General features: G+C 43.9%; 1 protein-coding gene across 1 annotated transcript; it reads right to left on the bottom strand.

The window, feature by feature from the left end:
• Nucleotides 1-41,309: 41,309 nt before the first annotated feature.
• On the bottom strand, nucleotides 41,310-122,105 carry Aldh1a2 (aldehyde dehydrogenase 1 family member A2). The gene is made up of 14 exons (XM_006979267.4): nucleotides 121,763-122,105; nucleotides 84,049-84,153; nucleotides 83,739-83,879; nucleotides 81,631-81,760; nucleotides 75,422-75,483; nucleotides 73,289-73,417; nucleotides 73,056-73,169; nucleotides 55,566-55,668; nucleotides 53,701-53,885; nucleotides 52,303-52,467; nucleotides 52,026-52,183; nucleotides 50,979-51,053; nucleotides 43,391-43,479; nucleotides 41,310-41,959 (listed from the first exon to the last, which is right to left on the bottom strand). Exons 1-13 carry the CDS (start codon nucleotides 121,877-121,879, stop codon nucleotides 43,407-43,409), a joined length of 1,557 nt encoding a protein of 518 aa, XP_006979329.1. The 5' UTR covers nucleotides 121,880-122,105; the 3' UTR covers nucleotides 41,310-41,959; nucleotides 43,391-43,406.
• Between the last annotated feature and the right edge of the window lie 22,074 nt (nucleotides 122,106-144,179).

The following is a 144,179-nucleotide window of genomic DNA, read 5'->3' as shown; positions in this document are numbered from 1 at the left end:
GAAGTCTCACCGCTTACCAGCCAGGCTCCAGACTGGACAGGTGTGAGCATGGTTTCCTTCCTAGTGTGCCCTGCTCCCCGGCCTTCACTTCTGGAGTCCCTCTGCTTCAGGCTGCATACTTTAATTTGGAATATTCCAGGCACAAATATTACTAACATCCTGTTGGTCTTCTTTCCAAGGTTGAATCTTTCTAAAACATTTTCCTCAAGAAAGAAGAGAAGGCTTATGATATTTATAGTACATTTATATCATATATATACATGCACACACACACACACACACTCACACAAATCTGGGTTACTTTTGTTACACAAGCTCCTCTATTTATTGTCTCATGGTGTGTTCCTATCCCTTTGTGGCATCCAGGGTGAATGAGTTATTGTTACCTGTTGTGGAATATTACTTTAACTGTGTAAAGGTGTGTTGCATTCATTTATGCTGCATTTGTTTAACATGTAAGGATGTGTATTTAATTATGTAAAGATGTGTTGCATTTGTTTCACCTTGCCTGCCTAAGGCCCCTGATTGGTCTAATAAAGAACTTGATGGCCAATAGCTGACTGGTCTAATAAAAAGCTGAATGTCCAACAGCTGGGCAGCAGAGGGATAGGCAGGGCTGCCAGGCAGAAAGAATACATAGGAGGAGAAATCTAGGTTCAAAAAGAACAAGAGGAAGAAGAAGAGAGGAGAGAACAAGGGAGATGCCTGGGATCAGAAGCCAGGCAGCCACCAGACAGACAGACAAAGAGACAGCAGGAAAGTAAGATGTACAGAAGAAAGAAAAGCAAAAAGCCCCAAGGCAAAAGGCAGACAAAGTGAAGCAAGTTAATTTAAATTAAAAGAGCGAGGCAGAGACAAGCCTAAGCTAGGCCGAGCACTCAAAACTAATAACAGGTCTCCATATCATGATTTGGGAGCTGGTTGGTGGCCCAAAAGGGAAAGCCCGCTACAGTTACCACCCTGACACTCGGGGATTAAAGGATGGTTGAACTCACAGCGAGTAGGGGCTCCAGTCTCCCCGTTCATTGGTTCCACTAACTTTTACCTAGCTAGCACGTTGTTGGGGAAAACGAGAGTCCCTAAATTGAAGACAGAAAGATCTGGAAGACAGTAGAACTTCCAGGACAAGGCTGCCATCCCTGGGGTTCCTGGGGTGAGGAGACCGAGGAGATCCTGGGCAGGGACATCATCTGCCACCTGGCTCCTGGGCCTTGGCCTGGTGCTGTGGAGGAGAAGGGGAAGTTCTTGGGGAGAAGGAGGGTGGCATCTTCCCACATTGGAGCAGTTGTTCTTAGGGTCCAGAGCTCTATTCTGAGTGTCACTATTCTGATTCTTAACAACTGAAGCAAAAAAACGAACCTTGTCCCTATCAAGAAGAGAGGTCAGTGTTGAGGATATCAAAGCCAGGTTTGTGGATTTAACAAGTCTCTCTGCTTACTAGCTCTGTGGCAAGTCTCTCAGCCTCCCGATGCTTCACAGTAAAAGAGAATAGTAAGAATCTTCCACATAGGGGTTTTGAGAGGATCGATTGGACGGAAGTATGTAGAAGCTGTTAGATCAGCGCCTAGTACAAGATAGATAATCTATTTCATGGATGAGGAGGTTGAAGGTTTAATATGTCGCATGGATAAAGAAGTTGAAGGTAAGATCTTAAGGTTACTTCTTGACATTCCCTCTGACTTTAGAACAGCCTCAATGACATTGGAAACCAGGTTTAGTAAATAAAAAGCTAGCACCTTTCCATGTCACGAAGCCATTGTGAATAGAGTGGAAGGTTACCGGGCAGATACAGTGAGCACAAAGATCAAGGGGGGGGGGGACATTTGTTGTGCAAACATGAGAATCCCAAAAGACATTCAAGAGTCAAGAGAGAAAGTGTGGTTGATTTTAATAAAGAAGATAGCCAACTGTCTTGCCAACTGACTTATGGGGAAGAGAACGGAGGCAGTAAAGTGGATAATGTTGGCACAAAAGAAAAGGGTAGAGAAGGAATAATTAGTACAGTGGGATCCTGGAGGAGATAGGAAGGCCTGTGGTATAGAGCTTGGGTAGAGGAATGAGCGCTAGGTACCAGAAAGAAGTCACCTCCTCAGAGAAAAATCAGAAGGAGGTGGTAGATGCGGGAGACTTCTGGGCAGGAGTCAAGAGACCCTGCTTGATGGTCCAAGTCGTCTATCTGCTAAGGAAAAGAGGGAGAAGTTGGCAGTCTTCTAGAAGCATGCATGTCAGCAGAGGGCTTTGGAAGGCCACTCCTAGTGGGACAGTTACCTCAGAGAAGTAGCATTGCAGAGCAGACAGGAAGGCTCACACAGCTGGGACAGGTAAGTAGAGACGGTCACCCATGTTCATAGTTTGGCATCACTCGGGTTTAGGAATCTCAACCAGTTGGGAAATTCTAAAGATTCAGGGAGATTTAGAGAAAGAAGAGGGACAGAAATTGCAGTTACCTTAAAAAGATTCTGCACTAGGGTGGACAAAACAGTCAAAGGGGACTCAGGCATGGAGCGGGCATGGATGCTGGAAGAAGTGATAGCCAGAGACTTTCAAGAGTTGAGGCTACTATGGCTAGACTCACAGGCACTGGAACTTGTGAACTTGCAGATAAAACTGTTCTGGTAAGTGTCCGGGTCTCTAGTGCGGATTTGAACCTGGGTGGCGTGGAAGGGGTGTCAAACAAGATCAGCAACAGTCTATGCACAAGAGAAACTTGTTCTGGTGCCTCCTGGCCCTCATACATTCCTCTAATGGCATGCCATTGATAGTCTTATAAAAGATGCTGGGTTGATTCAGCCTCTTTAGTATGATTCTCTTGGATCCACTCTGTACAGGAGGGCTGGTCTAGGCCTTATTCTTCCTATCTAGCATAGGCTCTGTCCATACATCCCAGATTCCATTTTATACATCAACTTCAAGAACTTTGGGGAAACTTCTTAATTTCAATCTTGAAAAGATGTACAGGTCTACATCTCTTGATAATGACCTGTACAATAAACTTTTAAAACTCATCTGGGTTTTTAGCACCCTTGGGTGATGTCACATGAAGTTACTGTCTACTCAATAACACAATGCATTCTTTCATCCACCCTGAAATTGCCTCTCTCGAGATTCAAAAGAAACTCATTAACATTACGATTGGGGGAACTCACATGCTTTAGGAATCAAGATATGCCCCAGAAGGCATTTTGGCAGAGTTGACATCTGTATGTTCTTGGCTGCTCATATCATCCTACATCCTCTGTGAGCACTTCTGATTAGGATGATGACGGTGGCCATTTAATTAGCACTGTACCTTCTAAGGTACTTTGTCATAGTTGATCTAAGTTGAGCCCCATTGTAATCCTGAGTTAGGAAGAATGCAATTGCCGCTGTCCAGGTGAGAGGTAACACGACTTACTTGAGGACATGTCCATGACTCCAGATTCTGGCCTAGAATCTTCATGCCCCAAGTACTACATCCTAGAGCTAGGAGCATGGTTTTTCTGGTTCTAGGTTCAGATTGCTGTCCTGACACTTCCTCGGAATGTTGTTTGGGTAGTTTTATCCAAGCGAACTGTCTAGATGTTCTTGACCTGAAAGAGTGTCATGTGGATTAAGTATGACAGTCTGTAAGGACTTAGTCATGAGAGCCACAGTCTCAAATCCTCCATGACTTTCCTGAATTTGTAGTCATTTCCCTGAATTGTAATAGATACCATAATGTTCATCATTTATAACTATAGTTTGGGAAATCCTATTCTTACATTACTTTGTGCTTTGGTTCCCTGCACATGTTCTGTACATTTATGTCCCTGAGCCCATCAATAACAGCAGAGGGTACAGTGGGTTCATGTGGGCACATGTGAAACACTTGTCAAGGGAGATCATATTCTTGGCTATTAAATGTTTCAATAAGTTTTGAAGTAACTGAAATCCTATAAAATTTGTCCTCTGATCAAAATTAAAGTAAGAAGAAATAGCAGATAGTTAGAAAATCCAAAAAATATTTGGAAATCTAACAATGTACTTCAGGATAACCCATGGGTCCAGAAATAAAGTGAAATATAAAGGAAAGTTAAAGTTTGAACCAAATGGAAATGAAAACACAGCATGTCCAAGTTGTGAATGGTAGCTAAACTATTAATTAACTAATTATGTGTAAACAGTGTAAGCTATTATGCACATGTTAAAAGAAACAACTCAGGCAAACAATGTAAGCTTCCATACTAACAAAATAGAGGAAAAGAAAAAAAAGATGTAAAAGCAAAAATCACTGGTGTAGAAAAAAGACATAGAGACAATCGATGAAACAGAAATTGGTTGTTGAACTCAATAAAATTAATGAACATCTACCCAGATTGATTTTAAAAGTGACACAACAGAGTAAGAATATCAGGAATGAAAGGGTTGTTATCACTACAGGTCTTAAAACATTAGAAAGACAGTAAAAATATTTGAAAAATTTATTTTAATATATCTGACAACTCTGATGAAATGGACCAACTTCTTAAGGAACCCAAGGCCAAGTTCACTCCAGAAGAAGCAGAAAACCTGAACACCCAAAGTATTTAAAAAGAAATGGAATTTGTACTCCTAAGACTTCTTATTGCAAAACCAAACACCTCCAGGGTCAGGTATGTTTAGTGCCGAGTTCCACCTGACAAAGAAGAAATCATTTAAATTCTATATGGTGTGGAATTCTCAAGAAAATCGAAGAGAAGACTTTTAAGCTCAACATAAGAGACCAGCAGTACTCTGATAGGAGAATTATAAAAAGAAAATATGAATCAACACCTGATTCTATCATGAACAGAAATGTGAAAGCCTTAAAAAATTAATGAGTGACATTCCAGAACATGTACAGAGTATAACATATCATATACTACTAAACATTGATATCAGAAATACAAGGTAGGTTTAAAATTTAAAAATCAGTGCAACTAACCCTATTAATAGAGTAAAGGATAAAAAGGATAAAAACTACATAATTATAAATGTCAAAATTGAGAAAGTATAATACCTGTGGTAAATATTACCAGTGAACTGTAATAGAAAGTAATTTCCTTTACTTGATGAAGGCCATCTATGGAACACCAACACCTAGCATCCTTGACCAGAAAGACTAGATTAGGAACAAGGTATGTTATGTCTGCTCTCAACAGCTCTGTTCAGATCGTACTGGAAGAGCAATAAGGCTAGAAAATAAACACAAGGAGGCTAGGTGGGAAACTTTACTTCAGATAACAGAATAATTCACCTAGAGTCTAGGGAGAAAATTTAAAGCCAGAAGGCTAATGAAGTGAGATAATAACATCACAAGAATACATAGTGAAGAATATTACCCGATATGTGCAACATCTATATGTACAAACATACAAAAAGCTCAACTCATGCCTGAAATTACGGAACACTAATGAGAGGAGTGAAAGAAGTTCTGAAGAGAAAGCTCCACCATGCAGTTGGCATGGTGCACGTGTTAACTGCCCAGACAGAGCTCTTAGAGGTCAAGTGCAAGCCTAATAAGGTTTTTTTCTCAGCAGTGTATGTGTGTGTAAATGGGCAAGGTTGTTTTTTAAATTTTTTATGGAAAGACAAAAGAACTAGAATAACAGAAAAGTTTTAAAGAAGAATAATCTTGAAATAGTTTCCATAAAATTACAACAATCTAGAAGATACGGTATCAGTAAAAGGACAGCTCCATAGGCCCATGGAACTGGAGAGAGGTGCCAAATATAGACCTACACAGTCTTCTCCATTGATTTTTGTTGAAAGTACAAAGATGATGAAAAATTTCAAATAAATGCAAATGTATCAGAAGATCATATGAAAAATAAAACTCAGTCCATATTTTATAGAACGTGCAAAAATTAATTCAAATTTGATAATAGATAGAAGTGTAACACCTCAAAACTTTCAGAAGAAAAATTAGGAAAAAACCCTTGTTAACTTTACTTTTTTACAAAAAAACCCCACAACCTAGGCAATAAAAACCTGATAAATCAGAAATACTACATTTAAGTACTGTCTTTTTGAGATGTACTGTTAGTAGAATGAAAATAGGCAAAAGGAACTGGGAGAAAATATTTGCAAATCACATATCTGGTAAAGGACTTGATTCTACATATTGAAGGAACTGTCAAACCCTAATGACAACAGGGTCAGTGAGATTGGTTCATTGGGTAAGTGTTTGCTGCCAAGTCCGATGACTTGAGTTTGATTCCTGGGAGCCACATGTTGGAAACAGAGAACTGACTCCCATATGCTGGTCCTCTGGTCTCCACAAATAAATAAATGTAATAAAATATTTAAAAGTGAATAATAAAAAAAAACCCTAAACATATTAGAAGGAGGGTTTGAAAAGACACTTGGTCGACAAGACACACCAGTAATAATCACACATAAAAAGGTATTCAACATTACTAATCACTTGAGGACCACTATTAAAGAGACTAACAACATCAAAAGCCTGAAAAATAAATCCTGGCAGAGATGCTGAGCTCCCAGGAATGCAAAGTGGTCTGGCCACCTCTCAGAATCTGGACGTTTCTTAAAATATTAAACACACACATATGCTGCCCACCAACCTCTTTCCTAGGTCCTTACCCCTATGACATGATAGTTGATGTTCACACGAAAACGTCCCCAGCAGATTTGTATAAAATTGGTAAAGACTAGAATGAACAAGTGAGCAGACTGGGTGTGTCCCTGCGGACACTACTCTGTCATGGCTATAGAGAGCCACAGGCCTATTCCACAAAGTAGCTGAGATGTAGGTGCAGTATGGGAAGCCCCAATTAAATGCTATGTTCCGCTCACTCATGACGTTCTTATAACACAGTTTATAAAAACAGAAAACAGATCAGGAAACAAAGTTGGGCAAGAGTCAACTGCACTAGACCACAGAGGGTCTTTGGAGGGCTGGAACTGTTTATATCCAAATTATGTCCATTAATGCTGGTTATTGAACAACATGTGTTTATCAGGATTTACAAGAGTGTGCATTGAAGAGGACTGATTTATTGTATGTATGTTGCGTCTCATTCATGTGTGTACATGTGTATGTGTGTGCATATGGTATGTGAAGGCCGGGATGAACCTCAGGGGTCATTTTTCAGGAACTGGCTACCTCAGGTTTTTTTTTTTTTTTTTTTTAAGCTCCAGCCTGTAAAGTCATTGAAACTGTGGGGTTTCTTTGGTACTACAGCACAACATATCTTATGCTGAATAACATTGCCACTATCCTGCCCTCTCTAGAAGGCTATTTTTCCAAGGCTCTGTGTAAGAGTTTTGGGTTATAGCCTTTGAACATGAGAGAGAGAAAGAGTTGCCAAGGCCCTTAAATCCCAGATTTGGAAGTATAGAGAGCACCGAGTTGATGGTTGGTACTCTTCCATAGCTGGGCACTTAGGAGTGAGTCTTACATACCCATGGAAGGGCAGAGGCCCAAGTACCAAGTTGTGCTGACTCTTTGGCTTGGCCACTGTGCCTCTACCCAGGGGCCGTTTTCATTGGTCGCCACATTCCTCCCTGGCAGTCTCTCTGCAGGCTGAGCCCCTTAGGCAGCAGGAGCATCCGGAGTCGTCCTGTTTGAGACGCTGTGCCCTGGCTGGCTGGCTCCTGCACTTACAAACTATATTTTCCTGTTCAGGTTGCAGTGTTCTGTGGAAAATGTGAAGCAGAAATTGTTGTGATAAGCCCGGAGCTGAGGGGCCTCTGGGGAGCAGCCCTGGTGAGCTGGGTCACCTCATTTCATGAGGGCCAGCCCTGAGGGAGGTTCCACAGGCTTAATTAAAGCCAGCAGGAGCCTGTGTGAAGCGAGGAAAGCAAAAAACCAGGGCAGCAAAGAGCAGCAAAGCCAAACCCACCTCCATTAGCTAGAAAGCAACCCGGGGAGTCCTACACACTTGGACCCATTCACAATCCAGTCTATGAGCACAATGGACTAGGGCAGGGTAGCACAAGGGCATTGTGGGTAATAGACCATGGAGCCTAGGGAAGTGAGAGAACCTGAGCAAAAAGGCAAGGAGGCTGACCTAAGGGAGGCTCAGCATCCCTTCTGGAAACTGTAGGGCAGAGCTGGGAGTGCTCTCAGGAAAAGCAGCTGGGACTTCCCAGCTGGCTAGTCTAGCCTAATTGGCCATTGAGAGATCTTGTCTCAAAATGCAAGGTGGATGGCTTCTGAGGCATGACCTCCAAGGTTGTCTTCTGGCCTCTCTACACATATACACACAGACACACATGTACGCACATGTGTACACCTGCACACATGTGTACGTGCCTCACAAACTGTCACAGACGTGCAAACACACACATACACAAAAGTAGAAGGGACTGGGCTTGTCTTTTTCGAATGGCATTGGCCCACCATGAGACTGGATCCTTCTTAGGATCAGTTCTTCATAGCTCAGTTACCAACCGAAGGTTCCACCTCCCAGCTAGGGCAGGAGAGCAATTAGATTTCAACAAGAAGTTTGGGGAGATAGTCACACCAAAGGGCGGGGTGTTGAGCCTGGGGAGGAGTCATGAGCCTTCACCTCTTCAGCCAGGGAAGTCCTATTTTTTTCTGTCTAAGTGAGACCTCACTAAAAGTTTAACTTTGCTTTTTAAAAATTGGTTAAAATAATCACAGAAAATTTGAAGATCGATACTCTTAACTGTAGCATGAATCTTAATGGTCTTATTAATAAAATCAAACCTGAGCCAAGTATTGGGGTGAACACTGCAAGATCAGACAGACAGAACAGGCCACAGCTTTCTCACCTGGCCAACTTCTCAGCTGTTTCCTCAGACTGGAAGCCTCTCAGTCCTCATCCAGAATGGAACTCAGCTGAACTGTTGCTAGAAGCCTAAAAGCTTAACCAGGCTCTAGTTCCTGGTCCTCACGCCTTATAGACCTTTCTGCTTTCTGCCATCACTTCCTGGGATTAAAGGCGTGAGTCACCATGCCTGGCTGTTTCCAGTGTGGCTTTAAACTCACAGAGATCCGAATGGTTCTCTGCCTCCCAAGTGATAGGATTAAAGGCGCATGTGCCACCATTTTCTGGCCTCTATATCTAGTGGCTGTTCTGTTCTCTGACCCTAGATAAGTTTATTAGGGTGCACAGTATTTTGGGGAACACAATATCACCACGCTTTGTAGGTAAGAATGAATCCACAGATGTGAATTGATTTGCTCACGTTTGTGCTGAGTTTGGGGCCCTGGTAGGTCCAACACCCGTGTCTCCTGCTTCCAGGTGGAATCTCCTTGTTATCCACAACGTGCTCCTGGGCCAGAATAGGCTAGTGTGTCTTCACTCCTGCCTGAGCTCAGGCACTGTTGTCCCCTCATCCAGATTCTGAACAGAACCTCAGAATTCAGGCTAGAAAGGACTCTCGTCCTAGGAATAGGGTTTTTTATTTCACTAAAGAGGACATGTCCAGGTGGAGGTGGCCCTTCCATATCTCATATGGTTAGAAGCAGACTTAGAATGAGCTGATGTCCTTCCCCTCCACTGTGAATCTGCTCCTCCCCAGTCCCATGCCCTTCCACCCCAGCCTTCCCTCCACTGTGAATCTGCTCCTCCCCAGGCCCCTGAACTGTCTCCCCCAGGTCAGCCCTAAGAACAGGTCCTGACTTCCTATGTTAGACCTGGCTCCCTCCTTCAGTCTGTTGACTCAGAACATATTGGCCTCAGAGCCAGCTAAGCATCCTTTCTATTTGTGATGCGCCCAGCTCCTGACGGCTGTGGTCCCCCCTCTCCAGCGTTTTCCAGCACCTGGTTCCAGACTACTGCCTTTGTGATGATGACTTGTGCCCATGGAGCAAAGGTTATCTGACACAGAGTAGAAACAGCACGGAGGAGGTGGAGGGAATTGGGGCACATCTCCTCTGCTCAATCCCTTAGCTCTATAGAACTCATCACTGCTCTCTCGAGCCCTTCAGGTCACCATGCTGGTGGCAGAGGACTTGGAAGCAGCCTCGCTGGGAAGTGCTAGTTCAACCATGGAGAGAAAGCAGCGGTGGCTTAATGTCCTGCTCCTTCATTAGACCCATCTGACTCTCAGCTCCCAGCCCATGTCTGTCCTGAAGGTGGCCCCTCCGTTTTGTGGTCCCAGCACCACACACCACACAGCACCAGAAATAGCTCCGCATGCAGTACTAGATGTTTGCTTAATAGTCAGTATAATTAGTATCCCTATTGCATTCTATTTATACATTTAGTAATATTTGTATTAGCACTTAGCTATATAATACATTATTGTATGATATATAACTTGGTCTAGTAATTACAGTGTGTATATGTGTGTTCCATCATTACATGGGTTCTGGGGATCGAACTCAGGTCTTCAGAACTGTGGGACAAGAGCTTTACCCACTGAGCCACCATGCCAGCCCCTGAAGTAGTTTTTTAAACTCAGATGTATGAGCTCCTGACAAGCTGTGAAAACACTTAATGGTTATCAACAGGATGCTGCGTGTTGTGGCCAAACTAAACAGGCACCTGGGGCTGCAGGCTCAGCCTAGCTGGAGCATCGGTCTGGGAGTTCTGCAAGCTGCTTTAGTCTTGGAACACACCCACGGGTGTCTGAGCACTGGGAGGGTGAATCAGAGGAGGTTCCTGCCTCTCCCATGGCCCCTTTTATGAGCTTCAATTTACTCACCTGCAACAGGGCTGTGTGAGGGAGGTGGAATAATCCTTCTTCACCCCAGGCCTATGAGAAACAATTAGAGAAACATTGCAAAGTGTTTGCATGAACAAATTCATCTACAAAACCACCCGAATGGGTCTCTGGGGGATGACAAACAGACTTTTACAAGTTCACAGTTACTTAGCTCCGATCAGGTGATGATGTTTTATTTCAGGAAAAAGAAAACACCATGTGCTAGCCTGGTTGCTCATGTTAGGGCCGGGTGAGGACTGTCTGGGGAGGAGGGCTGCTCTGGGCTAGCCCCTGGTGGAGCAGTCCCCCTTCCCAGCCACACACTGGCAGCATCTCTGCCAGCACCCCAGGTCCTGCTACTTCCTTGTCCAGATGACAGGCTTTTCCTGGCTCCTTTTGGCTTCACGTATCCTTTCTAGTATTTCATGCACAACGATTTTGTCTTCTTTTGGAAAATTTCAGAGGAGAAATGCCCTGTAAGAACCTAGTGTTTTCGTTTGACATATCATAGGAAGTAGCTAAAAGCATCCTCTTCTTAGTCTCGTGGTTTTTCTAACTAGTCTTCAGGACTAAGAGGACCACCCATCCTAGTTAGCAAAGATGACCCCTTCCCTCCGTCCCTCCCTTTTTCTCCCTCCCTCCTTTTCTTCTTCTGTTCCTTTTCCTCCTCTCCTTTTAAACATGATTTTAATGATTGATTGATTTGTAGCTCTGGGGAGCCCAGCGTGTAGCCATGTTTATAAAGCTGGAAGCTGTATCTGTTTGGTGGTAAAAATGACTTGGTCATCCCAGCAACTCAGAGGGGACAGTCACAGATTCATAGTGTTTTATCTTAAAACCCATGTGACTGTGTTTCTCTTGGTCTGAAAAGAACATAGCTTTCTGCGTCTGAGAATCACAGAGACCTTCTAGGTCTCAAGTCTTGCTTGACTAACTTGAGCTGTGAGAGGAAGGATAAATGTAATTTCCCCCTTCAGTAAGCCTGGCTTGTGCTGTAGCTACTCTCCTCCTTTTCCTCTTCTTCTTCCTCCTCCTCCTCTTTCTCCTCCTTTTCACCTTCCTCCTCCTCTTTCTCCTCCTTTTCCTCTTCTTCCTCCTCCTCCTCTTCCTTCTTCTCCTCCTTTCCCTCCCAGGAAAAATCAGCTGAGGCTATGAAATGCGAAGCAGGACTGGCTATACAGTTATTGCTGTGTTCTTTTGACTTACCATTTAACTTTGCTGGGATTATGTTTGCTCATAAATAAACACAAGTGTCTTGAACTAGATCACGGTCTTTGTTTTTCTCAAGAAAGTAAAGGATCCTTTACTCAAAATCTTGCACAGGGCCTCTTCATCAGAGGCAGACCATGGCAGTTTCTGGGATTGAAGGAAGTTGCAATAGTGCTTGCCCATCCCCAATCCAGGGCCCAGGCTGAGTGAGGATTGGGAGGCAGAGGAGGGTTGGTTCGTATCCCTCCCAGTTCAGGTAGATGAGGCTCTGGGGACCACAGACTGTGCCCCTCTTACTGATGCTTCCTCCACCTCTCCTTCTCGGGAGAGGTGAAACTCGGACCCTCTGGTTCAGACATGGCGCCATGTGATAACGGGGGCCAGCCCACCCCCTGCTAGGACACCGTTGCCCTCAGCCTTAGCCTCCCTGTTCCTGAGGCTCCGGCAGATGGGAAAATGCCCTGAGACCTGGGAGAAGGCCAGGCGAGTGCAGGGAGCTGGTGACCTCACAGGGGAGGAGATCAAAAGAGGCTGAGCTCATCTGACCCAGGGCCGGACAGCTGTGGAACAGAGGGAGGCCCGAACCACTCCAGGCAGCGAAGGCGGAGGCCCTGGAGCCTTCTCCCAGCTCCAGGTGGTACCTGCTTTCCCTCACAGTCATTTTTATGTGGGCAGTCGGAGAGGGAGAGACAGGGTGGTGGATTCCTGCTTGTTTGCCTTCTTTTAATTGATTTCCTGCTCTGTCCTTTTCTCCCACCTCCTCAGACTTTACAGGAATTTTGGGTTATTCAGCTCCTCCCTGTCAGACTAGGCTTCATTTCTCACATTCCACTCGGGCCTTGGTTCCTAGAGCCAACTGGCCCCGGTTAACCTAGGTGAGATATTAAACTTCACCCGCCCCGGGGAATCACCCATCGTTGGCCCCCGAAGCTCCGAAGCCCCGGATCTCTCCCCGGTGAGGCGGAGATGATAACAGTTCCCGTGGTATTTCCAATGAAAAATTCCTGACATGCTTCCAGCCTCAGCCAGGCAGTGAGGAGGGTGACAGGGAACAAATGGTGACAAGGAGAGAGAGAGAAAGCTGGAGAGAGGGGGGCGGGTGGTGGAGAGCAAGAGGAGGGAGGGTTGACTGAGGCCAGAGCACCAACCGCTGGCAGAAAAGAAAAAGATGGGATGGCTAGGATGCTGGAGAGAGCGGAGAGAGGCTGGCCTGTCTGTGGAGGAAGGTAAAGGAAGGGCTCTGGGTCCAGCCAGGCCAACAGGATCAGCTGGTATTTTCTCAGTGTTCCTTAATGAGCACAACGCAGTGTTTCAAATTACTTTTTTCTTAGTGTAGTTTCATTTGACGCATCAGAGGGCCCGTCCAGATCTGTACCTGAGGTCCCGCAGAAGGAAGGAGTTTCAGAGTTTTGAGGAAGAGGGATCTCTCCTCTCCTAGCCCTTTGTTGGCCTCTCAACTGTGAAGAACCACGACTCCCAGACAGGCACTTGATAAATAGGTTTTATAGAAACTCATGTATCCACCAGGCCTGCGAGAAGGCAGTCCACAGGAAGAGACCAGACTGAGAGGGAGGGGGAGGAGCAGTTATGAAACGTTCCCCAACAGCTGTAGAGAGAGCATGCCATGCGGTGGAGGAAGTGAGAACCAGCCATTTCACAAGCAGAGGAGCAAGCCAGGAACCCCTCGGGCACCCATTTCCATACAAATCATGTGGAGTCTCCGCCCTCAGGGACCCTTGGCCACCAGGGAGTCTCTTGAGGAAAGAGCCACATAAATGGTTTCCTGCAGTGTGGGGCCAGGAAACACCCTCAGTCAGACCTAATCTCCCTCAGATCCTTCTCCTCGGGCATCTCAGAGGCCAGGAGAGGGTGCTTTGCAGTGTGTGCGTGCCTCAAACCTTCTCCACTTCTCTTCCTATCTAGGTGATGGTCAGTCCATTAGAGCTGGCAGTCAAAATGAACCATCACAGACAGACTCCGGAGTTTGGCTCAGCTCTAACAGTGGTCAAGGGAAGGCATTTAGGCTCCTGGAGTGAGATGGGAATGCAGGGGTCATAGGGTGGGTGGTAAAGGGTGGCATAATTAGGGTTTCCTTTGAATGTGAGGGGAGCTGCAGTGCACAGAATGAATTCTAAGACCAAAGTGAACGAGAGTGGACCAGCAGAGGGCGTTGTGCTCTCTACCAAAAGGTAGGATGCTTGTGGAGACAGCAGCAGATTCTGAAGGGTACTTAGAAACTGAAGTAAAGGGGTTCAGTGAGGGGTACAGAGATTCTCTGGACTTTTTCCTCCACACTGGTGGGATAGGGTGTTGTTCTCTGAGGTAGATAATATGACCCGGCGTGGGAAGCAGATGACGGATTTTAGTAAGCTCTTCTCACGTCTAGACTAGACCTCCCTGTGTATTCTTACCTTGAGCTCAACACTGTTGCGTTCATCGTTATCTGTGTAATTTTGTGTTTGTTCTTTGAGCTTCCTGGAAAAGTATTAGTTCCACGAGGGTGGGACAGAGTCTGCCTTTTTCTCCAGGAAATCTGCAAGGCTTGACTTGTTGGCATCCAACGAATGTTCATTGCGTAGATGAGTGACCATCTGCCTTGGCCCCATCTGGCCCATGGGAAATCTCCACTTGGAACATTCCCCAGTTCTGTAACCTCCGTGTATCCCAAACAGGATCCGTTACTAATGTCTCACGCTGGAGTTGAAAGTTATTGGGCCGGGAGTCAAAAGATCTGGGTTGAAGTCCCACTGGTCATGTGTCCCTACTAGCAAGAGGTTTACTGAGGATTCAGGAGTACGGCCCTGAAAGTGTTAAATAACCCGGAAGCCGGGCCACAGAAACACAACCAGTCAAATGAGCGGCAGTGAGTGTCATATGGAAGGTGTCGACACCAGAATGCCCGGGGATGGCTCAGTTTACAGTATTTCACTTCGTATTTATTTGTTAAATGTTTGGTGTGTGTGTGTGTGTGTGTGTGTGTGTGTGTGTGTGTGTGTGTGCAAATGCACACCCAGGGATGTATGCATATGGAGGCCAAAGGACAACCTCAGCTGTCATTCCTCAGATGTCAATCTTGTTTGTTTAAGACAGGGTTTTAATTGGCCTGGAGCACACCAGATATGTTTGGCTGACTGGCCAGTGACCTCTAGCAATCCACCTGTCTCCACCTCCCTGGTGCTGGGATTACAGGGCCCTGTCACCAAGCCCAGCTTTCTGGGGATCAGACTTAGGTGTTCAAGCTTACAAGGCAGGCATCTTACCAACTGAGCTATGTTCCAGCACCTCATTATGATGATGATGATGATGACAATGATGATGATGATGATGACGATGATGATGATATGGTACTATAGGAACCTCAGAGCAGATTCAGGATCTCCAAGGAAGGTTTCTTCCTAAATATTGGTCTGCTTCAAAAAGGATTTCTCGAGGGGACCTTTCACAGGCAATTGGGTCTCAGTGTTCCCTGGGAAGGGGTCAGAGTCAAAGGCCTGGGGTAGAGCTTTGGATTGTTGGCTTGAGGGAGAAGGGCTGACCTCAGCCCAGAGTCTCCTTCCCATCCCAACCTGCAGTGGACCACAGACAACAAGACACTCAGCCTAGCCCAGGACAGACGTCTACATGCAAAGAATCAAAGCTTTGCTCTGATCCAATGCCTGCCTCCAGGACGGGACTGAGAATTGTGGGCTTGCTGCGGACACAGAAGACCAAAGTCAAAGATGCCAGAGCTAGAGGCATAAGGCCATCAACCTATCCAGGGATACTATGCAGACACAAGTTCAAATCTCCAGATGGCTTTGCTTTCATGATTTAAAAGGCAAAAACAGAATCTGGTCCTGAACATTGCTCTGGAGCCCCAGCCACCACTCACTTTCTGAAGTAAGTTGGCCCAAACTTCTGACAATAAGAGCAGCTGTATGTGTGTGTTGGTGTGTGCGCATGTTTACATGTATGCAAGTACTTAAATGTGTGTATTTGAAGACCAGAAGACAACTGTGGGCATCCTTCTTCAAGCATGTTTGTTTGTAGACAGCATCCTTCACTGAACCTAGAGCCTGCTGATGAGGCTAGGCTAGCTGGAGTGAACCCTAGGTACCCACCTGTCTCTCTCTCTCCCTAGCACTGGGGTTACAAGTCTGTGTCACTGTGCCCAGCCTTTTTAAAAAAAATAAATAAAATATGGATTCCAGGGATTGAACTCAGGTCCTCACATGTACAAGGCAAGGGCTTTAATGACTGAAACATTCCCCCAGCCAGCTTTGTTCATTTGTTCCTTACTCTTTGTCAGGCTTATGTTGAGCGCTTCCCAGTAAAACCATCCACCTTCCTTGCCACTCTGGAATGTGGCTGCTGTTCTCATCTCCCTCCCAAATGAGGGCATGAAGTGTAGACAGGACTTGCCCAGGGTCATAGAGCCATGGTGGACATATCGGGGTTTGGATTCAGGCAGCCCTGAGTTTGTAACCATCCTGTATAACTGCTCTATAACCACCATTATAGATTCTCTCTTGTCCTAAGAGTGTTTCCTGCAGCTCAGTTCCACTCCAGCTGTGACATTTCTAATCTAGAGTTCATGTTGGGTCCCCAAGTAACGTCCAATTGCAAAGCAGCAGTGTGCAGAGGACTGCTGTGTCCTGGGGAGAGGAAATATTTTGCTTTGTGAGTGTAAATGGTGCGTGCAGGTTCTGCAAATTGTCCTCGGGGGCTCCAGGCTGTGCTTGCAGGAAATGCTCAAGTGTCCACTCTGGACAGGACAAGCCCCAGGAGGAGGAACAGGTGCCCAGCTGCTGCTTGCTGGCTTCCGTCAATAGCCGAGGCAGAGCCGAATCCCACACCTAGTGTCGCCCGCAGAGCCCCGATGCAACTCCAACACAGCAGCGGTGAACTCTCCGGCCATGGCATGATGTATCTCAATACTAAACAACCAAGATAAACACCAGGACATAGGAATTCAATCAGAAAGTGTGCCGATCAGCAGAACACAGCGCATAGAGGACTGTACCAAGCCCCATCTGAAAGGAACACACGTCCATGCTTCCAAATTAGTGCTTTTTAACCCCTCTTGAAGTTGCTTGGATTAAAATCTACTTCCAAAGAAGCCTGGAAGCAATACGCTGCAAGTTTTCTCCTCTTGACATCAATCTTCCAGCTGTTGCTTTGCTAGGAGTAATTTGCCTCTGAGGGGTTTCAACACCCTCCTCCCTAGTGGATTTTCAGAGCCTGGAATGTCATGTAATCGGGACCGTGTTATTTTTGTCTGAGTCTCTGGGAGTGATGTAAGAGGGGAAAGAAACTAGCTGACTTCCAGCCATTGGAGCAAAGGTTAAATTAGTCTTGGCCCTTCACCAGCTGGGCAGATCACTGTCCAAGCATTTGCTGCACACACACACACACACACACACACACAGAGAGAGAGAGAGAGAGAGAGAGAGAGAGAGAGAGAGAGAGAGAGAGAGAGAGAGAGAGAGGGAGAGGGAGAGGGAGAGGGAGAGGGAGAGGGAGAGGGAGAGGGAGAGGGAGAGGGAGAGGGAGAGGGAGAGGGAGAGGGAGAGGGAGAGGGAGAGGGAGAGGGAGAGGGAGGAAGTCCTCTCTCTTTCTTCTGGAATTGCTTTCTCTAAGATAACCTTCCCCACCCACAATGTCCCAAGTAATATGTCTATACTTCTGTCCCTTTCCATCCCCTACCATCTTCACGGTGCTACTTATGGCACCTCCGTGTTTGGGACAGTCATGGCATGGAGCTGTGAATGTATGGGGAAGGACTTCCACCACTCTGTGGCTGTGGAGGACACACTACCGGGTTCCTGGTCTTGTCATCAGTGCAGAAGTGGGTATCACACAGACCTCAGAAGCACCCTTGTGGCTCTGCAGTTCCCACTTAACTGCCAAAGAGTACAAGCCCTAACAACTGCCTGCCCCAGGAGCAGGTCCACTTGCAGGACACAGAGGACTGTCAACAGCTTCAAGCTTACACTTCCAGCAAGCCAGTCTGGAAACCCGGAAAGGCATCCTCAAAGAACATGTCTCCGTGGTCACTATTTGCTTTGCATTCTAAATAACTGCAGGACATGAGCTGTGCCTGTTGTGTAATAATACCCCAGGCCTGGTGCCTATCTGTTTTATTTTGGCCATTTTCCTTTGTTAGTAAGCAGGAACTCATCGAGTGGCCTTAGGGTTGAGTACAGGCTCTTGAGAAAACGTCTCTCCAGGAACAGGAAACACGGTGACATGGCAAAGTGGACTGGGACTGTGGAACTCAAAGACGGCTGACATTTACTGAGAAGTCCTCAAATCCATGCAAACCACCATGTGTTATTTCCTTTAGCAGGTCCAGGAGGAAGGTTCTTTATCTCCCACTTTCAAAGGTGGAATCCACTTGTGAAGAGTCTGCGGAACAGGCCCAGGGTCCTGGAGTGAGACAGCTGTCTGAGAGGGTCACGATGGGCCTGCCATGCTACTCTGAACTGTGTCCCAGTGGTGTGCGATAGGCCCAGCTCAGCTTCTTCCTCCGTGGAGTAGGGCAAAGGCACCCTTCTGTCCCACAGACACAGGGTCACTGGAAAACGGAAGGTGCTTACCAGAGGTCACCACAGCGTAGCACTATACCGACATCACCAGCCATCTGGGCACCCACCCATTAACTGTCCATTCAAGAGCTCGGTCCTCAGGCAGGAGCTGAGGAAGTCCCGTGGCCCTGTTTCTACCCTTCTCAGACATAAACTGAGTCCCAACAATCCAGGTATGCTGCAAGCCTTGACTCCCAGCACTCAGAAGGCAGAGGCAGGGGGATGACTAAGCTTCTGTGTTTGGAACTGGTCTCATCTGCAAGATGGTTCTCTGTTTTCTCAGTTCACTGACTCGGTTCTGCAAGACTTGACAGTCCACAGCTGCAGGGCCAGCCTCTCCTGCCATTCAGGGGCTTCTGACCCTTTCTGAGCCGAGGGGTAACTGGGTGGTGCGTAAAATAGCTCCAAGCAAGCAAAACAACACTTTCTGTTTTTGTTATTCAATGGAAGCTTTTTTATTCAATCAAACACTTTTACTGAACCCTTAAGAACCTTGGAAAAGATTCTGGGTCAGCACAAGGTTTGAACAAGATCTTTGCCAGCAGATGAGTCCAGGGGTGTGGACCTCCACACCTCCTTTCCTCCAAGCTTTTCATTGGCGGAGGAGAGAGGATTGGAATGCAGTCCCAGAGACCACATGGTCCAGGAGAGCAAGAGTCACTGCTCTCGCTTCCATCAAAGAGAAGCGATGTGGACTGGGCAAGCACAGGCATGTTTCCACTATTTACTCATGAAAACCTACCCCAGTTCCGTGAGTTAACCGCAGCTATTTTGGAGGTACGCTGTTAGGCATTCAGGCACCAAAGCCAAGCTGTCAACGGTGGTTTTATTATCCCTGTCACTAATCTTCGCTGACTTTTATATATTCTGTTCTTTCATTTCCCCATCAACCAGCACACAGAGCAACCAGGACATAGGAACAGACCAAACGTCATTTCTGCTAGCCTGAATATCGATGGAGATTAACTTGTGCGGTTAAGAACAACTGTGACAGCCTTGGCCAATTTCAAATGAGTAGCTTCCACAGAGGGGACCCTGCTTAGAAACAGGGGCTAAGCTGGAGTTCTAGATGAAACCAATGTCTTTTCAGGGAAGTTGCTGTCAAGAAACAATTGTCTGGTGGGTGGTTCCAATACCCACCTCAGGCATTTGGGAAGCTGGCATTTGGGTCTCCCATCTGAGCACTAGCCCTGCTTAGTTCCTGAGATCATATGAGATGTGTTCAGGGTGGCATGGTCACAGATGGTGGGCACCTGGACCTCAAAGGAAAGTCCTCAAAAATGCCACTCCAGACTCCTGCCCAGGTAGGTGAACTGATCTGGTGTGTCCAGAGGAGGCCTGGAGGCCTCTGGCTTGCAAGTATTCCTGTGGATCTGATGCACAGAAGGGTTTGGGGTCTATCCGCACCCCACCCCTCACCTTGCCCTGGTGTAATTTAGTTGTCTAAGGGACTTAGAGTGTGTGTGTGTGGAAATGACCTGCCACTGGTGTTCAGCCACTGCCTGAGTGAAAAGACAAGTCTGCCACTCTGAGAGCTGGAGCTTGGCATGTGTGGGCAGTCCACAGCCTCGTCACATGGAAGTCATTTGTCACAGATCACTCTGTGTGCATGAGAACAGGGGTGGCCAACTGGAACCACTTTCAACAGGGCTCCTCTCACGAACACCGGGGCTTTCCTCAGACCGAGTCTCCCGGCGAAGCCATGCACTTCAGCTGCCCCACAGTGCCTCGATTATCGTGAGGCTCTTTATCGTGAAGTTGACAGAGCAGAGTCACCTTGTCTGTTCTCCAAGGCACAGGTCAGAGGGCGGCTGAAGGGCGGAGTCACGGGCCAGGCAGGCGCAGCCTGTCAGAACAGCAGTGTTGGCTGGACCGATTGCTGTTAGTAGCCAGTTCACTCAAGAACTTATCAAGAGTGGGAGATGGCTCCCAGCCTTGGCAGCAGGTGACACAGGGCAGGAAGTTGTTTCCTTTAACATGGATCATTGAGTGTTTGGGATTTCCTGTTTTCTGATCAGATATATAATAGGTTAAGAATTTTTTTCTCAAACTCAGTTATGTAGCCAAGGCTGACCTTGAATTTCTGATCTTCCTGCCTCCACTCCCAAATGTTGGTATTATAGGACTGCACCATCACGCCAGTTTTTATATGTTTCTGAGGATCAAACCCAGGGCCTGGTACATGCTAGGTGAACACTCTTATCAACTGAGCTACATATATCAACTGAGCTACATATCCAGCCCAAAATATTTTCATCACTTTATCTCCAAGAGTGGAGAATTCATTAAAAAAATTCAAACAGAATATAAGATTCCCATTTAGGTATAGGAAGTAACTGAAGTTTAGGAAGAGAAGGGGAGAGGAGAGGGAAGGGGAAGGGTGGGAAGGAGTGAAGAGAAAGCGGGGGAGGGGAGAGGAAGGAAGGGTCTGGAGTTTTACTTTAGACTGGGTAAGTAGGCATAGTTCTACCTCCTCCTCCAGTTCTTTGATTTCGTGTTACAAATGGATTGCTCCAGAGGGTGAAACAGTGAACTATGGACCGGCAGGTACAACAGCTGCCATTAAGAGAAGGGGCACTCCATCGAAAGACTCACAGTGGTGGCAGAGAGCACTCCAGCCTCAGCAGATCATAGGCATTTTACCCTTAACCACTGAAGACTTAATTTCTATAGGACTCAAACCCCAGAATCCTATAGAGACAGACCTGAAATTCGTAAGTTCTTCAAGGTGAACAGGAACCTGTACTGACCGCTGAGGTTTCCAGAGAGGTTGTGTCCTGCCACAGCTGTGTTGGCTCTGAACCCAGGATGGTCACCACACACCTTTAGTGTGCCTCCTACTATCCTTTTCAACTGTGAATGACTAAACCAACCAAAGGAATTGACCTGTGTCTTACCCATGACTCCTTGGTGCTGGCAATGAACAATGGCACTTTGCATTTCTCTTTTTCAGGAGTTCTAGTCTCACCCCAGGCTCAAAATTGAGCCATTTGAAAAGAGTTTCTTTACTGGTGCCATGTTCAAGGCTGAGGAGGTATCCAGGTGGCCAGCTCACATTTCAGCTCTCTCTTTGGAGGATGTCAAGACCTCTGCTTGGTCTCCACTCTGCTCACCTAGTCTGTATCATAAGCCGGGTCCCTTCTGCGGCTGAGAACAGCTCAGGGTTCTACTGCTTTGCTCTGAGGAGGCGTCATGTGTTGTCTCTTGACCTCTGAATACCTCTTGATGTTATTCAGCTTTCTGTAACCATAGCAAGATACCTGAGACAACAACCTTTCTGGCTTCAGAGTCCAGACCGTGACTGGACAGATTCATTACTTTAGAGCCTCTGGTGGGGATGCCAGCAGACACCTCATAGCCAGGAAGTGTACCAGAAGAGGAAGGGGAACAAGGTCCCCTTGAGCCAAGTGCAATTTGTCTTCAAAACCATCTGTAGTGTATTATTTCTTATTCTTTCTCAGGAAGTAGTCATCGATAGTGATCTGACAAGCAGATAGCCCCACTGAACTAAGAACCTCCCTCTAGCCCATGTCTCCAACAAACCATTAGATTGGGGCCAAACCTTTAGCACATGGGCCTTTGGGAGACACTCAACATCTACCTTGTAGTATCCCTTGCTTCTTTCTCTCTTCCTTCTGTCCATCTTTCTCCCTTCCTTCCTTCCTTCCTTCCTTCCTTCCTTCCTTCCTTCCTTCCTTCCTTCCTTCCTTCCTTCCTTCCTTCCTTCCTTCCTTCCTCATAACTTACTTCCAAATTCAGGGAATTGAGGCCTTGGCACATGAAAAGCCTCCCACAGCACAGGTACCTAGCTAGTGGCTTCCCTCACCCACCAGAGACTGGAATTGACTTCTTTTCTGGGCAGAAGGCCACTTTCACAGCAAACATGGTAAACAGTCTGCCCTTTCCTCTTTCCATAATGAAGGCGATTCTTCTGCAGCTGGCTAGGCACGATTTGTTCTCCAGGCCTTTCATACCACAGTCTTTCTTTTGCTTTCTCAGGAACTCATCTCACGATGGCCTCCCCGACAAGCAGGCATGATCCAAGCCACAGCCACATCACGTCGGTTCTCTATCAAGACCGAAGAGAAGTCACTCGAGGAACAAGCTTGTTAAATCTTTATTCTTGTGAGTGGCGCTCAGTACCTGCCACAAGCTTCCAGCCATGGAGCAGGAAAGACATCCCACAGACACATTCCCAGCTATCTCTAAAAGATGGTTGGCCTGAAGAATAACAACGGCGCCTGGTGTGATGGTGAGAACCTGACCACCCCAAGTCCTCCAGGCCGAGGTTGGTAGTCTGAAGCCAGCTGAGCTGGGAGACCAAGCTCCATCCATCACCTTCAAAGCCGGTCCTGCGCAGGGCCTCTCCTGGGGTGGGCCACACTGGGCCAGCGTGTCCCCTTTGCATTTCTTTGTTTTCACTGTTTACCCTTTGCACGTCACCACCTGCTGTACCCCAAGGTTAGAATCCATTAAACTGTTCTCAGGAGAAGATGCCCCCTTTTCCCACAGCTCCCCTCCCAAACCTCAGCCTCCCTTGTGGGGTGTTCAAGGCAGGTCTCTTTCTTCCAGGCATATGACTCTGAAGACCCAAGCTCTTCCAGTGTTTTCTCTTATTTACCTGTGGGTACTTAAGCCTCCCTGGACACACCTGTCCCACTCCAAGTCTCCCTTGATTGAGCTCTGGGGAGCAGAGAAAATGAAATGGCCAGGTCTCTTCTCAGGGACTTGCTAAGGGGTTTTAGGGGGACGGAGACAGATCCACTCACAGGGTTAAACAGATTAAATCTGCACCCAGCACCAGGGAGCCCAGTGGCTCTGTTCCCAAAGCCCTCTTTCCTGAGAGCAAGCACCGACTCCCAGACTCCCAGGGCAAGGCATGATCTCCATCTCCTTCCAGCAGATCCACAGATGGGCACCTGGTGGAGGGAGGCCCCTCCCCCAGCTCCCAGGCTGCTTGGATGAATTTTTGAAGCATTTCATAAGTGTTAGCTCCATTAAGTTATGTTTATCTGCTACCCCAAAGTACTATATGTTAGTTTGACCCCTAATGTACATTAAAAGAGAACTTTTTAAAAGTGTGGTAACCAGCCGGGCGGTGGTGGCGCACGCCTTTAATCCCAGCACTCGGGAGGCAGAGGCAGGCGGATCTCCGTGAGTTCGAGGCCAGCCTGGGCTACCAAGTGAGTTCCAGGAAAAGGCGCAAAGCTACACAGAGAAACCCTGTCTCGAAAAACCAAAAAAAAAAAAAAAAAAAAAAAAAAAAAGTGTGGTAACCAGATTTTCTGAAACAAGCTCAAGATTAACACTCCATCAGAGAAGCAAAATATCTGGAAGTCATGCTGTTTTGGAATATTCTGAACGCATATCCATTCATCTAAAGCAGTGGTTCTCAACCTTCCTAATGCTGTGACTCTTTAATACAGTTCCTCATGTTGTGGTGACCCCCCCCTCCCCAACCATACAATTATTTTCATGGCTATTTCATAACTGTAATTTTGCTACTGTTATGAATTGTAATGTAAACATTTATGGAGATGGAGGTTTGCCAATGGGGCCACGACCCACAGGCTGAGAACCACTGTTCTAAAGGCTGCCTGAGCCTGCCTCCATTCCAACTCTCGAAAATAAAACGGTATTGCAAACTTCCTAAAGTACTTGTGTTTTTTTAATTTTATTTTTAAGAGATTTGTTTTTATTTGTGTGTACATATGTACATGCTAAAACCTGCAGAGGCTAGAAGAAGAAGTTAGAGCCCCTGAAGCTGGAGTTGCAGGTGGTTGTGAACCTCCTGATAGGGTGAGAGAAACTGACCCCCCGCTTCTCTGCAAGTCGTGAATCCGTGTAACTTCTGAGCCATGTCTCCAGTCCCCGAAATTGCTTACCTCTTAAAATTTAATTTAAAAGCTGCCATTGGTGTTCTTTTGAGATTTTTTTTTTATGTGTATGGACATTTTGCCTGCATGAGTGTTTGTGCATCACATGTGTGCAGGACCCTTGATGTCAGATCCCCTGGAACTGGAGTTACTGTTAGTTGTGAGCTGTGACTTGGGTGCTGGGAACCGAAACTGGGTCCTCTGGAAGAGCAGTCAGTGTTCTTAACTGCTGATCTCTCTAGCCCCTAAAAGTTCATTTAATTCGGTAGAAAATGAAATCATCTCTAAAACTCTTGGGAAAACGCCTCAAGATTTTCTCAATTTCTTCTTCTGTATTTTGGAGGCAGGATGAGACCAGACATGGAGGGTTTGGGAGCTGGGGTGGAAACCTGCTAGCTCAGAGAGGCAGAAAGCAGCCAGACGACCTCCTCCGCTGTCATCTCAGAGAGTTTTCTCCTGTCCTGTCTGAAACCAAAGCTCCTCCAACTGAGTGTCCCTCCCTTCTACTTCCTGTGTCCCTAGGTCTCTCCCTGACCTCCTGACTTCCCCTCACTCTCTGTGACTACTTCTAGTCAGCTGGGTGTTTGCTCCCCCTCTTGACCTATGGTTGTCCTTATTTAAATAATGCCATCTCGGGGATCACATCATACACCCTGCAACAAACAGGCAATGATTATCCAGCCTGCGAGAGGAAGGAGGGGGTGACTGTGTGGATTAGAGCACAGAGGCCTTCCACACACCAGACACTGAACTGTTCACACGTGAGGGTCACGTGTTCAGACAACTCCCCTTGGCAAACAGTGTTACATCCTTCTGGAAGATGGGAAAACGGAGGCAAAGTGAAGTTTGGTGGGTTGGCTGGGCTCAGAGGAGATGGTAGAGCAGGTGTACACCCCGGTGGCCTGGCTCCCAAGTCAGAACCTCTGACTGCCCCTCAGGTGGATGGAAGTTATTAGATATACTTGGTATTTTTCATGTAACTTCTCAGTCAACTTAAATGAATCTGAGAACACCTTCTTAGGATAAAATGAGGTGCTCTGCATAGAGCTCAGATTACCTTTGATCCCCTCCCCCCAGGCTGTTCCCTAGGAGTAACCGCTGATGCTCATCCAGCAAGACCCTTCCTAGGCCTTTCTCTACGCTCCAACAATCATGTTTTCACACCATGCACCAGCATGTTTGAGTGCATTTACAGCCTAGTGGTATCTTTGTCTGTCTGTCTGTCTATATGCATGTGTATATATATTGAAAGAAGCTTTTTTTTTTTTTTTTAACTTAACAGTTTGTTAAAACTGTCCCATTCTCTCAGTTCCGCTCCCATGGAAAGGAGTTAGTAAGGACAGTCTGCTCTGCTGGAGAGCTACACAGAGTTTATTTAAAGCAGCTCTAAGGCCAGCTCCTCAGTGGCAGTCTGCACTGTTGTCAGGAAGTCTGCTTGGGGGCAACTGATCTTTTAGATTCATTCTGACCATCACCTATTCATAGTATTTGATCAGTTTTCTGCTGGTGTGGCCTTTTTGTACTGATTTGGTGGGCGCTCTTGATGTTTAGATATGGATATTTTGTATGTTATGTATATTTCAAGTATTTTCTTCTGGTGTATTGTGCGCATATTTTCAAAGACTATTTATTAAATGTCCTTCATCATTGCCAACAATCCCTGTAATGTGGGCATACTGTGTGTGGTATTTCCCCCCCATTTTCTTTTTAATTTAAAACACCTATCTACCATCTATCATCTATCTATATTACTGTCTACCTATCTACCTATCATCTCTCTCTGTCTCTGTCTCTCTGTCTGTCTGTCTCTCTCTCTCTCTTTCTCTCTCTCCGTCTGTCTCTCTCTCCATCTGTCTGTCTGTCTGTCTGTCTGTCTGTCTGTCTGTCTCTCTCTCTCTCTCTCTGTGTGTGTGTGTGTGTGTGTGTGTGTGTATGATGGGTGATGTTGTGCATGCATGTGCATGTGGAGGTCAGATGTTCACTCTGGATGTCCCTTCAATCACTCCTCACCTTGTCTTTGAGGCAGAGTCTCTCACTTGAACCCAGAGCTTCCAACTAGTCCATCTCAACAGTTTACTGGATGCCCTGTCCCCTCCACCTGAGCCCGAGGATTACAGGAGGGATGTCATGCCCATGTGGCATTAGTGTGGGTGCCTGGGGTGTGAACCCTGGTCCTCACACCTGAGCATCAAACGCTTTACCCGCTGAGCCGTCTCTCTAACCTTTCCTGCCGTTTTATAGGAGAGGAATACGCAGTGCAGAGGATCAGCAGCGTGTCCTGAGTCTCACATACATGCCCAAGCCTCGGTTGGAAGCATGCCTGACTCGAAGCAGATCCCAGTCCCATCACCGCTCACTCTCTGACTCGTGGCTCCCCCAGCCAAATGCAAAGATTATTATTTCACAGCTCAGGTCATTTTGTGACAGGAAGTAAGAAAAGATGCAAGTTTAACCAGGAAGTTCTCATCTGTGTTTTGATGAGTGTCATTGAGTTTGACACCGAAAAAAAGACCTAGGAAGGATAAATCAAACCACAAGCCCCAGGATACAGGAGCTAAGTCATGCTCACAGTGAAGCGCCAGAGCCCAGCACAGGCCCTTGGAAACAAGGGTTCTAGGAATCCGTGAGTGGAGGTCGTGCCTCTGATGGTCTGGAAGTTTATTTTTCTGGCATTGTTGTCTGTACGCTCCGGTGTCTTTGAAACCCCCCCCTCACCCCCACCCCCCCACTTCCCCCACCCCCTGCCACACACACCCATCCCCGCAACTGCTTGTGCCCTTGGCTTCAGGCTGGTTGCTGTGTGGGATCCTGCCCTGCCCTATTCTGCCCTGCTCTTCCCTGCCCTGGGCTGCTTCTTCCTGTCCATAGCTCTCCTGGGGGTTCCAGCAGAGCAGCCATTAGTCCACTGGCCAGCCTGGGACACCAGAGAAACCTTGAACCTCCCCATCTTATGGTCTCAGAGTGAAGAAGGAGACCTGGCATTGGGGCTTCTCCTCCGGAACCGTGCCTCTCGCAGCAAGGCCCATTCAGAGTGGAATGGGTTCTTGCACCCTGCCAGCACCTTCCTGCTTTCCTAAAGCACCCTTGGGAACCTGCCCTTGCCTGGTGGACAGGTGCTTTCCTCTCCAAGTAGACTTCAAACACGTAGGGTTTTCTTCTCTAAGGAATCTCTGCGGATCTCACCCTTTTCTTCTGAGGAGCTACATGCCACAGCGAGCCAGGATAGGGTTCAGGATCTGAGTTTCAGACAGGCCTGCCTGTGAGTCGTCTACCTACCTGCCACTGGACCAAGAGAAAAAGCCCTGTACTCAGTGGACTGCATGGTAAATCAGTGTTCCCACTCTCTGACCTCTGACCTTCACCTATCCTTCCAAAATCCCCTTTGGGAGCAAGGAGGTATTAAATAACTCAAATGTCATCCTCCCCATAAAAATTCTCTCCAAAATGTCATCAGTTCTTTCTCCCTTATCAAAATTGATCACCATCTTCCTCTGCCTCCCCAAGCTCTTCTCATTGCTAATAGAGGATTACCACGTAATGTTACAGAGATTTGCTATGCTTCCGGTGTCAGACCTGTGGTGTGGGGGTGTCTCAGGACCGGCACTTCTCTCATACAGCTCCCCACATCCAGCACAGGGCCAGACTCCGGGCACAGGGCATGCTATCTTTGCTGAAAGTATGGAAGAAGGCAGGAGCACAGAGAATGAGCAGCTGGGCGTGGGCATGGATTGTACGGGAAGAAGTAGAGGCCATTTGTGCGGAGTAGGAAGGATGCCATGTGAGTGAGGGTGGGTTGGAAGGGAGACCTCTGGAGACTGGAGAGGGGCCTGGAAGAGGTTGACGGTTAGGGCTCCATGATCTCTGCGGGTACCATGCAGTCAGGAAGAACTCTGATTTCTGGCTCCCACATCATTGTTCTGATACCCTCTCCACTCTCATTTGCTGTCAATAAAATGGGCTTACTCATAGCTCTCACCCCAGGGAGTGGTGAGATTTAGACACAGCAATGTAATGAAGAACTCTGGTGCACACAGGGACACGTGGAGAAGAGAAGCAGCCCTGAGGCTACAGAGCAAGGCCAAGAGCGTGGAGTCAGCGCACAGCTGGGACCAGAACCCAGGTGCCTGGATCCTAGTAGGGGTCCCTCCCACAACATTGGGGCCATTCCCAGGGCCCTCTAGATTTTCAACAGTGCAAAGGGATTCTTCCTACACTCACACAGAAAGCCCGCACTCAGGCCCAGCTCTGAGGCAAGCCAACTGGCTGAGATACCGGAGGCAACCCCGAGATGAAGTCAAGGGACCCAAGTGCTGAAAAGATAATTTGTCCAGAAACCAGACCCCTGGTGTGGCCTCACTGTGTTATTTATTGACTAAGAGCAGGAGAATGTGAAGACACAGAGTGCTAGGACCATTAACAGACAAGCGGCGAGCTGTTTCTGACGCTAGTCCCAGGAGTGAGGGGCTTTTACCCTCTAGCATCTGGGGTAGTTTTTCAGATACATAATCAGTCAGCTTTTGGAAATGATCTCTGCATTCCAATTTCCCGTGTCACAAAGGACAGAAAGAGGGAAAGAGGCAGAGCTACAGAACTCCCATCTTCCCAGGGACCTGGGGAGGGCTACCTTTCGCCTTGACCAGCCGCGGTCTCGGGCAATACCTGGGGCTCTCCACAGTCATCCACCCGGACACTCTAACCCCCCTGTTGTCACTCTGAGGGTAGACGCCATTCCCAGCTTGGTTCCAGGTCAGAGGGAGAATTCTGCTTTCCTTTCTGAGAGGAGAGCGGCTCCGGCGATACCCAAATGTCGCTCTCAGATCCCTGAGCAGTGCTGGCCTTCAGCAGGACATCAGCCAGTGTACACCGTGCCTCCAGGGTGTGCCTGGCAGAGGACTAGGCAGAGCAGGGCCCGGGCTTGTCTCGAGAGCAGCTGCAGCGCGAATACTTGGGGTGTTTGAGACGTCAGAGAACATCTCTGGAGAGCTATCAAGAAACAAGATGGGGTTTGTCTGGGGAAAGATGGGCAGACAGGGAGGGTGTCCCATGTACCAAACATTCTTCCTTTTGAAGACTGAATCTGAAGTTTGGAATTAACAAGTAATAACAACTAAAATAATTCAAGTTTAAAATAAGACAAATACATTGCGCTCAGGACCTCCTTCCCCCTCCCCCCTCCCAGTTCACTTGAGTGACTCTCTCCAGAGAGAAAATGGGGAGACATTTTTGAGCCATTTCACTGACAAGATTCTGCCTCTAGAGCCACCACCCTCAAGGACCACACTTCTCTTCCCAGCGCAGACCCCCTGTTTTTACGGATAACAAAGCTGAATTCTGAAAGGACATTAACTGGGCTGTGGTGAAAAGGTGGGCCCTGATTTAAGGCCTCTCTTGGGTAGAGGACAGCAAGGAAAATCCAGGCTAGGTGATGGCTTAGTTGGTAAAAGATGAATGAGCCATTGTGCCTATCCTCAGTGCTGCACGGACTGAGACAGATGCGTCCCCAGGGCCCCCTGGACAGCTAGTCTCACTGAATGAGTGAGACTCAGATTCAATGGGAGACTCTGTCTCAAAAAAGAAGATGGAGCATGATGAAGAAAGATGCATCGCCTGAAATCACCTGTTGGTGGCTTCTAGCCTATACACCCATGTACATGTGCATACACAAATGTACAAGAACCAACACACACACAGGTACACACTCCCATAAGAACATGTCCACACAACACACACACATGCATAGGTATGCACATATACAGATACACACACACACACACACACACACACACACACACAAACACACATCTGTTTTTAATACCTGGATTTTAAAAGTCACAATGGCCATCCCCTGCCCCTCACCATCTTTTTTTCTTTTTCTTTTTTTATAATTATTTTTTAATTGTAGATGTAACCAGCCATCTTATTAAATAAGAAACACAGAACCAATGCAAAGAAGAAAGCCAAGAGATCAGTGCTAAGAGCCTTACCCCCCTGATGCAGCTAGCCTCTTAAGCCAAGAGACCTCTCCGAAAAAGAGCTACTTCCTGTCTGTTCATCTTTATATAGCCTTTCTGTTCTGCCTCCTCATTGGTTGTAAACCCAAACACATGACTGCCTCGTCACTGCCTGTATATACAGCCCTCCAGGTCTTCTATAGTATTGAGATTAAAGGCGTGTGCCTCCAATGTTGGCTGTATCCTTGACCACACAGAGATCTACCTAGCTCTGCCTACCAAGTGCTGGGATTAAAGGTGTGCTGCACCACCACCACCACCACCACCACCACCACCACCACCACCACCACGCTCTTGCTATGGCTCTAATAGCTCGGACACCCGGACAACTTTATTTGCTAACATATAATTAGAATCACATTTCAGTACAAATAAAATACCACCATATTTAATAATTTACTTATTTGTATTTTTATGTGTGTTGCTGTTTTGCCTGTACGCATGTCTGTGTGAGGGTGTCGGATCCCCTGGGACAGGAGTTGGAGAAAGTTGTGAGCTGCCACGTGGGTGCTGAGAGTTGAACGCAGGTCCTCTGGAAGAGCAGCCAATGCTCTTAACCACTGAGCTGTCTCTTCGGCCCCCATCTTTTCTTGATGTTTCTTTCTGCACAAAAAGACTTTTGTTCCAGGTTTCATAGTCTGTAAAACTCTTGCTTTTTGCAAGTTAATCTTATAATCCAGGTGATCATGTATTTAAGGGCACACTAATGGGCTACAAAGATTCTTTATGGAACTTTCTGGCAGCGTCTGCCATTAGCTACCTCGTCTTATTCTTCAGCAGGACACCAGCTTTTTCCAAAGGGCAGCCCAGGAGGTAGAAGAGGAAAGGCACCATACTGAGGCTCAGAACCCCAGACGTAAGGGTTGGTCCTGTGGGAGTCACTTCTTTTTTTGGCTGTATCTGAAAACTGAGGGCATTAGACTAAATATTCCCCAATGTCTTCTTAAAATACCATCATATTGCTGCAATTCCTGCTGAAATTGACTTGATGTTTGAAACACGGTGAGACTTACTGTCCCTTAGGAAGCCAGCTCCTTGTACCCAACATGTCTGTATCTCTGAAAGACGGGAGCATGAGCTGTGCCATTTCAAATCTGGGTGGGTGGCCAATCTCAGTCTCGGTCAGAAAAAAAGAAAGAGCAGCAGAGATGAGAAACAGCCTGTTGGAGTTGCAGAGGACCCAGTGTGGACAGCTGTTCTTTAGCTTGGACGTGCCTGGTCCTTCCTGGTCAGCCCTGCCTTGCAGAGAGGAAAGCAAGGTGTGTGTTGGAGAAAGGGCGAGGGCGGGGCGAGGGCGGTCCTAGTTAGGAGGAGGAGGAACCTTGATTTAAGGCCTCGTTCCTGCCAAAATACAGGTGTTATTGAGAAAGTTACACTTCCAGTCTTAACAGCCATGTACCCTGAGTGTGTGTGTGTGTGTGTGTGTGTGTGTGTGTGTGTGTGTGTGTGCTTGGATGGACATATAAAACCTTATTATGGGCAGATTTTTAAAAAATGTATTGTAGTAACATATACAAAACATAAACTCCCCATTTTAACTACACTGACATTTAGAACATTTACCCTGTGGGCTGCCTCATCACTCTCTGTCTTGCCTACATGAAGCTCTGCACCCATGGAACACTCAGCCCACATTCCTCGCTCCAAACCCGATGCCCACCATCCATCCATCCATCATCCATTCATCCATCATCCATTCATCCATCCTTCCATCCATCCAACCATCCATCCATCCATCCATCCATCCATCCATCCATCCATCCATCCATCCATCGGGTGACTCCAGGAACCTCATCGAAGCAGAATGCTTTAGCATTTGTCTTATTTTACTTCATAAAGTGTCTTAAAGATTTATTAAGACATTCATATTTTACCTCATCTCAAGATTTCCTACCTCTCCAGGGCTAAGGTTAAATAGTATATATAATAATGCATATATTGACACATCACATAATTTTTACATTGTCAGATACAATGTATAGAATAAATGTAAGCACCAAGAGCAGAGACTTAGTCACTTGGGGATGAGGTAGGCGGGGAAAACTTGCAGTACAAAAGTTTTCATTTTCAACAAGAAGAGCATGGCTGGGACTCACTACGGGGAAAGAAATATAAAAGAGAAATACATAGTGTGTTACTCATCACGTTTTGCTCATCCATCCCTCCACTAGTGGATGTGGGCAGCTTTTGCCCTTAGCTCTCATAAATGCTACTGCTATGGACATGAGTGTACACACATCTGCTCAAGTCTCTGTTATATCAGGTTTTCATGGTCCTGAGAGGACCCTATTTGGCACATTGTGGCCTTGAGGGCAAATGCCTCAACTCGAGGATTTTGCACAGCCTTCAGTGGAGCTGGTCCCCTGCCCTCATAGCTTTGAACTTGTTAACACCCTGGCCCTGACCCCATCAGGCTGAGTCCCGTCACCCTGTGAGGCCCCCTAGTGGGCAGCTGTATCTACAGGTTCCCCTTTCTTTCCAGGACATCGTGGCTGCTCTATAGAGGGCTTTTTCTTTACAAGTGTCATGGCTTCCTGCCCCTCAGCTGAGGACACAGATGTGTGACTCAAACCCATGTAAACAAATACATATCCTGGAGTCTTAATGACCTTCAAAATCAGAAAGAATTCACTTGGAGGGTATGGGAACCTCTGTCCTGGAGACAAACTTTAAAAGTTACCCAAACATCTCTAAACAATGTGTTGAATAGACAAGATTCAGACTGTGGCTTAATTTCCTGAAAAGAATTCCTGACAAGCTTATTTAGTACAAAGCTCTTCCTAAGCTGATATCTCTGAGGGCTAGAGGGGAAGAGAAAGATAAGTGCTTCCAATATGTATGTGGCTTTGGCACTCACTTCTTTGTTATCTTTGAGAAGGAAAAGAAGCCAGATCAGAATTCCTGGGTCATCACGCCCCGAGCTAAGCCCTCAAGATTGAGTGGGTTTCCCAGATGGGTTTATTTGTCCTAGGTTTATGAAGGTTATCAACCAGTCTTACGGGCGAGCCTTGATTTAGTTTGCAAGAATAACAGTTTCATGTGGGAATGAAACCACATAAGCAACAGAGGAACTGTTCTAGGCTCTTGGAAGCTTGCAATCTGTGGTCCTTCAGGCTTAGTTGATGGGGAGATGCTCCTGTCTGCAAGGACTACCTGGAGCTTCCCTAGTTGGGACCACCTCATGGCTTTGGGGAAGGAAGAGTCTACTTGTTATTTTAAAAAGGTGTGTGTGTGTGTGTGTGTGTGTGTGTGTGTGTGTGTGTGTGTGTGTGTGCCATCTGTGTCCAGCTGTGATGGCCAGAAGAGGGTGTCAGAGCCCCTGGAGCTAGAGTTACAGGTGTTTGTGAACTGCCCAACATGGGTGCCGGGAACTGAACTCTGGTCCTCTGGAAGAGCAGCAAATGCTGTTCACTGTGAGTTATATCTCCAGCCTGGGAGAGTCTTTTTCAAAACTCTCCTCTGGGGAAGTCTGATCTTCCTAACCAGGTTTATGATTTCTACCTCTAGGCTAAAAATACTATGTTTCTCACATCAATGGGACAACATCAACAGCATAATCTAAACAACACTAATAACCTCAATCCAGCCACCACTTACTCGGCACAGTGTGTCAAAGTCCTCTTCTAGGTTAACCACTCACCTTTGACTCCTGCTTGTTGTCTGTCCTTTCAAACAGAAGGAAGCCAGAACAACTGGTTGACACTAACTTTCTAGGTGTCAGTGATTGACAGGTAGGAGGGAGCTCTGGGTGGGTTTCCAGGTTCTGGCTGTTACAAACAAAGCTGCTGTAAACATAGTTGAGCAAGCGTCCTTGTGGTATGATTGAGCATCCGTTGAGTATATGCCCAAGAGTGCTATAGCTGGGTTTTGAGGTAGATCAATTCCTAATTTTCTAAGAAACCACCATATTGATTTCCAAAGTGGCTGTATAAGTTTGCATTCCCACCAGCAATGAAGGAGTGTTCCCCTTGCTCCACATCCTCACTAGCATGAGCTGACACTTGTGTTGTTGATCTTAGCCATTCTGACAGATGTAAGATGGAATCTCAGAGTCATTTTGATTTGCATTTCCTGGATGGCTAAGGATGTTGAGCATTTCTTTAAGTGTTTCTCAGCCATTTGAGATTCTTCTGTTGAGAATTCTCTGTTTGGGTCTGTAGCCCTTCTTTTTTTTTTTTTTTAAACTGGATTATTTAGTATTTTGGTGTCTAGTTTCTTGAGTTCTTTATATATTTTGGAGGTCAGCCCTCCGTTGGATGTGAGGTTGGTGAAGATCTTTTCCCACTCTGTAGGCTGCTGTTTTGTCTTATTGACCTTGTCCTCTGCCCTACAAAAGCTTCTCGGCTTCAGGAGGTCCCATTTATTAATTGTCAATCTTAGTGTCTGTGTTACTGGTGTTATATTTAGGAAGTGGTCTCCTGTGCCAATACATTTAAGGCTCTTTCCCACTTCCTTTTCTATCAGGTTCAGTGTAACTGGATTTATGTTGAGGTCTTTGAACTGCTTGGACTTGAGTTTTGTGCAGGGTGATAGATATGGATCTATTTGCATTCTTCTCCATGCTGAAATCCAGTTAGACCAGCACTATTTGCTGAAGATGCTTTTTTCCATTGTATAATTTTAACTTCTTTGGTGAAAAGCAGGTGTCCATAGGTGTGTGGGTTTATGTCTGTGTCTTCAATTTGATTCAATTGATCCACCTGTCTCTTTATACCAATATCATATGGGTTTTATTACTAGGGCTCTGCAGTAAAGCTTAGAATCAGGGATGGTGATACCTCTGGAAGTTCTTTTATTGTACAGAATTGCTTTAGATATCCTGGGTTTTTTTTGCTTTTCCATATGGAGTTGAGTATTGTTCTTTCAAGGTCTATAAAGAATTGTGTTTGGATTTTAATGAGGATTACACTGAATCTGTAGATTGCTTTTGGTAAGATTGCCATTTTACTATGTTAATCCTATCAATCCATGAGCATAGGAGATCTTTCCATCTTCTGATATCTTCTCCAATTTCTTTCTTCAAAGACTTGAAGTTCTTATCATACAGGTCTTTCATTTGCTTGGTTAGAGTTACCCCAAAATATTTTATATTATTTGTGGCTGTTATGAAGAGTGTTGCTTCCCTGATTTCTCTCTCTGCTCATTTATCATTTGTACACATGTGGGGTTTTTAAACAGCCATTATTCAGCCCAGAGCTTTCCCTGTATCACTGAGCCCAAACTCACAGAGATGTCCTATTGCCTGGTTTCCACACAGCTTCACCCAAAGAAAATGTAAAATCAGCCACTTCCTCAGAACTACAGCCCCAAGGATGGAGACTTTTCATTGGTTTGTTTTTCTTGTTTGGGCACTTATGATAGGGCCAAGCATTGTATGAGTGGTCTCAAACCATCACAGAGCAGTGGAACAGTGGGCCATTTCATCACCCCATTTTAGAGGTAAAGAAACTGAAGAGCTGGATGGCTAGTTTGTTGAGGGCACTTGACTAGATGCTGGTAGAAACCCTTTAGACTCGTTTTCTTTTGTACATTGCTCTCCTCTGTGGAATCAGAGTGTCAAATCTGAACAACAACAAAAACTAAGTGGTGTGTGACAGCTCCTTCGCTCTTTTGCCTTCTTTAACTGACAAGCTGTCTGTCCATCACCTTCCCTGGACAGGCACCGGCAGCTCAGAACTAGGAGTGGACAGTGTTTCCAGTCTGAGTACGATGGACATCACACTTCCTTCAGAATCACTTGGGGACCTGAGCTAATTGTATTAGTACAACATCTGGGTTTTTATTTCATTTTATCCTGATTATCTGTTGTTCATGAGTAGCCAATGGAGACTGAGGTTTCTGATGTTCCACAAACAACTCCTCTCTCCTTTTGGCTTTTCCAAGGACTGGTTAGCTAAGCACTATGGGTTCCCACTTCTTGCTATTCACCCACCTCCAGGGAAATAATGAGAGCTGTCACTCTAAGTGACCAACACAAAGGAACTGGAGTAAATTCAGCATCTACCCATAGGTTAGATTCCTCTGTCTGGAATCACGGCGGGGGGGGGGCGGCCTTCCAGGGGCCCCAGAAACCTTGGCTTTGGTTGCAGGTGTGGCCATTTCTGGAGGACTCTCTGGTCCAACCAGGAATGCTGGAGTTGTTATGTCTTTTACGGTGCTCAGAACATTGAATATGGGACCACAAGTGCTTCTCTAAACACAGAGGGAGACAGTGCTGAAAAGAAATCAGGCCATTTGGGAAGAGGAGATCTCGGCTTAGTTGCTGAAGTGTTTGCTCTGTAAGTGTGGGGACCTGAGTTTGAGCCTGGCTCCTACATAAAAAGCTATGAGACACATGGACCCATTGGCTAGGCAGCCTAGTGGAATCAGTGGGTTCCAGGCCAATGAGAGAGCCTGTCTCAAGAAAGGGGCAGGCGACACCTAAGCAAAGTACCTAATGTTGTCCTCTGGTCTCCACATGCACACACCCAGACACATGGATACCTGCACAAACATGAATACCCACATACACATGAAAATGTGCACACCACAAAAGGGAACATATAGGGTGAGATGTTCTCTTCCGGTTTCTTCAGCTACCACTTAGAAGGGGTGGGTCTTTCCATCTCCTCCCCTATGGGTTTTTGTGACCAACCCACCCTGCCTGCTCCACAGGAGAACAGGAGGAAGAAGCAACCTCAGTTGGCCCAAGACATGCAGCAGTACATGCCACTCTAAACAGCTACAGAAAGTCCAATCTGCCAGTCCATAGGACAGCAGACTCCATGGTACCTCAGCCAGCTGTGAGGACAACATCAACACCCTGGCTCTCCAAGGTCCTTTCCTCAGGGAAACCTTGGAGGAGAGAAGCTTCTGTCGGGAGGCCAGCCCTCTTCTGAGTACTTCGCCTAGGAAGAGGAAAAGCGGGGAGGAGGGAGGGGGGAGAGGGGGGGCGGGGGAGTGGGGGGTGGGGGGTGGGGGAGATGCTGGTTTGATTGTCACACAGGTTGGAGTCCTGTGTGCTCCAAACATGGCACAGGCACGCTGGGGGGGTCATTGCAAGACCTGGAGGCCCTGACAGAGTTGTCTGCACCCCTCTGAGTGTCCTGGATCCACTGCTCACCACTGGACAGGATGGAGGGGGACACGGGGAACACCCTGGAGTGGCACAAGGTCCCTTTCCTCCTGACCACCTCTCAGATGCTCACCTGCTTCTTGGCTAGATGGAGAGGGAGGTCAGCTCACCCGGCAGCCTTTGATGTGAAACTGCTTGGATAAGGTTTCCTTTGCCATTTCTCTATGTGGCGGGGTCTGGTGGAGCCACTGCTGCAGGGCGGGAGCACTGTACGGCCTCAGGCCTTTGGGACCCCTTGTGTCTCAAACTCAGTCCTGACCTTCCTTTCCTCAAGACACTGGTGCTATCAAGTGGGCTGTAGCTGCTTAGTGTGTGTGTGTGTGTGTGTGTGTGTGTGTGTGTGTGTGTGTGTGTGTGTATTAGGAATATATTAGGAATGCACACACAGAAACATACATATACATATGTATGTATATACATGTATATGTATATGTATATTTGTTCCTGTATATATGCACATATGTATCATGGGTTTCTGCGTGTGTTCCAACCTGCTCAGTCTGCATAACATTACTTGTATGTATGTTCTCAGGGCGGACTACTTGGTATTTGGTAACCAGTTAGCGTGCTCTTCCCTGGGAAAATCTATTTCTCCCATTTTCAGCATTCCTTAACTGCCTGGTGTGTGTGTGTGTGTGTGTGTGTGTGTGTGTGTGTGTGTGTGTGTGTGTGTGTGTAAGGCTGAGGCCCTTGGACTTTCCCCATCATGTTAGCATGTCTGTGGCTGTCATCCCTGCTCAGTTCTTTCAGACAGACAATTGGTGAGATTTTGTGGGTGTAGCTTCTAATACGCCTAGGAGACAGTCTTGCAGCAAACTCCCTGTTCCTCTGGCTATCCCAAACTTTCAGATCCTTCTTCTGCAATGACCCCTGAGCCTTAAGGGAGGTGCAGGCGTGGTGTTACAGATGTATAGTTGGGACTGGACTCCACAACTGCATCTCGAATGGTGGTGGTTGTCTCTAACAGTCTTTTGCAACAGTCTGTTGCAAAAATGTTTCCTTGATGAAGGGTGAGGATGACACTTGCCTGTGGGTGTAAGGACAAACACATAGAATGTAGTTAGGGATTGTGCTGGTTTTGAAAATTGATGGTTATAGGTTCTCCTCCAAGATCCATGACTTCACTATGGGCAGGACATGACAGCTGAGGTTTTCTATGGCCTCTACACACACACACACACACACACACACACACACACACACACACACACACACACACTAAGCAGCTACAGCCCACTTGATAGCACCAGTGTCTTGAGGAAAGGAAGGTCAGGACTGAGTTTGAGACACAAGGGGTCCCAAAGGCCTGAGGCCGTACAGTGCTCCCGCCCTGCAGCAGTGGCTCCACCAGACCCTGCCACATAGAGAAATGGCAAAGGAAACCTTATCCAAGCAGTTTCACATCAAAGGCTGCCGGGTGAGCTGACCTCCCTCTCCATCTAGCCAAGAAGCAGGTGAGCATCTGAGAGGTGGTCAGGAGGAAAGGAGGGAAGGACCTTAGAGAGCCAGGATGTTGGTGTTGTCCTCACAGCTGGCTGAGGCACCGTGGAGTCTGCTGTCCTATGGACTGGCAGATTGGACTTTCTGTAGCGGTTTAGAGTGGCATGTGCTGCTGCATGTCTTGGGCCAGCTGAGGTTGCTTCTTCTTCCTGTTCCTCTGTGGAGCAGGTAGGGTGGTGGGCATGATCATGAAACTGGTGGGTATAGGTTCTCCTCTAAGATCCATGACCTCACCGGGGTAGTTGGTTATTTTTTAGTGCCAGGCACGATTTCCCTTTTATTAGGAAGATCTTGAGTCAAATTAGAGATCTGTTCATTATCACCACATGGCTTGATTTCTTTTCATCTTGGTCTGCTTAGTCTGTGTCTAGAGATGCACTTGCCATCTTAGAATCAGTGTTTGGAGCAGTATAAAGGGCAGACCAACCACAGCACTCCTGGGTAGACAGTTCTCCAGACCCTGCCCCACCTGCAGCCAAAGGCAAGATTTCTGGGGCCCTGGGAGAGCACCTCCTGTGATTCTAGGGAGATGTGTCCAACTTGTGGACTGATGATCAATTTATCCCCGTTCCTTCTTGTTGACCATTTAGCATGGGCTACCTCTTCTGGGGCTACCTCTCTCCACACATGGCACATGTCACTGAAGAACTTGGAGTCTCGTGCTTGTGAGACCAGCGTTTCACTGAGCCACCTCTCCAGGTCCTTCTGACCCCTCTGACACAGTGCTGTACCTACCGCACTGGCACTCAGCTATTGCCCTGGGCAAAGCTGCGAAACTGGGATGGAGCGAAGTTAGAAGAGCTGCACCACCTTGGGAAGGGACTCCTGAGAAGGTGAAGAAAGTCACTGAGTTACTTTATGCCATGGGATTTGCAAGGCAACAGTACCACTGGCTTCCCTGTATGCCCATGACCTTTGCCAGTGTCTAGCATGGTGAAGGAGCATTTGTGGAGAGAATCACACAGAAGGGTGGGGATGCTTTCCTCACAGGCTGCTTCTCTGACTACAGCCTCAGCTGTTGCACTGGGTGCTTCCTCCCTGGCCCTTGTCTCCTTCTGTGTATACCTGGTGTCAGTCCTTCCATGTTGAGGCTATAGAAAGTCCGCCAAGCAAGTTCCAATCCCTTCTCTCCCATACCTGCTCGAAAGTTCTGTCTGGATATCTCTGGATCAACATGACATCCATGTCCAAAGCCCTAAGTCAAGATCTCACCCCACAACTTTGATCCATGCTTCAGTTTCTGGGGCAGTGGCCATCTGTCTCCCTTCTGACTTGACTTTAAACAAGTATTATTTTCTTCTTTCAGATTCATTCAAGTGCTGGAAGCTTCTTTTCTTTCCTTCCTCTCCATCCTTACGACCCATCCTAGTATTGTGTCAGACCTTTGTGTCTGTCACTCTCCAGCAAACCACTTCCAGGGCCTCTGCCTGCCTGACCTGCCTGGCCAACCAATCTGTTAGTCTTTCCAGGCTTGCCTCACCTCTGTCTCACCAAGTCTGCTTTCTTATACTAACACACACACACACACACACACACACACACACACACACACACACACACACCGAGTAATGATGCTCCAAAGGATTCACCACCCTAGGTCTTTCTCTTGCTTCATCTACTGGCTGTGGGGCCATGAGGTGGATTCACAGGAGCATTGCCTTACATCTGATTCTGGGGCTCCATTTTCCATATTCCATTTGTTCCTGTGAAGGCTGAGGTAACGGCTCAGCAGGTAAAAGTGCTGGCCACATAAGCCTGACCCCCTGAGTTTGATCCCAGAAACTCACGGTGGAAGGGAAAAACCAACTCCAACGAGACCTCCACATGTACTCTGGCATGTGCATTCCTGCCCCCACACCCTACATCACACACACACACACACACACACACACACACACACACGCACGCACGCACGCACGCCAAATGAAATAAAAATTCGTGCCTAGTATAAGTAACAAAGTGGACTCTGGAGCACAGAGATTGTCAGTAAGCTCTAGCCAGCTGAGCAGTCCCGCTTACAGCCGCAGAAGTATCCCATCAGCTTGCCGCCTTTGATGATTTTATTTCCCTTTGCTAAGAGTGTAGCTACCGGGAAATGCCCCCGCAGCAGGAGCCCTGATGATGAGCTCAGGGCTTGTGAGTTCCCCGTCACAGATTCCTTTGAGCTCTGTTCCTGAAGCCTGAAGTTTACATATGCCTATATTTATGTGCCACAGAAAAACTGTAAACACACACGTTTTAAATAGTGTCAGAGCACAAGTTTGTTTGTTTAACCTTAAATGTATTCTATAAAATACCCTCCCAGAATTCTGCTCAGTCACGTAAGAGCACACCCTAGCCAAAAATCCCAGCTAAGAAGTAAAGACAAAAATGAGCTCAGTGGGACAGACTCACAAACACAAACAGTCGCGAGGTGTACACAATATAAATGCTTTATTGCTAGCACAGAGGTTTCTTTTGAAGTAAATTAAAAGTCATAAATCTTCATTTTCACATTCTATACTGTGGTTTGAAGGGAACTAGCTGATTAATGTTGTGTTCACGTGGGCGGGCTGAGGGAGGAGCAGGGCGCCCACGGACGGACGGACTCAAAGCGCATGTCGGGGCTCTGTCTGCTGAGCACGTTGTCGTTGGCCAGTAACAGGAAGGAGAGCTCGCTTGAAATTGCCGTGGACAGGCAGGTTATAAATAGAAAACTGAAAACTGGTTTGGTTAGGAAGTGGAAAACCGTTAAATAGAGAAGACGATAGATAGATGTCCATATTCTACACCTAGGTTATATTTGGCATTTTTTAAATAAATGTTGTTCACCCAGGTCAGAGACTGGCTTCGATTTGGCAGCTGGGGAGGAGGGAGGGAGGGCAGAGCGGCCCACACCAGATGGGGCTCACTGGAGGCAGAGGGAGCGGTGGGGTTGGGAGGAAGGAGAGTCGGGCTTGCGTCACACCTCCCCCCTGCAGGCTGAAGCTCACTTGTTGGGAGGCAAGAGTAGTGTGTGGACGAGCGGGCCACGGGGCATGACGGATGAGGCCTGGTGGGACGTGGCAGTCTTGGCACACTGGTGCTCTGCAAATAGAGAAGGGGATCGTCAAGCTGGGCCCCATTTTTCAACTGCACTGAGAGCCGATTCCAGGCGGGTGACACAGACACAGTGGGGGCCAGGGCAGCCAGAGCATTAGAGGAGCCATAGAGGAGCCGGTGCTGGTACCGTGGGGATGGGGGTACAGAAAAGGCCAAGCTCCTGACTCCAGCAAGAACTCACTCCTCAAGACTTCAGCCAGCCTTGGAAACTCTGGCAGCTTCCTGAGTCTACCTGGACTGTCTCGGTTAGTCTTAAGATCAGCTTTGGAAAACATCTCATCCATCAGTGAAACAAGGGCTGTGGCCTGTGCTTTTTTCTAGAATAACCAAGAATTTCACACACACACACACACACACACACACACACACACACACACACACACACTGTCTATTTCCAAATAATGTAGTAAGCTCAGGAACCATGAACTACATGTGATGACCTGTGACCTCCATCACCATCTACAACAGTGCTTCTTAACCTTCCTAATGCTTCAAGCCTTTAATATGGTTCCTCGTGCTGTGGTGACCCCTAACCATAAAGTTATTTTTATTGCTGCATCATATCTGTAATTTTGCTACTGTAATGAATCATAATGTAAATATCTGTACTTCCCCATGGTCTTGGGCAACCCGTGAAAGGGTCATTTGACTCCCCCCCCAAAGGGGTCATGACCCACAGGTTGAGAACTGCTTCTCTCTCTCTCTCTCTCTACACACACACACACACACACACACACACACACACACACACACACACACACAGCATTAAGCTCAGGAGCTGTGAACTATACATGATGACCTCTGACCTCATCTGCATCTTCTTTCCGCTGTGTTAATTATGGAAGTAGGAAAAGGACACACTGCATCCCTACCACCTAGAACATCTGCAGTGTACCAGCTCCTGGCATTTTCAGTCTGCCCTGGCTCTAACTAAAACCATTTCATGTTTTGCTTTGAAGAAATGGATAACATGAAATGGTAATTTGGCTGCAAAACCTTGGAAAATTGTTCCAGGCCCAAACATCTGCCCTAAATGAGCTCAGCTGAGCTCTCCTTGGAAGAGGGAGGCGGAGTGAGGAGTGGGGAGGGGCTGGGAGGAGAAAATGAAGACCTCGCTGCCGAGCAGCCTTCCCTCTAGGAAAGCTCTCCGAGAGGACACACCAAATACTGCAGCTCCCTTATTCCACCCACGGTCCACACAACACCACTGTCCCCCACTTCTGCAGTCCTCCAAGTATTCGGTTTGATTAAGGTGGCTCCTTCCAGAGTGTCTGTAAACCCTGCCTTGCTGGCCTGTGTCAAGGGTGCAGTGACCTGGCTGCCATGTCATTCGGTATTTAAAGAAGGACTAGGCTCAACTCTGCACTCCTCAGAGCTGGGCTCCACAGAGAAAGTGGGGGGTCAGCGGAGCTTCACCTTCCAGCTGGGCCTCTTAGGAGTTCTTCTGGGGGATCTTCACCGTCACCGTCTTCACCTCTGAGTATTCACGTAAGCCAAACTCTCCCCTGAAACACACAAATGGCAGATTCAGACACCAACGGCCCAGGGGATCGCGCCTGAGCTCTGGTGGCATCCTCAAGAAAGTGAAGCTACCATCTCTGAGCAGCAGGTCACTGGGCTCTGCACACAAACTCCTAGTGGACAAACAGCAAAGCCCTCCTTGGCAGAGAGATGCCCTCTCATGGGCAAACACCCTTTCTTAAGGGATCACTGGTTTTCAGAACACAGTATAGAAAGGAAGTGGTTCCTTGGTACCCTGAGAGCCAGGCCTGGGCTTAGCCAAGGCAGGATGGCTCACAGCCGAGCACCATGGCCGCAGAAAGCCAGGCCCAAGGTCTGCCAATGCCTGGGCTGTGTTTCCACCTTCTGGGAGTACTGGTCCTTCAGGAATAAGTGTGCCACTCTACAGAACTCTACACCAGCCTCTGCAGACTTCTAATGTCCCCATGCCGACAGCCTACCTAGAGGGCTTCTCTCTACCTCTGAGAGGGAAGTCTTGGACTAGAATTCTTACCAGTATACACAATTCCTGTTTCTCACTCCTTACACTTCCTAAATGAAGATGGATAGGATAGGCAAAGGCCTACTGTGTGAAAACAAACCGCCGGCACCACCTTAAATATGGTCCCAACGAGTACTGCTCATGGCCCCACAAAGCTGGCGAGAAGATTGGAGAAATAATTGAGGGGACCATTAGGGAGCAGTCTCCACAAGAGTCTCCTTAGTTACGTCCCTTCTGGAATTGCGGCTGGTAACAAGTCCAGGGTTGTCAGGAAGCATTTACTGAGTTATCATTGATGGGCTCAGGGAAAGCCAAGCCAAGCAGCTGGGGGGAGCCCAAGCACCTTGCAGGTGAGTGTGGCTCAGAGGAGGGTCATCCAGTGTTACTTCTGATAGAGCACCTCTGTGCCCACAGAGCTCGGCTCATTCAGCTTGCTTTCTGACCCCCCTAAAACCGTGGGCTGGCTGCACTGCCCAGCACACTGAGGACACAGAGGGAGAGCACTCAGGGGAGAGGGAGGAGGAAGGCTTCTGCTCTACAGCTGCTTCCTCAGTGCTCCCCTGTTGCCACACCGTCTCCATCGGGAGATGGACCACTCAGAATTGTGTCTGCATGTGAAAACCCAAGGAAACCGTCTTCTGCGCCAGTCAGCCCCACACAGCGCAGTTCCTACAGCTGGGCTGTACAAGCAAGACCTAGGGCAATGGCCCATCTTACTTCTTTTGGGATCCCATGGCCCTACACACAGCTCCAACAGCATTGCCAGTAGCTCCTCCGGGTACCACACCCAAGTTGACAAGGGCCCTGGGATACTAATAGGAACTGAGAAAAGTCTGCATGTACATCACTGTCTGGACCATTCTACTTCAAGAAGAGTGAACCGGGTCTCCTCCTGACACCATACCCTCACTAACTCCATCCAGGCCCTGGGTGTCTATTCCCAGCATATTCTGGCTTTCTCTGGATGATTTCCTGCCTTAGGGCAATTCTGAATGTGTCTCCTCATTAGGACATCAAGTGCTCTCTGGTGGCAGTGAGGTCACTCTCTGCCTTCTATTTCCTTAGGCATGCTCTTGGGCAGACCTTGAAGCATACTTACTTCCCACTCTGACCTCCAAGCCGTGAGAAGTATGGGGGGTATCTATGGAATCAGAAACATGTCACTATGGCTGCATTCAAGTGTCCTCATTGCTCCCGCCATGTTTGTGTGTGTGAAGCTGTGGGTGACCTTACTGGCTGGAGGGTCCCTGCCAGTCCCAGGCATGGATGGATATACAGTCTGCTCGGAGGCAAAGGAGGTAATTCAAACCTACAGGTAAAAGGACTGCCTGGAGCCCAGAGTGTCAAGAAGGCCGGTGAGACGCCGCCGAGTAGTGTATTAGAGGCACCATGGAAGAGAAACAGAGTCCTAGAGTCAGCGGACAGAGAAACCACTGAGTCTCCACTAGCTGAAGGGCTTGGGCGAGCTGGCCCTTTCCTCTTGGTGTCTAGCCACGGCCCCTGCGGCAGTTCCTGCACCCCAGCACACACAGTTATCATCCAAGGAGCATGACTGCACTGTGGGATTTTACCCTTCCCACACCCAAGTTTCCGCTTCAGTAGGTGCGAAGAGGGATAAGGGAGGGTAGCATGGTCAATCTGCCCACTCCTTGAGGAGACTGTCCAAGGGACTCTAAAATCTTTGAAGTTTAGATTCTTCAATCTGTTGACTACAGTTCAAGTCTGTGGCACACCTAGACCCACAATTAGCAAGGAAGAACCTCAGGGCTGCTCAAGAGCCAGGCCCTTTCTTACTGAAGCATCCATCTCTGAGTGGATTACTGCACACTGCCTCTCGGGGGGGCACAGAGACCCTGAGAAGCCCCCATGTCTGCTTCTCAGCAGACCGGGTTAAACTCTGAGAAGAAGCAAGGGGCACCCCCAGAGGTAAGGAAAACATGGTAGATTTTGGTGGAACCCAGCAAACCATCTTAGGAACCCTTGGATTTCTGTTTAGACTGTGCATTTCCCCTAGTTTCTATTTGGCTTGCTGCAGCAGTTTTCTGAATGAGGTCCCCACAGCACCTGCAGCAGCACCATTCCAGAAGCTTATTACACCAGGAAGATCCTGGGCTGTAGCCCAGATCCACTCAACCAGAGTCTCTGAGGGTGGGTCCCCAGACAAGCATATTTAACAATCCCAACCCCAAGACCACGGGTGACTTCTGTGCACACGCCTGCAATGCATTTGTGCATGCATGTATGCGTGCATGGTTTGAGAAGCTGCACAGCATCCCACCACACTTCTCACTCTGGCAGTCCTGATGCTCATCGTCTGAGATGCCCACAGCTCTCTTTCCACCCCTTTGGTTGGGGTGATATTTAGCCTGTGTTTTCCCACCTTTTATCTCCGGGGACTGTGATAAGGCAGAGGCAAAGGGACAGAAAACGGATAGGACTTTGCGGGCAGGCAGCACCTGACGAAGCCTCTGACGGGGGTGGGGCGCCCATCAGATAACTGGTAGAAAGCAGACCTCTTACAGCTTGGAGAAACTGAGGCTAGGTAGCCAGCCTTCCTTGCAGCTTGTTTATAAAAAGGGTCATTCCCCTTCTCTGCTCCACCTGGGGGTGGGCATGGAGACTGGGACGTGAGGCAAACAATTCTTCCCAGAGGGGAAGGTTAAGTGGATTTTCTGGAGACTTCAGACTAGCTAGAAGGAAGAACAGGTTCTTTTATTTAAAGCGTTTCCTATCACTCTAGGTCATTCAGAGACAGAACACATTTTGGGAGTAAGTGGAGACCAAGGACCAGGTAGGTCATTTACATCACAGCTTCTTAACTGTGGCCTGTAAGGGCTTGTGTCGTGAACAGGATCATGATAAGGTGGCCAGCAGTAAGGGGTTTCTGAATACTCAATGGCCAAAACTTTAATTCAAATATAGCATCTGAGGTTCCCCAGGCTGTGCTTGCCCCTCGCATTCTGTGGCTTCATGTGTGCCTGCTTGGTTCAGAACACAGCACACACTTGGCACTGTGCATGCCCCCCCCCTCTCTACCAACCTCACCACCGCAGCTTAGACTCCACACGGCTGTTTGCTATGAGGCAGGGAATTCTGTTACAAATTACATGTTTATTGGGCATACAAAGCTTCTTCTAGAAACATAATTTTTATTATGGAAAATAAAGAAAAATGAATAAATTTAGTATTTTCCTATCACCCTCCCTCAGCCTATAAATAGCAAATGAGTACATCTTTGGATTGTACTGTTAGAATGTTTGATTTTAAAAATTGCTAGCTGAGTTTGATAAAAGCTTGTTAAGTGAATTTTGGCTTTGGATTGGGATAGAATTTCCAACAAGTTTGGAAATGTCCCTAACATGCTTTTGTTAATCAGCAGTCCATGTTTATGTGAAGCAGTGTTCTCAGCTTTGGAAAGTGTGGAAGATGCTTTGTCCTACAGCATCAAGTAAGTATCCAGCAAATTCAGTTCTTTGTGAAAAATTAAACAAGCACATCCATCTCATATATAGGCCAAGTTTCATTAATCCTTAACAAATAGTAAAGTGATATATATTCCAAATAATTGTTTTATAAGAAATTTCTTTATGATTATCAGGATGTTTGGGTTATATACCTATTTTGCATACCTACATACCCCAGGTTTCATAAAAATTTCTCAGACAATAAGGGGTCACAGATGGAAAAGGCTGAGAAACTCTGACTTAGGTAAGATGTAACTGGTCCCATCAAAGAGCACCATCCCCTGGTTATTTCTTAACTGGGGCAGGGAAGGCCACATGGCCAACATGTCTGTAAGTAGACAGAGGCTGCTCTTCGGTTTTCTTGGCCATTGTTATATATGGTTTGACAAAGCCAAATTGTCCCTCGACGAGCTTTCTTGCAAAGGGACATTTCTTCTGGGAAGAGACCAGACCTACATAACATCAAAAGTCTGAATCCCTGCAGGGCCTGTTCCTGATGAGGGACAGGGATAGCCTGGGAATTACCCAGAGGCCATTTATTACAAGTTCGTGTTATACTGGTGATTCACTACGTTAATGATCTGTAGCAAAACACTGAATGAGGACAGTGTTCCCAGGACCAGTGACTGTCCCAACACTTTAGAGAGATTAGTGAGGACAGTCACAGAGGCAGGAAATGACCGAGCAAGTGGAATGCAGTCTCAAGAGTGGGGGTAGAGAGTTAAGGCCATATGCGAGCTAAGAAGAGGTCCTGTGCACAGGAAGGTTTTGGGCAGCTGACAAAGTACAAGTCCCTGTGAGAACAGGATTCCAGGTGGGTTATAGTTCTGTGGGGAGACAAGTGTGGCCAGGAGAGGAGAAGGGCCGGTGCCACTGGCTGGAACGTAGGAAAACTGCTACACTTCAGAAGGAACACGTTCCCCAAGGAAAAGAAGGGCCACCGTCCTAACAGCCCGTCCTTGATCTCCACTGGCAGCTTCACTTTCTGAAGGCTTTCCAGGCACCACCTCATGTGTATCTACGTAATCCTAACAGAGCCGCACAGCAGCACTCCCCGGCAGCTAGCATATTTACGTTCATCTTATAGAGGACATCAAGGCTTAGGGAGATTGGAATTTTTGCCTACAGTTACAGAGGTAGGAAACAAAAGTGCCAAGCTTTGCATCTAAGCAACACGACTTTCCAAACGGCCCTTAGCCTCAAAGCTGCTCCACCTGAACAGCCCAATGCTGAGAGGCTAGAGACTGCCAGCTCCAGTATAGGAAGCTCATAGATCCGCTCCTCATGTTTAATGGGGTCCCTGCACATCCCGTGTACAGCATCCCTACCTTTCCCATAGTACTTCTGCCCTCACTCCTCTCTGCTTCGCCCTCCAAGCTCAAAAGAATATTCTCCATTTGCTCAACTACTCCCTTTCGTAAAAGGCCATCTCAAACTCAAGTATAAGACCGTGCTAAAACCCTGTCCAGACGCTCTCCCTCATTTCTGAGCTTCTCTTTCACTCCCGGGTTTCTGCCCTGGGCCCTGTCGGATCCCTGCAATGTACATTTCGTTTATCCAACAACATTCTAAGTGCCTTAACTGCTGTAGTCCCTGCGCAGACCAAGTCCAGTGCTTTGCTGTCTCCATTCACTACTAGTTAGTAGATTGTGATCTAACCATTTGCTTTTAAAAGTCATTTGGTAATGGCAGAAGGAAGGGGCATGGATGATGTTCCTTCTTGTGAGCCACAGGGTTCAGAAAACAGATCAACTCCTTTCAAACTGAGAGCCAGGAGCTTTCTAAATGGGGGTGTCACACCAGGAAGTCTCTGGCCACCACTCATTCCATGAGAGCCACTAAAAGAAAAATCAGTTATATTGTTTGTAGTCTGCACTGAGGAGTCTCTTGTCTACTTTACTTCTGCTATAGCCCTGTTTCCACAGGTCATAAGCATCTTTGGGCAACTGTGTTGGTTTTGAACCCTGTTCCAGAAGAGTCCTCATGTTTGGCCCCCAAGCTTCCATGTCTGAATGTCATCAGACTATCTGAAGCCACTGAGACTTAGGTTAGAATGACAGACCTGACACTTACTGGTTCTGAGACTGGGACAAGCTGGTTGACCACTCTACTCCTTAGCTAGGTCTCCTGCTTGTAAAGAGAAGTATATCTATACAACTGCACAATCCAAATGGGATAATGTGAGGGAAGGAGTCAGCACAAAGCCAGACACACAACAGATACTCAGCTAAGGGCAGCTGCTGAGATCCGATGTTTGTGTCACCCCAAAATGTGTATGTTGGAACCTATTGCACAATGTGATAGTATTAACAAGTGGGGCCATTGGGAACTGATTAAGTCATGAGGGCTCCACCCTAACAAATGGGACCAGAGCCCTTCTAGGATAGGCTCCAGCCCACTTCCTTTCCTCGGAACTTCATGAGGACATGGTAAGTGCCAACTGTGAGAAATGAACCCCTCCCAGACACCATATCTACCAGCACCTTGACCTTGGACATAGTTCCCAGAACCATGAGCAGTAATGTTTACTGCCAGAAGAAGGTTGTGTTGTAGCGGCCCCGGTAACTAAAATAACACCTGCTACTATTAATGCTACATTCTTCTTCTCATCTTCCCCACCAGGCTCTGCCAAGACATTCCTTATATGCCAGGCATCTTAGCCTTAAAAGCTGATATCTCCCTAGTCCCCAAGCAATTTCCCCAAAAGGCACTGGGATGTGTTCAATTTATATCTTCAGCAGGTCCCCTCCCTGACCCCATGTCTTAACCCCACATTCCCAACTTTAAAGGACTTATTGGGGCTGAGCAGGTGGTACAGGCAAATGACCTGGACGGGCACAAAAGGAATGGAAACCAGCAGTTAGGCCCTTGAAGCCACAGGTGTCACGGGAATGCATGAGCTGCGAAGCTCAGAGCTCTGGCGATTTTGTCGTGGACAGTGAAAGGGAACAAGCCATCCAGGCTTCACATAAAGCCTCGGGTTTTAGAGCGGCAGCTCAAGGTTTCTGCAGCTGAGAAGGCAGACTGCAATGTTCCTGTGGCAGGATGTGGTCCTTGGTTTGGCAGCTGGTGAATGCCAGGCTCGAAACCTGCAGTGGTGTGTTCTCTGTGGGGTCTTCTCTGCCTTCAGCAGACATTATGGAGCTTTTCCTCTACTGACAAGATGAAGCTGAAGAATGGATCCATGTTCTCTGTCAACTCTGAGTGTGAGGGAGCTGCATCTTGTTCACTTAGGACCATGCCATACTCAGCTTACATGAGTTTGTACTCAGTAAAATGTTAGATTAAGCTGGGTAGGGTGGGTCACTCCTGTAATCTAACACTCAGGAGGCAGAGGCAGGAGGATTACTGTAAGTTTGAGGTCAGCAGACACTACAAAGATCCAGGTAATTCTAGGCTGCAGAGTGAGACCCTATCTCAAACAACAGCACAACAAAGCTTGTGAATGGAGGCGTGCAAGTGAAGTGAGCTGTTTTGTGAGCCCCCCTCTCTGCCGACACATTCTATCCATGTAGACACTGAAATCTTTGACACTTACATTTCTCTCCCATTTCCAGACATCTTGAACCCCCCAAAGGGGCTCTGAGCATTTAAGGCATTGTAACAGTTGATCCTGAAAGAAGAAAACAGCATTGTTAATACGAATCCCACCTCACAGAAATAATCCAATTGATGTACTTCTTTGGTGTATTTTTTTTTTCAAAGTGAAAAATTCAAAAATGACTTTGATTTTCTGGTCTAGTTTATAAGAGTATTTTCTTGGGGCTGGAGAGATGCCTCAGCAGTTAAGAGCGCTGGCTGCTCTTCCAGAGGACCTGAGTTCAATTCCCAGCACCCACATGGTAGTTCACAACTGTCTGTAACTCCAGTTCCAGGGGATATGACACCTTCATACCAATGCACATGAAATAAATTTAAATAAATAATTTAAAAAGAGTGCTTTCTAGGGTTGAGGTCTGGCTGCTTTTGTCTCTCCCATACCTTCAGGGGACCTTTTTTTGTTACCCTGGCCCCTGAGAGCTACAATGCCCTGTCACAGTTTGGATGTTGTTTGTCCCTCAAGGGTTCACTTGTCAACAGCTTGGTCCCTGGGGTGTGATTTTGGAGGATGAGGAAGAACTGTTAAAGGTGGAGCCTGGTGGGGGGGACTCCTTAGTCACTAAGGGAGCTACCCCAGAAGTAAGACACTAAGAGGTAGTTCCCACAAGAGCAACCCACTCTAAGAGCAAGTCCCACCCCTGAATCTCGCTTTCTGTCTGGCCATGTGACCTCTTCATCCACCATCTGCCATGAGGTAACAGGCTAAAGGTCTGCAAGAATCTGACCATGCTCACTGGACTTCCAGCTAAAGGCCCGCAAGAATCTGACCGTGCTCACTGGACTTACAGCTAAAGGCCTGCAAGATTCTGACTGTGCTCACTGGACTTACAGCTAAAGGCCTGCAAGAATCTGACTGTGCTCACTGGACTTACAACTTCCCCTGTGAGCTAAATAAAACTCTTTGAAATAAAGTTAGGATTTCACGATATCAATGAATGTGAACTGGCACAGGCCTCCTTATGTCACTGGTGGATGTAAGCCTTACCAAACAGTCCCAGCTTGCATTGCAGAAGACACCATGAGAGCCTTGTTGATGTCATTAGTGAAGACAGCTGCTACAAGTCCAAAGTCTGAGTTATTGGCTCTTTCTATAACTTCATCCATAGTCTTAAACCTCAGAATTTCCTGAACAGGACCAAAGATCTGCAACAAAATAATGTACGTAAAGATGAAAAGTTTTAAAAGTTGATTATTGTCCAAATGCTCTGGAAATCCCAGGAAAGGTGTGGAAGGGGTGGCAATCGTAAGAATGCCCGAGATACCTCCTCCTTGGCGATCCGCATGTCATCAGTGACGTTGGAGAACACTGTGGGCTCAATGAAGAAGCCCTTCCTTCCCAGTCCTTTGCCTCCACACTCCAGCTTGGCGCCCTCAGCCACACCACTCTGGATGAGCTCCAGGATCTTGTTGTATTGCTTCTTATCAATCTGCAGGAGAAATCACTTGATGACTCTCAGAGGGCCTTCCATGAAAACAGAAACATGCACATTCTCATGAACCTCCCTCTGTATGATTTTCTTCCCCAAATGTCACTGCATTGAGTCAAATCATATGAAATTGATATTATCTACTAAATTTTGAATGATGAAAAAAATGGAAATTTTTTTTTTTATGGTTGCACCTAACAGATAGAGGAATCCAAATAACCCTAATGACTGCCTAACCTGGAATACCAGGTCAAGATTTTTTTTAGAACTTATCAAAATGCTAGAGGCCTGTCTCAGTGATTATTCAGTTTCGATAAAGAATAGATACTTCTGCCCATATGAATAACTAAAATAATGGATTACACAGAGTCTTTTTCAATAGCACCGCCTTAAGATACTATTACTATCCTAGAGGAGTTATGTCTTTAGAGAAGGGAATTAAACTTCCCAAGAGAAAGATTCAGACTGAACACAGAAATCAACAATTAAGCTGTCATTCGGTCATTATGGTGAATGACATAAGAAGCTGTATTCACCCTGGTTGTCTTAGCTAGAACATCAACCTTCTCACCAGAGGTTCCCAAACTGAGAGATGGTTTCCTTTACTAGAAAACCCATGCTTAGTGACACAGATGAGAACCAGTTCAGACAAGCCCTTGCAAAATTCTGACCCTGACTAGATTAAAACCACAGGGTTGGGAACCTATCGTGGTAACAGCCAGGCCAAAGTGCTCGAAGTGCCGCGTGGCTGCTCAGGAGGTGCATCTGTGATGTCTCCATTGCACTATGGGTGTAACACAGTCAGAATAAGAGATAACTCCACAGTCAGAGAGAAACTCGGCTGACCTCTCATTCCTACACGTTACAGACCGTCGCAGGGAACAGAGAGCGCGGCTGGCAGTTGGGAAAGGGAAACTGAGTCTGAGAAGGAGATCTCCACCTTTCCTGACCTGAGCATCTGAGAAGTGGCCAGAGGCCTGGGGTGGAGCTACATTACCAAGATCCACCCTGCCATGCCCAGAAACTTCCTCGAAGCTAAATCACCCCGAAGTTCTTCGGGGTAAAGAGAGGCAATACCTCAGCGCCTACATTTTCAGCTGTGAAGATAAGATAAGGTACAGGAATAAGGAGACAGCTCCAAGCGGAAGAGGCTGTTTTGTTAGGTCCCCTTAGCGCCGGTGTCTGGGCCAGTCCAGATTAATTTACACACGGGTAATGCTTATGGTTTCTTACCTGAGGACCCTGTTCAGTGGTGGGGTCAAAGGGGCTCCCCACGATGCGCCTCTTGGCTCTTTCCACACTTCTCTTCACGAACTCCTCATAGATGGACTCTTCCACAAAGATTCGAGACCCCGCGGTGCAGCACTGGCCTTGGTTGAAGAACACCCCCTGGTGAGCCTGCTCCACAGCGTAGTCCACTACAAGAGGAAGCATCCGTATTCTCAACACAGCCTTGCCTGTGGCCTGTCTGCGGAGACACCTTCCTTTCCACTTTCCAAAGGCCCAGGTATAATGCCCTGCTCATCACAGCCTATGCCAGTGAGGAGCTCTGGCCTGAGAACAGACAATACTTGCTATGTGAACTTGGACAACCTTACCTCATTGAGCCTCTTTCTTTTTTTCTGCAAACAGAAGGGCCAGCCCTCATCACTCATAACAGGAGACTTAAATTTCACTATACAAAAGACCCAGGATAACTGTGACTCTTCCAGTTCAAGAAATGCAATGGAGACTAATAGAAGCCACCACAATTGACTGTTAGCATACATGAATGTAAGCCCAGAGCTTACCAAACCTTTCCAGTTTTAAGGAGAATCAGAAGTCAGAGTTTTAATGTGACTTTTTAAGATTAGTGTAATGGTTGGAAAAGTAAACATATATTCCATGCATTTGGCCTAAGTCCCACCCACTTAGGACCCCCGACCAACTGGATCTTGTATGTTTAATGACCATTTTGGTGATTAAACTGTAACAGGTGTGATCCTTTGCAGATACTCCACCTCTTGTTCAACGTCAGTGTGATAATTATTTCCCCCTCCTTTCTGATGGCTTACACTTCAAGGTACTATTGATAAATCTGTATGCTGGTTGCTAGATGACCGAGTCGGTGTGACAGTTGACTGCCTGGTCCTCAAGAGGAAGAGGAACAAGAGCTGACTTTTTTGAGATTGATTTTTATTATTTTTAATTCTGTGTAAGTGTTGCTGTCTACATGTAGGTGTGCGCACACAAGTGCACGTGCTCTGAAGCCTGGGTTACAGACAGCTGTAAACCACCTGCCTGGAAACCACATGGATGCTAGGAATGGAACTCAGGTCCACTGAACAGCGGCAAGTTCTATCTCTCCAGCCCCACGGTCTCTAATCTTGACAAGGAAATTAAAGGCGCACTCTGCAAAGCCCAAGTGGTGTGGGGTTTCAGTCACTGTCTCTCTCTCCTGACTTCTCCAACGCAGAACTGAGAAAGAGTGCTGCCTGGAGGGTGTGGAGAAGAAAAGGGATGACCAAAGGGGGTTCCCGAATTTCATTCTGGAGAGTTTTTCAGGATAAGAGCACACAGACCAGGTGGTCTCTTCCTGGAAGGGTTGCCTAGGTTATCATCTATGCGTCTGGTAAGGTTTGTCTCACCCAAAGTCCTGGGAGCAAGGGGAAGGGGTCAGCATGAATAAGTAGAGAAGCTGGTATGGGTTTGGAAAAGGTAGCCAGTGCTCTGGAAGCAGCATTTCCTTTCTGATGATTGGCCATCCAGCTGAAAAGATGACAGACCCAGATGAAAAGTTTCAGATTTCCTAACTCTAAGCAGCAACTATATTTGAGGTATCAGAATCTTAGAATGTTGCTCTTTCTATTACATATTAATGACCAAACCTTCACCTTTTCTACTCTGTCCTACAACACCAGAAAGTCAAAATGGCCCTAGACTGGTCAATGGTTGGCTAGGTGTTCTTTCTCCTATGTGAAATGATCACCTCCTCAGAGAATTGTGATGACCTTTACTTCAGAGACCTGACCCTTGTTCTTCCATCAAGAGTAGATATACAGCAGAGGAATGTGAAGAGTAGCCTTCTGACACATGTGAGAGATCTGCGGGCCACTTACAGTCAGCATCGGCAAAAATAATATTAGGGCTTTTCCCTCCGAGCTCCAGAGTCACTCTCTTCAAGTTACTTCTTCCGGCTGCTTCTTGAATCAGCTTGCCAACCTGAAAGGAAGGGAATGCAGAGGCTTGATGCACCTTGCACTGCTGCAGTCAGAGGTCGAGCCAGCTCCAGGCAACAACAGGCCATGGTAGTTAACTGATCCTAAGGGCAAAATAATCCCGAGGGACAACTTTTGTGGTCAACTTGGGAGGATGAAACAGGCAGCTGGGATGCAGTTGAACACGTATGTTGAAGAGGATGGAAATAATGACTTCCTTTCATCATGGAAGACACAGGCCAGAAGGTTTTGTTGGAGATAAATAGCAAGTAATGTGTGATTAAAAGTTTCATGACCACATAATGGTCTTTCCTTGGGACTACAGCTTCTGGGGGAGGGGAGGCCAATTGACCCCACTTGAAAATTACCATATCAAGACAAAACAAAACAAAACAAACAAAAAAAAACCTGTTCATTCACCTCCAAAACTACCAAGTCTTATGCCTTTGCCTCTGCTTTGGGCTAAAGTGTTCTAGATAGTTGAGAGTCTGTTCCTAACTAGTATGTTAGTGTAAATGCCTATTCCTCTAGAATTCAAGTGAACAAGAGACTGTTTAAAGAGAAACCATTTGACACTAAGTGGATGTCAGTCATGAAATGGAACGTGTCCAATGGAAATAGAGATGTGCCACAGAGAGGCTCTGCTCAAGAAAGAACATGGAACCTCAGGGGCCAAGGATGCTTTCAGAAGAAAGACTGAGGCAGCCAGACCCTTCAGGGTCTGCCCAAGCAGAGATGGACACTTTGGGGATGACCTGCATCCACTCATTGGTGGCAGCAGGCTATAAAGGCCCTGTCCAGCACAGGACCTCACTGCAGTACCATATATGGCCTGCCATGCCCAATGTGGTGGTTAATGCTGTCAGGCCTGCCTGTGATTGTCTTCCCTTTGGCAGAGGTTACTGATGGATGTCCTGTGCAAAAACTACACCTCAATGATGGCCTCAGAGGATCCACTTGCAACACGAGGCATCATACTGATGAACACAGGTCACTTCATGTAAATGCTGAGCTGTCATGTAGCCTATACAGGAAGTTGGGTCCTGTGCTGAGGAAAAGTTACTTGTATGGAATTCTACTGAGAAATAAAACATTTAAAAGTCTTGAGAAGAGAAAAGCTACATTTGTTTACGCCTGGTGTTTCAGTGGCTTTACTGAGACTCTATATCAGGATAATGAGTTCTCAGACACTGGAGAGGTGTAGTTAAGACCCCCACCTAGACTGCCTGGAGTTTTCACTGCCTTATACTCAACTGTGGGATCTTGAGAAACTGGGTCAGCTTTCTGAACTTTGGTCCCCTGCTCTATAAATGGGGATGAAAAGATTGTGTGCATTCGAGTTTAGAAGTGCCATGCTAGCTATAGTGCCTTAATACAGACAGCTCTCAGAACCCAGCCCAGCACACTGTAAGTGTCCAGACATCCTAAACACATACAAGGGTGAGGAGCAAGGGGGGGCCTGTTCTTCATGCAGAGACATCCAGGTGGCTGTAAGAGTAGGTACCACCAGGCTCACCAATGTGTGTCTCCCCCAGATCTCCCCAACTATGTACATGCCTGGTAATTGCTTCAGGAAAAGTCCCGGTTGCCAATATTGTGCACTAACTGGGTTGAATGTCTTTGTGTTGCACTGTAATTCTGCCTCATAATCATGTTTTTTTTTTCTTTTAAGAAAAAATGTCCTCATTCTGAGGAAACAACCTTTTTTTGTCACAAAGTATTTTTGTCCAATGACAGTTTTCATGTCTATAGTAACTATACAGTCCATGATCATCAGAAAACAATAATTTGTTGTTTCAGAGAAGTCATATCTCTGAAAGACACAGAATTAGTTTCTTGTTTTGAACAAAAATGTTACTCATTAAGGTGTAGTAAATACTAAAATCTGATTCTGAATATTAATAGACGGATTTTGGTTCACCAGCCTAAGTTTTCCTTAGCTATCCTTCCAGCTAGGCCTCTTGTATCCCTAGGCGAAGTACCTAGGAATACCTGGGCTCATTAAAGGCTACGTTTCCAGAAAAGCAAATATGCTTTCTCTCTCTTCTGAGAAGAAAACACGCAGACGCAAAGGCAGTCTCTGGCCCTTTGGTCTGGCAGACAACAGTGTAAAGTAGAAATTATGTCTAGAGCCTGAGACACTAGGAAGAGGGAGGAACCTGTCGATGGGCAGTTCAAGAACCAGCTGCTCTTAAACTCCACGCCATCACCTATGAGGAGTCCCTGAAGACTTGGCCATCGGTGACTGCTTGCTCTTGTGAGGAATTCCCATGTGCTTGGCTCTCTCTGCTCTTTGTAATTGATGTGGGTACATTCTAAAGTCTTGGGAGATAAATAAGTAAGTGATTTGTCAAAGAAGACAGTTACTGGAATTCATGAACATGTCATTCATAATGTGAGTCTAGGGCAGACATTTACATGTCCTGATTCATTTATGCTGCCCACAAACCCCTGGGGAACATATTATCTCACTCTAGAGAACAACAGATTTAAGAGTCAGAAACTAATAAACATTAATTAGCAGGTCACCTAGCTGCTCAGTAGCAGGCTGACTGTAAGGCCAAGCTTAGGGGCCTGCCCATCCCTCCCTGTTCTGTCCTCTGTTCTGCCTCCTTTTCTATGTCACTAAGGATGCAGTGTGTGTCACAAACCACCAGATCTTATCACCACACTCCAAACTGATGGGAAAGGAGAACAGCAGCTCCTGTATTTAAGAAAGAAGCTGCATGAAAGGGAAGCCATGGATTTTACACCGAGCAAGATGTTGACTAAATGCGTAGGGCCGGTAAAGAAAGTGCCAGCCTAGCTGGCCTGCTTTTCTCTGAACCTCACTCCCTGACACTCATCAGGGATGAATGGACCACCAGACTGTTCTAGGAGGGGTCAGGTTTCGCCACTAGGTATGTTGGCCAATGATTATTTTCATGGCTCCAGTAACTTTACAGTCTGTGATCACCAGAGAATAATTTTTCCTATGCCAGCCTTTCCTTAGAAACCAAGATTATTTATAATAAATATTGCGGAGCAAATATAGGGTGAATAGTGCCTTTCTTCTTTGTTTCTGGACAAAGGTCAAGTTGTAGTTCAGCCTCCAGGAGAGATGGATTTGGTAGCAATGAGAGAGGCGCTTCCATCTGGGGTGGTCTGAGAACAGAACAATTCTAAAAATCCACCTGCTACAGAATGCCTTCGTCCAGCGCATTCCCACAGTTCTACTCTGTGACAGGTGCAAGGCTGACTTAGTCTCTCACCGACAGGGGATGTGCAGCCAGAGAGACTCTCATGTAAACCTGGAAGGTATCCAACAAGTGTGGCTCGCTCTGAAGTGCACTTTGAAAAACCTGGCTCTGATTTAATACTAGGCCCAAATAGATTAAGCCACAAAGGTACTTTTACATTAATGTGAGTCTTCACTACAACCCACTCAGTTAGGCCACTCTGGTCCTTCCCTATGGAACAGGGCAAGGACACAACAATCTTCATCAATTGCAGGGGCAGGCATCATAGGCCTACCCAAGGTGTTCTTAGTTTACAGATCAAACTCTCTGACAAATATACCGCCAACACGTGACTCTTCCATGGATTGGAGAGTGGAGAGAGGTTAAGTGACTCCAAACAGGAACTATTCCTCACTACCATTACTACAAAGGGAAAACAGAACCAATGCAAGCCCAAAGCAGGGGAAAATGGTGTGCTTAAAATTAGAGACCAGGACGAACCTGTGCTAACATGTCTGCAAGCCAGGAAAATCAAGCTAAGGTATTTCATACACAATTCCTTGGAAAGGTGTCAGGCTAAACCTATGGGATTCAAACGTCTAAGGAGCAGTGATTGTAAACAAGACAAATCCCTGGGGTTGACTTCCCTTCTTAGGTGGGAGGGTTGGAGTGTAGTCCCACGGGAGCATGTTCCACACCCTTTCCTACATGTCCAGAAGGTGGGAAGTGCCTCGTGAATAAAGGAGGCTTAAGTGTCAAGATAATGGGCACACTGTATGAAAGCTACGCCAATTTGAATGAAATAGGCAATGTATAGATGAAAAGAGAAAAATCATACGGTTTGGGAAACAATCTTGTAAAAGGCATAAATAGAGCATAAGGACCTGGTTTTCAGGCCATCATCTTTTGCAATCTGAAAAGGTTTCTCAGCACACTCTTATCATCCCTTCCCATCTCTGGGATGATGTGCCTGGTAAGCATAACCATATATAGGTTTATGGAGTAGTTTGGTCCCTAAGGATTCAAAATCCTAGGCTTGCCAGGCACGGTGGCCTACACCTTTACAGCTAGCACCCAGGAAGCAGAGTCAGACAGATCTCCAGTCTGGTTTACATAGTTAGTTCCAGGCCGGCTAGAGGTGCATGATGAGATTGCCTTAAAAGAGAAAAGGGAGAAGAGGGGAGGGGAGGGGAGAGGAGGGGAGGGGAGGGGAAGGGAGGGGAGGGGAGGGGAGGGGAGGGGAGGGGAGGGGAGGGGAGGGGAGGGAGGGGAAGGAGGGGAGGGGAGAAGAGGGGAGGGGAGAGAGGGAAGGGAAGGGAAGCCCTGGGTACTATGAAGCGGGCTTGCTCCTAGCAAACTTCAGTTTGGAACTGCCCCTTCACCTTCCCTGGCTTCAGTTTCTTCACCTGCAGAATGAAAGCTCAACCCAGCAGCAAATGTGTCCCTTAGCACTCTGGTTAACTGGAGTTTAAAAGGACAGATGGGACTCCTGGGGCCTGTACTCACTCAGAAACTGTGTTTTTCTTGCCATAAGGAACAGAAGTAGCTTTTTCCCAAGAGCACCACAGCTGTTGAGGCCAGCAGAAAAGCTGGTCTGTTTTGAGTTTCCCCACACAACCCTCCTTATGAAAGAGTAAGCGATAGCGAGGCTATCATTGTTTCCTAAGGCGGTACTCCCTGCAGAGACTCCAGCTCGATCCGTGTTCCCCAAGCAGGCACGGTGGTGAGTGGGGGTTCCCACACACATGTGAAACTGGGCTAATTCTCAGCAGGAATGTTGGCACAGACCAACTCTGCCTCCCATACTTGTTTGAATAGACTTCAAGATTGATATTAGGAGTATCCCTACAAGAGCCGCAGTACTCCAGAATCCTGTTCGCGGCAACGCGACAAAGGTAATTTGGTTCTTCACAAAGAAAATAATTTGTTATCCAGGACCAAATGGGAGAAAAAAAACAAAAAAAAAAACCACAAAAGGCTTCCCAAGGCCATGTTCATACAAGGTGTTTCTCTCTACAGTTTCTGAAGTTGGTTACAGATTTTCACAAATTAATTACCTTAATTAAGGTGGGTCCCTTCTCAGAGCTAAGATGCCTTTTCAGAAACAGAAAACAGACCTGGACAAAAGATCTCAGTCCACTTTCTGAAGATGCCCGCTTTCTCTAGTATATGTTCATTTCTTACTATACCCCAAATACACCGACTGATTCTTTCCTCTTCCTTCTGGACTTCCAGGGCTGTACTTCCTGGTTCCATCTTAGATGGAAATGGCAAAAAAAAAATACATGTAGCGTGCATTTCTTGTCCTTCTGAAATACCAAGAAGCAAACCAAATTAATCTGTTCGATTTTCACCAGAAAGAATCAGAACCCAAGGCAACTTTTCTGTGGTAACAGCAGTTTGAAAACACTATCTGTGAAATGCAGATTATGCAGATTATAGAAATCAATACAACCATGAATACACATCTGGCCTTTGTTCCCACGATCCTCTCCACTACCCATCTACCACTGGAAGCCCACGAAAACCACATGCGCTTCCTGGAACAGGCTCTGGGTCTTTAAACGAGAACCCCTTCATCTGCAGGCAAGGCTTTCGTCCCTCGGCTTACTGGATCAAGTCCTCACAGACCTCCTCGGGGCACCTCCTGAGCTGCTAGTTCCTTCTCCCACCTTTCCTTGGTCCCATCGCCTCCCATCCCACCGTGCCTTGCCCATAACGCTCACCCTGTACTAGCTTACCAGCTGTCTGTCTTCCTCCCAAGACTGAACTTATCAGTACAGGGGCTCTAGCTGATGTGTGTGTGTGTGTGTGTGTGTGTGTGTGTGTGTGTGTGTGTGTGTGTGTGTGTATCGGTGTAATTTTCAGTCACATTTGCTGAGTCAGTGAGCCCCAGCAAGGCTTGTGAAGCCTCTGGACGTGCGGGTGACAGAGGTGAGACGCTGTAGAAGGCCCATCACAGGCTGAGCTTGCAGCTAGCAGGGTCTTGGGCTCCCTCTTCCTCCTCTAGCTTCACGTCTCAGGCAGGGGATGCTGCACATCTGGAAAACTGGCTGTACCTAGGGAGCCCAGGCACTCACAGCCTTTTCTGAGTCTGGGCTCTACCTTCAGAGCTTACAGCCTGGGCTTCAGGGTTCATAGCTGTGGCTGTTTTTCCAAAGAACCCAAGAGTATTCAAATGTACCACTACCACTAAGAACCATGGGAGCAGGCTGGGGACATAGCTCAGTGGCAGGGTGCTCACCTAACATGTGTAAAGCCCAAGGTTCAATTCCCAGATCGGTAAAAGAACCTAGGGGAGGGGCGTCAAAAAACAAAACAAGCCGAACCCCCTCTTGGGGGACAGCTGTCCCCGCTCATCACAGCTCCATTCTAATGTTACTGTTGACTGAGTGCCTCTTCTATGCTGTTCGTTTTCACACACATTATTTTCATCTTCACAGCAACTGTGAGAGGCAAGAGTTATCCCTCCATTTTATAGGTGGAAGAAATCAGGACTCCAAGAGGTTTAGGAATGACTTAGTGATCGGTCCCTGTGGAGTAGCAGAGCCTGACTGGACCTAGAATGCCCACAGGGAGCTTCGAGCTTTTCCCACCACAGCCTCTCTCTGTGGTGGCTCCTCTTCTCTGGATGTGCTGTGACAGGGGGTGGGGGGTGGGGTGGGGGGTCCTCTGCCATGCAGGAGTCTGACCATTATGCACAGGATCTTATGACCAACCTAGTCTAAGTCAGCTGTCTGCTCCACGTCATCCTTCTGTTCCATAACACTTCTTTATTTCAGATCAGTAAGAAAAAACTCAAGGTTTGATTTCTTACGTTGCTTTGATAGGAAGAAGTGCGATTTACTCAAGTCAGAAAGATGCACGTCCCACTAACTAGCTAAGCTACAGGGACAGGTTTCTTAGGACCTGACCATTCAGCCTCAGCCTGGAGAGAATCCCTGCTTCAGCAAATCAGAGAGGAAACCAGAGTTCCTCAGTCAGAAGAGACAGAAGCACACATCCTCTTAGTCTTTGCTATTTGTGACTGAAGAATTTTAAAAAAGAAAAGAAAGTTCACAATTAAAAACCTATACAGTTGAACATTTTGTCACATCAAACTAGTATTTTTTCATTAAAAATCCTTTGATTCATTACCTTTGCTGTTTTGTTCTGTTTTAAGGAAAAAAAAAAAAAAAAAAAAAAGGCTGAAACTGTCCCAGACCACAACCTGCCTATGAGGGGTGAGGCCAGAGAGAGAAGAGAGCTGACCTAATTCATCACTCCAGCAGCGCAATGAGCTTGCATCATATAACAGGACAGTCACCCAACTTGGGAAATGAAAGGGGAACCCCACTGCGTGAATTAGCATCAGTGGTAACACAGCTGCTAGCTACAAACACTGGCCTGGCACGGATCAATCAGACTCTCCTGTAGTCTGCTTTGATGGTCTCCCTACTATCTTGTTGACTAATGATGAAATCATGGTTTTGCTACTCTAACTGAATGAAAAAAATACATCATATCAAACAAAATGCAAACCGTCTTCCTGTACTTTGTTGAAGATGTTTATTGACTCTGTGTTTATAAGAGGACTTTCATTGTCACTTATTAAATATTTACACATACTGCTTATGTATTTAGCTGCATAAGGAGAAGTTAATCCTGTCTTGAATCAGAGTACTGTTTGCTTTCTGAAGGTTTTTGCTAAAGTAAAATGGAAAGCAGCCACTTCAACTAAGCTTCTAGTTTCAGACTGTTGCAGATGTTTTGTGATGTGTCAACAGGTTCCCTATCCCTGGAGCGATCCTAACAGAAGCTATGATCAAATCTACTTTTAAGTGACATGTTCGATGTAGAAGAATCTATGTGATTTCCCAAGTAATCAACAAAGTCCAAAAAGAACAGATGAGTTACAACTTGATTTTCATGTTCTAGATAAGGTCCCGTGACATCTGCCACTGATGTCATTCAGGGAGAAAACAAGAAGATACCTCAAAAGCCACAGAACTGGTTCCCCTTTAAAAGAAAATAAACCTCCTTGAGAAATAGCAAATGTATATTCTATGGGAAAAAGTTAGCTGAAACAATGCGCACTGGAGTGTGGTTCTCAGTGTGGTACATGTTCCTACCAGCCAAGCACGTCACAGGTCTACTTCTACCTGATTCCCTTTCCCAAACCATCCTGGCTTCCTCCTTGTCTTATTCAGTGTTTTACTACAGTGAAGAGACACTACCCAAGGCAACTCTTCTAAAAGAATTTAATTGAGGAGAGCTTACAGTTTCAGAGATTTAGTCCATTATCATCATGGTGGGGGGTATGGCAGCACACAGGGTACTGGAGCAGTAGCTGAAGCTACAGCTTGATCCACAAGCAGCAGGAAGAGAGAAAAAGAGACTGAGCCTGGTATGGGCTTTTGAAACCTCAAATCCTGTCCCCAGTGACACACCTCCTCCAAGGCTACACCCGAATCCTTCTAACCCTTTCAAACAATTCTACTCCCTAAGTGACTAAGCATTCAAAAAGATGAGCTGGTTTGGGTTATCTTATTCAAACCACAACACCCCCTCTACCTCTCTTTCCCACAGACTATCTCCACCTTTAAAGCATGAGCGCTCAGTTATTGAGTATTTTCTCCTGTTTTTATAAAGCTATTGCCATCAAAATCGTGTGGTGTCGGTGAATGGAAACACAGACAAGTGCAATAGAACAGTCTAGAAAGAGCCAAACAAATATGGATACTCATGCTTGAGAAAGACACAGGGTGATACAGTGGAGGAGAGCATCTTTTCAAGAAGTAGTGGCAGCTACAGCCATTCATATTAACAAGAAAGAACGCCAATCTCTACCTCATAACAAACACAAGAATTAACTCAAAAGTGCATATACCTAAATGTAAAGCAAAACCAAAAATCCTCACATGGAGAAATAGGAGGCAATCTTTGAGCTCTTAAGTCAGGTAAATGTTTCTTAGACATAGTGCCAAAACCCTGATCTATAAAAGAAAATATTGCTGGACTACAATTCATCAAGCCCAAGAGCAACTGGTCTCTTCCAAACTACTGTTAAGACGATTAGAGAGAGACCACAGACTGTAGGAAAGAGCTGCAAAATATAAACAACTTGTACCCAGAATTCAAAAGTAAGAAAACAATATTCCCCTTCCCAAGGGGCAAAGATGAAAATAAATCCCACCAAAGATAGTGCATAGTGGCAAATATATAAAAGAAAAATGCTTAATTATTGGGAATTCTAAATGAAACCACACTGATATTAATACCATCCAGCTATCTGAATGGCTTAAATTAAAAAGACTAACCATATCAAATGCTGGTGAAGATGTAGGGGAGTTGTAAGTGTTTCCATTGCATAGAAATATAAAATGGTATGAGAACCTGCCATGTATAGCCATTCTATCCCTAGATACACACACACACACACACACACACACACACACACACACACACACACACAAACACACACAGGTTAGGGGAGGAAACAGGAAAGATTTGTTCATGAAAAGGTTTGTATTTGTACTAAACCCAATCTGGAAGCAACTCAAATGTCCATCAACAGTTGACAGGATAGTCAAGTTGTGATCTATACATAAAATGAAATATTGTTCAGCAGTAAGAATCAGTAGAAATATACAGCAACACAAGTGAATCTCAAATTAATTATTCTGAGAGAAACTAGCTATTAATACTGTCAGTGTCCATTCACATAAACTTGTAGAAAATGAAAGTAACTTAGTCAAAAAGTATAAAGTACCCAGAAGTGTAGGGACTGGGATGGAGGGAGATGGGAGAAGACTTCTAAGTGTGGTGACTGCATGCACTCTGAGTGAGTTTGTGCTCTCATAGGTGGATGGCTCCACATGCCTGCTGTACCATGCTCTACACTTTAAATACATGAGATCTACTGGACCTAGACTATGCCTCAATAAACCCATTAGCAACAATGTACTAAGCAAGTAAAATGTTATGGTATAGGTTAACTGTGCCATATAGCTCTTGGTTGTGCTTTGTGGACTACTAGCATGAAAATTACTTTGAACCTATGTGACTGACTAAGGTATGGCTTAATAGTTTTTAAAGTAAAATAGACGCACTGGGGATAAATAAATTAAAATTTAACATAATCAGAGCCTGGAAGGAATAATGAAAAGGAGTAGAAGAAGTTCAGGGGAAAACAGAAGCAAAACTAAGACTGTATCCGTGCTGAATAATATGTGATTTCTGGAGCATAAGGAGGCAACACTTAAGGTTTTCACTCCAAACAAGTCAGGTGTCACAGCCCGGGAGCTCATCAGAGCTTGCTGGGCAGCACTGGGTCATGTGGGAAGAGCCTGGAAGGATGGCTGCGGTGAAACTGTGCTTCTAGAAGACGATGTGGGTGGCCTTCCATGTATACACATCTTGTTTCAGCACAATCAACACACTCAGCATTGTGAAGTTCTAAGTGGGGTGTGGAGTGTGACCCATCTAATCCAATCCAAGCAAACCACTGACTCTTGACCATGGGTGAAGAATTCCTAGAAAAGTTTATTAAAATGAGGATTCCTAGACTCACTGCCAATTTCAGCTTAGGCCAGAAACTCTGGGTGAAGTCCTGCAACCAGAATCTGAATGAGGGCCCACCAGCACCACAGCGAGGTGCTCCTGAACAACTGCTGAATGCAACAGTATCTACAGTACGTGTTTCTTCTTCCTAAGTCCCCCTTGCCACAGGATCTCATTTTGGCAAACCCTGGTTCAAAGAGTGGCCCCTGCTCTAGACCACAGCAAGGAATCCTAACTGAATCTTTCAATGGGTACCAAACTCTCTTCCCGGGCTACATTCTAAGCAGTCCACTAATTAACCTAAAAGATTTAAAAAGAGCTTATTATGCAAGCTAGCACTTGGTCAATTTTCCAAAACATGAAACAGAAGAGAAACACACATACACTGCTTACTAGAAGCCAAAAATATCTGTAAACTATTTATGCAAGCCACAAAACAAACAAAAGGAGAGTGAAGCAGCCAGAGGAGAGTGGGAATTAGCCTTCGACAGACATTCTTTGCAAATGGAAGTTTCATACTCAACTAGTGTTTACTAAAATCTTTCAACGTGCCAAGCAATAACGGTAGACCTTCCAAATGTATTGTCCCAACCCACAAATAAGCCTGTACAGAGTTACTACAAGCCTGCCAAACGTGAAAAATGAAGGACAGGAAGGAGGCCAAGATCATACCGTGAGAAAGCTGGGTCCTAACCCTTGTCTGGGAGAATCCATTGGCTCGTCTATTATACCAATGATTCTCAAACCGTGGGTCATGACCCCTTTTGGGGGGGGCAAAAGACCCTCTCAGAGGGGTCATACATCAGATATCCTGCACACCAGATATTTATATGATGATTCATAACAGTAGCAAAATTACAGTTAAGAAGTAGGAACGTAATAACTTTATGGTTGGGGGTCACCACAACACAAGGAACTGTACTAAAGGCTCGCAGAATTAGGAATGTTGAGAACCACTGTTTTATACCAAACTTCCCCAAGCATAGATTGTCCTACAAATGTCACTCAGAAATAAATAGAAAGTTGGAGTGGTGGTACACACTATTAACTCCATCATTCAGGAAGCAGAAGAAAGCAGGCAGATCTCTGTGGATGTGAGGTCAGCCTGGTCTGCATGGCGAAATTCCAGGACAGCCAGGGCTACAAAGTAAGACCCAGTCTCAATCCCCCACCCCGTAAGATCCCCTCCCAAACAAACAAACAAAACAGCAAATAGCTGGCTATGGCGGCACATGCATTCTCCTTTATCCAAGCACTCAAGATGTGGATCTCTGTCAGCCTTCCTCCAACTACAGAGAGTTCTAGACCAGCCAGGGTTACACAGGGAAACCCTGTCTCAAACAAATAACAACAACAACAACAACAAAGCAAACAAACAATAATCCCAAGTAACGATGGCTCATCTTCACTGACACTTTGCTAAGAACCAGCATCACACCAAACATTCCACTGCACTTTCTTTCACCCTTTCAAGGCACGAAGTAGGTAACAATCATTCCTAATCTGCAGACAGGAAATCTGAGGACTGCAAAGACTGCACAGTAACAAGTCCTGTGACGAAATTCATACAACCATAATAGGCATCTAAATCAAGTTGAGGTTTCACATACAAATCTGGCATATGTAATCTTAATTGCTCTTCTTAGTGTAATTTGAACCCTATGTTTGAATTTCTTCCCGAAAAAGTACAACTTTATCTACTGCTTTCCAGAGCGAGGCAAAGTACAGTGCATCGATAGTGTTCTTGAGTAGTACTTTATTTTCTGAGTAAAAGATCAAGGGATATTAACTCGAGCTGAAATAGATTAACTTCCTAAGTGAATATAGAATTCTAGGAGAGTTTTTGCTTACCACAATGCTAATTCAACTGATCATGAATTGTTCAACTCAGACATGATCTTTGCTTGTTATATCACTGCATAGTTTTGCTGATGGAAATTAATGTGGTCTAATGTGGCTGAGTACATACGCCGAGGACTATGCACTCGAGGTGAATTGAGGGAAACAGTGACAGAGAAAAATCTCATCACTTATCTACTCTCACATACTTTATACTCTTTAAGGTGAAATAACCCAGCAAGAACAAGGAGGTCCCATGTTCACCAGTCACTGGGTGATGAGATCTGGTGCAGGCTAGACCATCAACTGTGGATGACATTAGGAAATCGGACATATACTGACTCCTCAGGAGGTCTCACCAGGTGTGGTCAGTTTCAAGGTTGTGTTTGGCTCCCTTCCCCATCTTTCCACATCATCTTGAAGAAACTTTGCAGAACGGGTACTGGATTGGTATATAATCTGAAATTTGGGAATTTTAAATGTCTGACAAAAGTAGAACTATTGGAAAGATGAAAAACAAAAAACAAAAACAAAAACAAAAAAATACCTGCATGTTCTTGCCAGGATGCATCAAAAGCTAACCTTCCATTGTGCATTGCAGAAAAGTTTGAACTGGCCTTTCAGAAGGTCCTGGTCCTGGCATGTGGGATTGATTCTGAGACATGACTAACACCAGCGTCACTGATTGCACACTAATGTCAAGCAACACATTGCTCACAGGGGTCTCCACAGCTGGGGTCCTTTCCTCCATGGTCTCTTCACAATTTGGTTTCTATAACCTGCAGTTTCATTTTCTTCAGTGGTAAGATTAAAAGGAAAGTAGATCCAAATCCTTCCCAGCTGAGATAACCACAACAGAATTAAGAGGTAGAATTATCATTTCCTTAAACATTTGTTTTCCTTTTTGGAGAATGGCTCAACTCAATGACTACGAGCACTGGCTGCTCTTGTAGAGGACCTGAGTTTGGTTCCCAGCACCCATATAGTGACTCACAATCATCTATAACTCCAGTTCTTGGATTATGACGCCCTCTTTTGGTCTCTGTGAGCACTGCATGCATGTGATACACATACATACATTCAGACAAATATTCATACATATAAAAAGAAATAAATATTTTTGAAAAAGAATCTATCTCAAAAAATAAGGGAGGGGAAATGATGTTATTTTTAAAAAGCACTTCTTATTTTTTAATGAAGTAACTTTTTATTCAAGTTTAAATATCTTGAAGAGTGAAATTTCTCTAGATGCCCAAGATACAAGGTAAATTCACAAGGAAATTTTGGGTTCTATTCTATTAGAATGCATCTTTAAAATCAGGGAAATTTAAAGGAAACAGTCTGATGTCATCTCCTCCTGTGTGCTTGCACACCACTCTAAGAACTGCTCAGAGACTGTCCTGTAGGCTACCTTGACATGCATGTTTCACTGGTGCATCCCCAAATCCCAACAGTATATGGTAACTTGGTCCTCAGTAAAGGTTAGCGAAATGACTTAAGATATCTGGGGATTGAACTTCAATTGCTGTGTCAGAAAATAGTAGATAAATGACCTGTCCCAGATCAAACAACGGAGGTACTGAAGATGAATCCTAATTTGAGTTTTAGAAGAAAAAAAAAGAATTGGAGCACTGGTGGAAGTCTTTCAGAAATAAATACTTTTAAATGCTTCTTGAAATGAAATAGTTTTCCACTGAAGAATTTGCATCATCTAAAAAACTGTGTTTTTTGAGAGCTGGGCATCGTGGTTCACATCTGTATGCCTTGAATTTTCTAGCCTAGGGCTGTAGGATTGTCCTAAGTTTGAGGCCAGCCTGGCCTGCAGAATGCAGAGGAAGACTATTTCAAACAACAACAACAAACAATAAATGAAGAAATAAATACCCTCTGTGAGATGCTATCCCAGAGTTCAATGAAGCCTGCCTGATAGAGGCACGTACAAGCCTGCAGTCAGAAAGCGGTGGAGCACTGTCTGCCGCAGGGACTCTGGGTCTGGCCTACAGCCTTGTAACGTACGAGCATGTAGCAGGGTGAGTAACTTAACCTCCCAGCTGGGTTTAGCTTACCCTTGCACCTTCTTCAGCTGCTGAGGTGATGTGGTAGGATGACCAGTACTTGGCTGGCATTAAGAAGTATTTGCCCAACCAGTGTTGACTGTTAATTTCCAAGGTTCAAAGCCTACATCAGAATCATCCATTTTCTACAGCTTTATTGAGATTCTTTCATACCCTCTAGGACATTCCTTTTGATGTATGTGATTCAGGCATTTTAGTTTATTAACAGAACTGTGCAACTCCCACAATGATTACAGTTATCTAAATAGAGGACATTACAACAAAGCCACAAGAAACTTCATATCCATTCACAGTCATTCATCTTAGCCCCTAAAAATCACTAATCTGCTTTCAGTCTGTACATTTGCCCCTTCTAGACACTTCTCAATTAACTATGATCATAAAATACATAGCCCGTCATTACCAAATTCTTTAAGTTCCATGTCTACATGGTTGACTCATGTTATATATATTTCTTTCCCTTTTTAAATTATTGAATAATACATCATCTGTGGCTTTATTACATTTTGTCAACTCATCATTTGACAGACATTTGGGTTGTCTCTACTTTAAGGAATAATGTTATAAACAGTTGTGTATAAGTTTTTGTATTTGGCAGATTTTGTCAGGTGCTTTTTTATGTCTATTGAGATGATTGTGTAGCTTTAGTCTTTTATTCTACTAATACGGAGTATTAAATTGATTGTTTCTCTATATTAAACCAACCTTTCATTCCTGGATAAATTTCTTTTGGTTGTGGTATATAATCCTTTATAGATACTGTTAATTCTGTTCGGAAGTATTTTATTCAAGATTTTTGTCAACCATAGTCATATGAGATAAAGATGTAGGTTTCTTGTGATTCTGTTTAAAGGCTGCCTGTATTTTTGGCTCAGTCTTTAATTCAGGATTCTTTCCAATGGCTTGCTTTGTAGATGTTATTTTCTAGTCTGGTCCTAATGGGATGCAGGTGCTCTTTAGCATCTAGTCTTTAGCAAATACTTCTAAAGCAATAAACTCAGCGCATCCAGGAAGAACATTTCCCTTTACGTCCACACTTGGGTTCGTATGTTTCATATACTGCAAAATTATGATAGCAAGTACAAGTCAAATTAAAGATTGGAAACAGAGGATATAAACTCTCAACAAATGTAATTCAATCATTTTTAACTGTAAATTGTCATCGAAGTCTATTAATCTTATACAAAATCACTAAGAGTCCATTTAACTAAATTATCATTAACTTTGCATCACCTGACTTTAGGAAGCTTCTAGAGCTGCTGTCAGGTATGCGAGCCACCAACACATGTGGCTATGGACCACTTGCAACATGGATAATGGCACTAAGTTGCGCTAGAAATGTAAATCATACACCACATCTCAAAGACTACATAGGAAAAAGAGAACGTCAAATATGGAGTTACCAATTCTACAGTGACAGGCTGAAATAATGTTTTATAAACATGGTGTTAAATATGTTACTAAACCCTATTTCATTTGTTTCTTTTCCATCTCCTACTCTAGTTGACACACACAGCTCTCATTCTTCCTACTAGGCTACACTGCCGCAGAGCTGAGGGTATCCTACATTCTGTGCTGCTGTCATCCAGGGGGCTCCAGCAAGGACCCCCGTAGCTCTGGAGCAGTGCGAGCTACAGAAAGGGATGAGAACAACATTTCCAGTTCCATTATCCGGTCTGATCCTAGTCAGGTGCAGGCACTCTTCAGCAGCTAGTCTCTAACGACATTTGAAAACTCTTAGATCATCTGAACCTGAATCACAGACATGACGGAACAGCAGATTTGTGACGATCAGGAATCTGTAAACCGCCGCTCATATTGATTGGCCTTGCTGTTTTTGATAGGACTTTCTAGATAAAAACAGTCTTTACATTTTTCACTATGTGGAAAAAATAAGATTTTTTTTGATGTACAAAAAATGACATAGAATTCAAATTTCAGCATCTATTAAAAAAGTTTTACTTGCACACAGCCTCACTCATTAGTATATATATCATGCATGCTTGGCACCAGTTGGGCATAGTGGAGTAATTCAATAGAGATCTTATTGCTTGCACAGTCTCCAGCACTTAGTATCTGGCCTTTCCCAGAAAGCTTTGCACTCTATGGCTTATGAGGCACTTGTACCTACAGAACCTGGGGAAATGGAGAGAAGGGGAAAGCAGACCCTGGAATCTCCACTACACACCAGTTCGGATTTCTAGCTTCTTTACTTGCTTCTGTCCTATATTCTTGACTAAAAGTGTCCAGAGCCCCAACCTCTGAGGTGGTTTTTACACAGACAGAATCACATAGAGTCAGCGTGCACCTCTGCTTTCACACTTGGTGCTCTACAAATGAGACTGATGGGTGCCCCTTCAGGGGCCTGGGGACTCACGGTGGGTGTCGAGCCTATGCCTACTATTTGCAGCATTTATTTATGTACTTATTGTGTATATGTATGTGCATGTGCATGTGCACCAGAGGACAACTTCAAGTGTCTGTCATCCCTCAGAAGCAATTGTCCTTTTTTTTTTTTTTTTTTGAGGCAGAGCCCCTTCCCGCTCCTTAAACTTGCCAAGTAGCTCAGGATGCCTGGCAAGCAGTCTCAGAGATCTGCCATCTCTGCCTCTCTAGTGCTGAGATTAAACATGTGCACCCCTACACCTGCGTTTCCAGCAATCCCCTTTGCTCGTCCGTGGGACTGTCTCTCAGCCCGTGGTCTCTCAGGTACTTACCTCAGTAGAGCCTGTGAACGCAATCTTGTCTATGCCAATGTGAGAAGCTATTGCCGCCCCTGCTGTTGGTCCATACCCCGGCAGAATATTGACGACTCCGGGTGGAAAGCCAGCCTAAGAAACACACATTGGAGGATGGTGCGTGTGAATATCCCCTTTCAGGCTGCCTGGGCTCTGCTTCACAGGTTCCACATGAAGGAGGCGAGGCAGCCCCCGCAGTCCGTTTTGCCTACCTCCTTGATGAGGGCTCCCATGTACAGGGCGCTGAGCGGTGTCTGCTCTGCCGGCTTGATCACCACTGTGTTACCACAGCACAGTGCGGGAGCGATTTTCCAGGTGAACATCAGTAGGGGGAAGTTCCACTGGAAGGGAAGAGCGAAGTTAGTAGACGGGGAACTTTCTCCATGACTTTTTTTTTTTTTTTCAAGCTGTGACTTGTCAGTTTGTCAGATTTTGAAAATTGTCCTGAACATAAATCTTCTCCACTGCCAAGTGTAGACCTTTGGGATCCTGATGACATCATCACTCTGAAGAGGGTAACAGCACTGGCCTTGAAAATCTTTCTCTGTGGTCAACGCATTACACGTCCACCATCCACCTAAAGCAAGCTCCTGCTGAAAGGGGGTAGGGAGTCATTTTTTATTTTTGTTTAGCTCTACTTTTTATTTTGTTTACATATTTCTAAAATTGGGCTTTGTTCCAAAGTTTCAATATGTGAGTTTTTCCCCCTTAAATGTAGGAGTTTTACACCAAGATTTTCACATTGGCATAAAAAATGTTTTATGTATATGAACAAGAAACTAAAATCCTAGCTATCAATTATCATTAAGGCAATGTGAATTTCAATGCGGCATGTTTGCATGTATTGTCATAAAATGTACAACTACAAATTGTATAAAAAAAATGTACCTATCAATGAGTATACAAAAATTTTATCAGCCTCCTTCCTACTGCAAAAACCACCATGAAAACCAAACTAAAGCAACCTTATGAATATATGAACATGGGGATTAACACTGTTTAAATTGACTTTAGTAGAATAGTAGGCTTGTATGGTCATAAGCTCAGGCATGGACTCCTTACTATCAAGTGTCATTGATAATTTCAGTAAGGAAGGAAACAGCACCCCTGGTCCCCGGCCCCAGCCCCTGACCACACTGTGTCTGTGCCTGAGGCACCTCAGCTGCCATCCTTGAAGGATTCTCACTGGCTCTTGCAAGCTGCAAAAATATACAAGTGTCTTGCCTTCACCAAACACCCAATTTCTTTCCCCCTTAGTTGTTTATAAACTTAGGAGTCCTTGGTGATGTTTTAATTCCATCTACAGTGTGTAAATCTTGGAGGCAGTAATTGAGGGAGGGGTTGACAAGCGCTCTTGCCTTGTGAGGGAAGCTGTGGTTCTGAGGATCTGGGGAGAGCAAGAGGAGCAGGTTTGATGCTCACAGAAAAGGTAGCAACCACGGCAAGGGGCGGGGGTCCTGAGGGGAGGAGAGGAAGAACTTCAAACCTTTCTCTTTTCCTTTCTTCATTCTCTAATGAAGGTCACAAATAAACCAGAGCTTACTAATTGATCTAATATTAATAAGCCCCTAAGAATCTTTGCTCCCAAACTCAAAGATTATTCTTGAGTCATTTCTCTCTGTTTTGCAAGAGAAAACTTCTTGTCTTATCTATCCTGGAGTTTGATGTCAGCACCCCGCCCCCCTCCCTGCTGAAATCCCAGCCAGAACTATGAGATAGTACTGTTAGAGGCTTGAGTGACTCTTTGTATTGTGCCAAGGGTGTGTATGGGAGAGAGCGAAGAACAGTGTTGAATGTTCCAATCCAAACACTAGTCACTACATCTATTTTTCTTTACAAGATAGGAAACAGCAGGGAACGGTTTCAACTTTGACTGTGATGTTAACTGTACTGCTGTGTCTTCTGAAGCATCTTCTCTCTAGAGTCTTGTGAAAACAGACAGTGGGAAGAAAGGGATTAAGAGACCATATAAAACAATATGCTGGAAAGATGAGTTGCCAATCTAAAACACAAACAAGCAAATACAACCACATATTAGTTTCCCACAAGCAGACAGACATTCATAACCAAGGGTGGGTTATTCATACACTGTACTTTGCTTTGCTTATTTTTATCAGGAGAATTCCGTGACTTGAGAACTCAACTCATGGTAATAGGCCCAAAACTCTATTCACCTGTTCAAATAAGCATTTACTGGGAGGCTGTTAGAGATATGTCAACAACATGAGCTCAAGTTTTTCTTCCCAGTAATGGAAAACACACATCACCAAGGACCATGTTTTATGTGTCTTGAAGAGAACTGGGTCAAATGAAAATAAATACGAAGTGTGAGAAGATACACTCACGGGGATGATCTGTCCGCACACTCCAATGGGTTCGTGTCTTGTGAAAGTAAAATAGTCTCCATCTGGAAAACAAGAAGCGCGATCACTCCACAAAACGGGTTAGGTCAGGGGGAATTCAGAGGGAGGACTCAGGTGGCCACGAACCAGAAATAAAGTTGAAGCGCATCCTAGTCACCACGCACCAAAGCTGGCACCTGGCATGTGTTCATGTGGGGGTGGCTACAGACAAACCTACCACGTGGACAGGATGCCAGAGGAGAGGACATCTACGACAAGATGAAGGACAAGCTTATGATACGCAAAGCAGGATTGAAAGAGGAAAATTAAAACTGGAACACGTTAAAAACTCAATTTTATGTTCAATATTAACTCAAATAGAATAGTTAGCTGATTTAAATGCTCAAGTACCTCAAGTTTTTAAACAGCTCACTGGGTATTTTTCAAAATTAAAAGCCACTAATAGTGAAATGCTAGTGAGCACATTTTTTATGCCGGGCAGCTGGAAAACGTGAGGAAGAAAAGTAAGACATATTCCCTCACTCAATGCAGTTGTCACAGGCACAACCTGGGTCTTGGGGACGTCCAAAGTTCCACCTCAGTGAGGTATGACAAGAGGGTGCCCTTGAATCCCTAGGGGCTTGGAGGAAAAACTCGAGAAACATTGACCAGCCTTGAGTATCTTGTAGGAATAGTAGGGACTTCCAACAATGATCTAGGAAGCCCAAATCAAATTCTTTAGAAAAATGCTGTTGCTTTTTTTCTGGGTACTTTAAAAAGCTTGTTGGACCAAGTCTTTGTTTCCTTCTGCTGATGGACTCTGGTTACTTGACTAAAAGCAGCACCTCCAAGCCCTAAGGAAAGTGAGGCTCCAGCTAATACTCAGAGAAGCCTCACCATTGGCACTGAGGGTGAAGGTGGGGACCGGAGGGCGTGGGGGAGACAGAGATAAATGACTCATTAAGCTGTTAATCTTTGTCTCTCAACACATCTTAACCACTGATGTTTATCACCCAGGGTTGTTTCGTCTAAGTTCAAAATTATGGTTTTGAAATAAAGTCTCTCTGCTCCCCCCCACCCCGTCCCCCTTCCTTCTCACTCCCCGCCCCCATCTCTAGTCCTTCTCTAAATTAGCTGCCATCTATTGCCTTTGTTTCCCCAAGGCTTTCTCTGCAGGAGTTGATGTGGAAGGTTCTCACCACAGGTGTGATCAAGCTCCACCCTCCCGGCATTCTCATGGAAAGCTAACTGGACTCAGTCCGGTGCTCAGTAACAGTACTAGGTGACCTCTGCTCATACTGCTGCAGACAACGCAAAGATAACACTTTGTGTACCTTAGTATATCTTTGGGACTTGTTGATTAAAGTGTATGTGTCTTTAATGTTTTCACAAATGTTTGCCAACTCATCTTGTATAAAAAATTATAAAAAGTTCTAACAACATGCTACGGTTTCTACTCTTTAATCGGTTTTCTGAATATCTGAATTTTAGCCAATATGAAAGCTGGGAAATGGCAACTTGTTTTGTGTTTGATTTTAAATCGTGTTTAATGATATTTAAGGATGAACGTACTAGCCATTTTCAATTTTTCCTTCTGATTTACAACCTTTGCCCCTTTTCTATTGGGTCCTTCGTTATTTTAGTTGTTTGAGGAACACTATGACGATCAAGGGGATTAGGTCACTGCCATGTTATTGCCAAACTTTCCCCAATCTTCGCCTTGAGTCTCGGCCTTGTCTAACAGATACTGGCTTAAACGGAGGAAAGAAGGAAAGCAGGCTTTGAGCAGGTGGGACAGGGAGCTGATATGCAGGAACTACCCATAGGACGACAATATTTAGTCCAAGTGGTACTAATCAACCAAGATCAACTAATCTGCTGGGCGGCGGTGGCACAGGCCTTCAATCCCAGCACTCGGGAGGCAGAGGCAAACTGATCTCTGTGAGTTCAAGGCCAGTCTGGTCTACAGAGCTAGTTCCAAGGACAGCCAGGGCTGTTACACAGAGAAACCCTGTCTCAGAAAAACAAAGAACAACAAACAAAACAAAACAAAAAACCAACTAAACTACACCGATTCTGTATGGAGACACCTCACAAATCTTCAGAATAGATACCATCAGCTGCGCCAGCAGAAGTCACTGCTGTCCATCAGTTTATCCCTCTATGGCAAGGGCTTCCACCAAGAGCAGCAACACTGATGGATACTCTATAAAATTCCATTGGCAAGAAAAGCTCCCACACTAAACTCTGATTTAGCTAAGGTGACGCACTCAAGTGGCCCAATTCAAAGCACTGAGTTGGAGGTGGGTCGGTCATTGAGATGAGGACAGATGGATGCAAGAAGTAAAGGAAAGATGAATTGAAGAACGCAGTGTTTACTTTAGCACAACTGGAGGAAATGGACGGTTCAGAGCAAATTCTCTAGTCACCCACATAAGCACAACACAGTGATTCATAGGTCCCCATCTCTGTCCTACATATGCAAGATTGTAAGGGTATCATGTAATGTTGAAAGCTACTGAAAAATGAAAGCAAGGAAAGACAAATGTAGACAATAGCTTTAGAGGCTGATCTTATGGGGAGTAAACCTGACTTGATAATTGTGTCCTAAGAGACTGAGTTATGGAGAATAAAATGTACTTGACAATCTGTTCACAGATTTGATACACACAGAGCTAAAGGCTGGCACAGAGAGGGTACTGACTCTTCCAGTCCTCACAGCTGGTTTCACTAAGTGCTAAGCAAAGAAAGACAGGGTATCTTGGCTCTTGAACTTTTCTCAAGAGAACACTGAGTGGAAAGAATAAAGAAAAGGCCCTGGGTTCTGTGAACTCAATGGGTGCTCCTATATGTCCAAGGGACACCCCCAGTTGGGTGATTTCTGGAAAACATGAGAGATGAACCTTCTATCGGGTCCCTTGGGGAGGACTAATGACTAGAGGCCCTTCATACTCTCAGGACCGTGCTACGAGTCCCCCGAGCTTCTATATCCTGTCACCAGGCCCAGTCCTTTGAGAGCCACCGTCCTAATCTTTTCCAGTGTCACTGGCTCTATCACTTGTTTCATCTGCCAGGTCGGCTCACTCCTTTACAATGGACACAGAGCTACTTGCTGGCCTCATTTCAAGGAAAATTACCAAGGACACATTCCAATGATTTGTAACATTTTTCTTCTCATATTCGTTAAATCTAAGAATTAAAATAAAATACGTCTACTCACTTACTACTGTATAGAACTAGTTTCGCAGGCTACCCATGCTGTCTAGATGCTACCTGGTGCCTCTCACACTTCAGTGCTCAAACGAAGCACCCAATGATCTTGGTGAATACATTCTGCACCCTCGGGTCACGAAGAATGTGAGAGTCTTACAGTTGGATATCCCATTGTGCTCTGAACTTGGTTGAACAGTACATTCATGTCTGCTGGGTTTGTACACACAGTAGGTACATTAGGAAAGGCCTCTGTCCTAGAGGACAGTACAGAATAAATGGATTTGATACTTGTGAAAAACTGAGCCACTCCCTATGTCCTTTGTTGGGGATTTCATAAAGTTACATAGGCAGAGATGGGGGAGACAGACAGAGAGATGGAGACACAGAGAGATATTTATTCAGATAATTAAAAGTTTAAATATTTGGGTAATTACTTCAAGGCAAACATTACTTTTAAAGGCAGAGACTAGAAATGCTTTAAAAATTTTTAATGTAGCTTTGATTCTCATATTCTGGCACATCCTGGACATAAAGTCTAATGATGTAATTATAGTAAAAAAAATCTTAATGTGTCAGAAATCGAGATATGTGATATGAACCTCAAGCTCATGGTGATAACAACCATGGGCATTTCAATAGCTATAGCAAGTCTTCTATACCCAGTAACAATAAAATGAGTTCTTTCAGTAACGTGAGAATTTATGCATAATTGAGTGAATGGACACCATCTTCCCATCTCTAATGTTCACACAGAACTACTCTGGGTTTGGGGTATAGCTCAAGGTTAGGGCATTTGACTGCATTAGAATTACTAACAGCAACCCTTTAAATAAGCCGAGTATTAAACATTTAGATCCAAAACTGTATAGAACGTTTCCATTCTGTATTCTAGTAGATTCCAGTGTATGTAGACACCATGCAGACCTGAGTACTTCGCAATAGTAACAAATTCTGTGGGTGCTTATTCAAACAACGAAACTTTACATTAGCATGAAGTGGCACTAACACTTTTCCTCCCAGGGATCTACAGGTAGATTCTAAGAAATGACATTACATGCTCCTGAGTCTTGTATTAACAGGTCTCCGCTCTATCACCATTTCAGTAAACAGCCTTGAAAAAAAGTTAGTTTACTCTTCTGTAATTGGTTCCTTTATCTATAAAATGAGATCAGACTTACAGATCCCTTGGGTTCTCTGCAATGTCTTCAAGAGGTTCCTTGTGAAGGGCTGACTTCACTGCTTCCTGTCACCATCCATTCAGCTACCCCCTTTTTTATCAAGTGACTACAGCAAACAGCCCTCACTCTCATTATGATTAACCAGAATTTCAGATTTCACCCATGCATTCACTATCGACAGTACCAGAACGAGCTGACTGAAGGCAAAAACTCAAGGTCTGATCATTATCTGCCTTTTTGGCTCATTCTTCAGTTTAGCAGGTAAAACTGGAGTAAAGATGAAACATAAATAACTATATGACCCAGGCAGTTTTTAAACCTTCGCTGTATGGGCTGTATGTTGACACATCATAAAGCCATTTTATAACAAAATTCAGCTTAAAGTATGGATCCCATTTTCCTATTTACTATGAAATCAATAAAATCAACACTCATTCCGAGGAAATTAGGGTACCACAGCTCCTCTTTCACTCTTAGCAAACTGTAAATAAGTCTGATTAGTCTTCCATCACAGGGAAGTACGGGCAGGAAAGGAACAGAGACTTTTGATTTGAGTGAAAAAGATCAAAAAGGAGGAAATTATACTTCTCAGGGCTGCTACAACAGAAGAGATAAAAAATGAGCAAAGAAAAGTATCCAATAAATCGAAGTAATGATTATTATTAATCATCCTAAGTAGGAGTTGCCACAGGAGGGTTAAAGCACAGGATTTATGGTCAGAGAGAATGGCTCCACTGAGTGCTAGGCCAGGAAATAATGGATAGTATTATAAAGAAAATAGCATCAGAGCCCTTTGGAATCAAACTGATATTGCATAATTCTGCAACAGCAGCTAGTAGTGGGTCTTGAGTGAGATGACTAGAGGGTGGTGGGCACAACTCCCAAGTCAGAGGAATGGCACCTGGTTGAAATAAGATCTCTTCTCCCCTTCCCAAAGCCTTCAAGCAAAAGGCTGTCCTTCAAGAAGACAAACAAGGTAGATATTTGTTCTCTATACCCGATGGCCCATCTATAGTCAATATACACAAAACAATGCCATAATTCCTAACACATTTACTAGTCAAGTAACCTTGTTGAGACACTAAGTTCTTAGTATCTCATTAGGCATACACTCTTTAATTCCAGCTTGTTTTACAGGACTGCATAGTTATTATATCCTAAATGTAAAAGAATTTATTTCTTGTGTTATAAAGCCAAACAAAAACTGGAGATGTTTTGCAGACAAAATCAGGTAACACATAAAGACCACATGACCTTCCTAAATTCTGGACTTCACTATGTAAAAATCAACAATGAAATCAAATTGATATTGAATTATGGTGTTGCAAAGGACAAATGTGAATGGGCTGAACCAATCTGAGAATAAATATCTAAGTAATTAATGACCTCTCTTACCCAATCTCCCCTCAGGAGTCCCCTGGTATTAGACTGACAACCATGAGCTGGGTCCTCATGTTATTTGGTCTTTTTCCTATAAAATTTCTTCCATTCAGTAGCTAAAATAGATCCCCTTCTGCTGAATCCCCTTCTGCTCCAAACGCTTCCATTCTGAGGGTCTAAGCTAGCTCTTAGCAGCTAATCCTGCATAGCTATCCCCTAGCTGACTGATAAACCGATTTAAGTGGCCCTCCACACTTATATCTATACACAAAAAGAGGGACATTGTTAGAGTTAGTGACATAATCTGTTTGGCCCTATGCTCAGTTCAAGCTGCCCCAAGTGTCTCATATTTGCATTGTGGATGGCTGCTCTTTGTGATTGGTGAAGTATTTCCGGCAGAGCTCCACATTGCCCTCTTTGACATACTCATGTTTCACGTACCTACAGGAATGGTCATTCCATGAATTTTATCAGCCCAGCCTGCATAATACCGCAGGGTTTTGATGACTCCCTGCAAATCGATGTAAAAAGCTTGCAGGAATGGCTTGCCACCATTTAGGGATTCCATGGTCTGTAGGAAAAGAAATAGAGAAGCGTTAAGTCCTCAGAACTTTGTAGTGATACACTGCAGTGAGTCTAATTCTACAGAAGAAGAAACAAGGAATAGAGGGAACCTGGCAGGGTATGAGTGGTGATGTCCACTTGTTCAACTCCGCTTTCCCAAACAGGAAGGTGTCCAGTCCTAACAGACTTGCTTTAGTTACTATTAAAGACCACAATGGACATACACGTGCTGTTCTTGTGCCTGTGTGTTTTCCTTATCCACTGTCCAGACATATAAACACAACGCTTCTTTAACTGATGATAAAGAAACGCTCTGCTTGTCAAACCACCTTCTGTTATATTAATGATCAGAGCGGAACGGGGATCTTTCTGAGAGTGCACTAGTAATTCGAATCCACAAAGAGAAGCAGGGATGTCAGTTTTGTGTGCATTCAATGCGGATATAAAATGTTCTGCACAGCTGCCAAGACCCCTGCTGAGAAGTGAAATATTCATGGTGCATAGCAAGCTTATTTATTACCACCAAATAAACAAGATCTCCTTTGGGGAAGCCCAGACTTTAACAATTTAAAGACTGGTTTTTGTAAACATTTATGTTAACAACCATTATCTATTAAGAGTAAAGTATCTGGTCCATTTATAAAAATAGCAATAATAAACAGCTTTACATTATAAACATTATTTTAATGACATGTTCCTAAATTGATGAAGTCTGTTACAAAAACAATGACCACTGAAACAATGAAGTAAGACTATTTGCACTTGAGACATACTAGGCTGTTAGAAGTTTAACAAATGGAATAAACAAAAATGGATATTTATAATTTCATGTTTCTCTGTAATAGGGCATTATATAACACATACGGGTATAAAATTGTTTAATTACTGAAAAAGTTAAAGCTGAAATATTTTCCATTCAATGAAGTTAAATAATACTGTTACTGACAGCACAATTTACCTACTTAATCCACAAAACAAAGCTCATTTTAAAGTGCTACTTGTCACTCTACATCGGCTCACTTTTACAAAAGAAGAGCCAGTAATTTCCCAGTCCTTCTAAGAACACTTACATGTCCAAATTAGATAATACATTTTCTAATGTAGTTAGCTAACAAAGAGCCAAGGTCTATAAAACAGAAAAAGTGGTGCCCATAACCAGTTGAGGACCATCCAAGGATGGATCCCTGACTTACACTGCCTACATTCCTAATGGTCCTTAGCTTCAGAAAGTCTTCATTCTCAAAGAAACTAGCTATTTAGAAAAGTATTTCTTTGTATTATTTAAAGTGTATGTGAGGGGGCATGAGCACATGAATACAGATGCCTGTGGAGGCCAAAGGTCTAATTCCCTAGAACTGGAATTTCAGGAAGTTATGAGCCACCCTATGTGGGTGCTGGGAACCAAACCCAGGTCCTCTGAAAGAGCAGTATTTACTATTAACTGCTAAGCCAACATTCCAGTCCTCAAGGTAACTTTTATTTTAAAAACAACAGCAGAAACAGCCGAAACCACCAGATCAGAAGAAATTTATGTGTGTGTTGGGAGTGTGTGTGATAGTTCTAGTGAAAAGAAATGGCAAACTCTCTCATAATTCTGAAAAAACGCTAGAACAAATGGAGTAGAATGTATGAGGGTCCACATCCTTCTTTTCCTATTTGATTTTTAAAAAAGCCACTTGGCATTTGTCTTTTACAAACAGCCTGGAGGTCCTGTTTCTTGACGCTTTTGTTTTGCTTGTCAAGTGGATGTGTTCTGCTTTGCTTATGGGAGAACATGAGAAAGGACGATCCTTAGTAGTGATGCAATGCTATGGCTTTTTTTTTCCCTTCAAAATGCCACCAAGAGCTTCCCCAAAGATCTCTCATATTTCATATACGTATTATTCACTTCCCCAGCTCCCCTACCCAACAACACTCCACAGAATACGTTCCAGTTGAGTGGTCACTTTGGAGTAGAAACATAACTGCTTTCTTAGTTTACTTACTGCAAGAACTGCCCTGTCCCGCTCCACCAAGTCTGCAAGCTTGTCCAGCAGACGTCCTCTCTCAGAAGCGTCCATCCTTCTCCACACTGAACCAAGAGAGAAGGCCAGGCGGGCTGCCTGCACTGCCTTGTCTATATCCACCTGTTAAAGAGGAAGAGGCTCAACTGAAGAGAGACACTCAGTACACAAGAACTACCTGCTGTCATCGAAGAAGGGATGCTTGAACCTAAGTGTGGCATCTGGAACACACAGGCATTAATTTGCCGTTATTGGTGGTTATTCCACAGGGAATCTTCTAAGCAGCACATACCTTGTCTGCTTCTTGAACTTCACACACTTGCTCTCCTGTGGCTGGATTGCAGACAGGGAACACTTTCCCACTCTCTGAGTTCTGCCATTCATTGTTAATAAAGATCTACAGAAGGACACAACAAAATCGGATATGAGATATGGGAAATCAGAAGCTTGTCAGTGGCTCAGCAGTATGGAGGAATCATGGTAATACCAGTTCCATGCACTTATTGGTACAGACGTGTAGAATCTGAAGTGTTGAAAGACATTCAAAAGAGTATCAAGTCCAGCCTCACTCCTAATGCAGGAGTATCTTCTCATGACAGTTGCTTCTTCCAAATACAAAGTAGGGATCTTAACTTCAGTGAACATGCCAAACAATTAGAGTGTCCTTCCACCAGTAAACACAGAAAGATAGAGCATCTTGTGTACAATCCTACACCAAGGCTAACAGTATTGACATTCTAATTTCTGGCCATTATAGGGGTAGCACCCTGGGTTAAAGTGATGGTCATTAAGACTTTCATATCAGTTTCTCTGTTGGAAGCCTCAGGGAATCTTCAAAGAACCTGGATGGCTCTGGAATAAGCATTTCCCTAATTACAGTCAGCTCCTGAATTAAGATTTAACTGTGCCAACTAGTCTGCTACTGAGTTAAGCAAGTCATAAGCCACACGTGTTAGCAAAATCAAAGAGCTTCTAGAACTTTGAAACTGGGCTAAAATTTTATTAGAGGCATGTTTTTCTTACGTTTGAAAAGGATTTTAAAGAGTTCTTTCAAGTGTCCCATTCCTTAGCCTGTCAAATAACACCACTGTCTGCTGGATTCAAGCTTAGTTTTTAAGTTTTCCTATGGAGTACATTTCTAAGGATTGCATGAGTTTTTATTGGAAGTTTTCTAAAGATCAAATAGAAAACTACTTTAAAAAATTCTTTTTTATATTTGTTTATTTTTGTGCCTATGTGTATGTATACATGGGTGCCCACCGTGGTACATGTGTGGGGATCAGAGGACAACTTGTAGGGGTCTGTTGTCTCTTTCCACTATGTAAGTTCTAGGGATCAAACTCAGGGAAACAGGCTTGGCAGCTAGTGCCTTTACCCACCAGCAAAAAAAATTACTTATATTTCAATAGGAATATTTAATATTATTTAATAAATAATTAAATATTTAAATATTTCTTTGAAAATAGAAGACAAACTGGAGGAATTTAAAGTCATCTCACTTTCCCTGGATCTTGAAACACTGTGCTAATTCATTATCTTAGGATTGATTCCATCATCACTCACCAAAGAATTCCAGTTAATGCTTAAATACTAAAAATAAGGAAACAATGAAATCATGGGGTAAGTAAGTCACCACAATCATACTGTCCTTCAGTTTTCTAGTTACACTGACTACAGTCAGACATTTCAAGAAGCTAAAAAACAGTTCGGAGGCATCACCTTAGTCATTTTTTTTTTTTTTTTTAGCTTTTATTGAACACAGTTGAGAATTCAGAATTAAGTTTCTTTATCAAGGGACAGGGGGAAAGTAACGGAGAAAGACGCTTCACAATCGTTAGATCGGAAGGTGGAGGCAGAGACAGGGTACACTTTGTACATTTCAGGGAGGACGGAAGGGGCTATCCAGTGAAATTTTTGGCTAGGAGTCTCTAAGATAAATTTTCTCAAACTCTAATCAAAGAATCAGCCTGTGGGTGTAACTCAGTGATAGAATGTTTGCCTCATGTGCATGATCCCCAACACTGAAAAAAGGTTACTAGCAATCGACAGTGCCCCCCCCAAAGAGAAATAAAAATCACTCAATAGGAAAGATTTAATCACTTGATATTGTGTAAGTAGTCTACCAAGGCACTGGTCTATCTTGTTTTTTTTTTTTTTTTTTTTTTTTTTTTTTTTTTTTTTTTTAGTTTTTCGAGACAGGGTTTCTCTGTGTAGCTTTGCGCCTTTCCTAGAACTCACTTGGTAGCCCAGGCTGGCCTCGAACTCACAGAGATCCGCCTGCCTCTGCCTCCCGAGTGCTGGGATTAAAGGCGTGCGCCACCAACGCCCGGCCCCTATCTTGTTTTAATAGAAAGATAACTGATAATTCTTTTATCTTTATGAGTAAAAGTTTGATAATTATGAGTAAAATTTTGCTGAATACAACAGTTTTAAAACTAAAAATGAAAAGTCTTTTAATTATAATATTAAAAAGGTGCCATCTCTTCTACAAAACGATGAGCCTTGGCACTTCTCAGGAAGATTGCACTGTGAGGACACAGGGACAAGGAGAAACAGAAACACTGACCAAGTGCAACCCGGCAGAGCTGGGTTTCAAAATCTGAATCCGTGTTTCAGAGGACCGAGACGTCCCACTCACACATGCTGGCTGCTCTTCAGGTGACTGTGCTCACAGACAGGGTTTACCTCCGTTACCTGTATGACACCCGGGTCAGTACGGAAGAGCAGTTTCATTCACCAGGGCTCAGTTATTACCCTGTTCTCATGATCTCTTTATTCTCACTCCAGTTTTCGAAAAGGAATTGAAAATGTACAAACTTGCTAAACTGTTAGAAAGGGTTCATTGGAATCAGAAGGTAACCGTGCCTAGGTTCTCGGTATACAAAGGGTTGATACTCTGAAGGGTTCCCAGAGGCCGGCACTGGGCCCTGACCCTCCTAGAGCTCCAGCGCTCCCCTTGGTAGTCCTGGCTCAGTGTCGGCAGCGCTCCTACTTCTCTGTGCTACCACTGTCCCTTCCGCCAGCTCACCAGGTTTACTGGGACCTAAGCTGTTAGTGTCAGTGGTTCTAATTTTTAGTTCTAAAACTTCTTTGTCATTCAAAATCAATAATGACAGTAACAGATTATTCCCCATGGAGTGGCAAGGGAACCTGATGATATTTATGATACAGTTTAATGAATACACAAATAACAGGTAAAGTCCCTCACAGTCAAATTCCAGGTAGCAGGTGTGAAGGAACAATGGCATTAGATGCTCAGCATCTGTTAAATATTGCAATATTTCTACTGCAGGGAAAGAAATCAGTGGATGGGGAAACTAGTAGGGAATTTTTTAATGAAAAATTGGATATTCCTTTATTTATGTCTTAAGAATCTCCCTCCCATACTTATCTCTTGCAAAGAGAAAACCACTAACTTTACATTGTACAAACTTGGCAAACACCACCTCGATCCTGCAATCAACTTGATGATTAATCCTGAGACCAGAAGTGACAGGACAAACTGGCATTGGTCTGCTCCTGATGTGAAGCCCGAGAGACATGAGATCTCCTTGCGGTGTTTTATCCCAGAGACTCATCTTGAGTTTAATCAGGACAAATCCCTAGCTAATCTAAGTTAAACGACAGCCAACAAGAGAGCTGGCCCATGCTTTTCTAAAGTGTCGATGTCATAAAGGAGGGGAGGACTAATAAGGCACAAAAAAATGACTGCATCCTGTCACTGTAGACTGGCTCCTGGACCAGAGGGGGAAAAGAAGAGAGAGTGAGACAATTGCTCAAGCATGATTAAAGCTTTAGCGTTCGACACTAACATTATGCCAATGTCAATTTCCTGGGTTTTTATATATGCTGTGGAATATGAGAGTGTCTAGAGAATCTGGGTGAAGGTTTGACAGTAGTTTTTCCAATTTTTTTAATCTGAAATAATTTTAAAAAGAAAAATCTTGAAAGTTATGAGTCCTCTTTTTGTGCCTCTCCTTTTTTAACTATAAAATGTCAAAACCAATATTCTGAATGAAGAAATAAAGGGCTCAACACCTTCCTTTTTCCAAAGCATCCTTTAAATGTGAGTTTGTGGAAAATACAAACCTCGAAGTCTAACTTAAAATATGGACCTGTGTTGTCAAAAAAAAAAAATGCTTAATTTAAGACTTTTCATGTTATTTTAACTCAAAGTCCTGTTAGTGAAAAGTAAGAAATTCTGCTTTATGGTGTGATGGGTGTAAGGAAAACTGGGTCAAAATAGAAAAGACATCTCACTCCCTATCTGACTACTGCTTAACTTGTTTGGAAATGTACAAGCATTCATTTTGTTTTGTTTTGTTTTTTTGAGACAGGGTTTCTCTGTGTAGCCCTAGCTGTCCTGGAACTCACTCTGTAGAACAGGCTGGCCTCAAACTTGGAGACCTGCCTGCCTCTGCCTCCTGAATGCTGGGATTAGAAGTGTGTGCCACCACTTCCCAGCTAAGCATTCACTTTTAACATAATTCTATGATGTAAGTGAAGGCAAAAGAAACAGATGATCCATAAAAGAAGGAACCTGCCCTTTTCAGGTTCCTAAGAAGATGGGACAAAGTAGCTCATGAACATTAATTTTCTTTTCATGTTTGTGAAAAGCTCTCTCACTGGTGTTTTAGGGGTTGCTGTTGGTATTAAAAGACATACTGGATGTGGTAGGCTCTTATTTAATGTTACTGGAATGGAACATCTGTTGGAAGGGGACATGAATCACTGTCTAACATTTTTACAGATAAGATTAGAAATACCTCTACACCAAGATAAAATCCCACACATACTGAAAAATAAAGACTTTATTTGGGCAACAGATTTTTATTACACTGTTGTACTTTATACAAAAGGATATGTGTAACAAGAACACAAGTTAAGATCTATCCTATTGGAACACACCATGAACACACCATTCAAGCACTAGACTGTTAGCAGTATCACCAAAACTACCTGAGTGCTTCTTTCTGATCCTGCCTCCAGCTGGACCTGCCCAGCTGCTAGAGGCAACCACTAGTTGGACTCTTCATCCATCCATTCTCATGCAGCTGCTTTCTGCTTCTTGTCCTGGTATACTAATTATCAGTATAGTGGTAGTACTGTTTATTTTTTATTTTTTTATTATTGAGAAGTTTTCTATTCATTTTACATACCAACCACAGATCCCCCTCTTCTCCCTCCTCCCACTTCCCAACCTTCCCCCGCCAAACCCACCCACAATTGCCACTTCCTCCAAGGCAAGGCATCCCATGGGGATTCAGCAGAACCTGGTACATTCCGCCTGAGGCAGGCCCAAGCCCCTCCTCCTGAACCAAGGTGTCCCACCATAGGCACTGGGCTCCAAAAAGCCCACTAATGCACTAGGGACAGATCCCGATCCCACTGCTAGGGGGCCCCCTAAATAGTTCAAGGTAAACAACTGTCTCACCTATGCAGAGGGCCTAGTCCAGTCCTTTGGGGGCTCCACAGCTATTGGCCCACAGTTCATGAGTTCCCACTAGGAGTTTTTAATGTTAAATCCTGGTGGCTTATTTCTGGTATGAAGGTTGTTCCTGCAACCTTCTAGTAGCTCTTACTGCTCTTAGGAAGCTTCATGTTTGGTGTGAGCAGAGTCCCAGAGAGTCTACAACAATTATTTCATCTATAGACAAAGGCAATTTCTCTACTTGGGACTCTCATCTCCATCCTGTGTAATGAGGTTGTTCAGTCATCTTCATAGTCAACAATTGATCTGTTCATCCTATGAAAATTGAGAAATCTGCTTCAACCTCCCACCTTGGAGTGAATTTGTCGGTGTTGGCCTTAGTTCCATCACCTTTATCTTTATAAATACTAAGTTATTTTCTTTGCTTCTTTCTTCTTCTCTGCCTTTTTCTCTTCTTCTTCTCATTACTAGACCTTTTGAATAGGTCAGTCTTGAAGTTGGATAATGCTAGCCTTCCAACTTTGTCCTCTTTGAATAGTTAACTATCCTGGGTCTTTGGCCTTTCCATATCCACCTTTGAATTTACAAAATAATTTACTAGCACTTTTGTCATTTTATTGAATCTACAGATCAAGTTGAGAAGAAGTGTCGTTTTAATTCCCCAAGTCTTCCTGTCCATGGACTGCCCCTTCATTTGTTCAGACCTCTTTTGATTTACTTTAGCTAACCTGTGGCTTATAAAGAATATATTCTCATAAAGATATTGAAGACAGTCTCTCTCACCCCCACTCCCCTAGTGGTACTGTGTGTTTTTAATGTTAAACCCCGGTGGCTTGTTTCTGGTATGAAGGTTGTTCCTCAACCTTCTAGTAGCTCTTAGTGCTCTTAGGAAGTGTCATGTTTGGAGTGAGCAGAGTCCTAGAGAGTCTACAACAATTATTTCATTGATAAACAAATGAAGGCAGTTTTGTCTCTTCCTTCCCAGTCCGTACACTTTTGATTTATTTTTCTTAGCCACTGACTAACCAGGAATTCATTACTTATTAGAGATGATGACACGGTACGGGCCATCTTGCCTTTCCCCAGTGTTAAGAATGAAAGTATCTGGTTTTTCACCATTAAATATACTGATGGTTCTATATTTTATAGAAATATTCTTGATTAAGTTGAGGACATTCTTTTTCTGCTCCTGATTTGTTGAGAGGTGTATTGTCTTGAGTAGGTGTTAAGATTTTGCCAAATGTTTTTTTTTTCTATAAAGAAATGATGATACAACTTATTTTCTTTATCAGTTCATTGATGGGATGGATTATATTAATCATATTTTGAATGGTTTTGTATACTTGAAATATGGTCAGGAATCACACTGGTGTCTAATTATTCTTATATGCTGTTGGATTAAATTTGCTAACATTTTGTTGAATGTTTTGCAACTATGCTCATGAGAATCTGCTTTATAGTTCTCTTTTCTTATAAAGTCTTTATATAGTTTTGGTACTTGGATAATGATAGCCCCATAAAATAAATTAATGTTCCCCTCATTATACTTTATGGAATAGAATGTGAAGAATTTATATGTTTGATACAAGTCACCAGTGGTAACATCTGGATTTGATGCTTTTAAGTTTATTAATTACCAGCTCAATTTCTTGAATACAATTAGGCTTATTTAATTTATTTTTCCTTGTTTAAATTTTGGCTGAATGTGTGTTTAAAAGAATTTGTTCATTTCACTTAAATTATCAAATTTGTGGATCCGTGGTTGTTCATAATACTTTAAAATTATCTTTTCACTGTCCATGGGAACAGTAGCAATGCCGCTCTTTTCATTCCTAATGTAGTGATTTGGATTTTATCATTTTTTGCTAGCTAGGCTAGCAGTTCGGTACATTTATTTATTTATTTATTTATTTTTGAGGAAACAGCCTGTGATTTTATCATTTTTAAAAAATTTTTAGTTCATTTCTGCTATCATTTTTAAAAATTATTGTCTTCTGTTCATTCTAGACTCACAGTTCTTCATTCTGTTTCTCTAAAACAGAATCTTAGATTTTTTTAATGTATACCTTCAATATTACTTGATGTTTTATTTTTATTTAGTTCAAAATACTTCCAATTTCCCTTGAGATTGTTTTCATTGGCACTGGTGTAGTTTAGAAGTATGCTGTTTAACCTCCAAGTAGTGGAGGGGGGTGGAACTATCCAGCTATCTTTCTGTTCTAGTTCAATCCCCCTGTGGTCTGAAAGTATATTTGTCTTATTTCTACTGTTTGGAATTTGTTAAATGGTATCTACAGTCCTGGATGTGGTCCATCTTGCTGGCTGTCCTCTGAGCATCCTGCTGTGCTAAGGGGAGTGGGGGGTGGGGGGTATTTTACTGTTTAAGAACTAGCGCCAGCTTTTGCCACTGTCGAAAACCTAGCTTTTGCATTTCCCTTTAGCTCTCTATTCCTTTTCAGAGCATTGCTCTTTTTCATTATTAAAAATAACAGCTGTATGGAAATCTGCTCTTAATATTTCTCTTCCATACTGCAGCATTTCATATTATAATGTACAATAAGGTGGAGGCTGGAGAATGCCTTTAGAAATGACATGATTATTCGTCTAGAAACTCCTAAGAAATCTAAAAAAAAAATTATAAATTTAGCAAAGTAAGATCAATATATGATCAGCATACTATGAAAAACTCACTGGAAACTGAAACTTAAATATATACACCTGTAATGTGCGCATGTGCACATATACATATTTGTCCACGATCTAGTTGCATTGTGGCAGAATTTTAAAAAATATCATTTCCTTCATTGATGAAATAAAAATCTGTGTAACTCTTTCCAGCAGCAACTACTAACCTCTTAAAATGCAGAAATATAAAAATGTTTGCTTAAAGAAACATCTAAAAAAGAAGAGCTATGGATCGTGCTTGTGAGCAATACCTCCTAAGATGAGGGACCTGTGCAACTCTCTCTAACATCCTTCCTTCTCTGTGAAATACAACGACAAGACATAAATAGCAGAATTTGGAACTAAATGGGGGGAAATAATTAAGCAGAAACTTATTTTATAGAAAAAGAAAAACCTGTGCAATATTTATTAAAGGGCTATTTTAAACCTGAAATTGTTCGTAAGTACTACTGAAAACTCATAGAAGATGTGTCCTCTGCTGTTCTGGGACTTATAATAATATTTCACAGACGAGATTACTTTCAGGAAAGTTAAATGATGTAAGGCAGTCTGTGATTTAGTGCCAAGATGGACAGCAGAGATAAGAATTGCAAATGTTCTCTACAGAGAAGGGAGGAATCGGTGTGACAGTATGGCTGAAACGTTAGAAGAATCCTCCAGGAAACAAGGACTAATGAGGAGGATGACCTGGGGTAGGGCAGGGAAGGTGGAAGACAGAAACTCTACCCCTAATAAAATGATTCTGCTGGCCTGGCGGTCCCTCTTTCTGACTGCAGTCCCTTTCTGGGGACCATCCGATATCCTGGTTTAAACGTGACAGAGAAGAAAGACAGGTGAGTTTCGACCCCCTCCTCCCCATTGCCAAGACCCTGGCCATACAGAGAGCTCCCAGGACTGAGCCTCCTCTGCCTCCTTAACACCTGCCCCTACCTCCACATCATCCTCAGAGTGGGAAGTGAACATTCAGGGAAGCCAGGCCCAGGATTCATGGAAATCCATAGAAACTATAGTGAGTAAATCCAAAAACATATAAAAAGCAGCCAGAGAAAGTAGGAAGCCAGGCCAAAAGAGAAACAACTTTCAACGTTATCAACTAATCCCCACATTTACAAAGAACAAAGATAAAACTGCAAAAAAAAAAAAAAAAAAAAGCCATGGGAGTAAAAAGAAGTTTCCAATGACACATAAAATTGCTAAAATAGTGCTAGAAAATTATTTTTAAAATATAGTTCTGTTAAAGTATAAGAGGCCCTAAAGCAATTGCAGAGATTTGATGTAAATAAATGGAGAGGAAATTCATGGATTAAAGATGAAGAAACGGAGGGAAGGAGGAGGCACATCAGGGCCATAAATGACTAGAGAAGACATTCAAAGACGAGAGGTGAGGGAACAGAGGGAAAGAGGGAGCGGGAAGACAAAGAGAACACTCCACCTCCCAGGAGAAGTCACAACGTAACTACCGACATTCTGAACTGTTCTGGCTTACTAACTAGCTTTTTCTTTAATTAACATAAAAATATGCTAGAAAAAGCCAGACCATTCGGCAAACAGAAAGCCTGGAACGTGAAAACAAGCAAACAAAAGTTGACAGCCATATATACTGATTATGCTGGGAGAACTCTTCATTCGCTGTAGGCTTGAGTCATGCGCCTGGCTAGGGCAGCCTTTGCATTTTGCTATCACTCTCTGCAGTGGAGGAGGCCCTGCAGGAGTGTGCTGATGCCTGGGCTAGTGTCACACTGATGTTCATGAGTCTGCCCTTGGTCCAGAAGAGTCTGAGAAGCCATGCAAAGAAATAGAAAAATAAAGACCAGGAGTCAGACCCTGGAGATCAGGAGTCTTAGGATGCATGCAAGCAATGTACCCAAAGGACTGGGGGGGTCAACGGGGCTCAGGATATGCTTTCTTCTTTATAATACCTAACAAATCTCTATTGGCATTGATATCAATGCCTTCCTATCCGTGTTTGCTTGTCTGTTAACCTCAGAATTTCCCTACATGGCTTCTCCTCTCCTTTCTTTTCCAAACATCTGAACAGAGCTTAACTCAGGAGGCTGTGCCTCTTAGACACGAGCTTCCATAGTCTCTTTTTATTAATGCCCTCCTGCTCTCCCTCCTTCTCTTGGTTTCTTATCTCTCTCACCAATATTTGTTGAGTGTCTACGCTCTTCTAGACACTGTGGTCACTGGGTCTCCTAGATTTGTTTTCCTTCTTCTCTAGGCCAAGTGCATTATGTCTCTCAGTCTAAACACATCTGTCTATCTCGGGCATATGATCCCATCAGTAAGAGGACCAAAGAGGGTCCTGACTCACCATTCCAACAGACAAAGACCAGGGCTTCCATATCCATATCACATCATATGCAAATAATTCTTAAGAGGAAATAAATGACTCCTGAGACCAAATCACTTGTAGAAAGCAGGCCTGGCTAAAACAACCCCAATTACGTACAATCTACTGTCCCATAATTCCTAACTATGCTACTGGCATCTGTTTTAGCAAAAATAGTAAGAACGAGTCAAGTGGGTGGCTTTGATAGAAGCATGTTGAATGAGAGCCTCTGGGACTCTGTTGGCACAACATGGCATCGAAGCCACGCACACACCAGTGTCAGTTGTGACACAGTCCCACACTGGGAGAAACTAGACTTGCCATCCGTGTTGCAGGAGAAGGCAATGGGAACTGCTACTGGTCCTGGTTAATGTTCATTTCTTCCTGTTCCACTTTCTATAAACAAGGTAATGCCTATACAAGCTCATTACTGTAAACTGAGCACATTTAAATTGGTAGTAAAACCAGAGTATTTACTCTAGTGCATGTATAAAGTGCCTCGTCCAAGGTTTTGGAAATGTTTCAAGTTTTGAAACCAAGCAGCTGGCAGCTTTACAAGCCAAACCTTCCACTGAAATCCCTCACTCTGGAAAGTCTTTTGGTGTCCCGTGTCAGGTAGTACCATTCAGCAGACATTCATCTCCTCCCGCCCCTTGGATTCTTTCGCCATAAATTTGCATTCACAGGGCTCTTATAACTCTTCCAGCACTATGGGCTCCAATGGCTGTTGATTAAATGTATGTATCCTGTGCATTCAATCTGACTTTCATTATGGTCACTTCGTAAAACCGCCATGGGCCGGACAAGCGATGACACATAGCAAGAACCTGGAATCCCTGCAAAGGCTCAGATGAGTTTTTTTTTTCCTCGCTCTCTCTCCCTCTTTATTAATAGTGACCATTTTGTGGCCTAGCTCTAAATCAGCCAATGTATTTGACAGCAAATGTTCCTATCTATGGATTATATATAACCCGTCCTAAACACCAGATGAAAAAGGGATAACCCCAAGAAAGGAAGGGCTTGCTTCCATGTAAATCATGTTACAAATTGGACAACACCCAGAGAGTTCATTGTTCGCCCTCAATTGTGAAGGCCATTCCCATTTACTATTCCCCTGGAATGGATGTTAATTAAGGCCGACTGAGACCATAAATCACCCTGAGAGTTTTACAATGTAATTCAGCATTAAGCATATGTATTTAAATAAAAAGTAACTTATTAACCACTAGTGCTTTTCCAGAAGTTGCTGAGGCCATTTCTTTATAATAGAGGCATGCCACTTTTCATTTTTGTGGAGAGAAAATGAAAGAAGTATTATCTTCTTAGAAAGGTAATGGATAGTTAAGGGATTCATGACACTGTTTATTAGGAAGAAGGGAGGAAATGAAAAGAATGAAGGAAAAGGAGAAAACAAAAAGGTTAGAGGAGACAGTTGGCACCTCTTTCTTATCTACTTTATCATTACTTCTTCATTTGGTCTCAAGCACTTACTATGCATCTACTCTACGTTAGCACCATGTGAGGACTTGGTAGGTAAGACTAGCCCTGCTCTTAACATTAAGTGTTCAGTGCTGTGGCTTTAGTAATACAACGTTTAGCAACACTTAGAAGTATTCACTGAGTATCCCCTATGCATCTGGGCACATACTTACAAATGACATATCTCTGTGTGTGTTCATGTATGCGGGTGTATGTGTATGCACAAGTGTCTATGTGAATGTGGACGCCAGAGGGCTCCTTTCTCAGGCATGCTCTACAGGTTTTGGAGTCAGGGTCTTTTACTATACCAGAGCTCACCAAGAAGTGATGGCTGGCTGGCCAGCAAGCTCCAGGGATCCACCTGTTCCTGCATCCCCAGTGCTGGGATTACCAGTTCACATCACCATGCTTATCTTTATTTTATATGGGTTCTGGAGAGCAAACTAGCATCCCTATGCTTGCAAATCAAATATTTTATTGGCTGAACTATTTCCCCAACCCCAACCAAACTGATATGTTTTATATTCAAATTGTATATAATAATATCAGAGAGGTCATTTGTGTGCTTCACTGAAATCTGACCACAGCAACCACACCTGCCTGACAGAAGGCAACAGGCCACTCTTCTGAAGAGAGGCTTTGGGTTTCATCAAAGAAAACCCATCTCTCTGAGCACACACTTTTAAAGGCAGGGCTTCCAAGGCCTATGTTCTTCAAGAACTGTGCTAAGAATCTAGATGCACGGTTCTGATGACACTTTGCAGAGTAAGAAAACCTGCAGAGAGACAAATAATAATCTAGAAAAGTACTTTGTTTTAACCCAAAGTACATGGATAATAGAAATCCAGAAAAATAATCCAGAACAGTCAGTACGATTAGTTACCCACAATGTACTGAGAATTTTCACTATTTCCTTTAATTTATATAACTAATCTGTGATGTAGGCACTATTTTACTTCCCTATGGCATACACTATGGTTGGGTTACAAGCCCAAACTCATGCCACAGATAATTCACATAGCAAAAACTTGAATGTAGTTCTACTGAACAAAGCTCTTTCCACCCTACTCAGCATTCCTGGGTTTCCTCCTTTTCTTTGCTAAGCTGACAGTTTAAAAAGATTATATTCTGTCCAGCCAAAGGCAGTAGGAAAAATAATATAACTAGGGAATTCACTGTAAAGTCAAACGTGAAAACTGGTTATCAAGGGAATAATGAAATCTAATATTTGCACACGTATGTGGTCCGGGCACGGTTCTAGACACTTCAGACAGGTTGACAGTTCAACACTCAGGACTGCCACATGAAATGGGTTCTTACTGTTTTACAGATGAGGAGGCTGAGGCCCAGGAATATAAAGAACCTGCAAGCAGCCAGGAATGCAATAGATCTGGAGTTTAAAAACTCGGCAACCAGCCACCTTCTCTCAGTGTGAATGTGGTACTGGAAACAGGGCAGTACCCAGTGTGGCCTCTTCCGTGGTACGTAATCTGTGAGTGGCATCTGTACCACCCTAAGCAAGTCAACCTCTGTGTTTCTTCCTCTCTGATCTGACCTAGCCAATCCTTCCAGGCTTCACCGATGCCTAACCCAGAGCAATGATGTAGAATACCACCATTTCACTAGGAACTCCAAAGCATCACATTTTCTATCAAATTCGTGTCCATACTTAAATATAGCTAGGAATGGGTGCCTCTGGGAAGAACAATTGTGCTAATGGCAGATGTGCTAATGCCCTAAATTCTGTAGCTCCTCCCTAATTCTGTAGCTCCTCCCTAATTCCGTAGCTCCTCCCTAATTCTGCAGCTCCTCCCTAATTCTGCAGCTCCTCCCTAAATTCACTCAACTGCTACTACAAAACAATATGAATCAGGTGGCTTACAAATACCAAAGGCTCAGTTCTCACGGTCTGACAGCTAGATCAGGGTTCAGTCTCTAGTGAGGACTCACGTTCTGGATCACAGATGACGTCTTTCCCATCTGGACTCTCATCGCAGAATAGATGGGCTAGGTCTCTTTTGTAAAGACATATTCCACTCACGGGAAACTCTTGTCTAATCATTTTCCAGAGATTTCACCTCTAATACTATTGTCTTGGTATTAGGAATGCAACATACAAAACTGGGGAGAGATATAGACATTCAGACAATACAGCACTCTCGGCCCTCCCAAATTCCCTATTAAAACTACAGCAATTCTTAAACAAAACACAAACCTCTATAAGCCCAGGGTATTTTAACATGTTGTTCCCTTTCTTGACTTGCTAAAATATTAAAATAATGGTGATCTTTCAAAACACAGTTCAAATATAATCTCTTGGAAGACTTCTCAAGTTCCTCAGCCATCTGCTACCTACCTATAATATTTTCCTGTAATACTTCTATCGATGTTCCTACTATTCTGTTTGCTCCTTAAGGACAACTACACCATCCTTATTTTTATAGCTATCTGAAAACAGAACTGTGGCCTTAGTAGTTGCTCAATAAATATTTGCTCTGTGTTGATACTACATAAGTAGCAAGAACTTCTTCCAGTAGGAACTAGACTAATAAGTACTTCAAATTCAAGGTTCTTAGAATCCCAGAGACATTTCCATCTCACCTTTGAGACAAGCTGTCCCTTTATCAACCCTGAACACCATCTCACTTATATTGCTTATTTTCTCCTTTTACCTTGCCTAAATCCAAACTCCTATTTTTATGGCACACTATAGACTATTGGTCTGTATGGTTCTTGTCTAAACCAAGACAAACAGTTTTTAACCAGAATATGATTTTAAATTGATCCTGTGACCACCAAAACAATATAATTAGTGTCCTAAAAGCAATGTCGGTATCTTGTTAAAGCCCTTAGGAACAAAAGTGATTTGCGGGCTCTCTTGGGTGATACACAGCCTGGAAGGCCAGTGAGAACTGCATTTTCCACAGCTGCCCCCCACCAAGTGTGTAGTGCAGTCAGTCAGTCAGTCTCCAGCCGCTTTGCAACAGACTGGGTCTTGAGGGTTCATTATAAGGAGCTAGTACTTTAAAAGCATATTTTTTTGATAGCATTGGGAGTTGGGGGCTGGGGGCACAGGACAAGGAGGAGACGCAGAAGGAACAGGGAGATGGTAAATGCCTGACAAGTGATTCTGCTTTTTCAGCTTTCAGTGTCTTCTTGAGAGGCTTGGCCTTGGTAACCAAAGAAAGGCTAATGTATGGATGGTATCGGCGACAAAAATCCTCCCCACCCCTTGACAGACACTTCCCAGGTGATGTTCTGGATAAGTTTTGAAATTACACTTTAGGAATTTACTATCAACTAAACGGGGAACGTTACTTGTGATCAAACCTGTTGCCGTTTCTACTGGCCTCAGCATTCTCATTCCCCTTACATCCGAGGTCCCAAAGAGAAAAGGCAGCCACCAGTGGGCGCTTGCTAAGGTGGCTTATCAGAAGCTGTGATAAGGCACAACATTCTATTCCCTAAGCACGCGAGCTTTCACAGCCATTCAGACAGCAGCTGCTGACTTCATCTTCTGCCTTCCGTAGCTCGTACCATTTCCCGTTCTATCTAGGTTTTAACATGTAATGGATGACTACAGAGACATCATAAAGCATAATGAAATTTAGGTAGAAGAGTCCTAAAACACAAGCCAGCTGAGACCCTGTCCCATACTTTTCCCAGGAAAACTGCCTTTAGTTTCCGGTGTATAACCATCTGTACGGCAAGCTAGTACTCTGACAGCCAAGCCTACTAAAGCTCTATTTTAATATCCACTGATGAATGTCTTTGGCTGGTTTAAATATTAACAGAGGCTAGGTTTGGCTAGGAAAAGGCAATCACAGGGCTGGAAGGGGCTTTAGGCAACCTGCACATGTATGTAAGCACATCAGATCCGATCATTTGCCCACGGCTGTGTACTCCCAGTGATTGGCAGAAGCCGAACCACCATGCCCCAACTCCCATACCAGTGCTTCTCCTCCATTTCATTCTTGCTGATGTCCAGTTGAGAAGCAGGCTGGATAGCCAATAAAGTCCAGTCCTCTTTGCTTCTTCCACAAGGTTTGTAAGAAACCTTGATACAGTCTCTTGGAAATTAGTCAACACCAGGAATTTTATTCCCATCTAAGCACCTTTTTCTCCCAGTACAACCAGTGCAGGCAGACGGTAACTTCACACTTCCTTTTTAAAGCACAATGTGTTAGGGAAACCTTGGCTTCCCTCAGGAAATGTGACATAATTTTAAAACGAGGTGCTGGGACATTTCCACCAGTGTCCCCAGGTGTAGGAGAACTACTGCCAGGGACAGATAGCAGCCAGCCTATGACGAGCCTCTCACAGGAAATTCTTTCTCTGGGCTTCCTAAAGAATAGTTGTGCGCTCTTAAAACCACGGCCCTCTGCACAGGAGCCAGAGGGGAGACTTCAAAAGCAATCTTGTTCTGAGGACTTGGTCCAGGACGGCTGGCTTGGGACGAGCAGAAGAAAAGGGAATGGCCGGCCTGGACTGCTTTTAGGAGCTGCCCACATCTGAGTGGGTGAGTGTCTTTCCCTCTCCCTTCCTCTGCAGAACCTGGGCATCCAAAGCTGAGCGAGAGAAATGCATCGATTGCCCAAGTGTTTATGAGCCAGTCACAGCTGTTTGGCGACAGTTTCCCTTCCTGGTTAAGGGAATGAGAATAAAAATTCACACTGGCACTTTACTAGAGACACTCCACGAAGAGCATCTGAAAAACTCTGTGCTGAAGTACAATTCCCTTCTGTAAATATTTTACAGCATCCTAGATGCTCAGCACCTGGGAAGGAAATGGCACATAAAATACTTTCCTCTCAGAAATACTACCTTCCCAGAGGTGTGCTTTCAGGAAGCCTAATAAGGACAATGCACCACGGCTATGGCTTTCTGCCAATCGGAAGTGCCCGTTCCCAGATCACAGAGGAATACACAACTCATAGTCTCCGGGAGAGATGCTCAGATATGCAAGTGGAGAATACGGCTGTGCTACCAGGCTAACACGGGAAGACCATAAATAAGTGTGTGTTAGAGTCAACTCAAGGCCACTGTGCTGCTCTATACACTTTTATTCCTAAGAGACCACTGGGGTGAGAAGTTAGGGAGACGCCTCATACAGTAAAATGGCTGCTGCACAGCATGAGAAGCCGAGTTGGGATCCCAAGCACTCATGTAAAAGCCAGATGCACAACGTGCGTGTAACCTCAGTATGCGGGTAGGTAGGGCAGAGCCAGGTGGACGTTTGGAACACACTGGTCAGTCGGTGCGGTCAGTCTGTGAGCTCCAGGTTCACTAAGAGACTGTCTGAAAAACTGGAGTGCTGAGTAACTGAGGAAGACATCCAAAGTGTCCCTCCATACATGAGCACATGTATACACACACACACACACACACACACACACACACACACACACACACACCATTTGTTCTCCTCCCACCCCGAGGTAAATATGGAGTTGCTTTACTTATGCTTGATGACTGTTAGGAGAGTTGTAGCTACGTATGTAAAACAAAGTAAAGTAGAAAATTCTCCAAGGACAGAAGTGAATACCCTTGCAAGTATTTTTTTTTTCATCTTTCTTGTAGAACACCCTGGGAAGGGAGTACCAGAGCTAAAGTCTCCATATAACTATCAGTCTGCCTGTCCCCACAAATCCCAGAGCAAGTCAGCAAGTTACCTCTTTCAGCTTTGCATCCTTTTCTATAAAAAGGGGAAGGAAGACCTATCTGCCTTACAAAGCTGGTATGGCATTAATGAGATACAGTGTCTGTGCGCCTAAGGCTTAAAATGAAAGGGTCCCCTCTCTGAGTTCCTTGATGTAAGGTCTCTGAGCTTCATTTCATTTCTCCTACATCCTAAGATAGCACACAACATGAGAAAATACCCCAAAGATACAGTAAACCATGTTCCTGGGGGAGGGGGGACAGAATAAGGTATTCAGATGGGCTATCAACATGACAGATTGTCCTAATGGTTGCATTACCTTGTTTTATAATCTCATCAGTTACTGGGAAGAATACCCACCAGTGCGCTTTAGCCATTCAGGCTACCTCACTTAACCAGTTCTGGAGCAGCTCTGGAGGGTGAATCAAGCTTAGCACCCTTTGCAGCTTACAGCACAGTTGCCATGACTACAGTATAGACAGAGGTGGTCAAGATTTTTCTAACTGGGAAATCTGAACTCTGAGGAATTCTCCAAATAGTAGGTATGGATAGGGTTTAGGTGGAAATCATTTCCTACCCTCAATCAGTCCCTGACACAAGCTGCTGTGTTATATGTAATAGAAAGCTTTGCTGTTTTTATAGTAAATGCTTTAAATTATGTACATTAAACCCTGCAGTGTGCAGTGCTGTGGGGAGTTAAATATTACTTAGTTTGCCACTGAAGTGCATTGAACCATCACTGGAGAGTACCAGTTAGTGAATCAGTAGGCAGATCGATCCATTGGTACACATAGATAGGCTCACCACTTTCTCGTTAAAGACACAGTGCAGTTAGTTGTTTGAGAGAGGGCTTACCGCACATAGACATCTCCCTTGCAGGTCGACCAGCTGTCTCTGTGGATTGGAGTTTTATGAACGAGAGACAAGCCCTGGTGGCCCATCTCAGTACAGAGCTCTGTGAAGCTAGTACCCTGAGGGCATTACAAAGGCAGCAAAGGTCTCTCTGAACTTTTAGAGAAAGTATCTCAGCTTACTTTAAAGACAGTTGAGAGTCTAAAAATACAAAGTAAAAAGATAGCTGATCGTGAAGCCGAGATCTCTGCTAGTGAAGATCAAACCTCCTCTTGTCTACCTACATAACTGGAACGGAAGGGAAGACTTCCATTCTGCACTTTGCTTTGTGCTAAAACATCTGGCTGAGAAGTGAGAAGTGTTAAAACACGCTTTCTTCTCCCCCTTCCCAGTGGCATCTTATAGAAAGAAACACCTAGATGACGGATGGCGTTTTTTACTTTAAAGTCTATGTTTTGGTATTACGGAGGCATGGCCTTTGTTCAATAAATGTGATCTTTTACTGACAAAAATGTGTTTTTTTAACCAAGCTTGCTTTGCTATGACCTAATTCATCAATTATAATTCAAAATCAATTAAAAATTTTAAATAATGGACCCAATAGTGTGTGACCTAAATGCCACTTATGCTCAGTCCTAAATCAAAAGGCAGAAAAGAGAATTGGCTTTCCAGAAGAATGCAACTAGACTCTTAAAAGTATTTGAGACACACAAGGTCGAAAGAAATTAAAAACCAAAGGAAATAGTTTAAGACAATTCTTTTTCTGAGCTGATTGTAAGTTTGTACTTGAAATCAAGCACTGACTGCCTAACATATGACACCACAGGCATGGCTGACCTAAGCTGTAATGACGAAGGGAGGGAGAAGCAGGACACGGCAGTCTCTGAAAGTGAAAGGCCACTGATGAAAGCAGAGACAAAAGGAGAGTCATCTGTCCTATTCTCCAGAGGACGGTTCATGTTGGCCTGCCTGAGGTGGACAAAGCTAGCTCCAAATTAGCTGGGAAGGAGTTAGACATTCCTGGCCTGTCAGGGCTACTTGAAATGCTCGGGGCTACCTCCAGTCATTTACAATAAAAGGCCCTAGGAAACTTCTGAAAGGCTGTGATCCAGGTCAGACCTAGTGTTCCCTTGGATCATAATTCCAAGCACTATAAAAGGCATTCCTGCGTCAGTTGTGACCGACCATCCAGCTCTCCCAACTTCTCTCAGGCACAGATCATGTCTTACAATTGGTTTGGTCCCCTGGAGGCCTTTCTAGTTTTTTTTTGGAATCTCAATCTCCCACCTCCTTCCTCTGTGTCTCTCTCCCAGTGTTTCTGTCTCTCCCCCTCTCTTGAACACAGACACAGACACAGACACACACAGAGACATAAACACAGACACACACACACACACACACACTCCCTCCATGCTTCCCATAGTTCCTCAATGGGTCAAATTTTCCCACATGCATAACAGTTACTAGAGAGCATAACTTAGGTGAGTCATGTAAGCATTCTAGGGCTCAGTTTTCTCATACACAGTGGAAGACGAAAACACTTTGCCAAGAAGTAATACTGATTGAATAAAGTACTGAATTACAGAAAAGCTTGGCCCAGTGTGCACTGAGATGTTTTACTGATTTTGATTCAAGATGTAAACAATCAATTCAAGGGGCTGAAGAGATGGCTCAGTGGTTAAGAGCATTTGTTTCTCTTCAGAGGATCTGAATTCTGTTTCTAGCATCCATAAGGTGGCTAACTCCAGTTACCCTGTAACTCCAGTTCCAGGGGATCTGACACCCTCTTCTGGCCTCTGAGGGTACTAGGCATGCATATGGTATACATACATACATACACGCAGGCAAAAAACATCTATACCCATAAAATAAAAATAGATCTTTCTTAAACATGATCAATTCAAAGCAACCTGTGAATGTTCTAATCACCCATATTCTCTATATTTGTTCATTCATTCATTCCTTCATTCATTTATTCACTCCCCATTGTTACTTGAGGTTCTGTTGCCAAACCATCAGAGGGAGAGAGAGCTGGAAAGGTAGAAGAGGCCGTCCCACGTATGAACTGAGCTCCACAGATGTCCTTCCTATAGCTGCAGGAAGGCAGGCTAAGAAAGGTGCTTCAAACAGTTCTGGCCCGGAAAGGCACTGCTCAGTGGCCTGGGAAATGGGCTTGGAGAAGAAAAGCTTGGGGAAGGGCTGCCCTGCCCACTGGTAGTCCTGAGTAAGCCCAATGTAACATGATTTCTTTTTGTCTTCTGCCTGGAAACAAATGTTCTTTGCCTATCTTCCCTGGGTTTAATTAGTCTTCTGTCTTTCTCAGGATTGACCGTTCATTTGCAAATAGAGGACATCAGAAAGACTGGTGGGTGTGGGTGTTGGAGTGGAAAGAGGTTGGAGTGTTTATTTTCAAAGCCACAGGGGTCCCCATTTGAAAAGCACCCAGCTTATCTCAATGTTTTTGTTTGTATGATTTTGAATTGGAAGGTTGGAGCAATTCATTTAGGAGATTAAGCTGTCTTTACAATGGATCTGGTTGGCCAACCCTAGTATTGCTAGGTTAAGAGAAAGAAGTCTTTGCAGGGCACTCAGTGGTCCCAGTACAATTAGAAAGGATTCTTTGAATCTTCCTTCATTTCAATGCCAATTACATTTACATAAACGGGTGTCTATTTGCTGCTCACAAGTGAGAATCATATGTCTTCTGTCCAACACTTTAGGGTAGCCAGTTTCAACAAGATACAGGACGCCCAGTCAAATGGGAATTTAGTAAGAAGCGAAAAATGAGTAAAATTTCAGTCTAAGTATGTTCCAAATCACTGAGAAATCCTGGGGTACACTTACACCAGAGTTACTTAATAACCCCAATTCAAATTTTACTAGATATAGTTTATGCGGCAAACTTAATCAGATTTTCTTGGGCCGCTGTATGTGTTCCGAGAATGCCAAGTGACAAGCAGAGCCGATATCATTTCATTATTGTCCTTAAAACTTAACTTTTGGCAGAGCTGAAGAGTTTCGTCAGACAGAATAACCCTGACGTATGAATCAAGTGACATCTTAGAAATCAAGTGAGTTTTGACTCTCAGGATAAACCTTATTCTAGCCATGAAAGCCTGGCCACTTATGGGAACTGTTCTCATCATAGAGAAGCTTAAGGCCAAAGAGGCAACCGCACCTTCAGTTGAATGAGAAATTAATTTACAAGTTTACAAGTGAATAGTACTCTTCACTTATGTTGCAAAGTGAACGTCCTGTGCTAGAAGGGCTGACTATCCTAAGACTGAAAAGGTCTTTTGAACCAATAAATAAAGGGATTCTCATTTCCTTGTGACAATAAATAAAAAGCAATCATTTTCATATACTGTTGGTAAAGAGAGGAATTCGTGAATTTTTGCCTGAAAATAAAATAATTTCCAACATAATTATGTCTATTTTATACTTAAATGATTCTTTTTTCCTCTCTCTTTGGCTTTAACAAATGCACAAAAGGATCTATGAAATGCCTCCTCCTACCTCAGAAATTAGATTATAATATTATTTACAATGATTCATTCCAAACAGCCTTGACTTAAAAGGATGATGAACTAATAAATGCCAGGCTTCATAGTTTATAGATTCTTGTTGCCTTAAACTCCCATCTAATACTTTGGAAAACTTAAAATTGTTGAGATCTCAACACTCCTTCCTTCCTTCATTCATTCATTTACTCCTTTCTTTTCCCATTCCCCTTTCCTTTTTTTAAAGGGTATCTTCCAAAGAGAAGGAAAACAAGGAAAAGGAGAGAAGAAAGGGAGAAGAAAGGGAGGGAGGGAAGAAGGGAGGAAGGAGGAAGGAAAGAAACTATCAAATGTTTATTTTGCCAAGAAATCTCTACTTACAATTTAAATGTTAGAAAAAAAATTAGTGTACTTGATTGTGAAATAAACCCCATGTCGGCTATAAGTCTTTCTAAGAAATACCACTGAAAGCTGCCACTTGACATGGAATTCCTCTTCAGAAAAACTAGTCATAACTACATGATGGTCCTATATGAGAAGCTGCTGGAATGTCAGCTTCACTCCCAGCGGCCCCATCTGGCCTGAGCACTCTCCCTGGCATGATAAATCACTGACAGGGTCCTTACCTTCTCGCGTTTGATCTCAGCTCAGCAAGATGTGGTTTTGATGTGAAGAACTCCAGAACTCTTAGGTCAGAGACAAATCGCAGTGGCACTGACCTGCCAAGTGCTAAGTCTCTATTAGACTGTGTGAAAAGCGCTGAGCTTCTGACAAGGTTTCTCACCTCAGAGTTTCGGGACCCTCTGTGGCTTTCAGGAACTGAGCTGGGCAGAAAAGCTGCTGCAACAGCTTACAGAAGAGGCTGCAAACCTTCCCTGGCTATCTTACGGAATTATCACAGCAGCCACTGCTCTACTTTCTAGGGCTGTAAATCTAGCCGAAATGTGAAACATAGGATTTCTGTCGGGCATATTTTTATAGAGATCTCTTTTTTATTTAGCAAAATATTGTCTTTTGATATACTAAAAAACAAACAAACAACAACAACAAAAAGAAAACCATGAGAATCTCAAACTGATTCTTACTCAATGAACTTTTACTGCACTGCAAACCACTCATGTATAGAAGGAGAATCATTAACAGAGGGTTTTGTGGGCCACTCTGGTAATTACCACTATATCTTTGGGAAAGTATTCTTAACAAAAGCATCCCAAAATTGGCCCCAGAAAGACAATTAAGTGTGAACAAGTTCAGTATTGTCCTTCCTGTTCTCTTAACCCCAGGTTCTGGGTCTTGGAGCGTGGAGAGTTTTAAAACATCAGGACAGGAGGGAAAAACAGTCCTTCTAGTTCTTTATATAAGTACATAAGTAAACCTGCATCTCATTCTTTCCCCTTATTTTATAAGTAATAAAATGGTTTCTTGGAAATTGTCATCCAGTACCATAAAGCATCTTCCTATTCCCAGGCCCAAATGTACTGGGACACTCAATAAGCAATCAAATAATGTTGTTTATTCATTAGTCGAATAACTATGTTACATGAGGAATCACTAAATGCACACACATTAGAGGCACATCACAATCCTTGAATGTCCCGTGTACTGCCTTGATTGCTCCTGTATGTGAACCCTCAGTGACAGGCTCCATTTCAAGGGTCTGTGCAAGTGGGTGGCACTAGAAGAGTTTCCCATCCTGAGATGCGTATGTTTTCTTGAGAAGAAATACATAAAGATGGTTATTTCAAAATGATATCGTAGCACTCACTTCCTGGTTGACATTTTACCAATTAGTGACCCCACAAATGAGTGAAGCAACTTTATTTTCTATTGTGTGCGCATTGATTCATTCATTCAAATACCAAAAAATTGGGGGGGGGTGTTATACAATGTATCAAAGCAACCATGACATGTGCCCTTATGAAAATCAGTTTTCTCCTATGGAGTGTTACTAGGTACATAAACCATACTCAACATCAGATCCCATGACAAGGATCAGCGGGCCAACACAAAATGGACTCATGTTTTGGGGTCACTTTGTGCTTTGTTTTGGTATTTTTTTGTCTTACTAGTTCTTGTCTTTGCTTTTGTTGGTTTGCTTTGATTTTTATTTTCTTTTTTTTTCTTTCTTTTTAGAGAAAGAACATGAAATTGGGTCGGTAGGGAGGATCTGTGAGGAATTGGGAGAGGGGAAAGAATGTTTTGTGTGGAAAAAAAACATTTTAAATAAAAAACTAATTAATTTCAAAACAAGAAAATTCAAGTCCAGAAAGAAAACTAGTGTAAGCATTAAGCAATAATTATGCTCCTCGGTGTAATATCATCAAGTATATACATCATTTAATAGTAGTAAGAGATAAATATTAGAATTAAATCTCAACTACTACCTTTTGGGAGGCTTCTTGTAAGAGATTGGGTATGCTCAGAAGCCATGTGTAGTTGTTACTGAGAAAATGACAGCCGAAACTCCCAAAGTTGTAAAGCTAAAATTGGTAGGAAAGTTTAGCTGACTGAAATGATAACAAGTAAGGAAACAGCATGCCCTGTGCCTAAAGACAGATTATTTCACAGGTCTTTCTCTTTAAGCCATTCACAATAAGAAACACAAATCAGACCCACACTATCAACCTGGAAAACTACGTTCGTGACTTTGCAAGCTCATTAAGGGCAAAACATTTATTTCTCTTGCCCATATTTGTGTAGGGACAGCTAGAGCAAATTCTGAGCAATGATCCTCCCTGCTTAAAGCAGATCATCAAGGGTCCCCCAAATCCCTGCCCTGTGCATTTCTTTTCTAAGCCTTCTCTTTTTCTCTGTTGGAATTCCTGGTAATGACACCCGAATGTGGGCAAGCCTCATTAGTCTCTCTGCTGTTTACAAGACGGGATTTCTGCTCAGTGTGCCGAACACAATGCCACACATCACTAAATGGCTGAAACTACCACCCAGGTTCTAAGCTGAGAAAAATTTTGCGCAGTACAAATACCTATCAACGTAGAGAAACACAGAAGAGCAATTACTGCCAACACATGTAGTCCTTTAAGAGTACACCAATAAATACCCGTTTGCAAAGGTTAATTTAATGCAACCCAGGCTGTTATCTGTAAGAGTATATGTCACCAATTCAATCCATTAAGTAATTACTAAATTCTCAAGAGGGCTCATAGAAGTCAAACGTGGCTATTCCAGGTTCACTGCTTCTGGTTTCCCTGAAGACCATTTTAGGCCAACAGCTGGAAGAGAGAGAGCCACAAAGGTTGCCCAGCCCAATCAGCCATTTATGAAAACAGGTAAATGAGTCTATCCAGGGTTGCCCATCACCAAGGTCTGTTGTAAGAGAAACTCCTTGACACACAGAGCAGTCTCAAGTGAATAAGAATAAAAGGAGGTGAAAAGAGTGAGCAGGGATAGACCTGTGGAGATGTAAAGACAGAAATATGCTCTAAGATCCCACCAAAGGAGACACCTAACAAACAGTATTTCTTTGCATAGGATTTTTGAGTAATTTCCAATGAAAAGGCAGTCATGCTCCCAGTCACCTCCTCCTCCTTCTACCACTGACTCTATTAAAAAGCTTTGGATACTGCCTGGATTGCTCTGTTCTGTGTTCATGCTCAAGTCCATGTAGTAACCATGGAACAAGACAGGAATCAGCTCTCCTAGCCAGCCAGAGGGAACATCTCCACCCGACTCTTTCTGGAAAGTAATTCTCCACAGAGGTAAGAATAAAATTATACAAAATCTTGGCTTGGAGCAAGGCGGGGTGGGGGTGGGGGTGTCAAAAAAGAATGCAAAATACATGTGAGCATTCAACAGCCTCACAGCACATATCCTCATTGCCAAGGAAATCATCACAGCCATGACAAAGAAGAGCACCTTTTAAATGAAAAAGAAGCAGGCGAACAGGTGTTGTTCAGGGCAGTGTGTGAGTCCCCAGCCTGTGAAAATCCCAAACACCTCCGTCTTTACCATCACCTGCAGAATCACACCTACCCAGGTGGTTCATACCCAGTATGTCAGAGTGTCTCAGTTTACTCCCTTGGTCTTTTATTTTTAACCATTCCAACTGTTGCTGCTGGTGGCTCCAGAAAATACTGATCAACTGGAAATTTGGTATTTATAGTCAAAGAGCTGGGTTTGAAACGTACTGTTAAAAGTCAGCTGAACTGATGGTCCGAATTGTATTGCTTCTTAGAGTTCTTGTGCATTTCTTGCTGTTACCAACAGCAGAGAAGAGGACAGCATGCCGGCATTGTTACCCACTGTAGTTGTTGAGCCATGAAAAAGGTATTTAATTTAAATATGCTCGATATTCTCACTTGTGAAAGGGAGAGATTACTACAATACTCACATAATAGGATTACCATAGGAATTAAATATACTCATATGTACAGCAGTGACTATTTAGCAGCTATTAGTAATAAATTATACAGTAGGCATTCATTCAGCAAACATTTTTAAAGCATTCACACTGCTACACATGGAGCTCAATGCTTTTGATATATCCTGATATGTAAGAGTTTGCAATTTAGTAATAGAATTACACAGAAAAAGTATAATCTCTAACACAAAAGCTGTACAATTTCAAAGAAATACAAATAAGTAATGTGGGCACATAGACAATACAGGTTCATTATTGAAAAATAAATCGTGCAGCCAACTTTGTTAGGTGTTCCATGGCACTACACCCAGAGGGGCTGGACTCTATGTCATGGTCAGAGAATCTGACAGCAGTCTTTGCAACCATAGGCACAGCTGCAGGAATCATATTGCCTGCAGAATCCAAACACAGAGGTAAATGTGTACTACCAGCCTTGGCTTTTAAAACGAGTTAAAGTATATTAAAATGGGAAGTACTATGATATATATTCAACTCTGATGGTAAGAAATAATTCAAATTTTCTACATGGGCAGGATAAAACACTGTACCAAATTAGTTGGGTTTGTTTGTTTGTTTTTGAGATTTTACTTATATTTATTTTACGTATATGAATGTTTGTCTGAATATATGTCTGTGTACCACGTGTACACAGTGTGCCCAAGCTGGCCAGAAGAGGGTATCAGATCTCCTGGGACTGTAGTTACAGATGGTTGTGAGCTGCCATGTGGGTGCTGGGAATTGAATTCATGTCCCCTGGAAGAGCAACTAGTATTCTTAATCACAGAGCCATCCCTCTGGCCCCTGATTAGTTTTTTGTTTTGTTTTGTTTTGTTTTGTTTTTTTGTTTTGTTTTGTTTTGTTTTTTTGTTTTTTTTTTTTTTGTTTTTCGAGACAGGGTTTCTCTGTGTAGCTTTGCGCCTTTCCTGGAGCTCACTTGGTAGTCCAGGCTGGCCTCGAACTCACAGTGATCTGCCTGGCTCTGCCTCCCGAGTGCTGGGATTAAAGGCGTGTGCCACCATCGCCCGGCTTGTTTTGTTTTTTTAAAAAGGAACTCTGAACTAGACATTATTTTTCAAATTGTCACCTATACATGCTTTCTCCATAACCTATAAATAAGCAGCTTATAATTAAGGACTTGTCTATTTACCGTGGCCTCTCAAAAATGAGTGGTGTGTGTGTGTGTCTGTGTGTGTGTGTGTGTGTGTGCTTACAGAAAAGAGATGTGTGTATGTGTGTGTGTGTGTGTGTGTGTGTGTCTGTGTCTGTGTGTGTGTGTGTGTGTGTGTGTGTGTGGGTGTGTGTGTGTGGGGGTGTGTGTGTGTGTGGGTGTGTGTGTGTGTGTGGGTGTGTGTGTGTGTGTGTGTGTACTTACAGAAGAGAGAGACAAAGTGCGTGACAGTAAAAGCAAGCAGGTCCTATAGAGAGAGTCAACACTAGCCGGCATGTAAGCACTTACAGTTATAGGTAATGTCAGAACGTGAGGAGAATTGAGGTTTGAGATGAGGGAATTGTAATAATCATTAGCTCGGTGTTTTACAATAAGTTCACTTAGAAGTAGGTTCTTAGTTTAAGGAAATCAATGTTATTAAAATTACCCATCAACTTCTTACAGTCTCCCATAATAGAGAAGACCAGGCTTGGAGACCACACATGACTTCCTAATTATATTATAAGATTACACAGAACAGAATTAAAAGACAAAACAAAATAATGTACCCATTAATATATCTAACTTTCCTTATATTACATCATTGTTCCTTCATATTTATGTGTCCTTGCACATAAACATATACCAATTCCAAGGAGATTAATACACAAATATAAAAATCAAAATTTTCAATTTAATAAAAACAAAACTTTTATAACAATATAAAAACACCTCAAAACACTTGAAATTATAATGTATTCCTTAGTCAAGATACAAAATTTCTTCATTTGCATTTAAAACTTTATGGCAGACAAAAAAAGATAAATGACAGAGAAAGAATATAATCAGCAAGAAAATATTTGCATATTATATATCTGACAAAGGATTGCAATCCTGAATATGAAAAATTACTATAAAACACTAACACATATACACAGAAAAACGAGCAGAAAACCTCGCCAGTTTACGTAGAAGACAAGCCAAATGGAACGTGAGCACATAAGCAGCTCCGTCTCACAAGAAATCAAGAAAGCGCCAACGACAAGAGTACTGAGATGATACTCCAGCCTTCCGGGATTGCCAAGTCTGGCAAGTATCAGAACCCAAGTCCAGGGGAGGCTATAGACACAGTATGAAACAATATACAATTGTGACAATGAGTAAGTCTGCAGGAATACCTGACAATACCTGACAACACAGGTGAACCTTGAAAATACGATGCAGAGCAAAGCAAATATATCACAAGATATATACAGCATGGTGCCACGTATACAAAAATACTGTATCATGCTTTAAAACACCACCACACTGTTTATGGATACGTCTATGTGTATGGATAAGATAAAGATTAATACCTCTGAGGAAAACAGGAATGGAAGGACCTGGCAGAAGGGTCTCAGTGCAACTCTTTAAGACTGAGTAATTACAGAAGGTCTCCAACTTGTGAGGGCGTCACTTTAAATTTTCAATTTTATGTGTAAAAGCAATATGCATTCAGCAGAAATTACACTGCAAATCTTGCTCTTTTCCCAGGCAGGGAAGACATCAAGCGATACCTGCAGGTGACTATGGATGGCAGCAGCAGCTCTAGAAGCCACCTGTTGGAGTGCACAACCCTTCGTTTACAACACACTGTTGCTAAGCTATGATGTCAGATATGTCAGGAGTGCTAAGTGAATTTCCTATTAGAGTCAGCTTCAACTTGAGATGGGGAAGAAATCGCCTATGTTGTGAACTGTTACCATATTCATATACATACACACACACTTATGTTACCATCTATACTTTTCTGTATAATTGACTCCTCTTGAATATATCTAACACTACACTGACTGTTCGGCAAGCCTGAAAAGTCTCCTTATTTCTGACTCCTCAAGCACTTGACCCAATTTTATCCTGTGATCATGCATTAAAGTCACTAATGTGCATCCTCATTCAGCAGCTGAGAGGGAATTCTCTTCAGGTTCTTCCCGGTGATGACCACATCTATGTATCTTTTTGTGCCAGACACTAACTACCAATGCTTTGTACAAAAGCTAAATTAATAAACAAACGAGCAACTTTAGGTAAGCAAAAGGATAACTCTGGCTACAGTTAAAAATAAAATTGGCCCTAGGCAATAAAATTGGATAGCTTTCTCTGGAGCTAAAAGATGGCTCAGCAGTTAAGAGCATGTTTTCTTGCAGAGGACTTGTGTTCAATTTTCATCTACCACAACCATGTATAACTCTAATTCTAGAGAATTCTACCACCCTTGTTTGACCTTCTTGGGCACTAGACATGCACATGGTACAAAGACATACATCCAAGCAAAACATTTACACACATAAAATAAGCAAATCTAAAAAAAAAAAAAAATGAATAGCCTCTCCACTAAGTGACATTGTTAGAGTAGACATCAGACTCTAAAGTGCAGATGAGACAGAATTGCTCAGTTCAGGTTTGGTTGAGAATGAAACCAAAGTTTCTTATTTGATTCCTGATCTCCCCTCAACAAAGGACTTGGTGAGGAAGTCCAAATTTTACACCTATGGAAAGAAGACCTCCAGTTGTCCCCATAAATCCACACAGGCATTTCCTAATATCATTTCCCAGCCAAAGCCTTGTTATTGCATCTTCTCACCCTGACCTTTTCCATCATCAGACCCAGTCTAGAGATTTGGTATAAGCTAGAGAAAAAGAAAACGCAGTTGTTTTTGTCTATTAGTGAGTTTGTTAAATTCATATTATCTTGCCAGACTTACTTCCTGGAGGTAGCTCTATTTTAGGAAGGGACTTGTGACCTGCAATACTTGGTCTTGGTTTAACCTTCAGGAAATCTTAGAAATCGATGAAGCAAAGTGCTTCAAGTCTCAGACTTGAAATAAGCAGACTTAGGCTAGATGAATGAAAATTATGGTTACATATATAAATATAATCTTTTAACTATTTTGAAATGCTTTCTCATCTTTAATAATCAGTATCAGAAAGAATTTTCATACTCATATTCACCTAAATTCTTATAAATAAGAGGAAAATGCTTGCTGTTTCATCTGGGTAACAAACTATTTTTCTGAGGATCTAGGGAGGGAAACACTTCTACTTTTGTTCAGAGAGTGAACAGGTAAGGAAGCTGCACAGATAACTGCAAAAGGCATTAACGCCCAACTGCTGTAACAGGAAGGCTTCTTTCTAGAATAAAAATGAGAATGCATACCCCAGGCTATTCTAATTTTTGACCACACTGCAAGGAGGGCAATTAACTCCCAGGTGTAGTCCCAGGGAAGCAAGCATAAAGGGCCCAGCAGAAGTCAGGGTGCTGCAACCACCCAATTATTATTCCTATAGGTATTTCCAAAGCCTGAAAATATTTTCAAATCATATGATACATACTTACTGTAAATACATTAGTAAGAGTTAAGATTCTAGCAGTTTACTGGCAGAGAGCTCCTACTAGGAATGTTAATATTTTAAAGGGAAACAATTAAAATATAATTCAATATTAAAGCAAGACAAGTAATAAATACCAGAGATAAGAAATCCCCAATTTGGAAACTTTAGTGTATTTGAAAGGCTACATTGAGCTGTAGTTGAAAGTTTTCTCTGGTCCCACCTGGCCTTGTGGTCCTGCAGCCACTTATAAAATAATCACTCAGAGGCTTAATATTATTTACAAACTGTATGGCCTATGGCAGGCCTCTTGCTAGCTAGCTCCTATATCATTGCAGTCTGGTGTCTCCCACTGCCCCCGCCCCCACTCTGCCTTTCTTCTTCCTGTCTCTCTTTTGGATTTCCTGCCTGGCTGTAACCTGACTTGCCATACACCAGAGCAGCTTCTTTCTTAACCAATCATAGCAACACATATTCACAGCATACAGAAAGACATCCCCCAGCATAGAGTAGTGTTTTGAGAATGTCTGAAAGGCAATTAAAACTTAGCCAAGATGACAAAACAGCAATCCATTGGCATTAGATTTCTGTTTGACAGGAAATGAAGGGTCTCAAATGACCTGTCACCATAAGTAAAGAAATTAAAAAGAGGCTAAGAAGGTTGTCAATTAGTCACTGGCAGATGCTTTTACTTTCTGGAAGGTGACTGTCCTTCACTCCCAAATTTAGGCATTATCTTAGATAGTCAAAGCCAATGAATGTTTCTTCAATTTCAGGTTACATAAATCAAAGACACTTTTCCATTGCCAAAAGATAACTGCCTTCTGAGACCTGGCTACATCTTTGCTCAAACTATTTTAAAAGTATTCATAACTTGGCATTTAGGTTCAGCCAATTGAGCATGTTGCATGCAGCATATTAATATGAAATCTTGGCTCACATATCAGATAAGAATGTGTTATTGAAACACTAGCTGGGAAATCGATTTAGTGAGTGTTTGATAAATATAAGATTGTGGTGAAGAAACATCCAAGGAGTCTCTCTTGGTAAAAATATATTGCAAATATATAAGGATTCAATTCTGATCTTTCTTAAAATTGGCAACCTTCAATTTGGAACTACAAATATAATTATGACCCAAATGAAATCATTATGTCTGAAAAGACACACAGAATTTGCACTGGATTATTGTCAGGATATGTACTTTCCTGTTTAGTCCTGATAGAGCCCTGAGAAGCAGGTACTGCTATTTCAGTTTTGATCAGTGTAGAAATTGAAACTCAGTAAAGAAACTCCTTGAGAGAAGCACTATACATACTCTTGACTACTGGCCCTACACTTGACACCACATGCTTAATATATGTTAGCTGTCCATGCAGTCGATAAAGGCATGCCTGACCAAGATTTGATCAAAGGCCTATTTTAACTCAAAGCCTTTCTTTTTCGATGTCAAGGACTTGTGAACTTTTTCCAAAAATGTGGGCCATATGGTCTCTGCTACAAGGACTCCACTCTGACACTGCAAATCCCAATGAAACCATAGACAACATGCTACTGAACAGACAGGGTTGTGTTGGAATGAAACTTTATTTACAAAACCAGGCGGGTGTATATAGTCTGTTGACCACAGTAAACTGTTAGTAAAGTATCAAAAAACAGGTATGAGTATATGCATCTCATTATTCCACTGAGAAAGACTCAGAACTGGGAATCATGTGCTAAGCCTTGAAATGCTTATTGGCTTGATCATAGTTGGGTCATCCAGCTTCACTAATGGAAAAGAGAAAGAACCAACTCTACTTGTCTGGCTTTTCTTAACTGTGGCTATACTGAAGTCAGACCTCACAGAGCAGACTTCTAAGTCTATACTGAAATAGAAAACTATTCATCATTCTACAAAACAGAAGTGCCTCAGCACATGATGGTTCCATAACCCCAGTTCCTCTAGTAGAAAGTACTGGGGCAGGGCCTCAGGAGAGTTATCTAATCCAAGTCCCATAACAACACTGTTTAGCTACTCTTCGTTAAAAGGATATGATAAACATCAAAAAGCTGTACAGTTATTTTTAAACAGTATTATTTTACTATGTGTTTGGGTATGGAAGGGGTGTGGAGGTCATAGGTCAGTGTCAGGTATCCTCTTTGACTACTTTCCACCTTTTTTTTTTTTTTTTTTTTTTTTTTTTTTTGGTTTTTCGAGACAGGGTTTCTCTGTGTAATTTTGCGCCTTTCCTGGAACTCGCTCTGTAGACTAGGCTGACCTCGAACTCACAGAAATCTGCCTGCCTCTGTCTCCCAAATGCTGGGATTAAAGGTGTGCGTCACCACCGCCCTGCTTCCACCTTATTTTTCAAGGCAGAGACTCTCACTGAACCTGGAGCTCACCAATTCAGCCATATTAGAATGCTAGCAAGCCCCGGATTCCCGTCTCCATATTGCCGGCTGTCAAACCCAGCTTATATTTGAGTGCTGAGGACAGGATCTCAGGTCCTCAGGCTTGCAGGCCAACTACTATACTGACTGAGTCATCTCCCCAGACTCTGAAAAGGTAAAACAAACTAAACTAAAAGTCCTCTATATACAGGGAGCTAGATGGATAATTTACCATCAAAACCATTGTGAGTAAAGATTTGTAATGAAAACTTAGAATGAGATCCACAATGGCAAGATCCAAAATCCAGAATAGGAAGGAATCATGGCCACGAACAACAAAAATAACAAATAGTAAATTAAAGTCATTGAATCAAAAATTATAAAGGTGGCCCTGGAGATACAGCTTGCGGGTTTTAAAAACACTTGCTATTCTTGCAGAGGATCTGGGTTTGGCTGCCAGCACCCACATCAAGTGGCTCCCAACCAACAGCTTCAGAAGATCTGACACCCTTATCTGGACTCTTTGAACACCTGCACACATGTAGTACACATACAGATACTCAAGGATACCTAAATACATTTAAAATAAAAATGTATCTCGAGAAAAATTATAAAGGTGACTCTTTTAAGTGGAGTAGATCAATTTCATAGTCTCCTCATGTTTCCATTAGAAGCAACAAAAATGAATATTTAATCTTTCTACATTTTTAAAGAAGTGTAATAAATAAGAAAAATAAAGAGTATGACAAGGAATGCACTCCCAGTTTTTCAAAATTCAAGGCCAAGTTCTTCCTTATCAATTAATTCTATTTTTACCCTCCTTCAAAAGATTTCACAGAACTAAAACGTGTGTATGTACATGTATGAAAGTGCTAGGTAAGCCCTAATATGCCCCATGAAAATGCAAGTGGCATTGCAAACATTATCATTACATTGGTCAACTTCTCTACTGCTATGCTGAGAAGAAAATTTTGGCACTCAATCTTTCTAATAAGACTTCAAGTTCCTAGAAGGCAGATGTTCCATAATCCAATTTGCACTCCCGTAAGGAACATAGTCCCTCAAAAACCCTTTGTACTGAGCTGGAATTGACCTCAGCAAAAAGAATGCACTTATTAAAAGGGTGTTTAATGAACGAATAATAGAATAAACAGTAGGTATCCAAGTGCACATTTGTTCTAATTTTTTCCCAGCGAGCTGCCCTTTGTGTTTTCTCTGCTAGTGTAGCATACCAGTGCTCAACAAATGTCCTCTTTCTGGATCCTTATGCCTCTCCACAGCATCAAATGCTGGGAGAACACAGGACCTTGTATGTTGCTGTCAGTTATGGACAGTTTTCAGTTGCTCACTAAAAGTGGAGCTAGAATGAAAGATGGAGCCAACAGAGAAACCAGAAAAGTAGCAGTGGGACAAAGAGAAATAAATGTTTTAAAGACCTGGGAATCTGGGAAAGGATAGAGAAAGAAAGGAGGGGGAGGAAGAGAGACCCCACCCCTCCCCAAAGCAGGAGCGGTTCCTAGGAGAATGCTGAGCCTTGGTTTTACTTGTATGCTCCCAGAATGTGGCCAGCAATACAAAAATCAGACAGATGAAACAGAAATAATTCAGAAAAACCGAGAAAAGCACAGCTAAGAGCAATCCTCAAAAAATACAGGGAGCATACGTTCTCTCAGCTCCACACTGGTGCCCTCCATGCTTTAGACAAGTATTGCTTTCTTGACTATTAGTCTAGAAAAACAAACAAACAAACAAATAAAAAAGCCATCTACCTTAGTAAGAATCACTTTTAAGGGGCTGGAGAGATGGCTCAGAGGTTAAGAGCACTGAGTGCTCTACCAGAGGACCTGAGTTCAATTCCCAGCACCCACATGGTGGCTCATAACCATCTGTAATGAGATCTGGTACCCTCTTCTGTGTACATAATAAATAAATAAATCTTAAAAAAAAAAAAAAAAAAAAAAAAAAAAAAAAAGAATCACTTTTAAAACGTGGGGTCTAGGTTCCTGTATAGGAGAAAAAGGAAATAGACATATCCAAAGGTATTATTGTCATTTAGCCTCAGTCTAAAATAGATCCTAGAACTTGGAGCAGGCGACTTATTTTTTTAGGGAACACAGTTGCTTAAAAGTCAATACAAACCCACACTTAGCTCTTTCAGAATGCTTCTAGACTGAACTTCACTTTCATAGCGTTTTTACAAAACCTTTGACAGACAATGGCATTAACATAATATTGACCATTTCCCCCATTCCTTATTAAAAAGTGCAAGATTCTTTTGGAAGAAGAAATACAATGATGAAAACTGCAGGAAAATACAGGATCACAAATGCAAATTATTCTAAGAACGTATTTTTTTAATTCTCATAATCTGATCAGTTATGTTGGTCACTAATTAGTTTATGTTGATTGTCAAATCACACAGAAAAATCATATTGTAGTACTATTCAATAAGGACATGTCTAACAGGACAAAATGGTGAATGATAAATCTACTCGCCTTCTAGTACCTTTATTTCATGCAAATGTTTTGTTTCCTGTTTTTCAATAGAGCCTAAGGCATAATAAAATTTACATTACTCTTTAAAATTCTCCTAACAAATATAATAGCACAAAAGGAGTTCCCCATCTACCATGTTCATATTCTTTTGAAAATTCTAATATTATTTCCCTCACTTTTGATCATGAATGAATTTTTAAAAAGACTTCTTTCTTTTGAAGAAAAAAATCGTAGGCTACCAAAAGAGCAGTCACTATTCTTTCTGTTAAAATAAAATAAATCAAAACTGCCTGTTCGTAATTCCTGTCTCAGAAAATTTAGAAGTCTCACTAAAGAGCAGAGGGCAGAGGCTGCTGGGAATGTTCACAGATACCTGATTTTACAAGTTTTTGTGAAAGAGCTCGCCTGTAGATTAGTGTTGCTCCGCGTTTACGAGGGTTGTTTGTCAAGGCAAAAATAAGGTGCCTCCTCCCCACAAATTAAAGAATCACGTTACAAACCATTATTTCATTTCTGATTGTTTTTCTTGGTAATAAGTGGGAAAGTGGATACTGGATAAAAGTCTTCATGGAGCTAAAAAGACTCCGACATTAAAGGCTCCAATTAGCTATAAATCAGTTGTCTTTCCTACTGGGGGAGAACAAGAGAGAGAAGAGAAGGGCGGCTAGAGAAAAGGAGAATTGGAGGAGCTTCCAAATGAAATTCTGAAAAAGATATCTACTGCAGACTTTCAGGAGCTGTTAGGATAATCTGATCAAAAGTGCGTCTAAAACAAACCCTCCGCAATCACGTGTGGACCTTGCCTCTTAAGATCTCCAAAGCGCATCAGAAGAGGTTAGGGACCCTCATAAAACAAAAGTTTTATGTGAATGCTTCCCTGGCTTGTTCCTAAACCGGGAGATGTGCCACACACTAGCACTATTGTTATGCAAACAATGCCTAAAGGGCTATAACCAGTAACGACCCTCATTAAAATGGCTTTCAAAAATTTGTCACACCATCTAAAAGCTAACAGGTATATTAAATCCACCTAAATCCACATTCAAAAATACGAATCCTACTGGTCCTGATTCTGAAACTCAATGCAACAAATTTTCAGAAGCGATGTTTTTGCATTTCTGTTTCAACCATCACAGTGTCAGAGAACAGCGTAAGTTTTCTACATTTCATGTATCTTCTAATGCCCGCGGTGGAGCACGAATTAGTTGTATCGTGTGTGCACGCGGCATTTAAGTTAATTGGCAGAAGTTAGAAGTAGGGATGGGAATCCAGTAAGAGAATTCTAAAATGTGGCTTTAAATGCTATGCCCGCCTCTTTGCTATAACATTCAATCCCTTTGTGTATGTATTTCACAAATTTCACCTTATGGTTAAAATAGATTTTTTCCCCCTGAGAACGTGGTAGTGGGGGAATTTACATCGGGTAGCAGGCGCGGGTTGCTTTTTAATGCGGTTTAACAACAATAATTCCTGCTTGGCAAACCTAAGACGTCAAAATTCGTTAGGGGAAAAAAAAAAAAGAAAAGAAAAAAAATTAGGTTTTTCAGTGCAAACGTGAGCTCGCTAATTTGTGCGAATTCAGTTGTTTTCCCTTTACAAAAATGTGCATTGCCTACAAAATCCCGAAGAAATCCTGGCATCGATCTACCGCGTCTTGGCCAGGTCCCCGCGAAATCGGTAGGACCCCGGTCCTGACAACCCCTTCAGCGACTCGGCTCCGAGGGAAGCTGGTCCCGCGCGGCCGCGCAGCCCGGACCCGGAGGACGGCGGGGTGACACCGGGCTGCAACGCCACCCTGGCGGGGAACCCCAGTCTGCTCTGAGACGGACCCCTGTGTGCGCTGAGGAGACCCAACGGAACCACCTCCCAAGCCAGACCCTGGCCTGCTGAGGAGACCTGGGGGACCCCAAAACCGGAACTCCATCTGCTCTGCGAAAACTTGGGGGGATCGCAGAACCAAGCCTAGTTCTGCCCTGGGGATATATAAGGAACCCCACAATCGGACCCCGGCTCGCCCTACGGAGACCCAGGGGACCCCAGAAGCCGACCCAAGTCTGCTTTGAGGAACCCCACGTCCCCAACCGGCCCCCGACGGGGTCGTCACCACCGTCCGGCCGCAGACGGCGACCCCCGCGCTGCCTTCTGGTCGGGACCGGTTCGGCTCCCCGAAGCCGCGGCGGGACTTCGGAAGCCCGCATCGTAGTTCTCCCCGCCGAGGCGCGGGGATGACAGGCGACCCCCGGGGCCCCGGCCTCGGAAGCCATCCCAGAGGAAGCTTCCAGCAAGCGTCCGCGGACGGCTTTACCTTGGTGTACTTGATCTCGAGGTTGGGCGTGGGCGACGGCAGGAGCTGCAGCGAGGCCATGAGCGCGGCGGGGTCGGCCTTCACCTCGCCGGGCATGGCGATCTCGCTGGAAGTCATGGGCAGCCGCGGGTGGGTGTGCGCGGGGCGCTGCGCGGCCGGGGCGCGCTCGCTGTATATAGGCAGGTGTCAAGCGGCGACGCTTCTTATTGGACGTGCGGGCCCAGAGGCGCGGGGGGCCGGCCCATGAGGACGCCCCGCCGCGGCCCGCATTTGCATACGGCCGCGTGGCGCCGCTCGCGCCCCGCACGGTCAAGGCCGCGCGGCCCACGCTCCCGCGCCCGCCCCCCGGGGGACCTCGACGGCCGGGGCACCGCCTCGCGCGGGACCGGGCTCGGAGAGAGCGGCCCTAGGAGCCTTAGTGCCCGGCCGCCGCCCCACTCCCCGAGATCAGGTCCCGCGGAACCCCGCGACACCCCTGCTCCGCCCTCCCGCTCCCGTTCCCCCCTCTCCCCCGCCGGGTCCCCAGCAGCCCGAGAGACCCTTCTTCGCCCAGCCCTCCGCGTGGCGCGAAAAGGCGCGTGGCCACGGGTGGGGTGAGAGATGCTCCCCGCACTCCCAAGGAGAACCTTCTGGAGCCGACGCCGATGCCGACGCCGCGCTGGCCCCCGCCGGGCTTCGCCGCCCAACTGCTGCCCTCTGCCGGCCCTGCGGCCTAGCTGTGCCGGCTTCCTCGGCCTTGGGCTGTGTGGTTCCTGGTCCTCCTGTTCTCCTTCCAGCCCTTTCCTCTCCTCCATTCCAACCGCACCCGGAAACACTTGGGGTTTTCTGTTGCTCTTCTGTTAACAACTGCCATCCTGTCCGACCTCCAGGTTGAGCTTCCTCTCCATTCCTTCTCGTCCCACAAGCGGCCTTCTAGTTAGCCAAGATGGGCAGAAAGATGGGTGCCAATCAAGAAGCTGGACAGCTCACTCCAGATAGGCTTGCGGGGAATCACTGGGTTAAAATTAGCCCCCCCACCCCACCCATGGGAAGATCTTTACAGGGCTTTCCGCCTTGTGCCTGTGAAAACCTCACAGCCTTCTCCGGGCTGTTTCTTCCAGTCTTTCCATGGAAGATTCTGGACCCCCGACCAACTGCTTCTTTCTCGAATGTCATTTTCAGAACCCCTTGACCCAGAACCATTTCCTTGCAGGTTGTTCACCAGAAAACACTGACTTTAAATGTGTTAACTAAAAACCGCCTAATGATTGGTGCTTAGATGCTATGTAGATGGAAAGAATGCTGTGGTCTCACTCAGTTTGTGAGACAAGATTCAGGCTCTGGGAATTCAGATCATCTGCCTAAAGGGACCTGAGTGGAGTGTTTCGGAGAGCAACAATATGCCTTGATTTGGGCAGTTGAGAGATTTCCATTCATGGAGAACATTTGTGGCCAAAGATTGTGTCTTTCTAACAGAATATGCTCGTGAGAATCACTTTCTATTTAAGCTGTGGAAGACCAGGTACTGAGGAAGAACAAGAACTCAGTGGAGGGGTAGCTCCTTTGTTAGAGTGCTTGCCTAGAACCCTGGGCTCCCTTACCAGCACCACATAGAACTGGGGTAACGGTGCATACCTGTAATTGTCAGGTCCCCAGCACTCTCTTGGGAAGTGGAGGAAAGAGGATCGGAAGTTCATCCTCCCTTACATGAGGAGAGACCAGAGACCATGTCTCAGGGTTGGGGTGGGGGTGGGGGGGTTGATTTCAGGATTTGATGAAAAAAGAGAAAAAGCACCAGCAAATAAATAGTTGTTTTTTTGTTGTGCCCCGTGTCCTGCCCACCCGCACCCCAAAGGTGTTTTCCCCATCTTCTAGTGCTGGAGGTCACTTTGTTCCCAGTAAGCCCACAACCCTTCCTGTGGATAGGTAGACCACGGACTCTAAGAAGTACTGCTCTCAAAAGTGCATCAAGGACGAGTCCTGGGTGCTCACCGAGGCCGAGCCTGAGCTGGGGGAAGCTGACCTTTGAGCTGCTCGAAACTAAGAAGGGAAACCACAGGGGCAGACAGTGTGCGAGGCACCCAAACAGAGCTGTTCCACGGTGTTCTGCCGTGCATCAGATGCAGCCGGAGGAGCCACAAACAAGGCCTCCAAGGCAGTTAGGCCCAAGTTGTGGGGACTCCAGTGATTGTGGGGACCTTAATGCTGAGGTACTGAGAAGCCAGCAGAAGCTTCTGAGGAAGAAAGAAAACAGGGCCTGCTGGCTGAATATGGTCTGGGAGCGTGGTATAAGCCAGAGTTTTCGCTCCTGACCCGTATCTTACAGGCTAGCTCCAATTTGAAAGAACAGTATCCACGGATCATAGGATTATCAACATTTGTTACAGGTAGATTGACTTCTATCTTGGAAGGTAGGGGAGGGTGTCTTGACAACATCTCCGGACAACTCCCAGGTCACACGCCCAGTGACAGCTGGTTTGAATTGCTCCCTCATGGCTCCTTTCTCATGACACTTTGTAATTAGACAGTGAGGTGGTCAACACTGGACCTGAGTCTTCTCTTTCCCATCTGCCTTCCTCAGTTCCTAAAACGACGTGGGTCACTGTCCCTAAAGCATTTCTGTTGGCGCTCTGAGCAGAAGGGCCATAGCTGACCACTCCCCTGAGTGGAGGCAACTTCCCCGCCGCCTTCTCGGATGGAGTAAAGGGCACTTGTTTTGGTGGTGGTAAGCTTGGTGATTTGTCCCATCGTTACTATGCATGTTTACAGTCAAGGATTTCTGCAAATGGTTTCCTTCATGATTAAGGTGGGACAACCCTCCCCATCTTAAACTCAAGATTCTAGCCACGTTTTGACCAACTTCTTTACTTCAAAGTGGGAACAAAATTTAGCAGGAAACAATATTATAGCCATACTAGTTCTTTAGTCTATTCTCTCCTTCTATCTGTCTCTGTCTCCCTCTCGTTTGTTTTAGTTTTTGTTTTTGTTTTTGTTTTTGAGACAGGATTTCTCTGTGTAGCTCTGACTATCCTGGATCTTGCTCTGTAGACCAAGCTGGACTCGAACTCACAGAGATCTGCCTGCTTCTGCCTCCTAAATGCTGGGATTAAAGGTGTGCACCACCACTGCCTGGTCTACATTTTGTAGACCCTCTGGACTTAAATTCCTCGGTGTTAAAGACGCTCTCCATACCTCTCCTCGATGTTTTCACTCTTTCCTCCCCTTCCTTTGTTATCTTCTTTTCCATCTCATTGCCTCCATAGCTTCTAGAATTATGGAAACAGTCTTTATATTTCTAAGTTCTGGCCTTCTCCCCTGATTTAGTTACAGCATATTTTTTCCCCACCAGTACAACATTTCTCCTCTCAACCTCTCCAATCCGTAATTATTTATTGTTTAGGATACATCTCATTTGAAACCCCCTGCACCAGGAAACCTAAGCTACAGCATGCTCTGTTTCCTTGTGAAAACAATTTATTAGGCCTAGTGGAGCCAATACCCTGGAGTTGTAGAGGAGAAAAATAAATTCTTGCCTCAAATTTCCTCACCTGAAAAATAGAATGCAACCTTGTAATTTCAAGGCATGGGTTTTATGTGAAGGTCGACTTTAAGGCATAAAACCATAACCATTTGGGCTGCATTTTAGACACTTTTAAGAGTATGCAAGTATTTATTAAGAACGATGCTTTCTAAATCAACAAGGAACCCGAATGAGACATAAAGATCCCTCTCCAGGAAGGAACCTTTGTTTCAATGAGAGCTGCACATTCAGCGTGGAAGTCAGGCCTCTACATTCTGGAACAGTCTCGGTGTCAGATGGTCTGCTTAATGGCCTTCCTGTTTCCATCACTAACGTGCCGACAGCCTACCTTTTCTAACTGATATGCTCACATTGTAATTTATCTTCAAAAAAATAAATCACATGTTATAGCATTTCTATCATCCGGGTTAATCGAATCAGTTCCTTAAATGTCTCTAAGTCTAATGATTTGAAGAGGCACATTGTTTGAAATATTAAAAAAAAGTGCTGGGGGGGGGTTGGGGGGGATAGGGTTGTATGCAGAATGATCTCAGCGCTTGTCTCAGATCTAAGTGTCGCCTAATGGTCTCATCCATCTCCAATGGGATGTGCCTGGCCACTTTATTTAAAATGTTTCCTGAAAACTCTAACAGACAAGCTTAACACAGAGTATATTTAGAGTGAAATACATCATTTAATTCATTAACAAAAGCTTACATAAAGAGCTTTACCTATTTTTACCCAAAAATGTTTAATGAAGTATTTTGGACCCATTATGAAAATTCTATAAAATAAATGCACTTATTTAACATCAATATTAACTTTTTTATTGGCCATCTAAACACCCATTTAATTAGCTCTTCCTCCCAGTGCCCAGAAGAGGCTGAGATTGGGCCATTTATTAGCTATAAAAATTCTCTAGATATTAACTCCCTCATTTCTTAATGTGGCCTCTGGTCACTGTATTCCATGGAAAGGGATAGCCGTGGCTACAGGAAGTGGGTTACTGACTGGTTATGACTCCAAAACTCTGCTTCAATGCAGAACACAATACTTTTCTTTTGAAAGGGATCCTCCATGTTTGGGGGGCCCCAGGAGCTGATTTTAAAAGTGGGGACTAGATTCATGTTTGTTGTAATGCCTATTTTTACTTCATATACATGCTACAGTGGGCGATCCAGGCATACAGTTGAGGGCCATGCTTTATCAGTAACCACACTTTAAATGAGGGAGCGATGGAGATCCCACTGGCGAGCCTTTCTGCCAGGGCTGAGGAAAAAGGCATCAGCGCCCTCTGCAGCTGACGACGCGTGTGTGCAGGGGAATCTGTATGAGTTTAATGTTCTCTGTGTGTGCTTTGTCTGATACTAAGACATCTTACGAACATTTAATTTGAATTTGTTTGCAGGGAAACATCTTGGAGATTCAGACAAATTTTAGATAAGCTGGTTTAGAAGAAAGACATTAAAAGATCTTAAAACAGTTAAATTTGCCATAGAAAATGTTACACTTAGAGCCTGCTCACATAGAGTTTGGAGGTAGCGTGGGCCACAGATTAGGCATAACTATTACTACTACGTCAGGTTAGGAGACTTTACAGTTATTGTGTTGGAGGGATTGTGGGTGTGTATTCCGTGGTGTGCATGTGAAGGTCAGAGAACAGCTAAAGTTGTTTCGGTTCCCTCTCCCACCATGTGGAGCTACCGGACCAAACTCAGGAGGTCGGGCTTGGCAGCAGGCGCCTTTACCTACCGAGAGCCTTACCAGCCCAGGTCAGGGGTTCTGATGGGCCTTTTCCAACTGTTTAAGTGCTTGGCATATAGTGCAGGAATCTTAAAAGTCCTTATTAATAAAATCAAACCTGAAGCCAGGTATTGGGGTGAACGCTGGAAGATCAGAGAAGCAGAACAAGCCACAGCCAGTTCCTCAGCTGATCCTGTTTCCTCAGACTGGAAGCCTCTCAGTCCTCATCCAGAATGGGTCTCAGCTGAACTGTTGCTCAGAGCCTAAAAGCTTAACCAGGCCAAAAGCTTCTAGTTTCTGGTCCTCAAGCCTTATATACCTTTCTGCTATCTGCCATCACTCCCTGGGATTAAAGGCTCACTTCTTGGGATTAAAGGCGAGTGTCACCATGCCTGGCTGTTTCCAATGTGGCCTTGAACTCACAGAGATCCAGGGGGATTTCTGCCTCTGGAATGCTAGGATTAAAGGTGTGTGTGCCACCATTTTCTAGCCTCTGTATCTAGTGGCTGTTCTGTTCTCTGACCCCAGATAAGTTTATTAGGGTGCACAATATTTTAGGGAACACAATACCACCACAGGCATATAATGCAGCTTTTTTTTCTCTTTTGTATTCCTGAGTTTACATTTGTCTTTTGACTTTTAAAATCCTCCACCCTTATAGATGTCTTTGCTCTTAGAACTTTGGCTCCACAGAACTCTTCCATCCCTCAGCAAGCCCTCCCTCCCAAAGTGCTGGGCTTATTCATTCGATTCTGAAGATCTTCGGTGTAGGTGATTCTCATGCAAACATTAGTAATGTTTGGGGTAGAGACCCATGTCCATAGCCCTGCAAAACAAAGCTGAATGAACAATCCTTGCTGTCTTCTGTTGCATTCTGGGAGGGGCCACTGAAAAGATGAGGGATGCTACCTGTCTTTGCAGCAATGGAGGAAAGTTAACCACTTCTCAACCATAAACTCCATGTGGAAAGCTCAGGGCAAAGACAGGAGGCATTCAAGGCCAGGACGTGAGCATCCAGTTTGGACACCCAGAACCAAATAGCAAGGAATCTCACTTCAGGCATGAACTGTGACTCCTTAGCTAATGTTGATAAACCTGGAAATACTGGTTTATGAAGAACACACACATACACACACACACACACACACACACACACACACACACGTGATATCCCTAGTCCCGTGTTTGCAATGAGTTTGAATGACAGTAACTAAATATGCAAAGTACCGGATAGCCACAGGAGAGATGCAGAATAACCGTGAAAGAAGATATCAGGAAAGACGAAAGTCCCTCATTTATTTCTGCAGGACCATCCCTGGGTTTCCTCATATTTCTGATTACTCTAGGAACAGACAGGAAACCTAAACAATAAAGACAGGATTTTCCAACATGAGGTCCAACAGAAAACTTCCTGTGACATTTTCCGTGTGTGTGTGTGTGTGTGTGTGTGTGTGTGTGTACGCGCACACTCTTGTGTAGCGACCAGAAGACAACCATGGATATTAATCCTTAAGAAGCTATCTACTTTAACGCATTTTTAAAGGTAGAGTCACTCATTAGGAACTCATTGATCAGGCAAGGCAGACTGGTGAGTGGGGGAACCCTACTTTCTTGTCTCTGCTCCCCCAGTTTTGGATTACAGGCATGCACCACCACACCTAGCTTTTCACGTGGGTTCTGAGGCCTGAACTCAGGGCCACAAAGCACTGTACCATACCAGCTGAACCAACTGTCTCCACAGCCCCATCTTGTGACATTTCTTAGTGTAAAGGTAACACAAATGTAACCCCACACATTATAAACTAGGATTTCCAGAAGCAATGCTGGGAACTGACACTGCTTTCAGTTTCCTGGATCCAGATGATGTGACCTCAAGTATGTGACCCTTTGCTGAAAGAAGAGCAGAAATAGAGGAGAAACCAGTGCATTTTCCCCACAGCAGAAAAGCAGCCATTACTCAAATATTGTCAGTTTACTTATGTGTATATACTTGGCCATCTTACTCTTGCTTAGCTAGGAGCAGGGGCCAGACCTTCATGGGACAGTTTAATGTTTTTTAATAATTATATATTTATATATTAATATATATTCCATTTATAATCATTTAGAGAGTTAGAAAAAAATGTCTGAATGCCTGGCTTCACTCCAGACTGCAGTTACTCTCTGTCCAGCCAGCCTTGACTGTCCACTTGACACAGCCTAGAGTCACCTGAGAAGGGATTCTGGACTGAGGGATGGCTCAGATCAGGTTGGCCTATAGGCATGTCTGTGGGAGATCATCATGATTGTTAAATGATGGAGGTGGACCCAGCCCACTATAGGCAGCCCCATTCCTGAGCACGGGATCCTGGACTGTGGAAGAACGCTAGTTAAGCATGAGTCTGGGTGTGAGCCTGAAAGCAGTGTTCTCCCACGGTTTCTGCCCAGACTTCCTTCAGTGACGGACTGTGAGCTGGAAGTGTAAGCCAAATGGACTCTTTTACCTCTTCTCTTTGGTTAGAGTGTTTTGTCACAACAGTGAGGAAACTAAAACACATTCAGAAGGGTCCCAAGGTATTGGTAGATATGCAGATGGGGGGGCCTGGGTGGTGATATTCGTCACAGAGGTCCCACTCTTCAGCTTCTGGGTCAGCGCGTGGGTTCTGTACCTTCTCATTTCATAGCGCTCTCGCTTTGCTATTTTAAATTTAATATCTGAAAAACAGATCGAGCCTCAAATGGACTGACCTTTCCACTAATGTATTTCACCTAAATTAACAGAGATGATTAACTAATTCGTATTGGAATGGTGCACTTTCCAGTTCACATTTATCAACTCTTAAATGCTTGCTTTGGTGTTGCAATTTAAATTTTTTATTATTACCCTTTAAATCTGAAGAAATGTCTTCCGTCTAATGAGTCAAACTTACATATTCAATTAATAGATTCATTATAGGCTAATGAATATGGAGGCAGCCCAGGAGCAACATCTGCTTGCCACGTGAAGCTCAAACTTCAGCTACAAAAAGGGAAGCAATCTATTATGTAACTGAAACAGCATGAACTTTCCATTTGAGAAAGCTCAGAGATAGCTCCCTTTTGGGGAGAATAGGAGAGTTAGGAACGAAAGAGAAACATATCCAAAGACACATTTTGACCCTAAAATATAGTCTATGTTGTTATTCTAAACAATCATATTTTTTCTAATACAAAATCTTAAAATAATATGTGCTTAGGAAAATATATATAAGGGTACCATTAGTATTATAAATTAAACATTTTAAATACTTTATTTTATGTGTGTGTGTGTCGTTGGGTGTATATGTAAGCACATGTCCTGCTGTGGGAGCCTGCGGAGGTCAGAAGAGGGTGTCACATCTCTTGGAACTGGAGCCTCAGGCTGCTGTGAGCTAGCCTGTGGCTGCTGGGAATTGAACCCTGGTATTCTGGAAGAGCAGTCAGTGCTCTTAGCCACAGCGCCCTTTCTCTAGCCTTCGAATTAAACATCTTTAACTGTGGTGTATACGAGGCTCATTCAAAATCATACAAAAGCAGGTGTCTTGGCATCATTTAGGAAACTAGACACTCCTGAATTCAGTTGTATTTGGAGTGCAGACAATTTAGAGAACAAAAATGAACTTCCGCAAACAGTGTTCAGTTGTTAGACTCTCGGCTTCTTATTTCTCTGGCTCTGAAGAGGTCATCATTTGCAGTAATTTTGCAAAAACTCACCAGTTTCAGGAAGAGCAGACGAGGGCTGGGATTTACTTGAAAAACTGCCTTTGAGGGTGTCAGGATCGCCAGGTGTGGAAAGCCACCGACAAAATCTGTGATGTCCTCCATGTCAAACGAGGACCGATGTCCACATCGAATCAACAGGGATATTTCAGGGGCTGAGGAGATCGTTTAGCTACCAAAAAGACAGGATGTGATGGCATGCAACCATGGTTCCAGTGCTGGGAAGGTGGAGATGGAGGATCCCCAGGCTCCCTGTAGCCAGGCTAGCCTACTAGGTAAGCCCCAGGTTCATGTTAACCTCTGGCCTTCATACACAGACACACAGACACACAGACACACAGACACACAGACACACACACACACACACACACACACACACACACAAATACACACATATAAGCACACAAAAAATAAAATTCATCTCTAAAGTATTTCAGAACAGCTGCATAGGACTCTGCTGAGTAACAAAATACATTTTTATAGTTCTTACATTTATATAGATACTTGTATTATTAAAACATGACATTTCTTTTTTAATATAGTTTTTTAAGTTTTAAAAATTAAAATATACTTATGCTGGGCAGTGGTGGTGCTATGCCTTTAATCCCAGCACTTGGGAGGCAGAGCGAGGCAGATCTCTGTGAGTTGGAGGCCAGCCTGGTCTACAGAGTGAGATCCAGGACAGGCACCAAAACTACACACATTTTCCCCTTCCTTTCCCTTCTACCAACCCTTTCCATGTAACTCCCTCTTAAATTGCCACCTCTTTTCCTTTGCTATTGTTACATATGTGTGTAAACACATAAATCTATAAATACAACTTGTTGAGTCCATTTAGTGTTGCTTTTATGTATATGACTTCAGGGCTGAACACTTGGAAGTGGATAACCCATCAGGGGCCTCATCCTGAGGGCCAGTTAATTCTCCCTCTCTCGAGAGTCCTTAGTGCCTGTGGTTCTTCATGTAGAAGGGCGCCACGAGATTTCCCCGTCCACAACGGCATGTCTACTGCTGTTGTCATTGCTCAGGTTCTGTTTAGGCAGCCATGTTGTTGAGACTTGATGGTGTTTAGCTTTGCTGTAATTTCTAGGAGACATGATTTCAGAGCAGACTTCTGGTCCCCTGACACACTCTTTCCACCCTCTCTTCCAAAATGTTCCCTGGGCCTTGGATCTAGGAGTTGGCTTGTAAATGTATCTATTGGGCCTGGACACTCTATAATCAGTTCTTCTCTGCATGTTGACCAGTTTTGGTTTCCTTTAATGGTCTCTGTCTGCTGCAAAGAGACAATTCTTTGATGAAGGGCGAGAGTTACACTTACCTGTAAACATCTCCTTTCCTAAGTGCAAAGTCCCAATGTCCTTGCTAGAATATCTAAGTACCTAAAAATGAATTAGTGCAACAAACGTGTCTATGACTGAAGGCCTTCTATATACTTAGCACCACTGGCTAAACCCATGCGTGGGTGGGTGAAATGGCTAAGTGGATAGAGGAGCTTTGCCGTACAAGCGTGATGAGCCGAGTTTGAATTTCAGAATTCGAATAAAGGCTTAAGAAGAGAACCAACTCTATAAAGCAGCTCTTGACTTCCATATGCTATGGTGCGCGCGCACGCGCACACACACACACACACACACACACACACACACCCCACACACACATGCATGCACACATGATTATAAATAAAGTTTTTAAAAAGAACAGCAGACTCCTAAAAGTAAGTTTTTCAAACTAGAAAAGGAAAGTAATTCTTTATCCAGGTGGCCGTGGGACATCTAAACTTAAAATTGTGAAATAAGTAATTCAGGCACCCTTGAACCATGAAAGCTGTACTGTGAGCTGGGTTCAGGGGTGCATGCCATTAATCCCAGCCCTGGAGAGGCAGAGACAAATAGATCTTGTGGGTTTGGGGCCTGGTCTACATAGCAAGTTCCAGGCCAGGCAGAGGTACACAGTGAGACCCTGTCTCCAAACAAAAAGTTGTGGCGTAAGTGAGATATGATCATTGCATTGCATCTTCCCAGCCTTCTAAGAAAAGCAGGCACAGCACTGTAGAAACTGGGGAGCAGAAAGAGCCACTGCCTCATGTTAGGGGTGCCGTGTTCAAGCCTCAGAAGACATTAAGATGGCATTGTGCTCTGCATCGTGTGTTGTGATATGCACAGCCCAAAGAGAAAAGTGCTGTCCACCTGGGAATCCTACGGATGGGATTTGAACTGGACCTAGGCGCTAAGGAGTGTGGGTAGGGGGTGGGCTAGGTAGAGAAGGCTAGTGGGGTGGTAGAAAGACCTGGGCAAAATTTGGAAAGCTTTCATTACAACAAAACTGTGGAGGAAAGCCTAGGACAGAGCTTGTCGGAACAGGAAGCTAAGTGTTGGTTTAGAAGGGGAGGGGACAGCAAATCAGTGCTGTCTTTCACACACCCAGGGATCTGCTTACACTATCATATCACATGGGGTAGCCAGGAACAAATCCCAGGAAAGTGTTCTGTGTCATTACCATCCAATCTTATAGGTGGGTAGGCAAATGCAGAAAAAAGGAATAGAATCAAAGGGCCTTTAAGCTGGGAGGGATTTCTGGGGTCCACAGAAAAAAGAAAAAGGAGGAGGAGAAGGGGAGGAGGAGGCAGAGTGATGAAAGGACTGTGAAAGACTTCCGCTTCTTTCTTTTCTCTCACAACACGATGTGTAATCATTAAAATAAGACAATGCACTGTTGTGGAGTATTACTTTAACTAGGCAAAGATGTGTTATATTTGTTTATGCTGCAGAATATTACTTTAACTGTGTAAAGGTGTGTTGTAGATGGAATTTTTCCTATGTTCCACAGCTGCTCAGTCCCAAATAAACACACAGAGGCTTATTATTAATTACATACTGTTTGGTCTATGGCTCAGGCTTAATGCTAGCTAGCTTTCATCTTAAATTAACCCATCTCTACCTTGGGCAGCAGGCTGGCATCTCTCTGGCTTTGCCTTTCTTCTCTCTGTATCTTTGCCTGGATTTCCCACCTGGCTATAACCTGTCTTGCCATAGGCCAAAGCTGCTTCTTTATTAACCAATGGTAGCAACACATATTCACAACATACAGAAAGACCATCCCACAGCATTGTGTTACTTTTGCTTATGTTGCATTTGTTTAACAGTGTGAGGATGTGTGTTTAATTATGTAAAGAGATGTGTTGCATCTGTTTCACCTTGCCTGCCTAAGGTATCTGATTGGTCTAATAAAAAGCTAAATGACCAATAGCTAGGCAGAGAAAGGATAAGCAGGGTTGGTGGTCAGAGAGAATAAATAGGAGAACTCTAGGGTCAGAAAAAGAAGAGGAAGGAGAGAAGGAGGAGGAGAGAAGGAGGGAGACACCCGGAACAAGAAGCCAGGCAGACGCCAGCCAGACATAGAGAAGCAGTCAAAATAAGATATACAGAAAGAAAAGTAGGAACAAAAGGTAAATAAAGAGAAACAGGTTAATTTAAATTAAAAGAGCTAGCAAGAAATGAGCCTAAGCTAGGCCAAGCATTCAAAACTAAAAATAAGTCTCTGTGTCATGATTTGGGAGCTGGTTGATGACCCAAAAGAAAAAGCCTGGTACAACACACAGTGGGTTTCAAAGTCAAAACAAAAAAGATATTCAAGATGAATGAGATAGCATGATTAGCAACAGCCAAAAGGCAACAATCACTCAAGTGACTGTTGAATGATGAATGGATAAGACAATGCGGGATATCCACGCAATGGGATGTCACTCAGTAACTAGAAAGATTGCAAACTACAATATAGATGAACTTTGAAGCCATCCTAAAACAGAAGTTCTCAACCTGTGGTTCACAACCCATTCAGGGGTCAATTGACCCTTTCACAGGGGTAGTATACAAAATATCCTGCATATTGATATTTGCACTATGATTCATAACAATGGCAAAATTACAGTTATGAAGTAGCAACAAAAATAATTTTATGGTTGGGGGTCACCACAATGTAAGGAACTGTATTAAAGGCTTGAAGCATTAGGAAGGTTGAGAACAACTTTTAGGACCTAAAAAAGAGAAAAGTCACAGAAGACCATGCATTACATGGGTCCATTTATTTAAAATGTCCAAATTAGACAAATGTATAAAGACAGAAAAAAAATTAGGCTGGAGCTAAAGGGGGAATGGGACAACTGAGGGCCAACAGCAAGGAAAAAGAGGTTTTATTTAGGGGTTAGTGGTGTGTTTTAGAATCAGCTGAGGTGATAAACACCCATCTCTGGACATACTGAGAGACTCTGAGCTGGGCGTGGCCCTTGGGTGATCCATGTGATGTGTGACTTGATTTCAAATGACTATCTATAAAAATAGGATGAACTTATTACAGGAAGACTAAGGGTGGCTAGCAAGACAAAGCTCTAGAATTGATGATTAAAAGGTTGTTGGTAACTAAAAGGGAACTTTCTGCAGTGTGGAAGAGCCCAAGTGAGTGGGTGAGGGGGAAGTGGGGAGGGCTGTCTTTGAAGAAGTTTGGCTATGAAGAGTGAGGTCAAGGGACAATGATGTCTCCAACCGCCCTCTAATATTCTCATTTACAGCTCTTATTACAGCTCTTATTTCTGAAGGGAGATAACACTTTGAACTAACGTGTGGCTCACTGAGCCCACCTTCTACCGTCAACTCTGATCTCACACCATTTGTCATGTTCTCTTCTGAGTTGCAACATGAGGAACACGCAACACACACACACACACACACACACACACACACACACACACACACACAAATGGGGCTATTCTAGAAATCCAGCCGTGGGGGATTGCTTTTTATTTTTATTCCTGATATCAGATTTTCTTTTTCATTCTTTCTTTTATTGATTAAATTTACCAATAGTCTTGTGATTCTAATTAGTGTTTTCAAAGCATCAACTTTTAGTTTTGTTAACTTTTCCAATGTATGCTTATTTTCTATTCAAATAAGTTTCAGGTTTCTTCCATTTTATTTGGGTATAGTTTGTGAATATTTTAAGTTCCTTTAGAAAGATGGTCCCTGGACAGCTTAGAGTTTCTTGAACTCTTTTTAAAATTATTGTTACAATTATTTATTTTGTGTTTGGGGGGTGGCATGAGTACCACAGTGTGTGTGTGTGTGTGTGTGTGTGTGTGTGTGTGTGTGTATGTGTGTAGGTCAGAGGACATCTACTTCTAGCTCGTGGGTTGTAGGGATCAAACTTGGTCATCAGTCTTCATCGTGAGTATTTTCCCCCAGGGCCGCAGAGATGGCTCAGTCGTTAAGAGCTCTTGCTACTCTTGCAGGAGAGGAGCCGGGATTGGCAAAGGCTCCAGGTTTGGTTCCCAGCGCCCACATGGAGCCTCACAACCACCTTTGACTGTGGTTCCAGAGGAGAGTCCTCTTCCAGCCTCCTCAGGCGCTGCACACATTCAGCCACTCCTGGTGGTTCACAGACACACACGCATACACGCAAACACCCACAAATATAAAACAAAAATAAAATCTCTTTAAAAAGTTGTGTCCCTTCAGTTGATGTAGGTTTTAAAGAAGAGAGAATATTGTGGATAACTTTACTGTAACACATTTGAGAACCAAGGCAAAGCAGTATCTATGCAGAAACTATAACTTTACCCAAACTGATCCAAGAAGAAATAGAAACAGAAATTTGCTGGCCTGTGATTAGTTCCATCCAACATTCAAAGCAGATACTCTTTCTGGAAAACAGATAACTCATGTTCTGAACTTGTCCTAATCTTGATACCAAAACCAAACTATAAAAGAGGAAGGTTTAGGTCAACTTCATTAGTGAACACTGGTTAGGAGGAAAATGACACATACAATATTAACATGCCCCAGAGAGCAAATCCAGAGAACCATGAATAAGATGAGCTCTTCCAGAAAAGCAAGGCCCACTTAAAATTAGGAAATCGCATTATGAGGGACACACTATGAGCAGATCAAAGAAAAAAACTATATGACCTTCTCAGGAAGTACACAAGAAGAACTTAATAAATGTCAACACCCATTCATAATAAGAAAAATAAGCAAATAACTAAGAAAAGGGAAGTTCCTTAATCTTAAAAAGGTTGTATAACGAGAAGCCCACAGAGTCTGCTTAAAGGGCAAAGGCATTTATTAAGAAAGGAAAACTCACAAGACAGAACAGAGAAATTGTCAGAATTCTGGAAAATGTGAAGCAAGGTCCCGCACTGTTCTTCTGCACCTCAGACTGTCCCAGCATCCAGTCTGTCCCATGAGGGAGCGAAGAGAGAGTGCCTGTGTGCATCTCAGTCTTAAGGGTCACCAAGTGAGGCCACACTCCAGGGGCATGGACTTCAAGGTCATAGGCAGGTGGAGCAGTCACCTGCTGCCTCTCTAGGGGTGGTGTTTCAAGGTCATAGACAGAACAGCTACCCACTACAAGGTTGTTTTTTTTTTTTCTTTAAAAGTACATAGAGTAAATATGACACTTAAGGTAAACCTATGCTTTGTATGATTCAGAGAATGATCATTCTTTTGGTTTTGGATGAGTAAGTTTATTAAATATATAGCAAACCAAAAGTAAAAGAATAAATAGCAAATATCAGGTAGATAGGTAGGTAGACAGAGATAGGCAACAGACAGCAAAACAACATCAAATTGCATGCTCAAGACACCCAGCAGAAATTAACTGAGAAAGCCTGGCTGAGGCAGTCGGGGTATCTGGCAAAGCAAGAGTGTCCCTCAAGGTGAGGCTTCCAAGAAAAAGAATAAATAACAGAAAGATAACATCATCAAAATCAGGCAAGGGCTTACAAATATCCAGTAGAAATTGACTGGGGAAGTTGAAGCAATGGGCTGAAATTCCCAATTTACAGCTCCCTTTTAACCCCACAGGGATGTGCTTCCCACGGCTGAATGTCCGACATTTTTTCCCTGTATGCCAGAGGATCAGCAATAGTCCCCTAGGTTGGAAATGGTTCACCTTCCAGCTGCTCTCTAGGTCAGAATGTTTCCATTCTTGCACTAGTTTGCTATTCTTTCCCCCTCTATCACTGAGTTAGGGGGATCCAGGCCATCCCTAGACAAGGGGTCTTGAAGGACACTTGAGACAAACATGCTTGAAATATGGGGGAGAAGGACCGACCCCACTTCCGGAGCCCCTTCTCGGGAGCTCAAACAGTGTGTGACGATTTACCAATATGGTGTCCATCACAATCTTTAGTATTTACTTTATACGCATAAAGTTTAATGACATATATATGTAGTGATATATATGTTGATATGTTTGTTCAGGTAAACATGCGTAAGTTAATAAGAGCAATAATAAATATGAATGAAATAGCCAAGCTTGAGGCTCATACCTGTAATTCCAGTACTCAGGAGGTGGAGGAAAGAGGATCACAAATTTGAGGCCAATATGTATCAAGAACTTGCCTCAGAAAAAGTAATTTAAAATGTATGTGTGCAGCCATGCATGATGGTGTGTGTCTTTAATCTCAGCACTCAGGAGGCAGAGGCAGGTGGGCCTTTGTGAGTTCAAGGTCAGCCTGGTCTGCATCGTGAGTTCCATAGTGAGACCCTGTCTCAAATAAATCAATAGGTAGATAGATAGATAGATAGATAGATAGATAGATAGATAGATAGATAGATAGATAGATAGATAAAAATGTACATGTACCTGAATATATATAGAAAATATAATAGCAATTTATATAAATTGCATGTTCATTTACATGGGTTACATAAGCATGCTTACCTAATTTGTGACATAAATTAATGTCATATACAGATAAGTAATTAAGCACTTGTATTATAGATGCTAATGTCACCAGGTTTCTTTTGGTTTGCTTGAGTGATTCTTCCACTAACTGCAACTGCCTCCTTGTCTTGTCGTTTTATTTTATTGGTGTATTGTTTATCATTTCAGTGTGAAGGTTCAGCTTCCCACTGACTTCGGAGACTTTTTAAAACTTTATCCCCGAATTTTCCTTTCTGTTTCATGTCTTGGGCTTTCTACCATGCGGACAGAAAGCAGACTTCTTTGGGGTTGTCCTTTCAATTTCTTTCTCATTGTCTTTGTGCCTGTTCTCCGCTCTGATAAACACACATTTGACTCACCAGGACTTTTATCCACGCAACCAGTTATAAGTTAAAATAGGTCAGACCTATTTGTTTCTTGTCATTTCTAATTCACTGGATGACATTGTTCACTCTTGATTTGTGAATTCTTTTACAATTCATTAACTTATTCATGTATATGCATGTGTGTACCACGTATGTGTAGGACCCCTCAGAGGCCAGAAGAGGGCACCAGAGTGTCTGGAAATGGCGTCACAGGCCTGTGTGTTGGACCCTGAACCCTGGTCCTCCGCAAGAGCATTAAGCACTCTCGCCCGCTGAACCATCTTTCCAGCACCTGTTCTGGAGTGCTTGACCGTCTCTTTTGAACCTCTGCCATTTTCAAAAGCCATTTCTTCTCCGAATGCTTGTTTTTATTGAACTCATAATTTTACCAAGTTTTTAAATTGTTTCTTTCTTTTATTTATTTGTTGACAATTTCACACATATGCATGTTGATCACACTCACCCCTATTTGCTAAGTTCTACCCGAAGCGATCACAGATTTGCTTCTCTGATTGACTGCATTTTCTTCTGAAAAGGTTTGCCCTCAGATTCTTGACCTCTAGGGTGTAAAAGTGACGTCAGAGTTGAACCGTAGACTTCTTTGTTTTTGTTTTGTTTTGTTTTGTTGTTGTTTTTATGCACATTTTCCCCCAGCCTTAGGACCTCAGTGCAAGAAATTGCATTTAACCCACTTTAAAGTTTGCAAGACAGTCCACATGGGGGTGCAAGAGAGCTTGCCTGCGGTCGGTTGAATGCAGCTTTGCAGAGACCAGCTCGCTCTCTCCTCAGAAATCTCATCACATTTTGTTGCAGATAGAATAATGGTCCCCAAAGATGTCCCTGTCTAATTCTTAAACTTGTAAGTATTTCACCTTATGTAGTAAATGGGCTTTGCTGATGCGATTAAGATCTTGAGATGGAGAAGGTGTCCTCAAGTACCCAGTGCAGCTCTTAGAAAGTCCTCATGAGGGGGAGTCAGAGGGAAAGGGGGCTAATGATCACAGCAGATGTTGGAGCCATGTGCTTTGAAGATGGAGGAAGGGACCAAGAGTCGAAGAAGTCAGGTGGCTTCCAGAAGCTGGAAGAGGCACAGGAATCCATTGTTTCTTGGGTCCTCCAAAGGGAGTAAGGTTCTGTAGAAACCTTGATTTTTGTCTTTGAAAGATACGGTTTAGACCATTTAGCTCAAAACTGTAAAAAACAAAAAACAAATTATATTGTTTTTAAACCACCAAGCTTGTGAAAGCAACAAGAACTGTCCATGTATAGCTGCTGGTCTGTGTCTTACACACAGAATGGTGTTGGTGAGACTCTTTAGACTTGGATTCCCTTGTTCTATGGAGTAAGCCCCTAAAGCAGGGCAGGGCTGGGTGCCATTCTAGAATGCCCCAGACTCAATTTTTCTGTGTGTTTTCTTCCTTACCAATTAAAAAAGGTGTGTGTGTGTCGGGGGGGTGGTAAGTTAAAGTGTGAGGTTATGCATGCAGACAAATACTCATGCACATAAAAAAGAAATTAATATTGAAATTTTCTACATTGCTCCTCTTTTTAGTCTCCTATAAAGGAAAATATCTTTGTTGCTTTAAAGCGGTTGAAACAAAAGTAATTTTTCATTGAGTAAATGAACTATTCTCCTCTACATCTTTCTTCTGTAAACGTCACAATAGGACGTATTCCAGAACAGCTATTGTTGGATGGCAGACAAAATACTCCAATGAAGGTCTTGGGGCCTTTAAAGGGTACAGAATTGTTTTCTGGGGAACAACGCAAGAGAGAATGATCCATTGAGGAGCTCCTCCAAACACTCGGAGGTGTGTTTAAGAAACTTTGTCCCAGGAATGTTTACTCCTCTCCTGCCAAAGGATGAATGGAAATAATACATGATTCCACTCCAGATCAAAGTGACTCAGGTCTTCTTAAAGGAAAACGCTCTGGATGGTAAGTGATGGGGAAAACGGTCTTCTTCAACACTAGGGAGAGACTCTAGCAGTAGAGAGGGGTGAGGTGAGAGGAGAGGATACTCTTGGCAGGGCAGCAGTATGAAGGGCCTAGAGTTAGGAAGTGCAATGTATTGGAGCAGTGTATTAGTGACTTACAGTGAACCAGCAGGGAGAGGCTAGAGGCGAGATCGGAGATGAACCAAGTGATTTGGGCTGAACATCTTCAGATCTGGGTACAGGTACGAACTGATTTGATAAGCAAGAGTAAGTCCTTATAAATTTAGCAGATTGACCAAGTAAGAGTGCTGATAGATAAATAATTGCCTGGGTTAATAATTGACGGTTAAGACAGAGAATCTTCACAAATTTGGACCATGGGTTGTCATGGCACGTTGAACAATGACCCCTCCAAGATCCCACCCAGGTCCTAGTTTACAGAGCCCGTGATGCTATTTGATACCAAAACAAAGGTAGTGGCGCAAATATGGTTGAGTTAAAGAAGTTGGAATTGGCCGGGCGTTGGTGGCGCACGCCTTTAATCCCAGCACTCGGGAGGCAGAGCCAGGCGGATCTCTGTGAGTTCGAGGCCAGCCTGGGCTACCAAGTGAGCTCCAGGAAAGGCGCAAAGCTACACAGAGAAACCCTGTCTCGAAAAACCAAAAAAAAAAAAAAAAAAAAAAAAGGCACTACTTGTTTGCCGGGCGTTGGTGGCGCACGCCTTTAATCCTAGCACTCGGGAGGCAGAGCCAGGCGGATCTCTGTGAGTTCGAGGCCAGCCTGAGCTACCAAGTGAGCTCCAGGAAAGGCGCAAAGCTACGCAGAGAAACCCTGTCTCGAAAAACCCAAAAAAAAAAAAAAAAAAAAAGAAGTTGGAATTGGGAGAGTGTCCTGAGTCACCTGAGGAGGGCCAGTGATCTCAGGGATTCCTGAGTACTGAGTATTAAGTAATGGAAGATGTGACACCAGAGGACTCCAGGCCTGTAGGGAACAGGCCACAAGCCAATGAATGCAGCTGGCCTCTGGAGGCTGAAAAAGATCAGGAACTGGGATAATTCAAAGGTGTGCAGTCTTCTAAAGATCATGGTTTCAGAATACTTGAAGATACTGATGAAAACTATTAGTTTGCAAAGAAAAATGTATGTATTGTGCAAATGTATAATGTCTTTAAAATAATAGTAAATGTTTCATAAATCCATTAACAGTCATCTATGAACCTTTAGAAGATATTTGGATCCCATGTTTAAAACACTTGGGAGTTGATAGATTATTTTAATTTATACTTAATGCACATAACAAAAAAGTCTAAATTGCATTGATAAGGTAAGAAAAATGGTGTAAATCTGAATTATTATAGCAGAAGTTCAATACACACCATGAGAACAAAGTTCCATCAGTATTTAACTCCGAGATTTTAAACCTGGGAGAAGAAGAGACCAGGATGTCAGCAAAAAGGTAAAGGATGAGGAGAATGTTGTGGAATATTAGTTTAAAATGTGTTACATTTGTTTATGCTGTGGAATACTTGTTTAATGATGCAAAGATGTGTTGCGTTCTTTTATGTTGCATTTGTTTAACTCTGTAGAGTTGTGTTACTTTGCCTGTAAAACGCCTGATTGGTCTAATAAAGAACTGCACAGCCAATAGCTAGGCAGGAGAGAGAAATAGGCAGGGCTGCCCGGCAGAGAGAATAAGAGAAAAGAAAGATGAGAAAGAGAAAGAAAAAGGATAAGGAGAGGAGGATGCCAGGGGCCAGCCACACAGCCAGCTATGGAGTAAGAAGGAAAGAAAGGAATATAGAATGGATAAAGGAAAAAGCCCAGAGGCAAAAGGTAGATGGGATAATTTAAGAAAAGCTGGCTAGAAACAAGCCAAGCTAAGGCCAGGCATTCATAAGTGAGAATAAAGTCTCTGTGTATTTATTTGGGATCTGGGTGGTGGGTCCCCAAAGAGCAAAGAGTTAAAACAACAACTACAGGAGAAGGCTCAGTAAAGATAAACACAACGACTTGAGTTCAGACCCCCAGAATTCACACACACAAACGACAAAGCTAGACATGGTAGAGTGTGCTTATAGCCCAGCGCTAGGAAGGCAGAGACAGGTTCTGGGGTTCACTGGCCAGCTTAGCCTAGCTGACAAGTTCTATGGTAGTGAGAGACCTGTCTATAAACAAATGAATAAATGGAAGATGATGGCCAGCTCCTTGGGAATAACACTTGAGGAACAACACTCTGACCTCCACATGCATGCACACACATGTGAATGTGTACTTTAACACAAATGCACAACTTCATGTACTTGCACTCACACTCACAAGGACCACCCTGCAGGGAACTAGCCCCCACCTTTTCCAGGGTTCCTATGAGGAGCAAAGAGGAATAAGGCTCTTATAGATAGAATGATAGGCCTAGCCAACTGTGGGAGCCCACAACTGACTCAGTTTCCCAGTTTGAATCTGAAGCCTATTCTGAGTCAATAAAGTAGAGGCTTGCTTGCCCCAGAGCCATGAGAACGTCCTGATTAGTCCATAGAGTCTCCTTGAAGGGCTGTGAGAAAGTCCTGATCAGCCTATGGGAAGAAACATACTGTCTAGCTAGATGCAGGCTGCTGATGCCAGCTGAAGGTACATTGAGATAGAAAATGAAACTGCCTGCTCCTTGACTCAAGGACAGGATAGATAGTGGTTGAATGCCTGTGCTGTGCATTGTTCTACCTCTGTCCTTCAAGGCTGTATATAAGCTGGCTGTGAAATAAACTCAAGCACTGACTGGTAGTCGTCTTGACTCTTTTCTGTCTTCTTCATTGTCTCTACAATCTGCACACCTCCACCCAGATACCCAGTCGACACCTCGACAGGCTCTGACAGCCAAGGAGAGGAAGAAAGACAGAAACACAGGATAGCTTTGGGAGGGCCTGGGTCAATACCCAACAGCCCAGAACTTAATTCAAAAGGGCTTTTCATAACAATGCCAAGGGGAGGAGCAAAAGATCTCCCCTTTGCTAGAAACAACCAGGTGTAGACCCTTCCAAACACCTGGTACCCAGGCCTGTGGTCCAATCATCCTCTTATGCAGTCCTGCTGGGTAAAGCACGCTCTGATTTCACTAGGGAACCTCTATGGATTTCCCTCCCCCGCCCCGCACCCCCCTTATGCAAATGGAGAAGATAGAAAGACAGACTGGCAAGTTTGCAGGAAAAAGATATAGGTGAGAATCCATGGTATGGCAGCTGCTTTGTGAGATCAGAATCAAATTCCAGGACTTCCCAGGCCTTGAGATCTTGGGGGTGGGGGATAGAATATGAGGAAACCCAGAGACCAGAGATGAGGGTCAAAGACAATCTTGAGAGGACGACTGTGAGTGTGGCCAACAGCACTGTTTGTCGTGAGCTATTTTGCTAGCAAGGAACAGAGTGGAGCCAGACAAAGGACCTG

Source organism: Peromyscus maniculatus, chromosome 7, assembly GCF_049852395.1.
Source record: "Peromyscus maniculatus bairdii isolate BWxNUB_F1_BW_parent chromosome 7, HU_Pman_BW_mat_3.1, whole genome shotgun sequence".
NCBI lineage: Eukaryota > Metazoa > Chordata > Mammalia > Rodentia > Cricetidae > Peromyscus > Peromyscus maniculatus.
This window is presented reverse-complemented; position numbering and strand designations above follow the sequence as displayed.

Coding starts and splice junctions, on each gene's coding strand:
- Aldh1a2 (XM_006979267.4), bottom strand. CDS start 121,879: ATGACTTCCAGCGAGATCGCCATGCCCGGCGAGGTGAAGGCCGACCCC. Junction 52,468..53,700: donor CCACTGAACAGGGTCCTCAG/GTAAGAAACCAT, acceptor TTTCTCCTGCAG/ATTGATAAGAAGCAATACAA. Junction 51,054..52,025: donor ATGCAAGCTGGGACTGTTTG/GTAAGGCTTACA, acceptor TTCTTCTTTCAG/GATCAACTGTTACAATGCCT.